General features: G+C 41.1%; 3 protein-coding genes across 4 annotated transcripts; 2 read left to right on the forward strand and 1 right to left on the reverse strand.

The window, feature by feature from the left end:
* Window positions 1–1,757: 1,757 nt before the first annotated feature.
* On the forward strand, window positions 1,758–15,726 carry GMFB (glia maturation factor beta). Of its 2 annotated transcripts, none has more exons than XM_068545339.1 (7): window positions 1,758–1,878; window positions 6,232–6,328; window positions 7,621–7,670; window positions 8,367–8,416; window positions 8,904–8,989; window positions 10,352–10,425; window positions 11,985–15,726. In XM_068545339.1, exons 1-7 carry the CDS (start codon window positions 1,876–1,878, stop codon window positions 12,054–12,056), a joined length of 432 nt encoding a protein of 143 aa, XP_068401440.1. In that variant the 5' UTR covers window positions 1,758–1,875; the 3' UTR covers window positions 12,057–15,726. The 2 variants fall into 2 exon arrangements, with proteins under 2 accessions (XP_068401440.1, XP_068401451.1); XM_068545350.1 differs by having other exon boundaries at window positions 8,907–8,989.
* Window positions 15,727–36,791: 21,065 nt separating this feature from the next.
* CNIH1 (cornichon family member 1) lies at window positions 36,792–55,155 on the forward strand. The gene is made up of 5 exons (XM_068545365.1): window positions 36,792–36,977; window positions 42,096–42,164; window positions 46,130–46,242; window positions 47,325–47,468; window positions 50,968–55,155. The coding sequence occupies exons 1-5, from the start codon at window positions 36,897–36,899 to the stop codon at window positions 50,993–50,995; spliced, it is 435 nt and encodes a 144-aa protein (XP_068401466.1). The 5' UTR covers window positions 36,792–36,896; the 3' UTR covers window positions 50,996–55,155.
* Window positions 55,156–56,876: 1,721 nt separating this feature from the next.
* On the reverse strand, window positions 56,877–71,629 carry CDKN3 (cyclin dependent kinase inhibitor 3). Its single transcript, XM_068527092.1, has 8 exons — window positions 71,559–71,629; window positions 69,106–69,188; window positions 67,755–67,810; window positions 67,214–67,258; window positions 64,609–64,831; window positions 60,332–60,363; window positions 58,523–58,626; window positions 56,877–57,071 (listed from the first exon to the last, which is right to left on the reverse strand). The coding sequence occupies exons 1-8, from the start codon at window positions 71,565–71,567 to the stop codon at window positions 56,985–56,987; spliced, it is 639 nt and encodes a 212-aa protein (XP_068383193.1). The 5' UTR covers window positions 71,568–71,629; the 3' UTR covers window positions 56,877–56,984.
* Window positions 71,630–144,179: the final 72,550 nt, after the last annotated feature.

Here is a 144,179-nt window from a genome sequence, read left to right on the forward strand (position 1 = left end):
TGTTGCATGAATGAATAAGTAAGAATATGTAAATAATAGAAACACTTTAGCATGGCTGCCAATACAGAGAATGGAGGACTTAGAAAAATTCAGGCCAGAAAAGATTATTCTAATTCTGATCTTCCCTCGATTTTTAATTAGAATACTCCTTTCCTTTCGACCCTGATCTTGTCTTGATGTCAAATGCTTCCCTGAGATAAAACACATTTCAGTGACCTCAACACAGCTTAGTATTTATAGGTTCTTGAGTTTTTAACAGGGGCTACCCAGGCAGAAAAGTGCTAGAAAACAGTTTGAACTTTTCCCCCTCGGAATAACCCAAGTCCAAACAGCATTCCCAAACCTCATTTAAAATAGATGTAATTTTTTTTTCCTGGTTCAAAGAATATTCTACAGACTGAGTTCAAGTAAAATTTCTGTACATAGTCTATATTCATTTTACACCTCCCACACAATAAAATAAATCACATTTTCATCATTGTCCTTTTCTTGTCAGTGTACTACTCTGTCCAACCTCTCTGGGTCTAACATGAGACCAGCCCATTTCATAGCCATTAACATTTGGGAAACATTAAAAGAACAACATGAAAGAGGAAAACAATGGCTTTACTATTTACCAGGCGAAATGTCATGTATCTAAATGTTAAATTTCTCACTTTTTCCTCCAATTCCTCCTGTAGGTGGCGAGAAGAGATGGGAAAAGATGGGGGTGGGGGAGAATCTTTGTTAAAGTCTAATATAACTGTTCATGGACTGGTAAAAATCATTTTCTCTTCCACCATTTCTTATATGGTACTACATGTCAAATTTACCAGTTCCCTTGTCATAGTAAAAAGTATTGGGGCAGGGGGCCAGATCACTAAGAGAATGTAGTTGAGCTGTGGAATTTCTTATAGCTAATCCTTCTAGTTTTCTAATTTATGAGAAACCATAGGTATTGTATCAAATTAATTTATATATTTTGAACTCTGATTTAATGCTACTTATTAACATGCTAACAATTCATTAAATTTAATATTAAACACAAACTTTAAAAATTCTAATAATTCAGTCTAATACTAATGAAGAAGGATGGAAGTGGGAGCATGTTCTGGAATTTTCTTTTTCTTTGCTTCTTTCACTCTTTCGGCAAATATGAATTGAGCATCTACTATGGACGGGGCATCATGCTAGCAGTTGGGGATAAGCTGTAAACATCGTGAGATCTTGCCTCAGGCAGCTTCTTTCATTGAAGGCACCTGTATGAATTCTGAGTTCGAACCTTACTTCTTCTAAACTACTTTCCCCACCACATTCAAAAGTAAACTTGCTCCAATAAGTCAGCACCTCCTACAGAAACTTCTTAATGCGCGATTAGACAACGGCTCATGAGAGCACTCATCTAGACATCAATCATCATTCAATCATACTTCAATAAATAAACACCATTGAGAAAAGAAATGTATTAACCAAGTCCCAGAAGCTGGTGGGAGTCGGGGGTAGGGTTCCGGAGAGGGTGGGAGGGAAGCCAGGGTTAACGCACACGTTTACCACTGAAATCGTTGACTTAATCATGTCACCAGGAAATTGATCTCAGAGCTTGAGGAAAGTTAAAAGGAAGCAAAAACTGGCTTTAAGTGTATTTTGGCACGGTCGCCCACTCCCAATCAGACAGGGCATCCTCCCCTACAGTGGTTGAAGAGCAAGCGGGCGTTCGCGTTTCGGCTAATTTTGAGCCGCGCAGCCCGCCGTCCGCCGTCACGTGCCGGCCTGCCGCTGCCGCGTAGCTTGGTGGGGGCGGCTCTGCCAGGCGCCGGGCAGGAAGGGAGGCGGTCGTCGTGCCATTCTTAAAGGGACCCGAGGGAAGGCGAAAGGCTGCTGACGGCCGGAAGGAAAATGGTGAGTTGCTGCCGGGGAGGGTGGGGGCCGGCCGGAGGGCTGGGCCAGCCCGCTGGGCTTTCCTGTTTGCCAGAACCGGTCTCGGCGGGCAGCTCCCGGGTTGGGTCGGCGGCCGCTTCCGGCCCGGCTGCTAGTGGGTACCCACAGTCTGAGTTTTGGCCTCCGCCCGCGGACGCTGCCGCCTCGCCTAAGAGCAGCATCCTCCTGCCGGGCCCGGGGTCGAACCGCCCAGCAGGCTTGGCGACTAGGGTGCGGCCAGCGGGGGTGGGTGATTCTCACCGGGTCCTTCTGGATGGAGGGCTCTAGCTGCTGCTGCGCTGAAGGGTCGGAGGGGCCGGGGGTCTGGCCCAGCCGAGGGCTCCCCCAAACGCCGGCTTTTTCCCCAAGGGCCCGGGCCAGGCCCAGAGGGCCGGCGGACGCCGAGCACTTTCGGCCTGGCCGCCTTTGCGGGGGAGGGCTCGAATTCTGACTCCATTCTCTCGGCCTCGCCTTAGTTTCCTTTTTCTCCTTCCCCTGGCCTGCCTCTAAGGATTTCCCCTTATCCTTGCTTTCTTTGAGTTATGGCAGTTGGAAATCTTTTGACCCAGTGCTTTGGCCCTTGGCCGTAAAGTAACTGTCAAAAGCTTAGTTTTGCGTGGTCTGGGGGTTCTGGCTTCCGTCTCGTATGGGTTCGACCCCGCGCTCAAAAATAAAGTGGAGAATTAAATTAATTGCCCAACGAGGATCTCCTGGATCTTTCCCATCGGGTTTTAAAATATGCTTCTCGTGTCTTTAATTACAAGCAAAACACAAAACTCCCACTGTTCTAGTCTCTGACCTCCCACTCATTGCTCAACCCACTTCCATCGAATAGATCTTGTCTTGGTCACTAAATCGAAGGGACTCACTCTTCAATTCTCATGTTTCCTGACCTTTCATCTGCATTCTGGGTGTTGATCAAGCTCCTCTCTTTGAAGCATTTTCTTCTCTCGTGCCTCCCCCTTGGCTTCTAGGATACAGAACTGGTTTTTCTCCTATGTCGTCTCCTGTTGTTGGTCTGTCTGTGTCCCATGCATTTCTCCTTCCCTGTACATCACAAGTAGGAGTCCTAGGCTCCATCCTAATGCTTCATTTAACATGCTGTATTTTTTTCTCCTTCGTTTCTTACCTACACTCATAGCTTCAATTACCACTTACCTATATGTAGATGACTTGTGAATTTGTAGTGCAGACCTTGCTTCTGAGATCCAGCACAGATATTTATATCCTACTGTTTAGTTAACATCCCCTGGGAAGCTTTTCCCCACTTGAGTGCCTCAAAGCCCCCTCAGTTTGTCCAAAATAGAACTCATCTCTTTCCCCTCAAACCTGGAGTTCCTCAGTGTTCCTTAACTTAGTGAAAGGTAGCACTGTTTAAGTCTTACACAAGCCAAAAAGCTTAGGAGTCACCTTTTTTACTGATCAACCCCTCCCAGTATTGTCTGTCACCAGCTCCTTTGTGGTGGTTAAGTGTGGGCTAAAGTCAGGCTGTCTGGCTTGAATCCTGGCTCCCCTAGTTGCGTAACTTTGGGGAATATACTTAACCTCTCTAAATCTTAGTTTCTTGCAAATTGGGCATAACATAATACCCATCTAATGGGATTGTTTTGAGGATGAAGAGAGATCCATGTAAAGTACATAGCACAGTGTTTTCTCATAGCGTTTAATACACGTTAACAATTATTAACAGAATTCACCTACTTCTCTTTATCCTCATCAGTCTGTCTAAGCTACTTTTCATCTCTCACCTGGACTAGCCTTGTCAGTTAACTAGTCTTGGTCTATTCATCCAGGTGCTCTGCCTGTTTCCTGCATGCAATCTGATTACTTTCTCTGTCACCACCTACTTAAAACACCTTAGTGGCTTCCCTTTGCTCATAGGATAGAGACCAAAATACTAAGTATGACCCGCTGGGCCCTATGTGGTCCAGCCCCTGCCAGCCTCCTCTTGTATGTGTTACAGCTCGTTCTCTGTGCTTGAGTCACACTGGCCTTTCGTTATCTTAGATGTGTTGTGCTCACTTTAATCAAAGGGTCTTTACATAGGCAGTTTTGGTCCTTTAGATGCCTTTTTCAGGCAAGTCTCCTGTAACCATGCTGTTGTCCATTAGTCATAAGTTCTCATAGCATCAAGTTTCTGTCCTTTCTAGCTCTTATCCTAGGTACAAACAAGTGTATATTTTTTTACCTGATGATTTTGATGTACATCTGTTTTCTAATAGACTTTATAAGCTCCTTGAGAGGCCCATAGTTTTAATCTATTTATTTTATATCATTGTATCCCTAGCACTTAGCACGTGCTGACACTCATTAAATGTTCATTGTGTGGATTATCCAATAAATGACCACTTGAGTTCAACTCTCCACTTTGTATGTTAATATTTACCATATAGTGTTGTTTTCAGGGTGTTATACTGATTTTTAAATGCTTCTATTGACTGGAAGCATTAGAGTTGGCTGAGCCGTGGTCCTTTTTCTTGTAGGAAGGAATTTTTGGCCTTATTAAGGTATTGGGAGGGGTGAAAAATGAAAAAAAAAAAGCAGTATAGATTAAATCACAGCATGTTTTTCACTTGGTTTACTATTCTTAGAGTGTCAGGATTGCACAAGCAGCTCTGGGTATCAGAACTGTAAGATAAGACTCAGGACAAATTGCTCTTTGCCTACAAAAATCTAAAGTATTTATTAGTTTCTACTAATGGGTTCTATCTTTGGTTGATGAAAGATTGGAAATTCTAGTTTTCTGATTTATATCTCTTTCTTGAAAGATAGGAAAAAATAGACTAGGCTTGAATACTGCTTTCAGGAAGCTCCATATGACTTAGCATTTCTTTCTCTAAAGAGAAGTAAAAGGATGGACATACATGACTCCTACAGGAGCCTAATTTATTGGATAATATGTATTGGTGGGATGTACTTTCTAATTGTATAAATAGCACATCCTATGTTATATCATAACTTATATGTTACCAGTGTTATGAATTTAAAGGACAACTTAAAATTGATAGCTATTTACTGTTGTAACATATGCTCTTATTTAACCAACACAGTATGAAAAAGCAGGCTTTCATTAAATTTTCCTTTTAACTTAAAATTTGAAGCCTTAATTCTTTCGGATTGTAATGAGACACGTATTTGGCATTGGTCTCAAAACTCTTTTAATTTTCTGAAAAAGCGGGTGGTGGGGGGAGACCCATATATGAAGAGACCAAAGAATGTGGACCTTGTTTGGAACCTGACTCAATCAAACTCACTGTTAAAAAAGAAAAAAAAAAAGTAAAACAATAGGGAAATTTGAACTTTGAACTCTGCTTGAATAATTCACTGGAATTATTATTAGTTTTTTTTTAGGTGAGATAATGTTATTGTCCTTATGTTTTTAATGGCACATACTGTCATTTTATTAATACATATTAAAATATTTATAGTTAAAATGATTTTGGGCCTTTCCTATATGATGGTCCATGGGGGCAGTATTGAGGGTTTTGGATGAAATAAGATTAGCTATGTGTTGATAATGGTTGAAGCTGAGTGTTAAGCGCATAGGATTTCACTATACTATTCTCTACTTTTGTATGTGTTCAAAGTTTACACATTAAAGAAAAAGATTTCCATCCACATGCTTGCAATCAATAGTGCATTTGTACCACTAAAAGAAGAGTGCTTTTGATAATTTCCTTGCCAGATTTCTGGAGAAGAGTTTCTAATATTTTTTCATAATTTATAAAAGGTTCTTTGAGTGTTTATATTTGTTTCATCTGGTTTTGCTTTCATAATTCTTAATAGCTCCTTTTTTTTTGATCCCTGTAGTCATTTAATTAAGATATAAAATGTAATCGTTCTTTTATGGTTTATTTTTCATACTTTTGCTTCTTTTTATTTTTTCATAGTTGTGAGACTCAAAAATGAACTAAGGCCTTATTAACGCTAAGTGTAATAAGATGATTTTCCTGTTCTTGCTGCATAGTGCAAAAATATTATACTTTCTAACAGCAATGATCCTTGACTTTTCCCTTATTCTTCCCTTCCTCTACAGTTCTGATGAAATTCCACATTATTATGTGTCTAGTTCTTTGAGATATTTAGTAGCCAAAGAGAAAGTATACCCTACATGTAAGATGAACAAATGTGTATAATTTAATAATGTAGATACAAAGCTTGGTAGATTTAAAAGCTGTTTAAGTGTTCATGTGTTTCACATTAATACTTTCACATAATTATGACATTTGTAGGTGTCAGTATACCTTCTTAAAAGTATTAGGTTTTATAAGTTTAACATGTACATATGTATATTGAAGTCATGGCATTTGATAACATGATTTTTTTCTTTTCTAGAGTGAGTCTTTGGTAGTTTGTGATGTTGCTGAAGATTTAGTGGAAAAGCTGAGAAAGTTTCGTTTTCGCAAAGAGACGAACAATGCTGCCATTATAAGTAAGCTAAAAGCGATTGTCTCCATTACATGGTCTTAGTTTGGAGTTTGGCTTTATCCTATAGCTACATCGAATAACCTGAACCTTTAGAAAGTTACCTCCTCCAGTTTTAATCCCCCCCCCACTTTTTAATTCCCCCCCACTTGGTCATTTGTAGTGACCCATTCAACTCCATCCTTTAACTTCTCAGGGGACTAAAAATAGCCTGGCCATTCATCCTCAAACAGACACCTTTGCCTACACCTAAAGTGTTACAGTTCAGCATTGTGTTCAAAGTGATGTGAAGTCTTAATTCAATTCTAGACTTGAACTCTAGTTTCATGGAGAGTACTTTTAAGTGTCACTGACTTTTGACAGTAGAAAGAACGATTTGTATATTGCCTCTTCCACTGTGAACTGTATGTGATGTTATGCAGACTTCTTTTATATTCTTAGGTAATATTTAATATGTGGGTAGTGATTTAGAAACATAAAGGAAGGATGAGGGGGTGAGAATGTAAAACTCTGTATACTGTTAACAGAGATGCATCTGGCAGATGTGAATTAATGAGGTGGTAACAGCTTGTTGAATTATGGTTCTTTTACAAACACATACTACAACGTAGGCATACAGTTCTTAAAAGTGACAATGTGTGTCAGTGCCATTTTGCCACAAAGAGTAAAGCTATTTGAGATCATATTGTGTCTCACAGGATTTACTTTGAAATTAGTGCAAAATAAAAAATTGGATAACTTTTCAGAGTAATGGAAAAGAATACAGGCATAGATTATCTAAACATATTTCAGTTTGGCTTTGGGCTCTGTTGCATGTATTTTAATAGAGATATCACTACTATTTGGTAATTCACTTTCTCAGAATACTCATACTGCACCATGAAATCCTGACTCTGGAGAAGCTGGGAATCTGGTGGTTGTTCTGTCCTGACCCTTGGTCCACGTTTTGCTTGCAATTCTAACCACGTGCAATAAACCAATGTCAGTAACAGTGACCTTTTCAGACCTTTTCTTATCATCTAGGAAGTGCATTTGAGTTACGAAGTTCTTCACGAAGTTCTTCACATACACAGTAAATGTAAGGAGTTGCCATAAAGTTCTAAATTAGCAAATTAGGTGCTGGGAATTCTGGGTAAAAGCTTTTAAATGCTGACTGCTTGTAGAGTCAAGCTTGTGTTTTATGCTTGTGTTTCTTCCTGTTTTAATTTTGGATGCCAGAAAAAGGGCTAGGACTCTGCAGGTTGGGTAGATCAAGTTACATTAGAATCACAGTTTACTCATATTATATTTTTATTTTAGTGAAAATTGATAAGGATAAACGCCTGGTGGTGCTGGATGAAGAGCTTGAGGTTTGTTGGATCAGCTAAATATAGTTTTATCATTAAGCAATTATTATTGCCCAAAAAATGTTATATTAGTTACAGTTACTTCTAAAGCGAGTTCTAAACCTTTAGACATGATCATTATGCATGAAAAGCATATGCTAATTGTTGTGTAGTGCATTGTCTTGCTAATATAATCACCTTTCATAAAACATTAATGAAATCCAGGGTAATAAGTAGTAGAAGTTAGGGCTATATGTCTGGTAAAAACTGAATCAACTTTATAACTTGCTTCTAAATTGGTTGGCCAGTGATTAAAAACTAAAGCCCTTTAACCTAAATATTTAGTTTTGTCAAGTTAAGTAACTAATTTAGAGCGAAAAGAAATTAACTTTTTTCCCCTAAATCAGATATTGTTGTTGCTCTGAGGAGTTGGCTTATCTCACTCAGTATTTCCTGACAATTGGAACATGAGCATAGACTACTCTGCCTCTCAGCCCCATGTTTAGTTAATACACAGAGCTAAACTGAGTGGGCTGGAGTAGGCTTTCATCGCACTGAGGTTTTAATAACCTCAGCTTATGTACAATTTAGTAAAATAAAATCTTATGTTATGGTATAAGGTTATGAATTTATACCTATTAGTAGAATAGGTGCTTGGTATATCTCTTAAGAATTTATGGGTAAGAAAATGTTTAAAAGTTGTTTTCTTTATGGTTCCAGGGCATTTCACCAGATGAACTTAAAGATGAACTACCTGAACGACAACCTCGATATCCTTTTCTCATAGTGCTTTAGAAAGATTTGTTTTTTTAAGTGGTCACAATTTTATTTATGAAGTTCATTTGTTCAACTTTTAAAAGACATATTTTACAAAATTTTCTTCTACACCATGATCATGACCAAATTATTCAATAAAATATATGCTCATATTGGAAAAGAACCAAAAAATTAATATTATTTTTAAAAAGTTCCTTTTACTATTACATGTTTATAATAAAAATTGAGAAGGAAAAAATCCATATTAAATCTATACTTTTAATAAATTTATTTGTGAGAGAGTATAAGATGTTATAACTTTTTTGGGGGGCCCATTTATAATTTTGTGGAAAGATAATGAATAATGAAGGTGTGGCCTAAATGGATAGGATAGAAATTTGCCACCCACTAGCTCCCCTGGTGCGTGTTTTCTTTCAGAAATTTGTTGATAAGTACTTGTCTCAAACAGAGCAGTAATTTTAGTTTCCTTAACTTGAGAAAAACCTTCATTGTATATAGTTATAAGTATCAACATGATGATGGAAGAGTTTCATACCCTCTGTGCTTTATTTTCTCCAGTCCTGTTGGTAAGTGAATTTCTTTAAATAGTGCATATTTGGTTCTGATCAAATTAAACCATTTTTATACTAGACATATTTTATGCTCGTTTTAAGGAGGAAAAGTGTTGAATAACCTAAATTGCAGTATATGCGCTCGCACATACACACATAAATGCATCCCTAAAAAGAAGTTACTGTAAAGCATCATCTCTTAGAACTTGCTTTTCTTAGGATAGATTCCTAGAAGTGTTGTTAGGTCAAATTGTACAGACGTTTTAAGGGAGTAGAAATGTAATGACATTTTAAAATATCAAAAGTACATTTTCTTCTGTATTTTAATTTTATTTATAAGTATGTGAACTATGTGTATGATTATGATATATATTTGGTGTTTATCTTTAAAATAGTAGTTACGAATGATGTGCCTATAATCTTGAGAATAGTCCCAGAGTAGCTTACATTGGATTTTTTTTTTTTAAATTTTTTTAAAATTTATTCATTTATTTATTTATTCATTCATTTATGGCTGTGTTGGGTCTTTGTTTCTGTGCGAGGGCTTTCTCTAGTTGTGGCAAGCGGGGACCACTCTTCATCGCGGTGCACGGGCCTCTCACTGTAGCGGCCTCTCTTGTTGCGGAGCACAGGCTCCAGACGCGCAGGCTCAGTGATAGTGGCTCACGGGCCTAGTCGCTCCGCGGCATGTGGGATCCTCCCAGACCAGGGCTCGAACCCGTGTCGCCTGCATTGGCAGGCAGATTCTCAACCACTGCGCCACCAGGGAAGCCCTACATTGGATATTAAAATGGCTTATTGGTATTTAAAGTATCCATTATCACCAGAACTCCCACTGCCACCACCATTCAAGCCCACAATAAAGTTTCTGCTCACTGAACTCCTCCCTGAACTTTATTATTTGTATCATTTATGTAGCACTTAAAATATACTGCAGTCTATTTTTTAATTAATATGTAAACAGAGTGTAACCTTTTTTCAGAGTCAATCTCCTGACACTACTGACCCAACAACATCCCAAAACCTATATATATTAGGCCTCTGTAAAATTGATCTTGATATTTACCGTCAAAACTAAGTGCTGAAAAGTTTTAAAGTATTTGCAAGGCTCTAAAAGTCAAGATCTGTAGAGATCTAGCCTCATTTATTTTTGCTGACCTAAAGCCTTGTTCATTAGTAATATAGCTGTTTCTCTTTGTGCAGGCAGTATGCAGTGTAAGACTCTCAAAATACAGCCTTTACACATTTAGACGGAAGCTTTTGTAAACTTGATAGCATAGGAGATCCTAAATGTGTCATTTTTATAAAGTAAATAATGAAAACTCATCACTTTTTCAAAATTTAAGTCTCATTTCTACTCTGATCTCTCTCTTCCAGGATGTAAGCCTGAACAACAGATGATGTATGCTGGGAGTAAGAATAAGCTAGTCCAAACAGCTGAACTCACCAAGGTGGTATTTATATTTGACGAACTTGTTGAGACAATTTTTTCCCTTTGTAAATAGAGCAATATCCAAGTAATCTGAAGAGTTAAGTATTTCTTTATGTAGATGAAAGTTATTTAGAACAGAGCAGTAAACTAGAACTTTTTATTAGTTGGAAATAGAATGATAGAAGTCTTTAACCAAAAGTGTGTTTTTGGAATGAAAATTATAAGTTGATTACAAGAACTCATATTCAAAATATAGGCAGCTTTAGAAAACTACTCAATCTATTGAGAATTTTTCATCTTCCATAATGTAATTTCTAGTAGATAAATGCAGCATTTGAAGCTTCTCTGAGCCCTTTACCATAGACTAAATGAACCAAATTCTGTGCAGGAATTCCATACTATGCAGTTAACTGTATTGTTTCCAAATCTAAAATTAAATTTTTAAGAATATGTATTAGCTTTATTAAGTTAGAACATTCTGTTTCATATGAGACACCTGCTTCAAGATTTAACGTGTTCCCATTGTTTTATGGCATTTTTGAAGGTTAAAGGTAAGAGTGGTACTTGCTTTCCAACTTTATTTAACTTCCATGTATTAGTTTGAGTTGAAAAAGTATATACATTTAACGTTTTGAAATAGAATTTTACATCACTGGAATGGTATTAAATAATATTTCCTTTCAGGTTTTATTTTAAGGAGAGCATCGGGGTTTTCCCCTTGGGTGCTTAATTATCAACCCAGGTGATGTTTTTAAGTGCCCTCTGCTTTTTCCCTTTAGCCCACATGATTGTTATTGATACCACCCACTTATAGACACTACTTACCCTCATGTGTACCACGGGAACATGCTGGAGTTGCTCTAAGGGGATTGGGTGGTTGGGAAGGAGCTCTGTTAACAGGCTCATGTCTGTTCTAATCCTAGGCACGCCCTAAAGTGCTGGCATTAAGGCATTACAATTTACAAGTTACTTTTACAAATAATCTGACTGAATCCTCACCACAACTCTGTAAGTTGATGGTGAAACTCCTGTTCTTAGCTGGGAAAACTGAGGTTCAGAGGATGAATGACTTGCCTAGGGTTGTATATTAGTACATTTCAGGGCTAGGATTCAAACTTTCATCTGGCCTCAAATCCCATCCTTTCTGCTGTATTACATTGTCTTTTTATAGCCGTTATACTTTGGGCCTGTGTGTGTTCAGATTCTGGCTAGAGATTTGTGGCTGTGGACCACTAATCTGTCCTTATAAAAACAGCTGGTATTTCCTCCACCTGTGGAGGATCAGCACAGGTCCTTCCAGTTCCTAACTGGATTGATTTTAAGTGTGTATACTTGGCTCTCTCTTTTAGTGGGTAATATTTACAAAACTACTCTTTTAGAACATTTGTAGATTCGTGCTTTTAAGAGTTTTGATTTTATGCTGTCTTGATTGCTAGACTTTGGTAACTGAGGCCCTAGCACTTAAAGAAACGTAAAGGTGTATCTAATTTACACAGATTAAGTCATGACCAACATGAAAGGAAGGAGAATTTGGTATTTAATACTCAAATATACAAAATATTTGATTTTTTTCTTAAGGTATTTGAAATACGAAATACCGAAGACCTAACTGAAGAATGGTTACGTGAGAAACTTGGATTTTTCCACTAATGTGAACTTCTGTGTTTCTAAAGTATTTATGTATTAACCTGACCATACTGGAACCAGACATAAATACTTATTTATGCCTAAAAATGCACTGTTATTTACAGTTTGTTACCTGCAGTAAAGAAAAATTCTTCATTTGTTCAAAGTTTGAACAAAGGGGAAATCATCTTCATAGTAATGAAACTTTGTAAAGTGTTTCCTTATATTTGTAATTGTTAGGTGGACTACTTTCTCTCCAGGGACTTTTTGCACTCTTGTGACTAATTTCTATAACTTACGGTTCAGAATTTGTTACTATTTACAGACACCATTGGAAAGTGGGTATTAGATTGTGATAGACAACAGTTGCCTCCTTTTGACAAATACTGGATATTAGTTTATATATGAAAATAGCATATTATCACTTGCTAAATCTTTGAAATCAATTTGGGATAAAAGACTTGAGTGACCCAATTTTGAGCCATGAATAATAACTTACTATAGTATAATCTGCATTACAAGCATTTTTTTCATCAATTCCATGCCTTCTTAATTTTCTATATCCTTTTAATCAAGTCCAGAAACTTTTCATCAATCGCTTGTTCTTAAGGTCTGGAAGTTAGATTTTATAATAAAGTTATGACTATTAGGTTCTCTTCTTATAGAAAATAGCATTTTAGTCTTAGAAATTGATGGATTGTAACTAATTAAAGGCCTCATTCCTGGTTGTGTCATTTCTAGATAGTTTTGAATCTAGGTTAATAACACTTTATTTATAAAGCACCTCTTAATGTTGTCCTGTGAATACTAGTTATTTTACATGTGTTAATACTGTGCCTTTGATTTGTTAGCTTTAAGTTTAGTTTAAGACTTTTACACTGCCAGTATTCCAGATTTGGTGAAATTAATACTTTTGTAAAGGGTCCAAGTAAAACAATTTTCTAATATGTGTATCTGAAATTTGTAATAAAATCAACTTGATATTTTAAAAATTCCAACTATCTACTTGCATTGGTGAATATATGGCAGTTGAGAGTTATAATTTGGGGCATATTTGTGATTAGTTTTGTGCCATAGGAAAAAAAAATGGTTATCTTAAAACCTTGGCCATAGTTAATAACATTAACACATCAATAGAAATCTCATCTTACATCCTAAATGTGAGAAGATATTCTAAACTGGACACCTGTCTTGTTAGATGATGGCATCCTTGGCATTTTTAAAGCAAGGATTCTGATATATAGTGTACTTTAAAAACATATGAGTAACTGTTTAAGATTATCTTGACATTAATTTGACAAAAGGTCTTGAGACTCTAAAGACTACCCAGATTTGGTGAGTGAATTCTTATGTTAAGAATATCTTAATCATTTCAGAACTAGCAAAGGCTTTTTTTTTTTATGTTGGCGTATCTCCCATTCATATGTGCTTTGCATTTTTTTAAGGTTTCTGTGCCAACTTTAATAAAGAGGTGAAGATAGTTGGAATTTTCACAATATTGAATCTTCTATTGCAACACTGTTTGGCTTCACTAATCTAAAAAACAGGAAGCAATAGGAAGTTAGTTGGAGATGAGGAAGTGCTAGAGGGGGTATTTGTTTTGGTTAAGGAATGGGAAAGGTTCTTTATTCCAATTTCCAGAGAGAGAGAACTTCACCCAGGAAGTTTAAGAATTCTTTAAACAGCTATTTTGATATTGGAGAATAATGCTTATAATTCTGCAGAAATGCAAATGTAATCCAAGTGACTGGACACTTCTTCTAATGTTCTTGAATGAAGGAAGTGAGATTTTGTTTCATCAGGCTCACAGCAATAAGAGAATCTAGGGCTGCAAGAATGTATTTTTTAGTGAGGTTCCTTATTTTGTCTTTCACATTTTAGGTGTTTTTTTTGTTGTTGTTTTTTTAATTTAATTGGAAGGTCCTCCATAATGTCAGATAATATTGACCTCCATACACAGAACTCTCAGTTCCCCTGTTCTCTAACAGGGACAAAGAGCTGTGATAAACCATGCTTTTTTTGAGCTTGTCTGACTCCTTATCGATAACATATATTTTTGCAAGACAATAGATGAGGTTAGGGGATCAGTAGAACATTTTTTTCACTTCCTTGGTCCTATAGGGAGAGTTATAGATTCCTTGTCCTAGAGTGTTCTCTGTTTTTTATATATATTTCCCTTTCATCTAACCAAATTTTGCATTGTTCTAAGTATATTTCCTATTTAATCTCTTTTTCTGCCTTCTCCCTAATAGTAACTCCAGATTTTGTAATTCCAGTTTTTACATTCCATTTCTGGTACAGCCATTCCCATTCAGCCTTCAAACTTAATCTTTCCTTTTTGGCAGCAGCTTTTTTCCTGGGAACCTCCTTCATGGTCTTCTAAGTCACCATTAGTTTTGAAATTGTTGGCCTTGTGTAAGTTCTGCATAGCATCTAATGTTGTCAAAATAGAACTGACTCGTAATCACAGCATGTTTTTATATGGTTTTTGTGGCAACATAAATGACATATGAAGAAAACTGTTCTCAGGTTACTATGCTGAAATTCCAAAATGTCAAAGAGTTTTGAATAGTATTCACTTTGTTCTGGTATTGAAGCAATTATGTTAGGAAAAAAGTTGTTTGACTGGCTGTTTTTGTTCAATTGACTTCTAAAATAAATGTTCAAATTGTCTATTTCTAAAAAGTTTACTAAATGCCTAGTGCAGTTAAACATACTCTTGTTTAAGAGGGTGTTGCTGAATTTTGTATTGTCATTACTAAATGATCTTTGTAGCAAAACGTCAGCACTTTTCTCTCCCTTTTTGTCTCCTATTTTCAGGAGTCGAACGTAGCCATAAACTGTATCCTGGTCTGACACTTTAAAAATTTTCCAGTTAAAGGAGTTTATTGCCAAATTAAATTTGGCTGTCTTTGTTCCCCACTCATATAGATAGTAAGGAAGGCGTTCTTAAAAATATGTCTGGACTACCTTAAAACACGAGCAATGTCATTAATCCATAATGTGGACTAGTGATGAAAAGATATTTTCATAAGAGTTTCAATGCTGATATTTGGTGGAAGTAGAGAGTAACTCGTAATCTATCAATTCAAATATTCTTAGTACGGTTGCTTTCCCTGTTTGTTCAATAGACTGATAATACTGGAATCTACAGAATTTGAGCCTTTACAACTTATGTGAAGAAGTGTCTCAAACATTTCTGGACGAATCTTATTTTGTATTTCTGGAAAAATGTAACTCTTTTAGGCCACTTAACATCAGTGCTCCCAAGTTGAATATTCTTGAGAAACTTGTTTCTTATTATGCCATTTGACATCTCAAATCAGTGATCATCTTCCTATGATATTTAAAACAACTACATTAAGGTTGTGATAGAAACTGTGTTTTCTTGCTTTTTGGAGTATAGTTCATACATGTGTAATTACTTGAATATTGTTTGAGATCACTAACATGCCAGGGTAGTTCCCACTGATTTAGGTGGTCCAATGTAATCTCATTCAGGAGGCTTGAAACATTAATGGTTTAGTCTTGTGAATTTTAACAGTTTCCTGTCATCGTTTAACAAAATCAACAGCTGGCACAACTTCTGAAGCTGTGGTTTCAGTCTGTGCGAGTTCGTATTGCATGTTTATTTTGGACAGTCTTCTGTTAAGCATGGTGCTTGTACTGGTTTAAATAAAATGTTAACATGAAAGGACTTCTAGCTTTTCATTGTTTACTCGCCTCCTTTCCCTTTTGGAGTTACTGTTACCTGCCTGGCTCAATTGTGGCATCTGTGTGAACCACACAGATTCAGTTGTTTACTTTATCTGGAAAAACCAAGAGGCAAAGTAAGCGGATCACTTGGCAAAAGTAGGAAGGGGGGAGGGAAAATATAACGAGATTATAAAAATTTCTAAAACTTGGTCTGATACTAGAATGGTTTGTTTGTAGGGGCAGAGGGCATTATTTCAAATGATGAACCCTTGCTTTCAAAGGGAAGACTAAGTTAGAGGGTCTGTGTATTTTGTAAGAAATCAAATTAAATTGACGGATCTTTTATTGAATATAGTTTATCACCATTTATTAAACGTCCGTTAAAGACCCATTCTGCCTATATCACAGACTACTGTCCGTGGTTTGTGTGTCGTGGGTATCTATTGAATGAATACAAATCAACAGTACTTACATAGTATTTAGACTTTACCATATACTTCTTGTGATTGACTATGTAGTAGTCACAGTTTGTTTACAGTTGTGAAAGGAGCTATTTTTGCCTTCCTAATTCAAGAATCTCACAAGGAGAATTGGCCAGAGGAAACATCTTCCTTATTTCTCAAATTTAGCCATTTAGCTACTCAAACGGCCAGCTCCTAAATTTTTTCACTTTCACTGTCTTTTTGTCCTTTTCAGTTTTCAGCAGCAAAAAGCATTTCTAATCACTTACCCTCAGTGAGGGCCCACTCTCATTTGCATGAGGGCGCACCCTGAGTGGATACTCTCTCCTTGTGGGGTGTATTTTTAGCTATGTTGGGAAGCCAGTTAGATGAAAGATCTTATCGCTGAGCATCAGGGAGTTCTCTCATCCTTTGCTTGAGATCTGCCCCTAGGCTACATGAAAGCTCCCTGCTGAGGTAACCCTCTTTTCCAATTACAGGAAAGAAAAAGCAGAATGTCTAGGTTGCATCCAAAAGCCACCTTGTGGTGCCCTGACAAAGCAGGGGGAAGGCTGCGTGTGTGTGTGTGTGTGTGTGTGTGTCACCGAGGGGGGGGGGGGCGGTGGTTTCTAGACACTGTTACCTACACAATTGAGTATAGATTCTGTTACCCTGGAATTAAGTCCTGCAGTATTGTGACCTATTCCTTACCTGTAATGAATGGCGGATCCCAATACACCACAGACCTTTGTTAGGTAGAAATACCCCTGCCACTGCTCCTTGCTGAAGGGGCAAGCCTTTAGGCAGCCATGATTTGTCCCACATGGCTGTACTTTCCTGTCTGCAGCTCCCTCCCCATCGTCAGTACACACAGGATCTCTCCCAAGGGCCACCAGCCTCTAAGATGTTGCCTAACTGGTACCAAACACTGAGCTGGGCCAATTACTTTCCCAGTGTCAGTCTTGTTACTTTATAAAGAGGTACAATTCAATTATAGTTCAATTCCTGATATTGGGACGATGATCTCATTCTCTTGAATGAGGCCATTAGCAGTGGGAGCTGAACTTGGAAGAATGCTATTAGATGGAGAAGAGGCCAAGTGCAACCTACAGAGCAGAGGGAAAGAAGATGGCAGCTGGGGAGGTATAGAATGAAGCAGGTGTGCAGTGAGCAGCTGAATCATGTTAAAGATGGAGCCCTGAATTGAAGGGCCACCCTCCTGGCTTCTAGGTTCCTAGAGCCTCCTTTGATCCAGGGCCACTCTTCAGAGTCCCCCTCTTTCTGAGGCCTGGTTGGTTGGTCAGCTTTTTCTGGGTTCCTCTGCGTGTCTATCCTTACTAGAAACCCTCCCTCCATTACTTAAGTCAATATGGACATGTCTGTTCACTTGCATAAAGTACCTAACCCCAGTGCTACCTCTGGTTTCATCTGCCCCTATTCCCTACATTTACACTATCTCCAGCCCAGCTTTTATACAAACATGCCCTGGCCTTATCCCCCACCAACAGAAACACCTTTTCCCCAAGCTGCCGCCGCCTGCCAAAATCAGTGATCTTCAAAAAGCATCTCAAATGCCATTTAAACCATTAAGTCTGCTGTTTGTTGGACTAAATATTAGCATCTTCTTACACACACACACACACACACACACACAAACTTTACGGCCAGGAGCCCATTGCCCAGGTGCACCTCAGGACAAAACAACCCCCCCCCCCACCGCCACTGCCGGCAGTCCCCACGGGGCCAGTTCCTTCCAGCCCTGTGGCTGTCTCCATCCCTTGAGACCTGGTAACTGGCTCTGACAGAAACAATCTCTGCTTGATGGCAGTATGGCTCCATAAATGCCAACTAAGCGCCTAACTCTAAGCAAAAGGTAGAAAAGGTCTACCACTCCGAGAAATCCAGTGCCATTTTTGGTTATCTCTTTTCTTGTCTCTGGAGGAATTCTCTGGCTCTATAGCTTTTCTGGTCGCTCTTAAGAATTATGGAATTATGTGCAGTTTTTCAGGTAATACAAATTCCAGTCCAGTCTAATGTCAGAACTTCAACATCTTACTTTCTTTAAAGCTCCCTCCCTCCCATCTCCCTTTCCTCTACTCCACCTCCTTCAAGCTTGTTCCAGGCTGGGAAACCCACCGTGTGACGTGGGGTGTGGCCTGTCCCGCATTATTGCCCTGCTTTGCTCCTCCATTCTCTAGTTGTCTTTGGGCCCTTGGGGATTGGAGGAACGGGGCAACATAAGGGAGCAGGAAAAGACTTATTAACCTGGTACAGATGTAACCTGGAGTTGGTGTCCTCTGGCGTGGCCAGTGTCAAATACCAACTCTTTTCCCCCATGGAATGATTTCATGGGTTCCTTGCCAATTCCCCCAGTGGGGGCTTTGGCTGCAAGACCCTTGACTCAGGTCATGCCCCCTATGGCTGGTGACTTTACAACCGTCCCTCCCAGGTCTTGGCTTCTAGCAGTCAACTCTGTTACCCTCCCTTTGTTTCTCCAGTCTGGCATTTTGAGCAGGGCCTGCAAGAAACACGTGTCTTTGCCTTGCTGCCGTCAGGGACGGTACAACTCTCTCGTTCTGCCATCTAGATCTAGCCCTGCATACCTCTCTGATCTCATTTTGTCCTATTCTAGCCCACTACACCTGAGCCAAGCTGCCTTATTTTTGTTCCTCCAACAGCAAGCTCAGTCTTTCTCACTAGCTGTAGCTTCTTCCTGGGAAGATTGCCCACTCTCCCCTCTGCACACCCCTCATCCCATGCCCTGCAATATTCCTGTGGCTGGCTCCTTTATTCTGAACTGAGCTTAAATGGTGCCGCTCAGAGGCTTTCCTATCATCCTTCCTAAGGTGGCAACACATTGATCCTCACATCCCATCTGTTCTCATTCTCTGCGTAGCTCTTAACCACCATCTGATATTTTTCTAATTTATGTAACTGGTCTGATGAAGGATTCTCAAACGGAATATTATAACAAATTTTTGGTTGTTTTTTTAAAAACTGTTACCTCTGTTCCTTGTCAAGCCTCTCTTTTTCCCTCTGGTTAGAAAGCTTCCTTAATGATATATTTCCATAACACGTCAGTCGCTTAGTTGTTAAAAGTGCCTTTTCTGTTACTAAGATTCAGTTCTGTTCCTCTTAAAAATTCCGTCTCAGATTTGATTCAAACCTTTTCTCCCCATCAGAACAGGCTAAACTTGTGGCTGGCGGTGGTGGGGAGCGCCCGTCCTCAGTCCCCTTGCACTGCCGCTCTCACTTATCCCCCTGGCGTGGGGATGGGGAAGAAGGACCAGGAAAGGTGTTAGCTAATGCACCTGCCCAGGGCAAGCTGACTCTGTTCTCCTGGAGGGGTTTCTTTCTTTGAGCATCCATCCCGTGCTGCTGGTGAGTAGGTTACTTGCTTCTGGATGTCATTGCTTCTTTATTTAACACCAACTGGCTGTGGTTCCAAGAGTGGGACAAGTATTCAAACAATGATTCTTTCCTAGGGGTCATCTTTCAGATTTTTAGATGTCTTTTGGGGGTTTCTTCATGATTACTTTTTCTACAAATTTTGTTTTACTGGATTAATAAGTATCATTTCCCCCCATTTTCTTAGTTTTTAATGTATTCATTGCTATTTTTTGCCCAAATACCCCAAGAGATTAATAAAATGCCTAGAGCAATTCTTCCCAATACTTCAGCACATAGGAAAAGCTGTCAGTTCCCTTTTTCTCCTTGGTGCCCTACTTCCCTGCCTCCCATCTTCCCTCTAAATCTGCACACACACTGGATGCTCTATAGGTATGAAGCCAGATGTCATCCTGAAGTTTCCCCCTCTTGCTCCTTAGTTGGAGCCCCTCGGTTGGATCCCATGTGTTCCCTGTCTTGTTAACTCATTACGTTGAGGCTCATGGCACATGGGAGGAGAGCTTTTGTGTTTCTGAGAATGTTTTTCCTCCATACTCACAGTTAATCTGTGGTTTGGCTGGTGTGCCAGATATTTTTGGTTTGCTTCTCCAGACCCACTCTCTGCCCTTCTCCACCCTTGTCTCTGCCCTCAAGGAGGCTGATGTTTAGAAACTATATCAACTGGCTCCTTTGCCTTCTGGTTTCTTTTTGATTTCAGCCAATCTCTAAGAAGGATAGGGGGTGAGGAGAGGGTATTTATTCCCTCCATCACTCCATTAGGGCTTCTTCCACAGGCTATGGCCCTCCACTGAAAGTCATTCCTGCACTCAAGGTAGTTCTCTCTACATGATCTGCTTTTTCTGAATCCTGGTAACCCCCACCTCCTCTTCATCCTTGGGCCTGGTGATGGGAACAGCAAAGCTCTGAGGACTCCAGCATCCCTTCCCACTCTTTAGTAATAGCCCTTTTTCAAAACCCCCTCAAATTATTTGAATTTAGAGTGCCATCTCTTTTCTGGGTATTAAATTCTAGGATGGAAATCAATTTCCCTCAGAATTTTAAGGTCATTGCTCCTCCACCTTCTACCTTCAATGAGCTGTTAAGAAGTCTGATGCCTGTTGGACTCCAATTCTTTCATAAATTACATTTTTCTCCTCTCAGGAAGCTTTTGGGATCTTCTTATTTCTGGTGTTGTGAAATGTCTCTGTGATGAGACTTGGTATGGATCTGGTTTCATTCATTGTGCTAGATATCTGATGGACCATTTGAATCTGGAGATTCATATTCTTCAGTTTGAGGAAAATTATTTCCCATTATTTATTTGGTACAAATTAGGTATAGGCTTAATTTATATGATACATACACAATCATAGTTGCCAGCAATATTTGTATTTGTATACATATTGATATTTTCTCTTTAAACCTGTTTTCTATTCTAGAGAAGAATCTCCAAACAAAATCTCACCATGACTTACTTTCAGTACTAGCTCTTCATGTAGTTTGTAGATATGAGCTTTTATTTTATTTTATTTATTTATTTTTTGGGTGCATTGGGTCTTCTCTGGGTGCGCGGGCTTTCTCTAGTTGCGGTGTGCGGGGGCTACTCTTCGTTGCGATGCACGGGCTTCTCATTGTGGTGGCTTCTCTTGTTGCGGAGCATGGGCTCTAGGCATGTGGGCTTCAGTAGTTGTGGCACGTGGGCTCAGTAGTCGTGGCTCACGGGCTCTAGAGCACAGGCTCAGTAGTTGTGGCACATGGGCTTAGTTGCTCCGTAGCATGTGGGATCTTCCCAGACCAGGGATCAAACCCATGTTCCCTGCATTGGCAGGCGGATTCTTAACCACTGCACCAGCAGGGAAGTCCCTAGATATGAGCTTTTAAATTGTGAATGTGCTGTTCTGTGTGGCATGTTTTACTTATATAGATGTAATAGGAGGTGTTGATTAATAGGAGGTTGTTGTCCTTGCTCTATGATCAACTAAACTAGAGCTATAAGACTACAAATGCCAACGGGTTAACTTCTATCTGGAGATTTCCTAAAAGGTGGCAAGGCTATTCTAATGCTTTCTTTCTCCCTTGAATTGCCCTTATCATCTCATGTAAGCCCAGGAACCAAGGATTGGTGGCTCTTCTCCAGTTTCATCTGCATTATCTCTTAACGTGCAAGTACCTCTCTTTTTCTGAGATCTCCAAAGTTTGCCATTGTTCCCAGGCTGCCTGGAAGTGATATCCTTGACCACCTGTAAACCTGGAACCCTGTAAGTCTAGAACAAACTCCAGATCAGTTCCCAGTGAGGAATATGAAGTGGATTCCATATTCCCATTAAAAGATAAACAGAGGCACGTTAAAATTGACAAGAGTTTATTTGAGCAAATGGTGATTCAAATCAGGCAGCATGAAACTGGAAGTGATTAGGAGCTTTCTAAGGGAAAGGCTTTTATAGAATAGAGGCTGAAGCAAAGCAAGGAAATTATTTGACTGGTTATACGTACTTAAGCAGTTGCCTTATTTGGAAGAGCCTAGCTGACTGTTTGAGACTGGTTGTTCTAGCCAGAGCAATTAGGCAAGAAAAAGAAATAAAAGGCATCCAAATTGGAAAGGAAGAAGTAAAATTGTCTCTGTTTGCAGATGATATGAACTTAAACATAGAAAACCCTAAAGACTCTACAAAAAACTGTTAGAACTAATGAAGGAATTCAGTAAAATTGCAGCATACAAAACCAAGATACAAAATTCAGTTGCATTTCAATTCACTAAAAATAAATTATCTAAAAAAAAAACAACAACCCCATTTACAGTAGCATCAAAAACAATAAAATACTTAGGAATAAATTTAACCAAGGGGGTAAAAGAGCTGTCCACTGAAAACCATTAAGACATTGATGAAAGAAACTGAAGAAGACACAAGTAAGTGGAAACATATCCCATGTTCATGGATCAGAGGAATTAATATTGTTAAAATGTCCATACTACCCAAAGACATCTATGGATTTAATGCAATCTCTATCAAAATTCCAACGGTATTTTTCATAGAAATAGAAATAAAAACAATCCTGAAACTCATATAGAACTACAGAAGACTCCAAAGAGCCAAAGCAATCCTGAGAAAGAAGAACAAAGTTGGTGGCATCACATTCCTTATTTCAAACTTTATCACTAAGCCATAGTATTCAAAATAGTATAGTACCAGCATAAAAACAGACACATAGACCAATGGAACAGAATCAAGAGCCCAGAAATAAACCCATGCATATATAGTCAACTAATATTTGACAAGAGAGCCAAAAATACTCAGTGAGGACAGGATAGTTTCTTCAATAAATGGTGTTGGGAAAACTGGATATTCACATGCAGAAGAATGAAATTGGACCCCTATCTTACACCACTCACAAAATTAACTCAAAATGGATTAAATACTTAAATGTAAGACCTGAAACTATAAAACTCCTGGAAGAAAACATAGAGAAAAAGCTCCTTGACATTGGCTCTTGGCAACAATTTTTTGGATATGGCACCAAAAGTGCAAGCAACAAAAGCAAAAATAAACAAGAGGAACTACATCAAGCAAAAAGCTTCTGCACAGCAAAAGAAACAATCAGCAAAATGAAATGGCAACCTACAGAATGGGAGAAAATATTTGCAAACCATCTATCTGAGAAGGGATTAATAACCAATATATATATTAATAACCAATATAAGGAACTCATACAACTCAGTAGCAAAAAACCTCAAACAATTCTATTAAAAATTGGGCAAAGGACTTGAAAGACATTTCTCCAAAGAAGACACACAAATGGCCAATAGGTACAAGAAAAGATGCTCAACATTACTAATCATCTGGTAAATGTAGATCAAAACCACAATGAGATATGACCTTGTACCTGTTAGAATGGCTATCATCAAAAAGACAGAGATAACAAGCATTGTCAAGGAAGTGGAAAAAAGGGAACCCTTGTGTAGTGGTGGTGGAAATGTAAATGGGTATAGCTACTATGGAAAACAGTATGGAGGTTCCTCAAAAAATTAAAAGTAGAACTACTGTAAGATTCAGCAATCCTACTTCTGTGTATTTATCCAAAGGGAATGAAATTACTTTCCTAAAGAGATATCTACATCCCCATGTTCATTGCAGCATTATTTATAATAGCCAAGACATGGAAACCACCTAAGCGTCCATTGATGGATGAATGGATAAAGAAAATGTCACACACACAAACACACACACAGAGTAATATTATTCAGCCATAAAAAAGAAGGAAATTCTATCTTATTCTATCTTTTGCAACAATATGAATGGACCTTGAGGGCATTATGCTAAGTGAAGCAAGTCAGACAGAGAAAGACAAATACTGTATGATCTCACTTATGTGTGGAATCTAAAACAGCTGAATTCATAGAAATAGAGAGTAGAAAGTTAGTTGCCAAGGGCTGGGGGTTGGGTGGTGGTGGGGGGAACGGGGAGATGCTGATCAAAGGATACCAGCTACCAGCTATAAGATGACTAAGTTCTGGGGATCTAATGTACAGCACGGTGACTGTAATTAACAGTACTGTATTATGTACTGGAATGTTTTGATATATTGTTGTACTGTTAAGAGAGTAAATCTTAAATGTTATCACCACACCAAAAAAATGGTAATTATGTGAGGTGATAAAGGTGTTAACTAACCTTACTGTGATAATCACTTTGCAATATATGTGTATCAAATCATCATGTTGTACACCTTAAACTTACATATAAGTCAATAATATCTCAATAAAGCTGGAAAAAGCATTTTAATATATATTAGTTTCCTTTCAATCATTTCCCATGTATTTTAAAAAGATAATTGTATATGGTATGTATCCAATTTCATGAGTAATGTAATTATACATTCTCCATTTAAAAAGGAACTATTTATAAACATAATTAGATAATTTTATAATATTTTTCTGAGTGCATATGTCACGGTTTACATAACAATTCTTTTATTGTTGGGTATTTTGGTGGTTTCCAATACTGTTGCTAGAGATATTTTTGTGCAAAAGACTTTTCCATGTTTTGGATTATTTTCAAGAGGGTTATTATACTGAGAAGCTATGGACAAGGGAGCCTTGCCGATACCAAATACTTTCATTTATTTAAAGTACTACCTAATTTGATTTACCAAAATGGTAATCTTTATTTTTAAATTGGCTTTTTCTTTGATACTAGAGTTTATTTTCTCATATGTTTGTTAATCAACTACAACTGTAAACTGTGTGATCCTACCCTTTGTCCATTTATCAACTGGGGGTTTTAGAGTTCATTTTTAGAGAGTTTTCAGTGTACTTATTCATCCTTTGTCTTTTTTTTTAAACTGAGAGTATTTCAGTTTTCTTCTTTATTTTGGTGTTTTTCTATATATTGAAATTTTTATTTATTTTGTAATTGACTCTGTTGATTGGGTGGGTTTTTGTGTGTGTGCGTGTAAGATGTAACAGACTGGTTTTAGTTTAAAAAGTACAGCCACGCCCGGAGATCTGACGTTCTGATCTATGCGTTCCTTTATTTTAAATGGCTAACCTTGAATTTACCTAATTATATGGTAACAAGAGAGAATTTAAATTATTAATATACCTCGACAAAGGTTTTAACATCACGAAAAATATTTTTTCCAATAATTTGGGATGCCTTCTTTAAAAAGCATTCAATTATTGTGTGGAATTGGGTGTTTTTCTGGAATAATTATTCTAAGATATTGATATGTTTGTTGATTTTTGTGCCTCAATCATACTTATAATTATTACTGCTTTGTAAAATGTTTTCAAATCTCATAAAGCTAATTTCTTTTCATCTTCCTTTGTTTTCAAATATTTATTTGGTATTTTCAAGTATTCTTTAAGGTGAATTTTAAAATAATGTTCAAAATCTCATTTTGATTACAATCATGGTAACATAAATTAATTTGGGAGAAAATGACATCGTTTTAAACTTCAATCAAGGAAGCTCTTTCAGTTAGTTCTTTTATTTTTCTCAGTGAAGTGGTATCAAATTTTTTTTTTTCCATATTGGTGGCACACATTCCTTGTTGAAGCTGCTGGGTATTCATTTTAATCCATCTCTAGTCATGGGATTAATCGTGAGATTCCTCCCAACTGCTCCCAGTCAGAAGTACCTGACCCAGGGATGGTTGAAGAGGGGAGTGTCATTGAGACTGGAATATGGCCCAGGACCTGGAAGCACCTAGCTCGACCTGCAAGACTGAATTTTCTGGTTTTCACGTCAAATGCAGAAGTTTGTTGATCCTCTTCCATTAGGGTAATAAAGCACTTCTCTGCCTATTCCACTGTTGCTGCAGTTGAACTGCCTGACCATGGACTCTATTAGCCTTTTCTCAATCTCACCACTTTGGCTTGCTCAAAACCAGTTAGACTTCCCTTTACTCATGGATCATCTTAGTCCTTCCTGCCTCATAGCCACTCTCATTATGAATTCAGACTCAGTTCCTATTACAACCTTTTTGGCCTGGGGGTGGTAGCGGCTCCTGGCTATTTCGGGCTGCAGTGTACTGCACGCCCCCTTGTTAGTTTCCTTCAGCCCTGCCCACAGCACTGCAAACAGCCCAGTGCACTGCAACGTGGTGCGTGTCCAAGCTGACACCTGCCCTGGCCTGGCCTGGCCAGGATGCGGCCCAGCTTCCAAAGGAGAGTCCTTATAATCTTGGATGTGAGAGGTGGAATCTCGTTACTGTTCTACTCACCTGGGGCTCTCTCTGAGAAACAAATGGAGCTGGTGCAATAGAACTGGAGGAAAATGAGTTCTTTTAAAGTTGTAAACTTGGGACTTCCCTGGTGGCGCAGTGGTTAAGAATCGCCTGCCAATGCAGGGGACACAGGTTCGAGCCATGGTCCGGGAAGATCCCACATGCCGCAGAGCAACTAAGCCTGTGCGCCCCAACTACTGAGCCTGCGCTCTAGATCCCATGAGCCACAACTACTGAGCCTGCATGCCACAACTACTGAGCCCACGTGCCACAACTACTGAAGCCCACGCACCTAGAGCATGTGCTCTGCAACAAGAGAAGCCACTGCAATGAGAAGCCCACACACCGCAACGAAGAGTAGCCCCCACTCGCCACAGCTAGAGAAAGCCCACGCACAGCAGCGAAGACACAATGCAGCCAAAAAAAAAAAAAAAAAGAACTCCTGTGGAAGAGTCTCAAAGAAAACCCCCAAATATTATGCTGAGCCCAAACAGCCAGACACAAAGAATACATATCACAGGATTCCATTTAATGAAGTTCAAGAACAGATGAAGCTAATCTGTGTTACTAGGAAGCAGGACGGTAGTTGCCTATGGGGGTGGGCCATGAGGGGACTTTGTGGGGTGATGGCCAAGTTCTCTATCTTGTTTGCGGGTCGTTGTTACATGCGTGCGTGCATGTACTGAAACTCCTTATACACTTAAGATCTGTGTTTTTCACCATTTAAAAATTTTACCTTCATGTGGCTGTATAAAAAAAAGGCACACATTAAAAAAAGAATACCAGTAAAGAGATATTTTGCACACATGAGATTGTTGAGTCATTTTTGTACATTGATTCCTCTCCTAATGGTTGTATAACAGGCACTCCTAGGGCAAAGGGCAAGGTGGATAACACAGCCACCTGATGTGAGAAACCACATCCTGCTGGACAGCCTGATGATATTTGTATATAGGGACTTCCCTGGCGGTCCAGTGGTTAAGACTCCGGGCTTCCACTGCAGGGGGTGTGGGTTGGCTCCCTGGTCGGGGAACTAAGATATGGAGCAGTCACAAAAAAAAAAAAAAAAAATTGTATGCAGCCTTAACCCAATGATTTAGAAATGTATGTGGTAAACAGAAAATAACACGAACAGCCATCAGCTCTGCCCCATACAGAGCAGCTGGGAGTCAGACATCACTCTGGAAGGCAGGAGCTGCCTTTCCCTAAAACCCTGGGCTGGGGAAGGGCTCCTCCTTGAAGCACATGGGATGAGGGTCATGAACCCTTGAACAAACTCTGAACTCTGCCAACAAGAAAGAAGTGGGAGTGGCTTGAGGGTCAACCAATACTTTCTGCTATACCTCCCATTCTTCTCAGCTCCACGGCTATTCTTTCCAAGGCTTACATCTCAGACACATGTCCAGATCCATGTGCCACCCGCAATCACCGGGTGAAATTGATTTTCCCCCAGATATGCAAACCTCTTCTGGAATATTGGGGACCTCTGGCCTACCATTTTCTGTACTCATTACTCAACGTAAGGGCCCAGGTCCTCCCAAAACATCATAGGTTCCTTATGGTGTATGTCATCTGGATGACATGTTTCCCTCTTGTGGGAGACCTTGAGTTGGTTGAGGACAAATTCACAGTAGTGTTGGGACTCTCCCTTTATGTTACCACCGTGTCTTTGAGGAGCCTATTCATTCCCTCTCCAGGAGAGGGTGCGTGGTTTACGAGCCTCCTGGGCCAAAGAAGGAGGAACGTCTCCTCGGCAGGGACCGAATGTGGTGCCGAGCGGAGTGGTGAGCGTCACTCCCACTTGGAAGATGGATGTGTGAAGACGACCTGCTGTCGAATGGCAGTTCTCAACAGACACCAACGGAAAGGCAAACTGAGCTCAGCTGCCAGGCGCTCGCTGGAGCTTGGCAAGGCGGTGCTGGTTCCCAGGGAAGCTTGCAGCTTGCTTGAGCTCACGTTCTCCTGACTGCTCAGCGCCTCCTCTTCCCTCTTCCTCAGCACTGGCTTTCTTCATCTAGTCTAAGGGGCTGGAAAGTTCTCTCAGGTGTGTATCTGAACTTTTTGGATCCAATTCTTAGACTACATGCTTTGTATTTGTGGGCTTTGTTTTCCAGCTCTCTGGTGGCTGACCTCCGCCTAGCTGTCTGGGCTGAGGGCATGGGAGTAGAGGCAAACTGATGGAAAGACAACTTGAACAAAGGAAATTTGGGTGGGGGAAGAAGAGAAGGGGGGGAGAGGGAGTGAGTGAGCGAGCATAGGATTAATCTTTCTTTGCAGTATCATCCAGCCCCATCCATATATGTAACTAGAAGCAGGAACTTAATTCACCATCTACTACAAGATTACTCCCATGGGCTAAAAAGGGTTAATGCAACTTCTTAAAAATACTGAGAATTGTTTGCACTTTCTGCTCATAATGGTCCTCCAAAATGTCAAGTAAACCCATTCTTTTCCTCGACGACTGCCTTGTCTATGGTTGGTTCATCTAATTGGCCATTTGCCCTCATTAAAATCGGTGTATTTTCTAACTGATTATAGTTGTGTAATATTGTCTGAAGCAGTGCTGTCCAACAGAACTTTCTGCGATGATGGAAATAGTCTTTATCTACGTTGTCCAATAGGGTAGCCAGAAGCCACATGAGGCTATTGAGCACTTGAAATATGGCTAGTGTAGCTGAGGAACCAAATTTTTAATTTTATTTAATTTTAATCAATTTAAACAGCCACACGTGACTAACGGCTCCTGTATTAGACTACACAGGTCTAAAATTTACCTGTGTGCTCTGGTAAAATGTAAAGGGAGCTTCACACTGCCCCAGTTTCTGAGCGAATCAGTCAGCATTCTATCTGACATAGAATAAACCTTTGTCGAGACACCTAAAATGCTACCCTTGAATGAAGTTTAAAATTTCTCTCGCCCATTTTTTCTACTTTCTCAGGTGAGTCGTCCCTTCTAGAACTGAGGGTGAGTCGGGAGACAGTTCCCCTTTGTGTGATAAGGTGCTGGACATAGTTACCAGGCAAGGGAAAGATACATTTCAAGTATTGACCTGAAATAGATTGCCAGATGTTTCTCCAGCAAAGATGGGTTTATTCCAGATCAGTAGAGAATTGCGATTTGGGATCTGCATCCATATGCAAGTCCCCCAAATGGCAAGGGAAGAAGAACACTTCTATAGAGGGGAAAAGGAAGTTGGGAGGACTATGGCAAACAAAGAGCCCACGGCTTTTTTTTTTTTTTTTTTTAAATTTTTATTTATTTTTAATTTATGGCTATGTTGGGTCTTCATTTCTGTGCGAGGGCTTTCTCTAGTTGTGGCAAGTGGGAGCCACTCTTCATCGCTGTGCGCGGGCCTCTCACTATCGCGGCCTCTCTTGTTGCGGAGCACAGGCTCCAGACACGCAGGCTCAATATTTGTGGCTCACGGGCCCAGCTGCTCCGCGGCATGTGGGATCTTCCCAGACCAGGGCTCGAACTCGCGTCCCCTGCATTAGCAGGCCGATTCTCAACCACTGCGCCACCAGGGAAGCCTGAGCCCACGGCTTTTAATTGGCTGAGTCCTTGCCAGGAAAGAGGAGGAGTCTTTCATCTTCCTTTTGGGCTCTGCTGTTATCACAGGGCATGAGAGCTACCTTGCTGGTCTCCCAGCCCTATTTAATTCAGGTTTCTGTTTATTAATTTTTTACACAAGTGAAGCTGGAGAGGAGGTTTTTTGCCAAAAGGTAGGACCTCGAGGTATATGGTGATGAAACATTATTTTCCAAAGTGTAGATGGGATTCATTTATAAGAAGGTGGCTGGATCTCATGGTTTGGCTTGGACAATTCCACGTAAACTCTTGTTTCCCCCAACATCAGGAAACTGCCTCTGCCCTCATTAGATCATGAGTTCCCCTGGACAATATTGCCCAATGCTGTATTTTGCCATGCTTCTGTGGCCAGTAGCACTGTATATGTCTTCTTTGATGCCTTCCTTCCTCTCACCACTGCATACAGTCAATCAAGTCCTACTGAGCTTATCTCCTAAATATTATCAAATATATTCACTCCTTTCTCTCCCAGCTTCCACAGCTTTAGTCAGAGCCACAGCAACTTTTGCCTGGATCATTGTTATGGGCTCCTTGCTTCCAGTCTCATGCTTCTCTAATGGGGGTCATAGCATCCAGTTGAGCAGTTTGTATACTGCAAAAGGTGGCTGGCCAAGGAGGTTAGTGGGGCTGAAGTATCGCCTGCATTCTTGTGCACTGGTACAGGAGCTCTGTTTATCTGGAGAGAGTACCTTTGCAATTTGCATAAAGGTGCCACATAATCCTCATGGCTATCCAATATGGTAGCCACTAGCCACATGTGGCTCTTTAAATTTTTTTTAATAAATTTATTTATTTTACTTATTTTAATTTTTGGCTGCATTGGGTCTTCGTGCTGTGTGTGGGCTTTCTCTGGTTGCGGCGAGCGGGTCTACTCTTTGTTGCAGTGTGCGGGCTTCTCATTGCGGTGGCTTCTCTTGTTGCGGAGCACGGGCTCTAGGCATGCGGGCTTCAGTAGTTGTGGCAAGTGGGCTCAGTAGTTGTGGCATGCGGGCTTTAGAGCACAGGCTCAGTAGTTGTGGCGCATGGGCTTAGTTGCTCCGCGGCATGTGGGATCTTCCTGGGCCAGGGCTCAAACCCATGTCCCCTGCATTAGCAGGCAGATTCTTAATCACTGCGCCACCAGGGAAGCCCTGGCTCTTTAAATTTTAATTAATTAAAATAAGTAGAATTTAAAGGTCAATTTCTCCGTCATACTAGCCACATTGCAAGTGCTCAATAGTCACAAGTGGCTATTGGCTACTATATTGAACAGTGCTGATAAAGACAATTTCCACCATTGCAGAAAGTTCTGTCAGACAGCACTGGATAGACTGCTTCTAAACCATTCTCTATACAGTTTGCTGGTGTGAGCGATCTTTAGCACAAAGCTAAACATGTCCCTCTCTTGCTTAAAAGCCTTCAGTGATATCCATTTCCATCAGCAGCGATCATTTAGCAGGTGGTGAGCCAATTTTGTGGGTGACAGCCAACATTAAAAACAAGACAGCAGGGAAAAGCAACAAAAAACATACAAGGGAATCACCATAAGGTTAACAGCTGATCTTTCAGCAGAAACTCTGCAAGCCAGAAGGGAGTGGCAGGACACATTTAAAGTGATGAAAGGGAAAAAACTACAACCAAGATTACTCTACCCAGCAAGGATCTCATTCAGATTCGATGGAGGAATTAAAACCTTTACAGACAAGCGAAAGCTAAGACAATTCAGCACCACCAAACCAGCTTTACAACAAATGCTAAAGGAACTTCTTTATGCAGGAAACACAAGAGAAGGAAAAGACCTACAATAACAAACTCAAAACAATTAAGAAAATGGTAATAGGAACATACATATCGATAACTACCTTAAATGTAAATGGATTAAATGCTCCAACCAAAAGACATAAACTGGCTGAATGGATACAAAAACAAGACCCGTATATATGCTGTCTACAAGAGACCACTTCAGACCTAGGGACACATACAAACTGAAAGCGAGGGAATGGAAAAAGAGATTCCTTGCAAATGGAAATCAAAAGAAAGCTGGAGTAACAATTCTCATATCAGACAAAATAGACTTTAACATAAAGACTATTACAAGAGACAAAGAAGGACACTCCATAATGATCAAGGGATCAATCCAAGAAGAAGATATAAACAATTGTAAACATTTATGCACCCAACATAGGAGAACCTCAATACATAAGGCAAATGCTAACAGCCATAAAAGGGGAAATCGACAGTAACACAATCATAGTAGGGGACTTTAACATGCCACTTTCACCAATGGACAGATCATCCAAAATGAATAAAAATAAGGACAAACGCTTTAAATGATACATTAAACAAGATGGACTTAATTGATATTTATAGCACATTCCATCCAAAAACAACAGAATACACTTTCTTCTCAAGGGCTCATGGAACATTCTCCAGGATAGATCATATCTTGGGTCACAAATCAAGCCTTGGTAAATTTAAGAAAATTGAAATCATATCAGGTATCTTTTCTGACCACAATGCTATGAGACTAGATATCAATTACAGGAAAAAAACTGTAAAAAATACAAACACATGGAGGTTAAACAATACACTATTAAATAACCAAGAGATCACTGAAGAAATCAAAGAGGAAATAAAAAAATACCTAGGAACAAAAGACAATGAAAACACGACGACCCAAAACCTATGGAATGCAGCCAAAGCAGTTCTAAGAGTGAAGTTTATAGCAATACAATCCTACCTCAAGAAACAAGAAACATCTCAAATAAACAACTGAACCTTACACCTAAAGCAACTAGAGAAAGAAGAACAAAAAAAACCCCAAAAAGTTAGCAGAAGGAAAGTAATCATAAAGATCACATCAGAAATAAATGAAGAAGAAATGAAGGAAACAATAGCAAAGATCAATAAAACTAAAAGCTGGTTCTTTGAGAAGATAAACAAAATTGATAAACCATTAGCCAGACTCATCAGGAAAACAAGGGAGAAGACTCAAATCAATAGAATTAGAAATGAAAAAGGAGAAGTAACAATGGACATTGCAGACATACAAAGGATTATGAGAGATTACCACAAGCAACTATATGCCAATAAAATGGATAACCTGGAAGAAATGGACAAATTCTTAGAAAAGCACAACTTTCCGAGGCTGAACCAGGAAGAAATAGAAAATATAAAGAGATCAATCACAAGCACTGAAATTGAAACTGTGATTAAAAGTCTTCCAACAAACAAAAGCCCAGGACCATATGGCTTCACAGGCAAATTCTATCAAACATTTAGAGAAGAGCTAACACCTATCTTTCTCAAACTCTTCCAAAATATAGCAGAGGGAGGAACACTCCCAAACTCATTCTACGAGGCCACAATCACCCTGATACCAAAACCAGACAAAGATGTCACAAAGAAAGAAAACTACAGGCCAATATCACTGATGAACATAGATGCAAAAATCCTCAACAAAATACTAGCAAACAGAATCCAACAGCACATTAAAAGGATCAAACACCATGATCAAGTGGGGTTTATCCTAGAAATGCAAGGATTCTTCAATATATGCAAATCAATCAATGTGATACACCACATTAACAAATTGAAGGAGAAAAACCATAGGATTATCTCAGTAGATGCAGAAAAAGCTTTTGACAAAATTCAACACCCATTTATGATAAAAACCCTGCAGAAAGTAGGCATAGAGGGAACTTAACTCAACATAATAAAGGCCATATATGACAAACCCACAGCCAACATCATTCTCAATGGTGAAAATGGAAATCATTTCCACTAAGATCAGGAACAAGACAAGGCTGTCCACTCTCACCACTATTATTAAACATAGTTTTGGAAGTTTTAGACACAGCAATCAGAGAAGAAAAAGAAATAAAAGGAATTCAAATCAGAAAAGAAGTAAAACTGTCACTGTTTGCAGATGACATGATACTATACATAGAGAATCCTAAAGATGCTACCAGAAAACTATTAGAGCTAATCAATGAATTTTGTAAAGTAGCAGGATACAAAATTAATGCACAGAAATCTCTTGCATTCCTATACACTAATGATGAAAAATATGAAAGAGAAATTAAGGAAACACTCCCATTTACCACTGCAGCAAAAAGAATAAAGTACTTAGGAATAAACCTACCTAAGGAGACAAAAGACCTGTATGCAGAAAACTTCAAGACACTGATGAAAGAAATTAAAGATGATACAAACAGATGGAGAGATATATCACGTTCTTGGATTGGAAGAATCAGTATTGTGAAAATGACTATACTACCCAAAGCAAGCTACAGATTCAATGCAATCCCTATCAAACTACCAATGGCATTTTTCACAGAACTAGAACAAAAAATTTCACAATTTGTATGCAAACACAAAAGACCCCAAATAGCCAAAGCAATCTTGAGAAAGAAAAACGGAGCCGGAGGAATCAGGCTCCCTGACTTCAGACAATACTGCAAAGCTACAGTAATCAAGACAGTATGATACTAGCACAAAAACAGAAATATAGATCAATGGAACAGGATAGAAAGCCCAGAGATAAACCCATGCACATATGGTCACTTTATCTTTGATAAAGGAGGCAAATATACAATGGAGAAAAGACAGCCTCTTCAATAAGTGGTGCTGGGAAAACTGGACAGCTACATGTAAAAGAATGAAATTAGAACACTCCCTAACACCATACACAAAAATAAACTCAAAATGGATTAAAGACAAAATGTAAGGCCAGGTACTATAAAACTCTTAGAGGAAAACATAGGCAGAACATTCTATGACATAAATCACAGCAAGATCCTTTTTGACCCACCTCCTAGAGAAATGGAAATGAAAACAAAAATAAACAAATGGGACCTAATGAAACTTAAAAGCTTTTGCACAGCAAAGGAAACCACAAACAAGATGAAAAGACAACCCTCAGAATGGGAAAAAATATTTGCAAATGAAGCAACTGACAAAGTATTAATCTCCAAAATATACAAGCAGCTCATGCAGCTCAATATCAAAAAAACAAACAACCCAGTCCAAAAATGGGCAGAAGACCTAAATAGACATTTCTCCAAAGAAGATATACAGATTGCCAACAAACACATGAAAGGATGCTCAACATCACTAATCATTAGAGAAATGCAAATCAAAACTACAATGAGGTATCACCTCAGACCAGTCAGAATGGCCATCATCAAAAAATCTACAAACAATAAATGCTGGAGAGGGTGTGGAGAAAAGGGAACCCGCTCGCACTGTTGGTGGGAATGTTTATTGATACAGCCACTATGGAGAACAGTATGGAGGTTCCTTAAGAAACTAAAAATAGACCTACCATACGACCCAGCAATCCCACTACTGGGCATATACCCTGAGAAACCCATAATTCAAAAAGAGTCATGTACCACAATGTTCATTGCAGCTCTATTTACAATAGCCAGGATGTGGAAGCAACCTAAGTGTCCACTGACAGATGAATGGATCAATAAGATGTGGCACATATATACAATGGAATATTACTCAGCCATAAAAAGAAATGAAATTGAGTTATTTGTAGTGAGGTGGATGGACATAGTCTGTCATACAGAGTGAAGTAAGTCAGAAAGAGAAAAACAAATACCGTATGCTAACACATATATATAGAATCTAAAAAAAAAAAAAAAGTTTCTGAAGAACCTAGGGGCAGGACAAGAATAACGATGCTGACGTAGAGAATGGATTTGAGGACACCCGGAGGGGGAAGGGTGAGCTGGGATGAAGTGAGAGAGTGGCATGCACATATATACACTACTAAATGTAAAACAGATAGCTAGTGGGAAGCAGCAACATAGCACAGGGAGATCAGCTTGGTGCTTTGTGACCACCTAGAAGGGTGAGATAGGCAGGGTGGGAGGGAGATGCAAGAGGGAGGAGATATGGGGATATATGTATATGTATAGCTGATTCACTTTGTTGTACAGCAGAAACTAACACCCCATTGTAAAGCAATTATACCCTAATAAAGATGTTAAAAAAACAAATAAAAACCACCTAAGAATAATTTAAAAAGAAACAAACAAAAAAACTAAACAAAACAAAAAACCCTCCAAAAACAAGACAGCAGAAAAGAATAGAATGGCAAGTACTCGTGGATATTTAGTTTTGTGAAATTTTTGTTTGTTATATCTGTATTTCTTTGTCTCTGTATCCAGATGTCCATGTCTCTATAATTCCACGTGTGTATGATGTTCTGCTGTGTTGTAATGAAAAAGTCTAATTGTGTGTGGAGAGCAAAAGGGATTGAAAAACATGGGCTTATGGGATATGAATTCTGAGCTCCTTAACCAGGCATATAAGGCCTTCTATGATCTAAACCCTTGATGACCCCTAACTCTCAGCACTGTCTTGTCCACTAATTTAGAACTGCTTAGGTGGTTTCACCTAAGACACCGAAATTTTTTTCTTTCTTTCATCTCTGTGCCTTTGCTCACGTTGAACCCTCTGCTTGGACGGCTGATCCTACCGTCTCTTTGCCTGGACAACTTCTACTCATCATGTAAGCCTCAGTTTAAGAAACATCTATTCCAGGAATCCTTCCCTGAACGCTCCAGGGTGGGCTCGGCGCCCTGCTCTGACCTTTCATAACATTCTGCAGACTTCCGTTAACAGGGTAATAATGCTGTAATGATTTATTTACGTATTCATTTCCGGCACTATACTAACTTCTTTCCGTGCTAGTACTATTTTACTCACCTTTGTATCTCAAAGGAGAAGCACAATACCTGGAACATACTGGCACTCAGTCAATGAATAATTGTTCAAAGAATAAAGGAGCGAAGTAGGCAAAATAAATTAATCCTCTATACAGACAATACAAGTGCATGGCGGACTCCGGCCACCGGAGGGCGCCTTGCACCGGGGCTGGTGCGCAGGCGCGCTGGGAGGGCTGGCGCCCCGGCGGCGGCAGCGGCGGCGGTGTGGGCTGTGGTCGCGGGAAGTGAATGGTTTTACCCAGAGGGCCCTGCGCCGCCTTTCTCCGCTGGCACTGGAGCTGCTCCCTGCTCCTCTTCCCCGGCCATGGCGTTCACGTTCGCGGCCTTCTGCTACATGCTGGCGCTGCTGCTCACCGCCGCACTCATCTTCTTCGCCATTTGGCATGTGAGTAGCCGGGGCCGGGGAAAGAAGGGCGAGGTGGCGGCGCAGCCTTTTTTCGCCCCGGGCCCGTGGTCGGGGCGGCCACGGCCCTCGGAGGTCCGCACGCCCGGGAATGGGGCCAGGCCGGGGCGGTGCCGGCCGCGCGGCCAGGGCCCTGCGCGCCCTCGGTCTGCGAACCGGGGCCTGCAGGTCCCGGAGGAGCCGAGGCGTCCGGCGGCTGGCTGGCTGCGCCCGCTGTGTCCCGGCGCAGGCCGCGCGCGCCGCTACTCCTCCCTCGCCGGGTGGGGCGGCCGCGGTCCTAGCGGGCCCTGCGGGACAGCGCTTCGCTGGCCGGCGCCGCATCCCCGCGTTCCCGCGTCCGTCGGGAGATGTCGAGGGCGCAGAGGGGCGTGCTACGTGCTGAGCCGGAATGAAGTTTGCCGAAATATTATTATTTAATGCAGATTGCCTTTGTTTTCTGGTGTCCACAGGAGTGTGGCCCAAATGAGGTAGTTATAACCTACTTTAGATAAATTTCCAGCTCTACTTTTCAGGCACTTGTTGGGTGCTCTTCAGGTAGAATCACCCCCCCCGCCCCCGGCATTGTCTCCTGGTGAACTTTGATGCCGGTTGAATTGATTACTTTGTTGACCGTTATCTCCGAACTTTCCCCCTAAATCATACTTTGACCGACAAGAGTTTCTCGAGAGACTTCCTAGCCACCTCTGTGTTCGGAGTAGCTTGATTTAGTAGAGGTAGTTTTAATTTGATTTTGAAAATGCTCAGAAACCTTACGCTTCTCTAGGATAATTTTTTTTTTTTTCTCTTTTACTCACATCATGTTACAGGACAGAAGCACATCCTTACTGGTCCCTGTAAGGAACAAGTTAAGTTCCCTGTGAAATACAAGAGATTTTTAAGGATTCCTGTTTCTCTAACACAAAATTAGAAGGAGCCTTTTGGACATCAGCATTCATTAAAAATTTATCTTATTTTTGCTCTGCCCTCCATATTCTAGTACCTTCTGGAATATTGGTCTTAGTTTGAATGATTGAGCATGTTCGTGCTCATGTAAATTTTCAGTCAGGTTTCATCATGCCCATAGCAGAGATTTGTTATGGAGCATACAGGGGCAGAGTGATTTACGTGGCAGCAGTGTCTTGTGCAAAAAAAAAAAAAGAAAAATAATTTCTCAAATCCATTCCCTTTTGCCAAGGAGTGTAATTACATTTATAATTATTTGAAACCCAACTGCTTGTGTAGTGGGGGAATGCTTATGTAGGCTGCTCCCTCAAAATGCTTTGTCAGTAGGAACCCATAACTTGAAGAGCATTTTGGGCTCTTCTTTGGTGGAATAAAGACAATAAGTAAAGATAATTGGGGATGCAAACTAGCTCTGCCTTAGTAAGCCTCTGATGAAACTGAAATGTGTGGTTCCCTGCCATTTGTAGATGAGGACTTAATCACTTCCTGCTTGATGGACACTCTGTTTTCTGAGCTGATGAGGATTCTTAGAAGAGAGCTGTGGATGGCTTACATTTTGGACTAGATTGTGTTTTGCTAAGAAAACCTGAACTGCACTTTAAAGAAAAAAATGGGTAATTTAAATGAATATGTGTTTGGGTGAAGTAGATGATTTTAAGTCCTGTTACAGAATTAAAAATTTGTTTGTACTCCACAGATTAGTGGAGAGCTTATATCCTTAGGGATTTCTAGTATTTCAGAGGATTGTGCATCCTTTGGGAAAAAATAGAAAATTCTAAATAAAGATAGTTTTAATTTTTCTGTTAACTATGTAACCTTCAGTTTCTTTTCTTTTTTTTAAACTTTTATTTTTTTTATTTTTAATTTTTTTAAAATAATTTATTTTTGGCTGCATTGGGTCTTTGTTGCTGCGCGCGGGCTTTCTCTAGTTACAGCGAGCCGGGGCTACTCTCCGTTGCGGTGCGCGGGCTTCTCATTGAGGTGGCTTCTCTTGTTGCAGAGCATGGGTTCTAGGCACGCGGGCTCAGTAGTCGTGGAGCACAGGCTTAGTTGCTCCGTAGTATGTGGGATCTTCCCAGACCAGGGCTTCAACCTGTGTCCCCTGCATTAGGCAGGTGGATTCTTAACCACTGCGCCACCAGGGAAGTCCCCGGTTTATTTTCTTAGGTCGTTTTAAGTATCTGTCAGAAGACTCATCTGGAAATTTCAAGTATAAATTCAGAAAATCCAGTTTATGTTAATTGTTGTATGGAGGATTTTTTTATGCTGATGGTTACGTCTGTCAGTTTAGTCCTAATTCATGTGATTGATGCTTTTTGGAGAATAGAGTTGGGAGCATAGATTTGTTTGAAAGCTAAAAATGCAGAAGTCATTCCCCAGAGATGTGCATCGAATTTGAAGGTATCCTGAATTGTGTAGTTTGCTACCTTTAGGGATTTTTGTTTGTTTGTTTGTTTTGTTTTTGCACTTTTGTGGAAAACTTTGTGAACGTCCTTGTCCAGACCCACAGTCACAGAAGATTTGAAAACCACTAGTTTAAGAATCTTTTCAGAAGAGTTTTGACAACTCTAGCTTATAGCACTCAAACAGAAACCCATTCAGTAACATACTCATTAAAAGATCCTTTGAAATCACCTGAAGAAACCGTCCAGTGGGAAAAAAGTTAAAGCACAAGTTTCATCCTCTGCTAGTAAATTGGATCTTGTTATAGGGAAGTAATTGTATTTGAGATCACAGTCCTTGTCTTAAATGTTATTACTAAAATGCATTGGGAATATATCACAGCTAATGTCAGGTGATTGACTGATTATATCCATAAATAATCAGAAATTAGCATCTTCTAATTGTACATTTATATTTTTAACACTTATATGTGTGAGGGGTCATTAACAAAGGACAATGCCTTTTGGTGAGTTCTGTACTTTTTTTTAAGCATAGGACTATTTTTTCCTTTTTCCCCCCTTTCATTCAGTAAATATATATTTTTTTAAATTTATTTGGCTGCGTCAGGTCTTAGTTGCGGCAGGCGGGATCTTCATTTCGGCATGCGGGGTCTTTCGTTGAAGCGTGTGGGCTCAGTAGTTGTGGCATATAGGCTCTAGAGCGTGCAGGCTCAGTAGTTGAAGCCCAGGGCACATGGGATCTTAGTTCCCTGACCAGGGATCGAACCCGCATCCCCTGCATTGGAAGGCGGATTCTTAACCACTGGACCACCGGGGAAGTCCCATTCAGTAAATATTGATTGAACACTTAACATAGGTGCCAGGCACTATTTTAAGCCCTGGGACATAGCAGTGAACACAGCAAAAATCTTTGCTCTCATGGAACTTACATTTTAATGTTTAATTATTTTCCTTCTATTTCTGCTTTCATTACAATTTTTATTAGGCCAGGTGGGTAATTTTATAAAATTCTAGAAATTTAAAAAAACTCATCTTTTTATGAAGCTAAGAATTTTAACAGGGTAAGCCAGTATATTAAAAGCTAGAAATATGTGACTTCAGTGATTGCTGGTAATATTGAGTAGCACTGTCTCACATATAAAAATACTAGTCCTAACCCACCAGAGGAAGGGCAGATTAAATTCTTTGTCCCCTGGGTGACTGGTGGCAGCAACTAAAATAGCTCTCCCATAAACTTGGGGCCTTTGGCTTCTTATTTTGACATAAAAAGGGGTGTGTCACCCCTATTTGATTTTTAGTGCATTTTGACTTTGAAGTTCTGTGTTCAGTGACCTTAAATGTTAAAGCCACATTTCTTCTCAGTGTGGACAGAAACATTCTTGATTCTTGCTGGGTTTTTTTTTTTAATGGTATGATATAAAATTTTTATTTATTTACTTATATTAAAGTATAGTTGATTTACTCTTGCCATGCATTTTATTTATTTATTATTTATTGGCCACGCCACATGGCATGCGGGATCTTAGTTCCCCGACCAGGGATGGAACCTGTGTCCCCTGCAGTGGAAGCACGGAGTCTTAACCCCTGGACCGCAGGGAAGTCCTTGCAATGCATTTTAAGTGGATGAGATCTTTCTCCCCTTATCATATTTATAACTGTTTCACTCATCACACCATGAGAAGCTGGCCTTACCTGGGCTTTACCCTTCTTCAGTCTTTAGTTTGGTGACCAAATGAAAGGACCTGCATGTGGTAGGAATATACAGAGGACGTGAAAGGAGGTCAGATTGATCATTTTTGCAGTGCCCTTAAACAGGCCTGCTCTTGCCTATGTGGTGCCTTAAGGCGAATTAGAATAAGATGCCTCTTGAGGCAGAGGATTAGAAAAGTCCTCCCTCCTGAATAGCCCCTGGTGCAGAGCCCATGCCAGGGTGCTTGGCAGCAGAAGCGTGCCTGGCATTGTGCCCCCACCTGGCCTTTTGTTCTGTGCAGAAATTGCAGTACTGTATGTGGTGATCCTGGCTGTGAAGTTTAATAATCTCTTAGTGTTCCTTTATTCTGAGGCTATTTCTTGAACTTCCAGATCGAAGCAGGACCGTGCAATGTATGTGTTTAGGTATAAATGGGAACAAATTGAAGCATACAAGTCCATTTCTAGTGTCCCGCTGAACACTGTGACAAGGGAGGGACATGCACAGATGATTAAAAACACTTCACCCTGAGGGGCACACAGTCTAGTGGGGGACACAAACCTGAACTTAAATCCTCTCCTCCAGTATGAGAAATGCCAGCCTGATAGTGTTATAAAGCCTTGTGCTATGTGGAGATTAGACAGGCGTGCAATTATTTCTGCCCAAGGGAGTTAGGGAGACCTACAGGGAGGAATTGACATAGGAAGAGTGTTTTTTTAGGATAAAGAGGAGCTTCCGTAAATAGTTATGGCTGGGGGAAAGACTATTTCAAGCAGAGAAAATAACTTTAGTGGAGGCATTGAAAAAATTAAAAATTGAAGATATTTATCACAGTGATATCAGATCATTTTAGTGATAACAATATACAAGTGTTTTCAGTTCTTTGAATGTGATTCTAGTTATTTATTAATTACCATATATTGAGTTTACTGTAAACTGGTACATATAAAGTTGCTACACTTCTGCTTTTGTCCTATTAACTTTATTCAGTTATGTTTGATGGGGCAGGTTTATTGCTGCTTTTTATTAAAGTGAGCGATCCTAACTACTTTATTTTTATTTTAGATTATAGCATTTGATGAGCTGAAGACTGATTACAAGAATCCTATAGACCAGTGTAATACCCTGAATCCTGTAAGTTATAATATAGGCTATTTCTCTAGATTTTTAAACTGTTTTTGCTTTTAACTTGATATAATTTGAAAATGGCCAATATTCTCAGTAGCATGATAAATTTGTACTTTTTGAAGTAGGCGGAATTTTAAAAAATATTCTTTTTCCTGTCCTGCTTGACTATTCTATTATTAATCTGCTGGTGATCTTGTCAGCTGTCATACTAACATTCTTCCAATCTGCTTTTTACATTGTCGGCCAAAGACAGTTGAAAAGGTCAAAAAGATTAAAAGAGTCAAAATTGCATTAAAGGTGTGTACTGCTTTTTAGTTTAATGTTTTAATGCTACATTCATTTCATGGGGAGGGTTAGGGCATTTGTATTTGTAAACTGTTCTGTTCAGTGTGCTTGTTCATATGCCTGTTGAGGTTTATGATTTCATGAAATTTCATATTTTATGCAAATGTTTGCTTGCTGGCCCAGTCAAGTAGGGAAAGCTGTTAAATGCTCATGCATTTAAAAAAAATGTTATAGCCATAGGCACTTCGATATTAAATTATTAGGTGCAGTGTTTGAAAGTTGGTTAACATGAAGTGACTTTAATAGGTGAGATTATTCTTTTGTTGTAACTTACTCTGAGGTAGTCTGTAGGTGGAGTCTTTAGTACCATATCTATTTTTATCTTTGGTTTTGTCTATTCTGGAATTTATTCTTTCAGCAGCTGTTTATTCAGAGCCTTTTAGGTGGATAGCTCTGTTCTTAGGCTCTGGAATCTTGCAGTAAGGCTTACCTTTGGATTCATGCTGTCAGAATTTTGTGGATAACAATTTGTATACAAATGTCTACATAGTTATTTCTAGTATATATCCACTCTAAGTTTCTAAAACAGACCTGTCTTACACTAAGTTCTGAGCTCTTCTGGATTTAGTTATAATGTGGCCCCATTGTGCTCAGGGGTTTTATATATATATTTGACTTCATTTAGTTTACAGGAAGATTCTCCTGTAGCCTGTAGATTTGATTTTTGCCTAACTGGTCAGAAACTGAAAGGTTTTTTGTAAGAAAGCAGTGAGTATGTCTTCAAGAAATAGAATGTAATAATTCATCTTTAAAAATTACTTAACGAAGATGAAAACATATATAGACTTTAGTTGTGTAAAACTGTAAAGCACTAGCATGCTAGAGGGATTTTGTTTGGAAAGGGTCTATAAAGTTGGTTTGCTACTTTTATCATTGTTTCCTAGATAAATAGCCATGATGGAATAGATTCCTGATTTGTCTTTAAAAACTGCTACAGTAAGACTTGATGTAGGTACAATTAAAAGTATTAACTTACTGTTTCTCTACTCTTATGAAGCAAAATATGAGATGAATTTGCTTTCTCACTGGAAGGTAATAATGTTCATTGTAAAACATCTTAACTTACTGTTTAAACTAATTGTTACCAAGAAATTAAGAAACTGAAATTTCTCCTTTTGATGGCTGTTTATTAATAGTATTCTATCTGCTTTGGCTTTTCATTACTTCAAATAACCAAATGATGATGAAGATGATAATAGCCGAAATCAGATGAGGGCTTTCCTGGGTGCCAGGCTCTGTGCTAAGCATCTTTACCTGGGTTTTTTCATTCAGTTTTCATGACAATCCTAAGAGGTGAGTATATTGTACTCATGAATAGGAGAGTAAACTGAGGCTTAGTGAGGTTCAGGCACTTTGCCCAGGGTCACACAGCTAACATAGAGTCAGAATTCAAACCCAGACAGCCTGATTTTTTTAGGTTCAGATTCTTGTATTTTCCTAATTTACTATAAACTTTAAGAGGGACTAATTTCATTTTAAAATATAGAGTGTGATTTTTGGCTTTTTTTTAATGGAAAGAAATTCTTACTTTGTGCTTGGGACATCCTAATGCTGCAGTGGATTAGTGGATTGGAAGGAAGTTTCTACACCAGCACAAGTTGTGTTTTGGATAGGGTGCCGATAATTGGCTTAATAGCAGTGCATCTGACAGTTTTCCCTATTGAAAATTTGTTTTGACAGTTCTGCCAAAGTATGGGGGAAGACAAATACCATTATATTTAAAAATGTGAACCTTAACTACAGAATATTATGATTTGCATGTTTAAGTACTATCATTTCAGCCATATTTGCATGAGGTGTTTATGGATACTAGTTTTTGTGTAAATGTGGGTTCCTAAATGGAATCATTTTGTGCCACTAATGGGGAAATTTCATGATTAAAGAATGATTGAAGAGGACTGGTCTTTATGAGAGATGCATAGTAAAAGTATCTGGACTGTTTTGAGGAGAAAGGAGGGAGTGTGGCATTTGTTTCATATTAAAACTGGTAGAGTTGCAGATTATCTTTATTATCACTCTTATTAAAGAATATTGTTTAAGAGCAGTAGGGATCATGCTTTCAAAATCATTTTCTCCCCATACCCTAGTCTGGAAAACTTGGATGATGATTTGTATTGTTAGATCACTTGGTTTTAGAGGGCCGAAATAGGCTCATTATATTTTAAAGAAAAATCTTGTAATTTAAACTAGTATTATAAACAGCAGCTTCAGTGGAACTCCTAATAAAATGTATTATATATTTTTCTTGGTTTGTCCTGGTTGTAGTCTTTGTGTTCCAAAGATTTTCCTATGGATATTTTCTTGTTTTCTTGCAGATGTTTAACTTTGATCTTAATTAAATGCTGGCTTAACGGTCCATGTTATTTACATGTTTATATATATGTGCAGAGTTTATCTTGTTATTATATTATATTACTTAAATTTGTAGAAAATATCTGGTTAGTGGTATAGATTAATTGGTTTTACTGGAATTTTATTTAAAATAGTATTAATTAAAAACTTTGCTTTACAGCTTTGAATGGGAAAAGTAATTTGGGAGTACTAGAAAGTCGACTTGAATAAGTAATATATTATTTCTACAGCTATAGTTTCCCCTCAGGAAAGATCTGATGGGACAGTGCAGCACATTTGAGAAACTGGCTTTGCAGCTGTGACTTGTAGGAAGCTCTTTGGCTGAAACTTGAAATGAAAGGTTTTGGTATTTATATTTAACAGAGTCATTAGGCTGAAATCTGTAGGATGAGAAAGATAATTTAAAGTAAAGCATGAACTCTTGGTCATTTTATAAAAAGTGTTTTGCTTGAACTCATTTTTCCTCACTTAATACTACCTGCTATCAAAAGATGTATTTTGTTTTTGAGTTCTGAGCTTCTACTGGTCTGCTGTGTTTGTAGTCCTTCAATGGAGAAAGCAGGCTGAAAGAAATAGGAAGGCCTTGTAGGAATGGGAGCTCAGGAACCGGGAGAATTCCAATTTCATGGTTCAGATCTTAGTCTTTTCCCTCCTACATTGCAGAAAGCACATCGTTTGCATCTGTGCATATTAATGTTCTTTCCCCCCGACTGTGCTGAGATTATTGGCTGTTGGCTTTCCATTGAAAAATTACTTTTGTGGTAATGTGATGTGGTTTGCTAAATATTGTATATGTAACATCCCTGGTTTCTGTTTAAAGGCTTAAAAACATTAATGTGTAAACTTCTAAAGGGGAGTTTTGTTTTTGTGGATTTTTTTATATCATGTTGCATGTGATCAGATATTTCATTTTTGTATTTTCATCATTCTTGAATGGTGGAAAGAAAGAATATTCTGAGTGATTAGCAAATAACTGTGAACAATCTGGGTGGTAACTTTGTATAATTTAACCTGTTGCTCTAAGAGTTTGGGTTTTAAATTTTAAGTTATATCTTATTCTTTTAGTGCAAGCTATATCCTCTGGTCAGTTGGCATATAATCTTGCTTTTGTTCAAAAGCTTAATATGGAAATAAAGCTCAGTAGCATCTTTCATTTCTGATTCTAGGAAAACAGTGATTTTTCATTATTAAAACTTAGTTGCCACCTGCTTTCCAAATTAGCAGTTGATTTAATGCCAAGGCATTTTGATAACTGGCTTGTGTTTTTCTTCCAGCTTGTCCTTCCAGAGTACCTCATCCATGCTTTCTTCTGTGTCATGTTTCTTTGTGCAGCAGAGTGGCTTACACTGGGTCTCAATATGCCCCTCTTGGCATATCATATTTGGAGGTAATATTTAGATACACTTCTAATACTTTTCCTAATTAAATTTTAATTATACTGTGGTTGATATGGTTATCTTACATGCTAGTCACCTAAACAAAAGTAGTTGGCATTTATTTTTAAAACCACATGGATGCACAAATAACTGTTTTAATACCTCTTATGGAGCTTATGTTATTATTCTTTAAAGGGTTTTTTAAAAAGTGAGGTGTAACTTACATACGATAATGTGTGCATGTCTAAAGTGTACAGCTCAATGGATTTTTACATATGTATACACTTGTGAAACTACCGCCCAGATCAAGATATACAGCACTTCTAGCCCCCAGAAGAGTCCCTTGTGTCCCATTCCAATCAGTTAGCCCTGTACTTTCACAGGAGAACCAGTGATCTCTTGCAGCTTAGATTAGTTTTGTCCATCTTTGAACTTCATATAAATCAAATTGTACAGTGTGTGTCTAACTTCTTCCTCCATGTTTACTTTGTGAATTTAAATTTGGTTATTTATAAAAGATTCATATTTCATAACTTCTAAATGTTATATCTGATCTATATAGCATTAGAGTGTTTTGTTTTAGATAGGCATGTCAAAATCTCATTGCCCTTAATTTTAGGACATACATACGGAAGAAGTATTTAGGAGTAAAGTGGTTTCACATCTGTAACTGGCTCTGAAATGGCTCAGAAAAAAATGTACGTGTATTTAGAGAGAGAACAGAAAAGAGAAGGACAAAGCTGTGTGGTAAATGTGAACATTTGGAATATCTTGGTGAAGTGTTCTTTATGTTAAAGTAAAAAGTTGAAAGAAAAAATTGTATTTCCTTTTTACAGTTATTCTTAATTTTCTTGGATTTCTGAAAGTGTAGAGGAGACCAGATATGACTTGTTTAACCACCTTGTTCTCTGTAGGGGCTCCAGTTTTAAAATTAAGGTGATGAAAGGAAAGAACTCCACCTAGAACTAAAAGTATGCTTCCCAATGTGGACCACCTCTCATTGTAACAAATATTATTTGAGAAGGAGAATGCTCCTTTCCATCCTGAAGGTTAGCTTCCATTCTGAGTGGCTAATCAACTGTGTTTATTACAGGTATATGAGTAGACCAGTGATGAGTGGACCAGGACTCTATGACCCTACAACCATCATGAATGCAGATATTCTAGCATATTGTCAGAAAGAAGGATGGTGCAAATTAGCTTTTTATCTTCTAGCATTTTTTTACTACCTATATGGGTAAGTTTAAAAAACAAAACGAGAATATGATTTCGCTTTGCTGCCAGAAACATTTGCAGGCGTTATGGTCTGAATACCTTAAAATCCACTTGAAGAATAACTCGTGTCTTGAACGGTGGTACTGGTAACGGCACAGTGCACACCAGCAAATTCACACACATTGAATAAGCTGGTACTTGTCAAGGCAGCCAACTGATGTGCAGTCAGAGGCAGAAAGTTGTGTCAGGGATGCTGCTTCCAAAGTCTCAGACAGTCAGTGAAGGACAGTCCTCATTCTCCATGGCAGAGCAAGAGGATATGGCTGTGTGCGTTTGCAAAAAAGTTTCTGCTTGGCTTCAGTGTCTGTCTCAAGATTATGTTTAATTTTTCTTTATCATTCTTCATAAACTGTATGCTCTACCCTTTATTTTCTGGTTTGCATGATCCGAATGGGATGAAGGAAAGAAAAGTTCTATCATATAGGATGCTGCAGTTATTTATTTTTTTTATTTTCTATTTATTTTTTTGGCTGCATCGGGTCTTAGTTGTGGCACACAGGATCTTCGTTATGGCACGTGGGCTTCTCTCTAGCTGTGGTGCACGGGCTCCAAAGCGCAAGGGCTCTGTAGTTTGTGGCAAGCGGGCTCTCTATGTGAGGCGCACAGCCTTAGTAGTTGTGGCGTGCGGGCTTAGTTGCCCCAAGGCATGTGGGATCTTAGTTCCCCGACCAGGGATTGAACCCGCACCCCCTGCATTGGAAGGCAGATTCTTAACCACTGGACCACCAGGGAAGTCCCGATGCTGCAGTTATTGATTTTCCTCCTTTTGTACTGTGATGGACTCATATCATCATTCCTCTAGGTCAGGGTTTCTTGACCTTGGCACTGTTGGTATTTTGGGCAGGATGAATCTTTGCTGTGAGGAGCTGTCCTGTGCACTGTAGGATGTTTGGCAGCGTCCCCGGCCTCTGCCCACTGGATGCCGTAGCTTCCCTCTGGCCCAGTCATAATAACCGGAAATGTCTCTAGACGTTTGCCACATGCCCTCTGTGGGGCAGAATCAGCCCTGGTTGGGAGGCACTGTTCTAGGTGTACTGTAGGTGGGGGAAAACAGCTGCTTATTAAAACTAGAAATGGACACGGGCAAGTGTGGAGTTATAATTTTTCTTTAAGCTTTATAAATACACTTTTCCTATTTTTTATTGATAAATATTCAACTGGAGAGGAATTTCCACCTGATTGTCAAAATATGAAGAAAATTAGTTGTATTAGATGAAATTTTGGCAGTAATTAAGTTTCTCTTCCCTCTCCTTTCTGTTACTTGAAAACTTGCTTATTTCTTGTTTACATCATACTAGTTTCCATTATGGAAAAGGGTGAAGTGCTAGACTTAAATTTATGGAAAATGTATTTTTATGCTTTTAGACGTTATATTTGTGAAAAATGAGTGTCCGGTAGTACACCTAGAGACGTTCATACATGAAACAAAGATAGTGAAAAAGTTCTGAAAAGTGAAATTCCATGTGTCCTTTTAATTTCTGTTAATTTTCAGTTTTTAGTTTCTATAATAAGTGTCTGGAACAGTGCTGGCATATAGTAGGCACTTAAAACATACTTGTTGAAAGAAGGAAAATAAATGAATGCTTGAATAAATGATAAAATTGGAGATGTAGAGTTGTGGGAAAATGCTCACCAGGAGATGGTGGCACTACATCATTCATTTGTTTTAAATTGTCTATCAACACACATGCACACACACACGAGTCCAGGCGGGAGGCCCAGCCAACACAGTGCCTTGGCTGAGGAGAAAGAGAAGGGCAGACACCCAGTCTGGGGGTCATATCAGCCAGGAGCCCCCATAAGAGCAGCAAACTAAGTCCCAGGCCTGTTGATGGAGGAGGGTATCACCCGCCACCTGAAAGGCCTGTCTGAGAAGAGCCAGGGACAGCCAGCTGTCTGCACGAGGAGAATGGAAACAATCGCCCAGATCGCGAGAGCCCACAAGTTCACTCTGTCTCCATCATCTGTCCTCAGGCCGAGCACCAAGACCACTGACCCATTGGGCCCCCTCCCAGGCTGTCTGTGAACCTCTGTGAGCCCAGCCCTTACAATGAAGCCCATTGTCTTTCTTTAAAAAGCAATAGTAGAGACTTCTCTGGCAGTCCAGTGGTTAAGCCTGCGCTTCCACTGCAGGGAGCACTGGTTTGATCCCTGGTCGGGGAACTAAGATCCCGCATACCAGGCAACGGGGCCAAAAAAAAAAAAAAGCAGTAGTAATGGATAAGCATCATATTTAATCTGTGGTCCATCCAGACAATGGAATATTATTCAGAGATTAAAAGAAATCTATCAAGTCATGAAAATACATGGAAGAAACTTAAATGCATGTTGCTAAGTGAAAGAAGCCAGTCTGAAAAGGCTACAGACTGTCTGATTCCAAATATATGATATTCTGGAAAAGGCAACACTATGGAGACAGTAAAAATATCAGTGGTGACCAGGGATTAGCAGGGAGGGAGGGATGAATAGACAGAGCACAGATAATTTTTAGGGCAGTGAAACTATTCTGTATGATACTCTAAGGGTGGGTACGTTTGTCAAGCAAATATACATTTGTCAAAACCTGTAGAATGTACAACAGCCAGTGAACCTTAATGTAAACACTGGACTCTAGTTAATAATGATGTATCAATATTGGTTCAGTTGTAATAAGCATACCACACTAATGTAATAAGGGAAACTGTGTGTGTGTGTCTGTCTGTATGTCTGTCTGTGTGCTGGGAGCAGGAGGTCCATGAGAGGTCTCTTTACTTGCAGCTCAATTTTTCTGTAAACCTAAAACTGCTCTTTTAAAAAGTCTATTAATTAAATAATGATAACAAAAAATAGTCTATCAAGTTTGCACACCTCCTTGCTTTGTATTTCCGTTTAGACACACATGCTTTTGAACCATGCCTCTCCCACCTTGCCCTTCATGTAGGATCAAATGGTTATTGCTTTTTATTTTGCTTGTTGGTCCCCTTTTCTTTTTTAACCTTGCTGCTATTGCCTAGAGCCTTTCTCTAATGGGAAAGTGCCTTGATTGATCATTCCTTTCTGTAAAATGGGGATAATCGTACCTACCCTACTTCCTAGGACCTAACAGAAGGCCTGGCATGAAGTGAGCCCTTGGAGATGCTCACTCCTATTCTTAGACATAGCTCTGGAGCAGTGTGCTGTTGGATTGCTTCTCTAAGCCCTGATCCCCATTAAGCTTTCAGCTGTGCCGTTCTTGCTAAAATTGGAAAGGAAATAGGGGACAACTACAGCACATGCACTGAGCCAATCCTACCTTAGGCAAAAGTCCATAAATGCAGATTAAAATCATACTGTGAACTTGTCATTCATTGGTCTTTCCATTTTCTGTGATGGTGTGATATCACAAACTAGTTTGCTATATAAAGCAGACTCAACTTTTTGGTGCTCTTAGTTTTTATAATTAGGAATGTTTGAGTTAATAATAGCCTTTTTCTTCTTTTCAGCATGATCTATGTTTTGGTGAGCTCTTAGAACAACACTCAGAAGAACTGGTCCAGTTAAGTGCATGCAAAAAGCCACCAAACGAAGGGATTCTATCCAGCAAGATCCTGTTTCCAAGAGTAGCCTATGGAATCTGATCAGTTACTTTAAAAAATGACTCCTTATTTTTTAAATGTTTCCACATTTTTTGCTTGTGGAAAGACTGTTTTCATATGTTATACTCGGATAAAGAATTTACATGGAATTACGTATAAATTAATATAAAATGATACCTCTGGTGTTGACAGGTTTGAACTTGCACTCCTTAAGGAACAGCCATAATCCCTTGAATGACTTCATTAATTATTGACTGTCCTTAGTCCATTGGAAGCTTTTGTTTATAGAAGTTGTAGGGCTCATTTTGGTTTTATTGAAATGCCATTTAATTATAAATTAGCTGTAGATATCAGGTGCTTCTGATAAATTGAAAATATATATCTGACCTGTGGAAACTTCATGGGTTTCCTCATCTATCATGTAGGTGATTATATATGGATGCATTAAAAAAATGAGTGGGATTTTTTTTTCCTTTGACTTGAAATATTATCCCTGTATATTGCATGAATGAGAGATTTCCCATATTTCCACCAGAGTAATATACTTGCTTTAATTCTTAAGCATAAGTGAACATGATACAAAAATATATGCTGACTTACTTGTGAAGAATGCATTTAAAGCTATTTTAAATGTGTTTTAATTTGTGAGACATTACTTATTAAGAAATTGGTTATTATACTTAGTGTTCTAATCTGGTGGTAAAGATATTCTTAAGAGTTTGCAAGTACTTTAGATTTTCAAAACTGAATGAGAGAGAACATTGTATAACCGTCCTGCTGTTCCTTTAGTGCAATACAATAAAACTCTGAAATTAAGACTTATTTTCAGTGCATTGTTTTAAAGATTACAAGTAGCTATTCTTAAACTTGCTTATTCCAAATAAAGACATATCACTGTCAATTTTTTAAAAAGATAGTAGAGTATTACATTTTTTTTTTAATACCATGCTTGGATCTAAAAAGGAAGAGTTTTAAATGGTTAAGCACGTTACCTTCTTGTGTCACTTGACAAGATTCATAAACTCTGGTGGCACAGCACCATCATTTTTCTTACCAGTTAAAAAAAATTATTGTGAAGCTTAAAATGTTTAAAATATTTTTTTCCTTTTTGAAACAGCATGTTTTAAGGTAAAATGACTTGTAAGTTTGGTTTTTTTTGCTGCTGCTTGTAAGGCAGGTAAATTATAATTATGGCTTGCCTGTTTCCGTAAGCATTCTTGTGCTTTATTTGGGATGAGGAAGTTAAGGCAATTGAAAATAGTTTAAGTGGTTCAAAGTTTCTTCAAGGATCCAAGAAAGAAAACCATAGGCAGAAATTCCACATAATGATCAAGGGAGTTTATGGATGTGTCTGTGGAAGTCTTACTCTAAGTACCCCTTGAATTAGACGCTGCACTGTTTTATTCTCTACTAGTGAAAAACTGCCTCTCCACCTTTGGGAGAATGGCTGTTACTGTTTTGAGATTGGGTAATGGGGGTGAATACGTTGAAGAAGAGGATGTAGAACCAGAAGAGTGAGGAGAGTCCAACCATTTCATAATGAGAGACGCTTTAAAGACCTTGTCTTTTGTAGTCTGGAGCACGCTTCGAGGGATCGTCAGTTCATGCAGTAAACTGTTTACTGAGCCCTTGCTAGGCACTGAAGACTCATGATCGGAGTATAAGCAGTAATTCAGTTTCTAATCCACCCAATTCTACCAGCTTGCACTCATTTTTCTTTCTTGTTCACAAGAACTTTTGATCATGAGAGACTTGGCCAAGTCTTCTGTACTTCACATAGGTTTCCTGGGGCAGTTACTTTTGTATTCCTGTCAAAGGATTTTCATGAGCCCTTGCTGTCTCTTAGCAAACACCACTTTCCTTTATAAGTTAACATACTTTTAATAATGTATTCCACAATACTCTCCAGGATTAATGCAAGGTTTACTGCTTGTAATTTGTGGAGGCCACCTTCTCATGCTTCAGAAATTAGATATGTAGTCCTTAGCTGATTCCTCAAAAATGACTGACAATTGAGGTTCACCCATCTCAGTGGTAGATTGTTAGTTCCTAGGCATGTGATTGGGTACCTGGATGCTCTCATAATATCTACTCATCTTTACCTTTTCCAGTGTTTTATGAAATTAAGTCACTACGAGAAAGCAGAAACATAATATTTGCATTTGATAGTATCCCACTTGTTCTTTCCCTCGCTCTGAGTTTGCTTTGTTCCCCCCATTAATCTGGTTTGGGTGGCCCTAGCCATATTTCTACTTCTCCTGCATGCCCAGCTGAAACGTAGTTAGCCTGGGTTTGTAATCCTTTCCAGCTTTAGTCAGACTGCACCCTGTGTAGCCACAGCTGTTTATTTAGGAATTCTTTTTTCCCTTGTTAAAATTACTTTTGCTATTGTGTGTTTTGATTTATCTTTAAGAGCATTCCAACCCTCTGAAACCATTAGTGTAACACACTGTGGTTTTTATCTGTATCAGCAACTCCTTGCTGTTGGTACAGATTCTCCTGCATTAAAAATCTTATATAACAAATGTAGTCTATTTAGCAGTTATTCTTAGTAACAATACTATATCATGCCATCATGTCCTATTAGTGTTAAGGAGGTATAGGGGTAGAAACTTACTTGAATGCCTGAATCTGAATTTTATTAACAATGTTTGATGATTTTAACTGATAGTACCCACTCCCTATCCCAGGATAGAGGAGAGTTGGGTCACAGGCTGTACATAAACTGCTAATTTGTTTGAAGTTTGAATTACTTTTCATGGGAAGGGGGTAGTGATAGGAAATGACCAGATGATCCACTTTTGACACATACCAGGTATTACTGAAGCATTTGAGAAGCCTCATGGATTACACCATGAATTGCCAGACCTACCAGTCAAATTTAGATACCCAGGTAATGGTCTTACACAAAGCAGCAGAGTGCATGGCAGTTTGTAGTATGTGTCTTTTAAAGCCTGGTCAGTATTTTCCAGCTTGAGGACCACTTAATGTTAATAGCCCTCATCTTCTCTGCAGATCAACAACATATTTTGAAAATGTTTCAGATAATTGCATAGAAAGGAAATAAGAGATATACACTTTGAAACTAGCAAATTATTTTCATTGATACAACACTTCTCTTTTCCTCCAATTATATATATTTATGGAACAGTGTTCATGGAATATTATTGCCATAGTACAAAGAATGACTTCTGTGGATTTCTTCTGGTGGGCTTTCATTTCAGGTATGAAATAGCATAGCAGCATCAAGCCCATTAAAATAATCTATTTAAAAGTTTTCATCTAAGTTACTTATTTAAAATGTGCATCTCTCAATAATCAGTTGTACAGTATAATTGTAAATCAGAAGTTTTGACAGCCGAAATATTTTAAAACAACACTCTTTTCAAAGGGGAAAGATAGTAATGTCAAATAATTTAAGCTCTTTTGCTCAAACCAGTCACTGATCTGTGGTCAGACCAGCAGCTAATGATTCTCTGGCACTAGTATTATAGCTTAGCAGATGGTTCTGAACTAATAGTCTGGGGCGATGCTAAGGGAGAAAATGGGGTTCTGTTTCTGGATATGTTGAATAGCTTTCTTAGAACAATTTTACTTTGATTAAAATTAATGGTTTTAAAGCTAAATGTCTAAAAGGAGTAAACAACTCTGTAGCTTGTTCTGCTTGTTTTTGGAAAATAGTATTAACCACCTAAGGTGATCTGTGGGATTGGAGTGAAGGTTTTACCCTACTTTAGTTTCATTAATGCACATTGTGGAAGATGTAGAGAACATCTTGACATGGAAAAGAATGAATAAGTTAACGTTCATCGTACAGTGCTTTCCTAAATTTCTTTGGTTATCATGTTCTTATATTCTGGAGAAGAAAAATTTCTTAAATAATAAATTGATGACTAGGTAGATCTTAAAACTACTAAGGGTAACACAGAATATAGTTAGCCATCTGTGCTCATGGTTTGTTAGATTTAAAATCTAAGTTAACCTTAATGGTGCTGTACACCATCCAAAGACAGTGCCCTTATGTTGTCCTGCCTTCTTAGAGCTTGCTTGCTTGATTTTGCTTTTGTATATTTAATAAAAACTGTCTCAAATGTTTCCTTGTGTAGTTTGTGGATAACAGTTGAGTTTGTGTGTTGATTCTATTTCAGCAACTAACTGGCTTGTGTATGACCAGGATTCTAGCTGGTCTCTCTGCCTCCCTTCCCCAATTGTTTTGAGGGCTGTCCTGCAGATTAACCAGAGAAAATGCTTTTCCAAGAATGTTGGAATTACATGTTATTAAACTTAATTGGATAATTATATTTGAGTAGTGACATCCCATGTTTCTTTGTTATGGAATAATTGATGTTTTTCCTTATACCTAGTATTAAAATAGTTTAGTCAAGCATTTTGAATGTGGAACGCTTAACAAGCACTTGCAGTGGAAATTAAGAGATGCATGCACTTTGAAAATTCAGTTGATTATTAAAGGATTTGATTAGTCCATGCCAATATTTGTCTTCCATTTTCTTAAGTATTCATGAGTAAGCTATATGTTTATACCGGGAGAAAGCTAATACAAGATTTGGTAATGTCAATTTCAATGACTGTTTAAAGTTTAATGGAATGTTGTGATTTTTAAACTGTATTTGGTTATAATACCAAAATCATGAGGAAGGTCAGTCTATTATTGCAGCCTGTACTTTAAAAAAAATAAATAACTTTCTAGCTATAACTTTTGGCATTTATTACCTTGGGTAAGAAATCCCTAGGGATATACGATTCCCCCACCTTCCTTAATAGTCTTATAAAACCTTAAGTTCTAGAAGCACGGTGTATATAAAAGTATTAAAACATTGATTTTATATTATGGTACATGCTGGCTCTCTGGTCTGAAGTTCCCAAACAGCACTAGTAATTGTTTTATTCTCTAATGAAATTAAAGTAGTCCATCAGAGCAAGAAGAGTGAGTAAGACTTTTGGTAATTATATGATTATTTAAAATTAAGGGTTGATGTAGTGAAATTTGCTTTGTCTTGTGTGGAAGTGCCTCTGACTGTTGGTCACCTTTTGTGACTTCCAGTAGCCAAGAGAGCCATGGCACTCTGCAGCAGTGAAACCACTGAGGTCTCTTAACTTTGACTCACTGTATGATCCTTGTCTACATACAAATGACTACTTTCGGTAGCTCACCATGGAGTTTAAAGACAAAAAGACATGTTCGGTAGCATAGAGCGAAGTGAAGGAGTGTGAGAACTGGAGACTTAATCTGTAGATAAGTGCTTTTATAAAATAAATTTGGAGGAGGGATTAAATTCATTCTGTGTAGTTCCTAGGGTGAAAAAATGAATGCTGTAAAAACAGCAGCTGTCTGAACCACTGAATTCCTCATCTTGGAAAATTCCAGCAAATGCTGGATAAACACCTGTTGGGATGATCTGGTATTGGGAGGGAGGTGACGAGATGATTCATAGGATCCCTCACAATTCTGTATGTCTATGAAGTAGAGAAAACAGTGGGAGAAATTTTCAAAGGAATAGAGAGGTAAGAGTTATTTAAATAATTTTAGCATGGCTACTCATACCAATTTTCATATGTATTACTATGTCATATGCTACCCAGTAGTTACCGATAATATGAGGTAAGAGTGTGGTAAAAAAATATATATATATTTTTCCATATGCTTTTTTCAGCATTGCCTCCAGGTAAAATACATCAGAGCAGCTAGTGCATTTTTAAAAGGAAAACTGTATAGCAGTTTTTCTATCTCCTATAAGAGATGAAAGAGACACAATGAAATTTGTCAATAAAAGCTTTAAGAATATCTGCACATGTACATCTACATTCATTACATTCAATTTGATAATAGTAGTTTCATTTCAATACAAATATTAGAGAACTCAAATTTCTGCCATCGTCATATATATATGCTATTTGAAATTCTCTTATCTAGATACAGATCTTGATAGTGAATCTCTTGATAACAGGTATGCAGCTAGTTTGTCCCGGAACTCATGAAGATAATTATATTGCTGAAAAAAGTAAAGATATATTGAAATACATTGTAGAAAGCTAATTACCAGAGTAGTCATACTAGTCGGAATTGGGAATCAAAAAACTACTTGATACAAACAGTTCTATTATATCTTTTATCTTTCAATAAAGCTACATATAGTGTGAAAAACTTGTTTTAAAAATCTCTAAAAATTAGGAGGTAGCATGAAATAACAGCAATGTTTTATAAATCTTTAAAATCCTTTCTCCCTTTACTAGCAGGAGGAAATAAGATTAAAAACACACGAAGATATTCTTTTTGCTAATGCATTTTCCCCTGGGGAGTAAGTACAGGGGAGAGGGCACTTTCTGCAGCAATTAACAGCAGCGTATTCAAGAAAATCTATTTCTTAATTTACAGAAGCCTTAGTTTTCTGCTTTTTGTGATGATAAAATCCATTTGGAACAATTTTCATAGTAGATAATATTAAAATAAAATCACTAATCTTAACAGATAAGCAAAATAAAATCTTTAAATAAATAATTCATTTGGAGTTTTAATAGCTGCCCAGAGGATATTCTCACTCTGCCAATAATCTCATTTTGTATTACTGTTCAGAAATTGAAATTGCATACTGCTAACTTACATCAGCACAGAGATGGAAAAAGCACGTTTGCCCCAGAATGCTGAGGTGATAAATTGACAGCCCATATTAATGTGGGCTTAATTCTCTCTACTATTAAAGATGTAAAACATGCATATACATATGTCTGACCATGTATTTTGTTTTGTGTCAAAGAGACACTTGGAAACATGTTGAATTTGAAGCAGCATTTGTTAAAAACAGATAATAAAGGGAGCTGCTTCTGTTTTCAGAACCCGCTCCTCAGACTTAGTCCTAAAGTTGAGACTGGGTAATTGGGAAAGGAAGGCAAGTTAGCTTTACAGAGCTATAAATCAATAATATCCTTGGGGCTTTGCTACTGCAGTGTTTTGGTGTTAGAAAGTAAATGTGAACGATGTCACTTAGGTTATCCACAGCAAAGGGTAATTAGCATGGTTTTACATTTTTTTCTATTATAGTCATTCATCTATCTTTGTTAAATGTTTTGGTGATAACAGTAATAGGATCTTCATGAGATCTTTTTGGTCAAAAATATACCCAGGAAACTACCAAGTTGATAGTAACTGCCTCATTTTTCCAGGTGAGAGGATCCATTCCCAGGACAGAATGGGCAAACACTGAACAGTAGTGGATCTTGGAAGAGTAAACTGGAAAGTTCAAATTTTTCATTATTTTGTTTGAAAAACTGAACTTTTTCAGACGTCCAGGTTATATTTAAATGTAAATTTAAAAAAAATCAAAATATAAACAGGTGATACATGAAAAATAGAATGCTTTGGATTTTCATTACCCTTTGGATGAGGTGTAACACTGTGACGGTCTGCCCCCCTCCACAGCCTCACAAGAACGGTCACCCGCCTTACCTTTATGGTCTGTATTGCTCCAGACCCTCTCAGCTCCCTCAGGCTGTCGATGGCTTGCTGCGGTGACACTGTGTCAGACAGGTATAGGAGGAGACAAGCGGCTACTAAATAGAACATGAGACAAAAGTTGTATACTACGTGTAATATATATTCTTATAGTATATTATAAATTAATGATATGCTTATACTTAATTCAGACTTCTGTTGGTGGAGAAGACTGAGTTTGGGAAATGAATTAAAAGACTGAGGCCTTTTAGTATGTGTTTTTGGCAAATTATGATTTTAAATGACTGTGGTTGAATTAAAATTTAACGCTGGCTTCATTTTTTTTTTAAACAGCTTTATTGAGTTATTATAATTCACATACAATTCATTCGTTTAAAGTGCACAATTTAGTGGACTTTAGTGTATTCACAGTTAAATGCAGCCATCACCACAGTCAGTTTTAGAACATTTTCATCACCTCAGAAAGAAACCCTGTATACTTCTGTTATCATCCCTCTATCACCCATCACCCCTCCCCTAAGCAACCACTAATTTACTTTCTGTCCTTATGGATTTGCCTGTTCTAGACATTTCATATATATGGAATCATACGTGGTCTTTTGTGACTAGCTTCTTTCACTTAGCATAATGTGTTTAAGGTTCGTACACATTGTGGCACGTATCAGTACTTCATTCCTTTTTATGGGTGAATAATATTCCATTGTATGGCTACACATTTTGTTTATCCATTTGTCAGCTGATGGACATTTAGGTTGTTTCCATTTTTTGGCTATTATGAATAATGTGGCTCTAAGTGTTAGTGCACAGGTTTTGTCTGGACCTGTTTTCATTTCTTTGGGGTGTATGGCTAGGAGTGAAATGGCTGGGTCGTATGGTCACTCTGTGTGTAACTGTTTGAGGAAGTACTGCCTGGCTGTTTTCCGAAGCAGCTGCACCTTTTTCACTCCCACCAGCGGTGTATTTAGCTCCCAGTTTCTCTACATCCTCTCCAAAGCTTGTTCTCCATGTTTTGGGTAACAGCCATCCTAATGGGTGTTAGGTGGTATCTCACTGTAGTTTTGATTTGCATTTCTCCGAGGACTAAGATATTGAGCATTCTTCCATGCGCTTATTGGTCATTTGTATATTTTGTTTGGAGAAATGTCTATTCATATCCTTTGCCCATTTTTAAATTTTTTAATTGTCTTTTTACTATTGAGTTGTAAGAGTTCTTTATATAGTCTGGGTAAGTCCTTTATCAGATATATGGTTTTGCAAGTATTTTTTTTCCCATTCTGTGGGTTGTCTTTTCATTTTGATAATGTCTTTAAAACACAAAACTTTGTAATTTTGATATTGTCCAACACTAAAAGGAATAACTCTTACTCCCACTGTGGTATTTCATTAGCTGTTTTCTTTCACCCCCAATACATTTTTTAAAAGTTTAAAGTTAACAAATATAACTTTGTTTTTATGCTTATGTTACCCATGGATATTATTTAGAAGTTACTGTCAATATCTTAACAACACCTGCAAAGGGAGAACGTTAGAAAACAAAACAAAACACAAGAATGCAGGTGCTAAGACCTGTAAATTATGTTTTGTAGAATCCTCCAAAACAATGCTGAAAATACCTCTGACTCCCACCCAGCCTTTCTAGGGAACACCAAATTTAGGTCCTTAAATAATCCTTTGGGTCTTAGCAGACATATATTGTGTTTCGTCTCATTTTCATACAAAGTGAGCATATGGCCCAGAAACACGAGTTTTCATACTTCGAGGTTAAAAAAAAAACAAACTGAATAATAGAAATATATTTCTTACCAAGACAAGATCTCCCAAGTCCTCCATAACAGCTGAAAGGGAAGTACAGTTTTGAAGTTTGTACATTTTCATTCCATCCCAACAATTACAACCAGAGACTTGCTCTTTCTGCCTTCTATTTCTACTCTAATGCCTAGCACAGTGCCTTGTACCCAGAGATTAATAAATATTTTCGAATAAATCAATCAAGAGCAAAGTGTGCTTATTTGTTTGTTGGGAGGTATTCCGTACACCTATAAGGAACAAAGAAGGCAGGGCCTTTTTATTGACCTCTTTAAACATCTGAGGAGTGGAACATGTTACTAAATTGATAGAAATCAGACTACTTTTACCAACTGCCACTTAATTTTTCTCTAAACAAAAGCTTAGTGGTTATGGGACAGGTCCGTATGATAATTCTTCATTCATCTAGAAAGAGTAAAGAGGCAGTGTATCCTAGAGGTTTAAAGCCTGGGCTCTGGAGCCACACCGCCTGGGGTTGAATCCTGAATCTGTCACTTATTAGATGTGTGAACCTAAGTTATTTAACCTCTCTGGGCCTCAGCCTTTTCACCTATAAGATGGGGCCAGCAACAGTACCTATGTCACAGTGAGGACTGAATGAGATAACATTTGTAAAGCTCACAACAGAGCTTGGCACAGAGTAAGAAGTAAATGAACGTTAGCTGCTATTATGTAGCATTGTGAAGAAATGAGCAGTTCTGTATAACTGGATTTTCTAGAAAAACAAGGACTGATTCTTAAGCAATAAAACCATTCACTTTAATCAGTTTCAAAGATCCTAAAGAAGTGTATTCCATACTTCCTTTCTCAGAGGGTGTACTGATCCTAATTCAGTGCTGACAACTCATTATGAACATCAGTTACTGTGGTGTATTTGTAGATGGAGCTGTAGATACATGTCTTGTGATAGGATGTGAAACAGAGGACCAAACAGGTACTGACCCCTGGATAACTGATGAACTTGCTTTCTACAAAGTGTCCCAGCTGTAGGCCTGTTTCAGAGACGAGGCTCTACTGTATAAAGGTAGAGAGAGGTAGAACATTTTAGTGGCTTTCTTCAAGATTAAGATGTACCACTTTTGGGACTTCCCTGGTGGCGCAGTGGTTGAGAATCCGCCTGCCAATGCAGGGGACATAGGTTCGATCCCTGGTCTGGGAAGATCCCACGTGGCGCGGAGCAACTAAGCCCGTGCGCCACAACTACTGAGCCTGCGCTCTAGAGCCCGTGCTCCGCAACAAGAGAAGCCACTGCAATGAGAAGCCCGCGCACCGCAATGAAGAGTAGCCCCTGCTCGCCACAACTACAGAAAGCCCGCGCGCAGCAACGAAGACCCAATGCAGCCAAAAAAAAAAAAAAAAGATTACCGCTTTACATCTTTTTTTTTTTTAAATTAATTAATTAATTAATTTATGGCTGTGTTGGGTCTTTGTTTCTGTGCGAGGGCTTTCTCTAGTTGCGGCAAGCGGGGGCCACTCTTCATCACAGTGCGCGGGCCTCTCACTATCGTGGCCTCTCTTGTTGCGGAGCACAGGCTCCAGACGCGCAGGCTCAGTAATTGTGGCTCACGGGCCCAGTTGCTCCGCGGCATGTGGGATCTTCCCAGACCAGGGCCCGAACCCGTGTCCCCTGCATTGGCAGGCAGACTCTCAACCACTGCGCCACCAGGGAAGCCTTACCACTTTATATCTTGCTAGCTTTATCTTTCCTCCCCTGTTTGATTCCTACTCATCCTTCAAAACCTAGCTCAAATTTCAACTTCTGAAATGCCTCTGTGCCCCCATAGGAACCACTGCCATCCTGTGTACTGCCTCGTATACACCTGTTTTGAGTATTATTACACTTACATGATAGTGTCGTTGGCTGTGGGTTCCTTGAGGGTGGGGACTGTGTCTAGAGTGTGTATTTTATATTCACAATGTTTCATACACAGTAGGTGTTATGGGTTAAACTGTGCCCCCCCCAAAAGATATGTACCTAATCGCTGGTACTATGCATGTGACCTTATTTGAAAATAGGGTCTTTGCAGATATAATCAAGTTAAGATGAGGTCATTAGGGTGGGTCCTAATCCAATATGACTGGTGTCCTTATAATAGGAAACACCATATGAAAACACAGACACACAGGGAGAATCATGTGATGACAGAGGCAGAGGGGAGTGATGCAGCCATAAGCCAAAGAATGCCAAGGATTGCCGGCCACCACCAGAAGCTAGGAAGAAGTGAGGAAGGACTCTATCCAGGGTTTCTGACTGAAGATAGCCCTGCTGACACCTTGATTTTGGACTTCTAGCCACTAGAACTGGGTGGGAATAAACTTCTGTTTTTTAAGCGACCCAGTTTGTGGTCCTTTGTTACAACAGCTGCAGGAAATGATGTAACAAAATAGGCGAGCAGTGTTCACTGACTTTATAAAGGAACAAAAATGTCCAGGGAGGACAGACAACAGAACAGGGAAAAAAATGTACCAGACCCTGTTTCTGAGGGATAAACTCTAGAGCTGTCTAGCAGTGTGGGCACCCAAAGATAGTAGAAAGGACAGAAAATCGTCTTTGTCCAAACAAACATTAGTCACTGTAGGAACACCTTTGAAAGCTCTAGGACAATGAAAATTTCCTGTCATCAGATGCTTTATTTTATGGGAGCCTGAAGCATTTGACATATGCAAGATTGCCCATCCACCTTTCCATTCTGTTTGTATTCAAACACCAGAGCATTTGGTTTGCTAGAACTTGCTAGAGTAGATTTTGTTCAGCTTTTCTAAACTGAGCTAGTCTGATCTCTAGTAATCTTTCAGTAGAGCCTGCTTTCAAAGATTCATTTGAAAAAAAAAAATCTCAGAATTGGTTTGAAAATGGGTTCAAAAATTGTAAAATATTTTTCACTAGCTCCATCTAACTACCTAATGCTATTTTACTTAGATTTATCAGAAAATTTAGCACAGGCAACTGTATTTATTCTAAAATTTTGCTTCTACAATTAGTACTAGATGAGAGATGATGTGTTTCTATAAAGTTTGGAAACTGTAGGATATAGGATGGCTTCTAGTTCTTTTTCCCCTACTTTGCAGGTGATAGTTCTCTATATCAGAGTTTAGTTTGGTCACAAACAGATATGTGTCCCCAAAGACCCTTGTACTGGTTGGTTTGCTTTCAGAACATGAGCTACTGGCATGAAGCCCTGGGGCCCTTGGTCTAAGGAGAGAGAAGCTGGCTGGGCTTTCCCTTTTCCTAGGTGCCTGAGACTACTCAGTTATTTGGTATAGTCTGTATACTTTCTAGCTCAAAGCAATGACCTTAGAGCTTTTGAGGTATTACACTACTTAATGCTCTATCTTGCTCCGGAAAGGATTAAGAAGATTAGGATGCAAAAAACAAACAAACAAAAAAACACCCCAAAAAACAAAAAAACAAAAAAAACCCAATAAGCACAAAGACCTATGGTTAGTAAATGGTGAGTTCTCTTTGCTCTTCACAAATACCTCCTCACATATTAGAATAAGTCTATAGTTTTCTCCTTGTGGCCGGCTCCCCTCTGCTCTGTGGGTCTCACTTCTGGTGTAACTAATGTTCCTTTCCATGGCACCACTTAGAGTCTTTCCAATGCTACTGTCTACTGCTGATTGTCACTTTCTTCTTCCTTTCTCCAAGCTACTTTTTTCTTTTCTCCTCATTTTTTCCCCTTAATCCGTTTTCTTTTGTTTTAAACTTTCATACCAGCAGCTTATTTACAGCCACTGACAAGTGATGAGAGTCCCTCCTTCATTCAGGTAGCAAATTCATATCATCAAATATAATTTTCAAGTCCTGTTTTTAGGATTGCTCATTGCTTAGGGATAATTCCTTTGCTGCTAATTTTTAAAAAATGGACTTTCTTGCTGTTGGAAGAAACTAAACAACCGAAGGGCTGACCAGTAGGTATGGTGTTACATAACAAGAATGATGCCCTCACCTTTTTGGGAAGGAGAAGGTCCCAAAATTATGAGTAAAGGTCTAAGACAAAAGGAAAGAAAGAAAAAAAAAAAGCCTGTTACCCTATCCTAAAAATTTCCTAATCTACTCATTTATTGTCCTTACTCTTCAAAAGTAATAATGGCAAATATCTGAGTGCTTGCTCTGTGCCAGGCATGATGCTAGTACTTTTCATGTACTATCTCCTTTTGATCCTTGCAACTAACTATAAGGTAGGTAATAACTGCATAAGGATGCAATAATTTGAGAAATCATTTTGACTGGGACGTTTTTCATGTAATATATGGAGAAAAGGAAAACATACTGTATTAAGGTTTTTCGGTTATTTTTAAGGCAGATTTCAAGCTCCTCCATTATGTCACAGCAGCTGGCTATGTCAGGAGTCCCTCCAAATGGAATCGGATGATGATGAGTGATAATTCCACACTGATGGTAGAGGTCCACAAGGTTTGGAACTCTATATTTTGACAGTTCCCCTCTGGTGCAGAAAACAAATATGTCTTGTATACCATAGCTCTTTAGTTCTTCTGCCAATAGACCAAGATACGCAAGGACACACATGGACAAAACATTACAAATTTAAATACAGTCAGGAGGGAAAATATGGAGTTAAGTTCCTTAAGCCAAACAAACGATAACCTTTGAAGTGCTCATTGATAATCTAAAACAATACTGATCTGTCTTCAAACTAGGGTAAAAACCAAGTCACTAAGCACAAAATAGTAATTAGAAACATCTGAACCAAAAGGTTATTAAAATGAAACCTGACTTTATAAGTCAAAATGTTTTTTTACTGGATTTTAAGACATCCATTATATTGCTGTTTTGAAAAAAATATTTTTTTTACAATAAATACTGCTTTAAAATAAACTGTAAAACACCTAATATTTCAAAATAAGAAGGAATGATAGCACATTTTTTCCCATTTTCTTCTCACCAAATCAATGGTGTTTGCTGTGTACAAGTCTCTGTTATGTTGTTTTACCCTAAGCACTGTATATAAAATCTCCAGCATAGCCATGGTGCCAGAGCTCTCGTATTGTCCCCTATATTTGCACTGTACCGCACCATTATGTATTTAATTTTATGGACTAGGTTTCTAGGAAATAAAGCATTAGCTGTATGAAAATTATGTGACTTAGCGAATTTCAGTATAATGACATGAACCAAGCGAGAGTACTGCAGGCCATTCTGTTCACTGGAGCTTCCTTAGGGCAATATTCACTACAGAGCATTTGGTTCATAATGAATAATTCTGACTCATCTGATTCCCCTTTTTCTCTCCCCACCCACTAAATCCTAGGACATTTAGCTATTTAAGTACAAAGTACTTTTTACCATGAAACTCTAAACCTGTACTTGAAATATGGCTAGTCCAAACTGAGATGTATTGTAAATGTAAAATACGTATCTGATTTCAAAGACCAAGTACCAAAAAACTCCTATCTCAATAATTTGTTTTATACTTAAAACCCATTGAAACGATACTATTTAGCCTATATGAGGTTAAATCAAGTATGTTACTAAAATTAATTTTACCTGTTTTTACTTTTTTAATGTGGCCCTTAGAAAATGTCAGAAGTATATATACGGCTTCTATTTGTGGCTCCTAATATGTTTCTGTTGGACAGTGCTGCTCTAGATAATACTATTATGCTTTTGTACTTGTAAAAGGGTTTAACTTGCAGTTGACATCCCTAACCATTTTTAAGACAGTAGGTAATTTCCTATTTGCCTCTTGCACGCACTGAATAATTTCTATTATAAAGTAGATTTCAACTTTCCCAGAAAGGACTCTGAGGACGGACACAGGAAGTGCTGCCGGGAGAGTCTAGGTCTCCCCCTTCAGACACTGTCATCTATTTTGTATATTGGATTCCATTTAAGATTTCATTGGAAGAAAAAAGAGGTTTGGTAAAAAATTGGAAACTCCTTTTACAGAAGAGACTAAATGAATAGGGCTTTCCAAAATGTGCAAGATTGGTTCTTGAACCAATGATTTAAATGATATTTTGCTCATAACTGAATGTTCTCCAAATGGAAATTTCCTACCATGGTGGGTATCTCTAGAGCAGAAAATCTTTACAAATACTGCAAGGGTCAACTAATCTATTAGCCTTTTAAGTCTTTTCTGGTAGGTAAATTAAAGAGAGTATATTAGCAAATTGATATTCTAGGATAACTAGGACAGAATTTTAAGACTTATAAAATCTATAGTGGTCAGAATCAAACAATATATACATTTTTGTATTGGTTTATCATAAGGACATTGGTAGGACTATTAGGTTTGAGATATTCCAGGCCAACCAGAATAAAATATTTTGAAAGTCTAAATTTGTTAGTATCATACAATATATAAATTCCAAATTGGGACAGATTATCAGGATATTTGTAGGATTATTAGACTTGAGGCTAAGAACACCCTTGGGCATGTAGAGATCAGACCCTATTCCATCTTTTCCACCTAGACACTGGTTCTGTAAATTTTCTATGTGGGATGGACAATTTCAATACTACCTCTGGGTTCCCAGCTCAGGCTTAATTTCCAGTATCACAGTCAAGTCTGCAAAGAACAGTATGTTCAAAGATCTGGGCAGTGCAATGTCAGCTTTCTATTTACATACTTTTCCCCCTCCAACTTATACATTATAACACAAATGCAGTTTTTATGTATAGAACTACAACAATCAGTGAAAAGCAACACTATGTTTAGTAAATGATGAGTCTTCTTTGCCCTTCACAAATACCTCTTCACATATTAGAATAAGTCTATAGCTTGAAACTTTATGAAATACCAAACATTTTTTTGGAAAATTCAGAAGAGACTACCGTTTGTTCTTTTTGACACAGAGATTTTTAGTATTATTTTTTAAGAACCTATTAAGATGGTTCTGTCATATTACACCTACCTGTATCTTTTTGGATATTTCTTCTAACATCTTTAAATTTACAACCTGTAAGTAGTAACAAGGCAAGTGAAAGAGTCAGTTTCTGGTCATAAATAACAAGTATATTAAACACATATATAGCTACTGTAGAAAGTCATTACACATGATCATTTATATGCTTCAATTCCATTCTGAATGGGAATTTAAATTTCTTATATTCTTAGGAATATAATTCCAGGGATTCATAGATCCCAGCTGAAGGAACTCTTAATCCAAGGATTCTTTATTCTGTGTCCTTTCTGTAACAAGTACCTGGCTGTAGTCCTTAGCCTCACATCGTACCCCTGTGTTACATTTTATTAAGATAGGTAAATCAGAAATGCAGAACTGTGAATGTGGGTGTGGAAGGCTTGAAGAGTGGGTCTATGTGCCTTTATCTACAGCCCACCAAGAGGGTTTCCAGGACTGAGTTCTTATGCTGATAGTCTGTGAAATTCTCTTACTGCTCAGTACAGAGAATTATATAAAAAATAATTTCTAATATATCAATAGTGTCACCTACCTGGAAGAGCACATAAACCAAGAAATTGAGAACAATTCACTCGTGACAGGGGTAGCCTGAAAGGAGTAAAACGTTATCAAGTTTAGTTCAATTTAAAGTTATAGATGGACATTTATACAAACGTGTGTGCCTGCCACTAAATGAAGGTGTTTTAAAGTTTTACAGCAGTCACAAAACAAAAATTCATAGTTAAATATCAATGTATTGGTCACAAAAAGGCTTAGAAAGACTAGGAGTTTTGAAATAGGAACTTATCATTTGCTTTGTTGCAATTTAAGTCTTAAAAGTGGCAAGCTAACTTAAACTAACTTAAAGATAGTAATGCCTAGGTTGCTTACAGCTAGTATAAAGTGTACTTAAGTTACCCTGTGGTTTGTTACCTGAGATATTTTGTGTTAGTAACCTTAGGAAATAAGCTGGAAAATGACCATCTGACAATTTCATCTCCAGCATTCATTCGAAATTACTATTTTAAGATTTCTTTATAGGACTTCCTTAAACAGACACAATTTCATAGAATAAAACCCACAGGCTACCTATTCTTTGTTGTAATGGATTTTGGTTAAAATGAAATAATTTCAAGAAATCCTATTCCCAATTTGCAGTACTTGGGGATAAAGCGGGCAGAGGCTCACCTTGTCTGCAAAACAGAAGATGAATTTAGAGGAAAATATGGGGCATTGTATAAATACCACCTGACTTTGAAAATTAGATGAGTTTTTGAGTTCGAAGGGGGCTTAGAAGGGGAAATGAAAGTTAATTGCTATTTGATGGCAGAACAAAAGAACTATAGGGACAACACTTTTTTTCTCTTCCTACAGCAGGGTCAGTGCTTAAAGAGAGAGATTATTACACTTACAGGGATTGTAGAGAACCTGCTGTAACCGCAAGTCACTGCCAAAATTCAGAAGTTGATTTTATATAAAAACATTTGTTTTTGTTATTGTATCTATGGTGATGTGGCTTTTATCTTAAACAGGGTCTGCTGATAGATGCATTATTGTGGCAAGTAGTTCTAGGACTGGAATAAATGATAACATAGGATATCTCATCCTACGTTTGGTACACTATTCTTTTGTCATAAAAGAATAAGAAGGTTTTGGTACTAAATGGGAGATCATTCCAATCTTAACTCCTTGTTTCTACTATGGTTTCCTCAATGTATAAGGAAGGAACTCCCATCACTCCCCCTACCCCCCCAAAAAAGCTTTATTCTACCATAGATAAGAAAGATAAGAATTATATAATCAGCAGAAGAGAATCATTTTCAATATGTAGACTAAATTCTACAAAGATTATTACGTACCCATCAAATATTTTAGCTCATCATTGATCAGAAAGGTTAACATACCATGATATCTGAATTGGAGTCTGTTCATCTTCAATAGGCTCTTCGTCTGATGAGTCAAACTCACTTGTTTGCACTGAACTAGGCTTCAAAAGAAATCAGTTATGTTAAATAACTGTAAAGAATATTTACATATACTTTTAGTATAGCTGATCGTTGCTGAAAGACAAACTGATTTATATTTGCAATTTACTCAACCTGGAACATCAGAGAGATCAGCGACATCAATAATAAGCTATTGCTGTTTACTGTCCTATTAATAATTACAGCCCCATGTAGTGGAAAAGTGTTGGATTGGGAACCAAGAAACCTGTCTTCTGGTCTTGGCTCTGCCACTTACTGTATAAACTTGGACAAGCGATGTCAGTTTCTACTGGATCTGTTTTCCAAAACTATAAAGTGAGGAGATTTATTCATTCATTCATTCACAAACATTTCTTGGACACCTTCATTTGCCAAGCTCTGGAGATGCAAAGATCCATAAAATAAATAGCCTGCCTTCAGTATAATTGGAGAGACAATGTGTAAATAGATTCAAAAAAGTTAGAAGTGCTAAAATGGCACTATGCCCTTCAGAGCAGACAAGGGAGTGACTGACTGCTTAGGGAGCTGGAGAAAGCTTCACAGAGGACAGATCCATTAGTTGGGTTTTGACCGATGAGCAGGAGGTTTTTAAGCAGATAGAGAAGTTAAGGCAATTAAGGCAAAAAGAGAAAGGGCTTTGTACAGTATAGTCCCTTGGTGTCCGCGGGGGGGTTGGGGATTGGTTGGTTCCAGGACCTCTCCCCCCACCGCGGGTTCCAAAATCCCCAGATGCTCAAGTCCCTTACATAAAACGGACCAACATGGGACAGCTGGTCCTCCGCATCCACGGACAATGAGAGCTGACTGTATCCAGGAACTGTGACATCAGAGCAGAGAAGAGGAAGCTAAAGAAGTAGTTTTCTCTACCCCATTTCTCAATAAATAACCCCCAAACAGCCTAGCAATTTGGTTGGTGGGTGAGTGGGGAGTATAGGTAGAATAACATGTCCCTAACTTTGTGAATCACTGGACTAGAGAGACTGAGATGAACTTTGTGTGCTGATCTAAGCAGTTGAAAATCACGTGGGAAGCACTGCTACATGGAAGATGTGTTATAGGACCAATAAAAAACACACCTTTCTTCTACTTCCTAGTTGGAACCAACTGAGGGATGAGACAATGGAGAGGCAAATGGAGATCAATATATCAGTTTTATTACTGCGTGTCAGATGGAGGATGGAGAATGTGGCTTTAAAGCTGAGGTCAAGTGGGCTTGTCAATTCTTCACTCCAGAATTGGACTTATCCACCCAGGCACAGGCAGTGATGGACAACCCATGGCTCCCCTGTGGCAGAGAGCACCCCAGATGGTTGGTACTCTCTGCAAAGAGAAGGGAAGGAAGTGTTGAGCTACTTGTGTTCAGTTCCTCCCAAACTCAGAGATCAGATCACTCACTCTTCCCCTTCTGTGGACAAGTGTAGAAAGAGGCCAGGAGTGGACAGCTGATGTCCCTCCACATGGAAATATGGGGATTAGCAAGTGTAACCGCCTAATGTCTTTTCTAGCTCTGAAGCTATATTCTATTCTATAATGGTCTTGTTTGTAACTACCAGATCACTTTACAGAGCCAATTTAGGCCATGGATTTGAGTTGCTTTGGATCTATCTGTATTATTATTATCAACTCAACTCAAATGGAGCCCCTTCAACAGGTTGTCAGCTCTGGTGGTAGGTGATGTGAGTCAGGTGGGGCTTCAGCTCCTTAAGCCTGTTTTTTCTTTCTTTTCCTTTAAGGCAGTTTTGATGATTCCAGAGTTTCAGTTTGTGTGGCCCATTCACTCAGGGTCTCCCAGCCAGCTTTACAAATCCTAACAGAGTTGGATGTTTCCGCTTCCCCAAGCCCAGAGATTCTTAACTCCAGGGAAAGGGACACAGTGCCAGGTGGCCCCGTGGGATGGTGGCCGTGGTGACACACCACAAGCGGTTAATCATCTTTCAGGAAGATTTCCCCGTCCGCGGAGAGGATTGCTCCTCAGGGGGCCCAGGGCATCCCAGGATATGCTTTGGGGCTGGGGTATCAGGCTGAATGATGCACGGAGACACTTAAGCTCTCTATGCCTCAGTTCCTTCGTAAAACGGGGCTCAGCCCTCTCTGGCAGGGCTGTCATGAGGCTTAGGAGACCCCGCATGCGACAGCTCACAGCCCACAACAGGCGCACAGCGAATGTGCGTCTTCCCCTCGCCCGCCTCCGACCCTGTTCCTTCGCTGCCATCCTTCTCGCAGGTCCCGGGAAGCGCCACCTCCCTTTCCCTGGACGGTTACTGCGCGAGTCGTGTCGCGACCAGGCTGGGGCTGTCCCCGGGCTCAATAACTGGCCTCGGGACCGCTCCCATCCCTGCGGCTCTGTTCCTCCAATCCCCGGCCCCACTCACCGGCTTCATAACTGGCCGCCCAACATCCAGACCGGCCTCCTCCTCCCTCGGGCAGCACCAGCGTCTCAGCCTCCGCCCCGCGCCGTCTGCCCCTCCGCTCAGCTCATTGGTACATCCTTCTGTGAGGTGGGGCGAGGCTTCTTCTTGGAACCAATCGGACACTCTCCCTGTTTCTTACTCCGTTGCCCTGGCTCGGCCTCTAACCGCTCATTGGTTTCTAGGGGGCCTTTGAAACACGCGCCGGAGGAGGGCCCTGCTGAGTGTTGATTGGCTGGGAGGGCGCCCTCCTACCCCCGGTTGGGAGCGGGGTGGGGCGGGGAGAGGGGCGGAGCGATATCTTCTAAAGGCCGCCCTAGCGCTGTGGGGATGCTGGAAAGAGGAACTTTCTCGTGGCAGGATCCGAAATGGTACCAGGGTAGGGAATTTTGTTTGTTTTTTAAAATTATTTTTTATTTTTTAAGGGCGTGGTGGGAAGCATTGACCTGGAGCATCTTGTGAAAACACACCACATGCTGTAGACTTTATAATTGTGGTCAAATCTAGTCATATAAATACTATGGGAACCACCAAAAATCCAGAATATAAACATACCTAGTATGTTTGATATTTTATGTTCCTTACCATTCCAGGATATATACAGGTTAGGATGTAGATCAACCTTCCAGTTAATGAAATATCAATGAAATAGTATGTTATGAAGAGGCGATAAGGTCTCCAGATGGTTTTAAGTGCCAGTTTCTAAGTAATTGGCTATAATCTTTAAAAAATATGTTTCATTATTCTCTCCCCCATTCTCCAGTCCCCATTTAGTTGGCCATGGGGAAGAAGGTCACCTGGAGCAATATTACCTGCAGATCTGACAAAAATATGCAGAGCTTTCAGCTCCCCGACTCATGTTGTGGAAACCAGTGAGTAGAGAGCTAATGGGAAGAATTCTTTAGTAAAGAAGATAGCACAGTTTGACTTAGAGACTGTATTAGTCAAGGTTCTCCAGAGAAAAGAACCAATAGGATATGTACATGAAGAGATTTATTTTAAGCTTGGCAAGTCAAAAGCTGATAGGGGAGACTGGGGGGGCTGGAGACTCAGTAAAAAGTTGTAGTTGGAGTTCAAATGCAATCTCCTGTAGAACCAGGACTACCTGATATTGCGGGTGAAGTCCAAAGGCCGTCTGCTCCAAAATGCCCACTTGCCTTTTTGTTCAGGCCTTCAGTTGATTCAATCAGGACCACCCACATTATAGAGGGGAGTCTGCTTTCCTCAAAGTCCACCAACTGGAATGTTAATCTCATCCAAAAACACCCTCACAGAAACATCTAGAATACATTTTGAGCAAATATCTGGGCACCATAGCCCAGCTAAGTTTGCACCTAAAATTAGCCATCAGACAGGTCCAATCATCACTGAACTTGGTTCATTAATTTATTCAGAAAATATTTATTGAGTATCATCTGTGTCCTAGGTACTATTCAAGGTGCAAGGAATATCTGAGTGAACTAAACAAAGTCCCTGCCTTTATGGGGCTCACATGCTGCTGGGGGAGACTGTCAGGTAGTGATATGTGCTGTGAAGAAAAATTAAAACAAGTGGAGTCTGATGAGGATGCTATTCTAGATAGAAAAGTCAGGGAAGGCATCTTTGAGCTGTCACTTGAGAAACACCCAAATGAAGAGACAGAGTGAACCATTTGAATATTTAGAGGAAGAGTTTTCAATCTGCCTGAAGAGTAAGGAGGTGCAAAGTCCCTGGGGTGGGAACGTGCTAGGTGTGTTCAAGGAACAGTAGGGAGGCCAGTATGGGAGAAGCTGATTGAGTGAGGCTGAGAGAGGTAGGCAATGAAGCAGGGCCTTGTGGGAGGCTTAAGAGCCTCTTTGCTGAAGCATTGAGAGAGGGTCCAAGGAAAGACTGGGATCTGGGCTCCAGGTACTTACTCTCTGGGTGGGCTTCAGGATGTTTGATACTCCCTCATTCCCTAACTCTCTCCTTCTTTCCACTTCTCCCAGTGTTGTCTCCACAAATCTCTTTAATCTTCAATATCAGACGTCCCTTCCATTTCCTCAGAACATACCTCCCCGCCTTGGAATTAATGAAATCCCAGCCCCTTCGAGTATGGTACAAATTGTGCCACCTCTGGCCTCAGCTGGATGTGAACATAGTCTCAATCTGTTCTAGCTCCTGCTGATTCTGCAGAGAGGGGATGATGAGCTCCAGTCCCATGGTAGGAAGAGGGTAGAAGGTGGAGGGCTGGAGTAAACTGGGAGCATTACAATTTCTGTTCTCTCCACCAGCAGGGATGGTCTAGGCTTTCTCTCTACCCAGAGACAAATACATCTCACCTCTGTGATATAGGGTTTTCTTTTTTTTTCTTTTTTGTCTAGTCCAGGGTTTGGCAAGCTATGGCTCGTGGACCAAATCTCACAGGCCTGTTTTTATAAATAAAGTTTTATTAGAAGACAGCCACACTCATTGTTTAAGTATTTTTTTTAAATTAATTAATTAATTAATTTTTGGCTGCATTGGGTCTTCGTTGCTGTGCACAGGCTTCTCATTGAGGTGGATTCTCTTGTTGCGGAGCACGGGCTCTAGGCGCGTGGGTTTCGGTAGTTGTGGCACGAGGGCTCAGTAGTTGTGGCTCGCGGGCTCTAGAACGCAGGCTCAGTAGTTGGGGTGCAGGGGTTCAGTTGCTCCGCGGCATGTGGGATCTTCTGGACCAGGGCTTGAACCCGTGTCCCCTGTATTGGCAGGAGGATTCTTAACCACTGTGCCACCAGGGAAGCCCCCTGATTGTTTAAGCATTATCTGTGGCTACTTTCGCATTACAGTGGTAGAGCTGAGTAGTTGCAGCAGGAACTGTATGGACTGCAAAACCTACAATATTTACTCTCTGGTCCTTTACAGAAAAACTTTGCCCACCCCTGTGATATAGTCTGTGAGAGAAATGTATATTTCTTCTAGTAACATGATTTTAACTCTGTTTCTTGCAAAGGAAGAATCCTGGCCTTATTATGCTAAAACAGTCTCCTCTGCTCGGCTTGGTCCCGTCATTATGGGGGTCCCACATAAACTGACAAGGGCCATGGCTGAACTATCTGGTTCAATGGCATCATAGTAACCTAGTTTCTCTCTAATCCCCAAGATTCTCCCTGGAGAGGAGGAGTGGGGGCTGAAGTTCAGCCTGCCACACCTGTAGTCTTCAGTTAATTTTTTGGTATGTGACTCACGGCTGTTAACAGAAATGTGTGTGGTCAAAACAATGTGGAGGATTTATCCAAACCATCAGAGGGAAAAGTGTTAACATACGTTCACAGACAGATGAGTATCTTTAGAGGTGCTCAAAGAGAAATGAAACATGATTGCCATCAGAGGTTGTACTTGGATGTATGTTTTACAAATAGATCCATATTTTAAAAATATTTTAATATTAATGCTAATGGATTTGACATGTGTGTTAGGGAGAGAACACTGGAATCTTAGAGTTGACTGCAACTTGGAGAGATCATACCTCCCCATTCTTGACATGCCAAGTTTAAAAATCTCTCTTGTGCTGACCATCGGTTACAGCATATAACATCTGCAGTAGGCATATGTTGTTTTCCAATTGCTTCTTCCTTTGGTGAGTTGCTCCTGTCTCATTTCATGCAGTCTTGTGGGGCATGTGACTGGGACTGATCCATAAATGTACCCTATTCCTCTGGTCACAGTTCATGGTCCAGGGAATGCATGTGACCCCAACTGGAGCATCCTTCCTTGTCTTGTGTGCTTTGGTTGCTGGTATTCTTATTTTCTTCTTTACTTTCCTAAGGTCTCTGTTTTACCCCAGAATGATGATGAGTTCTAATTTGCACTGGATAACTGGAGTAGATTGTAAAATATATTTAAAATGTTATTTAAATTTTAAAATGCTATTGTATTTTATAGTGGGAATGGATGTAACAACTTCGCTCCTTCCACAGACTCTTCTGTCCTGTGACTTTGCCATGCTCTGTCACGAGGCGGAGTATAATACTCCTCTTAAATATGGGCTGGCCTTAGTGACTAGTTTGACTGGTAGAATATACCAAAGTGATCAATGATAAGCTTGATAAAATTGCATCCTCATGTATCCAGCACCCAGATCAAGTAATGGAACATTACCACCCCCAGAAGCCTCCTTCGTCCACTAGCCACCCCGAAGGTTAGCTCTGGTTTGATTCCTGAAACCATTGCTTAATGTTGCTTGCTGACAAGCTGATTATAAATGGAATCTTTTGTGTCTGGCTTCTGTTGCCCAACTTTGTGTTTGTGAGATTCATTCATGCTGTTGTGTGGGGTTGTACTTGTTCATTCTCATGGCAGTATTCTGTTGTATGAATGTGCTATAATTTATTCATCTCATCTACTGTTGATAGGCACTGGGTAGTTTCCAGGGCTGGGCTATTATGAACAGTGCTGCTAAAAATATCCTTGTCCACATCTTTTGGTAAACATATGTGCATAATGCTGTTGAGTATATACTAGGAGTGGAAGTGCATATGTTCATCCTTCCTCAGTACGGCCAGTTTTCCAGAGAGGTTGTACCAATTCACACTCCCACGGGCTGTGTTAGAATTCTAAGTCAACATTTTGGCCAACATTTAGTATTGCCTGTCTTTTTCATTTTAGCCATTCAGTGGGTGCTAATTTCAAATTGTCAAGAGACTAACACTAATCAGTTGGCTATCAGAGAGAATCAGTAGATGCCTTTCTTTAAGAGGTAGCAAAAGTTCCATAATTTTTAGGAATTTTTGGAAAATGTTTTTGTACTATGTTATCGTGTGTAAATATTTTATGCGTTATTTTATAAATGTCCATATCATTGCAGTGTCTATTTTTTGAGGGTACATGCCTACTTTAGACCATAAAACTACTGATATGAACAGAGTGGCCCTCAATTTAGGAAGCTTCCCAAATTTAGGCCTCATCAGTGAGCACCTCGCACTGTGATGGGAGAAATATTATTTAAGTTTCCCAGGCATCCCCAGCTTGGGGCTAAAATTAAAGTCACAATAACGGTCCTTCATGAAATAATATTTCTCTGGTTCCTAGTCTCTCTACTCTATGAAATTGCAGCCCCTCTTTATTCCTAATGCTAGTTCAGGGCGTACTCATGGATGACCTCCCGTATGCTCGGAAAGGCAAGAGCAAGGCACCCGCTGTCTTTGGCGCTCCTGCTGCCCCTTGCTTGTCGGGTCACTGCCCAAACCTGGAGCGGCAACTATGCTGACACCCACCGAAGGTGCTGGGACCACCGCTGACCGCTGGCGTCCCACCCATCTGCAGTGCCAACTGCACCCTCTCTGTCGCTGCTGAAATTGCTGGCACAGGATTTTGCTAACACTTGCATCTTCAATGTCCCCTGGAGATTTTAATGAAATAGCTCTTTTTAGTTTCACTGGCTGTTTACAGCCGTGGAACTTGGGTCACAGGGTGTTGGGGGTGGCCCACACTGGGCAGTACTGAGAATTGTCCCTCCCATCTGGCTCTGTCTTGATGTCATGGAACCCAGTTTGTGTACTTTGACTTTCTCTTCCTTTAGGGTGAATTTCTTCCCAGGAGTCCTCTGGCCTCTCCGGGAAGCAATCCTGACAAGGTTATCTCACCCTCTGCCAGCTGTGCTCAGGTATGTCTGAGTCCCGAGTGCTTAGTCTCAAGCTGGGGTGACCTCATGTCCGCTTTAAACCTTAGTCCTGGTTTATGACTGTTTCTTGCTCTGATGTAATTATTAACAGCTCTCTCTTTTACTTTCAAAAGTGTCCAGGGTGGGGTAGTAAATTATATGGACATTCTTTCTCCAGCCATCTTTAGGAAAGTTTTCCAGAGGTAAAACAGAATCAACAGCACATTTTAGAACAGTCAAGAAATAGAATATAGAGGAAAGGGTTTTGAACGCCGAAGGCTGGGTGTGGCATTGCAGCTACAGCTAGTTTGCTGCCCCTGCTTTTCCTCTCAGCCCCACGGCTGGCAGCCACTTGGCTCCACCTGCAGGCTGGTTTCTGCTCTGGTTTTAGATGGTTTCTTCTTTTCACAGGGAGATAGAAGGAGAGGAATAAAAGGCTGTGAAACTCAGTTGGAGGTTAATACTTGCGGTGGGGGGCCTGCCTGGCGTGGCCTGGGCCCAATTTTGCTGATCTGGCTTTTGCTGTCTTCCTGAGACAGTTTCTATTTCGATCATATCTTAGTTCTGAATGGAGCCCTGATGATCTCTTGCCATTTCCCCTGTCCCTGGCCTGCCCTGGACCTGAATTCTGGCTCCTGACCCTCAGTCACATGGGTTCTGCTGTCCACGGCCAGCTTTCTCAACACAGCCTGTCCTACCCTGTTGCCTGCTTGCACCCCATCAGTGTGTCCTCTTCTCTTTGGAAGCCGTTTCGTAACCTCTGGTTGCCCTTGCATGCTGGGTTCCCACCAGGAAGGCGGGGTGCTCTAGCAGGAAGGGAGAGGGCCTTGAAATCAAAAGACCTGGCTTCAAGTCCTAGTTCTGCAATGAGCTGTGTGACCTTGGACTAATCACCTAATCAGCTGACCTGAATTGCAATCTCTTCATCTGTAGCATGTGGAATGGAATCGCTACTTGAAAATGAATGAATTGACTTCTGAGCGCAGAGGGTTTCGTAGTGAGTTTGTTTGGTTATGAATCAGTTATCTGGGGCTGGAATAATTCTTGGGAAGTCAGATTTCTGAACTTGAGGAATCAAGCCTCTACAAAAAAGAAGCTGGGGAAGAGAGCCTGGAACAGTTGGCTGGATTTTCCATTGTCATGTTAGGAGAAAGTTTGGCCAGCTCCTGAAGCTGGGCTATTCACCTGTCCCAATTGCTTTCAGCCCAGAGAGGCCTTGAATCAGACAGCTTCTCACAGGGGAATGTCACTAGCACCTTTTCCCCATCTCCTCTGGGAAACCAGTTTGAGAAATTTTCCAGGAATGGAGAAGAGTCTTAAATTTCTGTCTTTCAGTAATACTTAGTTCATTTTCAATAGAATCCAAAATAGGGACTTCCCTGGTGGCCCAGTGGTTAGGAATCCGCCTGCCAATGCAGGGGACACGGGTTCGATCCCTGGTCTGGGAAGATCCCACATGCCACGGAGCTACAAAGTCCGTGCGCCACAACTACTGAGCCTGCACTCTAGAGCCTGCGAGCCACAACTACTGAACCCGTGCGCTACAACTACTGAAGCCTGCACACCTAGAGCCCGTGCTCCGCAACAAGAGAAGCCACTGCAATGAGAAGCCCACGCACCGCTGCTCGCTGCAACTGGAGAAAGCCCGTGTGCAGCAACAAAGACCCAACATAACCAAAAATAAATAAATTTAAAAAGAAAAAGAAAAAAGGTCCAAAAAAGAAAAATAGAATCTAAAATAAGGAGAAAGAGCATTATTTTCATCACATCGAAGTGAATTCAAAATGAGTTGGAAACAGGTATGTTATAAGCATCCATATTAATGATCTAAAATATAAAACAGAAATTGGCAAGGCCAACCCTATTATAGTTCTGTTCTTCCTGGAATGGGAGATAGCAGGTGAGAAAAGTAAGATTTCAGAAAACATCTCCCTCCCATGCAGAAATCCCCAGTGTGGGACTCAGATCTGATTAAATGAGTCAGGCTTACATTCATTACAGTACATTACAAACATTTTTCAGCATTCAGAAGTGACTGGTGTCTCTGTGGATTTGGCCAGTTCCTGGCAATTATGCACTCGGATGCTAGTGTAAACCAGTGTGCCAAGCGCCTGGAATGACAATCCATGTCTGAACAACTTTCAGTCTGGGAAGGATGTTGTTCAAACACCATGCTCCTTCCCAAGACGGCCAAATCCTGGTTACAGTTCTATCCTTTAAATCTATTTATCCTGAAACCTGACCGGAAAGGATATGGCCACATCCCTTGCCCCTTTCAGCTTCTGCAGCAAACACCTGGGGGACCTTGCGTGTGCTTTACAGCGTCTGTCTGCGGGTTTATCCAGAAGTAGTTCCGTGCCTAGCGCCTTAATCAGAAAATCACATTCTGAACATAACGTGTCAGATGGATTATGAGAAAACGCTAATTTGTTCAGAGACTGTTAAATCTGGAGTCCTGGCCAAATCCTGAACTGAGTCATGGTGTTCTTTTTCTGAAATGTCCTTCCACTTTAATTTGTATGAGTATTAACCAACCTGCCCTCCACTGTAGCTGATTCACACTTGTTCTTTGTGCTGCGGCCCTTTATTAGGAAGAGGGGCTGTCGCGTGGTATGTTCTGTATAGCAGTGGAAGCTGGTACAAAAACTTAACACTTTTTAGGAATTTGATCTAGGACTACCTTGGCATATCTGGAGAGGACGAGAATGTGTGCTCTCTGAGGCAGGAATTTTTGTCTCTCAATGACTGTGAACAGCATCTAGACCAACATCTGGCTCGAAAGAGCCACCCAGTAAATATTTGTTGAATGAATAAATAAGTGAATAAATAATTATAAACCCACCCTCTTCTCTTTTTTAAAAATTAATTTATTTATTTTTGGCTGTGTTGGGTCTTCGTTGCGGTGCGCGGGCTTCTCATTGCAGTGGCTTCTCTTGTTGCGGAGCATGGGCTCAGTAGTTGTGGCGCACGGGCTTAGCTCCTCCACGGCATGTGGGATCTTCCCAGACCAGGGCTCGAACCAGTGTCCCTTGCATTGGCAGGCAGATTCTTAACCACTGTGCCACCAGAGAAGTCCACCCACCTTCTTCTTAATTGCACAGTAAATATCATCTTTTCCATTCCTTACTCTCTTTTGTTTTCTCACTCTGTTTTTATTCAGTTTACGCAGAAGGCATTTAAAAGCATTACTCTACCAAATGGGGCAAGTTGAAAGCAAATATGGCCACCTTGATGGGGGCCTTGTAGGCACTTGTCAATCTTTTCACTCATCCCTCCTGCCTCCCTTACTCGCCCAGCCTTCACCCCTCTCCTCTAGAAGTAGCCCTGCTTCCCAGCTCAGCATGTGGCCTGGCCTTCCTTTGTCTGCACCTGTAACATTATGTGGCCACGGCAATGCTCGCCTCTTTTCCCCTAGTTTGAATCCCTTCTATATAAGATAGACTCCTTCCCTTCTGCGGAATCTTGTAGCACCAGTTATTCCCTCTCTTCTGCCAGCTCCTCACTGTTGACTTCCGCAGAGCCCATAGAAGAGCTCAAGTCTTTCCAGTGTTAAAACACACACAACACACACACACGTGAACACACACACACACAAACACACACACACACACACCCATACACCAAAACAAATACCCCTCCCCAGCCCCTCCAAACTTGCTCCATATCACTTTTACCCTTAGAGCCTAGTTTTTCAATAGAAAGGTCCGTATTCAGAGATTCTACCGTCTCACTTCTTTTTTTTTAAAATTAATTAATTAATTTATTTTTGGCTGCGTTGGGTCTTTGTTGCTGGGCACCGGCTTTCTCTAGTTGACATGAGCGGGGCCTACTCTTCGTTGCGGTGTGCGGGCTTCTCATTGCGGTGGCTTCTCTTGTTGAGGAGCACAGGCTCGAGGCGCGGGCTTCAGTAGTTGTGGCTCACGGGCTCTAGAGCGCAGGCTCAGTAGTTGTGACGCACGGGTTTAGTTGCTCCGCGGCATGTGGGATCTTCCTGGACCAGGGCTCGAGCCCGTGTCCCCTGCATTAGCAGGTGGATTCTTAACCACTGCGCCACCAGGGAAGCCCTCACTTCTTTTTAATCTATTATCCTTTGCAAAATGCAGTAAGAAAAATATGTTCTTTCAGAAGGAAGATACAAAATCAGAAAATATGTCTCTCCTTTAAGAATGGAACCAGACATTTTTCTTCCTTGCTAGGTAGATTTCTTAGGATAAGAGCATAAATCCCAAGTCACCTTGCATTTTGTCATCACAGAACTTTCCACTGGCAAAATCCCTTGACAACAAAAGAGAAAAATACAAGAACAATCTTTTATTGTAAAACTTGTTTATAACCCAAGAGGAAATACACATCTGGAGCCCTTGTACTGGAGTGTGTTTTCAGGTTGAGGGACTGACTAGGTGAAAAGAAATGATGGTTCTTCAGCTGAACCAGTTGATGAAGAATAGAGTGAACCAGCAGGATGTTTGCTAATCTTTCTTAACGAGCATTATTGAAAAAAGGTATAGAAAGGCCATCTCCTCCTGGTTAAAGGGAACAATTCTAAATGCTCTCTTCCTCCCATGACAGAGTCCTTATAAAGTAATTTCTGTTTTTTTCCCCTGGATCCTAAACACAACACAGTATCTCGTTCGAGAATTACCTTCCAAGTCAGCCCCACTCAGAATGCCAGCCTGTACCTCTGGAGTTCTTCTGATGTGCTCTGCGCAGGTTCCCTCCTGATGACATCCTCCTGTCCCATGCAGTGGACACTGCCGGTGACTTCTCTGTGGTCTTTGATTATGATGGCCCATCCCTTTGTGAAAGTCCCTCTTCCCTCAGTTCTGCAGCTGTCAGTTCTCCTAGCTCCTCTTTTCCAATTCGTCCTCCTCTGTCCTAGAAACTTGGCCTTCCTCAGGGTCCTTTCCTTGGCTTTCTTCTAACTCCCCATACTCACTGTTGGCTGCCTTAGTGGTCCTTCCACTGCCAATAAGCCCATGTATTCCTAATATCCACCTCTGGCCCTTACCTATTCTGAGTTCAGACTCATGTGCTTAGTTGCCTTCCACCTTGATGGCCCTCAAGCTGAAGAGGTACAGGGCTGGAATTATGATCTCTTCCTCAAACTTGCTTTTCCTCCATCTCACTGTAGCCACACACCTGAGGGTCATTCTAGCTCTCCCCGTCTCACCCCATATTTAATTGGCGGCCAAGTGTTGCCTTTTCAACTCCTTACTACCTTTCGTTTTGGCCCCCTTCTCTCCATCCCCACTGCCACTGCCCCGGATCTGAGCTTATCACTTCTCACCTGTAACATGGACAGTTTCCCACCTGCCTTCCTCCTCTTGCTCATACACTTCACCGGTGCATTCTCCACCTGGATCTTTTGATGCTACCAGAGGGATCATTTTAAGATGCAAATTTGATCATGTCACTTCCCTACTGAATACCCTTTACTATTCCACACTCGTGAGAGTCTCAACTAAGGAAAGTCACTCGCCATCCAGCTCAAGAAAGATGAGGTCATTAGCCACTGCAGCTGCTGACCTCCAACACACCCTGAATGGAATTCAGGGTGGAGATCAGGAATGAGGCACTCTGTGCTTTGGGAGAAACTGGCAGAACAGGCCTTCAGATAGCTAGATGTTTTCAGGAGAAAATTTTATGAACCAACTTCTTGCATCTTCTCATATCTAGAAAAGCACCAAAATCATTAACAGGGACATCTGCTCCCTCATGACTAGCAGCAAACTTCTGCTGAAATGTGTGCTTGATTGCACATATCCCCCCTTCACCAAAATCATATATATACTGACCTCCCCCAAACCTTTTCAGAGCAGTTCCTCAGACCCATCTGAGAGGCTGTCTCCCATGCTATAGTCCTCAGTGAGCCCCAAATAAAACTGAACTCACAGCTCCTACCTTGTGCATTTTTCCACCCTTGAGCACAGCATAAAAGATTGTTAATTGGCTCCCTTGCCTAAACTATGCATCTTAACTTTCTTGGGGGAGTCTCAGACCCAGAGGCCTACAGTGGAGGGGACAGTGGGGACCAGGTGGGGGTGTTGTGAATTAGAGAGTTCGAATCCCATTTTGAGGGGACACTCTTTGGCTCCAGCCAGTTGTCGCCAGGTGGGAATTTGGGCACAGTACAGCCAAATCAAATCAACTTTGTGTGTGTGTGTGTGTTCAGATTTCTGTTTATTAAATGTTAGAAACTAATTTTAAAAATTAAAAAAACATCGTGTGGTAGTTCACTATGAAAGTGAAAAAGAAAAACAAACCATCTGTGGACCAAAGTAAACACACCTGTATAAGATGGTGCTTGATTGATGCCTGTTGTCTGTAAGCTCCCCCTGCATCCTGTGTCTCAGCTGCATGCAACTGCTTCCCGTGCCCTAAAAGTGTCTTATACCTCCTCGCCTTTGTTTCTGCTGGCTTGCTCCATTTGGAATGCCCTCTTTCTTCCCCACACTCCTCCCATCCCACCCACACTCTTCTTCCAAAGAAATGCTAAGGAATTTGGGATTTTTCCTTATTTGTCAAGACTCCCCTATAGGTCCTTTCTCTCTGAAGCATTTCCTGACATTCCTTCACCCCATTTTAGGGAGAACCAACTCTCTTTCTTTTGCACTCCAATAGTGCAAAATAGGAATTTTGTTTTTGTTTTTTTATTTGTTTTCATGATACAATCTCTAGACTTTAAGCTCCAAAGGGATAGGTTCCATATTTAATTTATCCATATATCCTCAAGACTTGCACAGTGATTGGCACAGAGTAACCATTTAATAAAAATTTGTTGAGTGAATAAACTAGACAGTAGTTAGTTGCCAAGATGTATACTTTCTAAAATTGACATTCACTTTAATTTTTATCAAAAAGTGCCAAAAAGTTATTTTATAGTTGAAAATATCATTCCAAAATCCTCATAAATACTGATGCCTCTTCTGCAAGTCAGTCTCCGAAGATGGCCACCAATGAACATGCCTCCCAGTATTCATGCAGTTGTGTGGCTCCCCCTCCCCTTGAACCTGGGTTGGCCCTTTGACTTGCTTTCTGATCAGTAGAATGAGGTGGAAAGGACACTGTATGACTTCCAAGGCTGGGTCAGAAGAGGTCTTACCACTTCTGCCTGAGTTTCTTGGAATTCTTGCTCTTTTTTACTCTCTCTGGGAACCCAGCTGCTGTGCTGTGTGGAGCTCAAGTCTCATGAGGAGGCCATGTATAGACCCCTGCTGGGCTCCCAGCCAACAGGTAGCATCAACCACCAGCATGGGAGTGGGGCATATTGGACATCGAGCCCAATAGAGCCTGCAGGTAGAAGCCATAGCCAACTTTGCAGTGCAACTGTGTGACATCCCAAGTGAGAACTGCCCAGCTGAGCCCATTCAACACACAATCTGTGTGAGATACAATTAGGTTATAAGCCAATTAAGTTTTGCCGTGGTTGTACAGCGATGAATAGCCAAAGCATCTTAGAAGTGAATAAAATCCTGTGCTTGAAATAATTATGCTAAGGATAGTTTAACCCAACTTGCTACAACTGACCTTGGAGTTCTGTGCTACATTATTTCACAGAGAACGTACTAGACCTCATGCTTCAATGAGAGTTTTTAAATGTGCAGTGTCATTCATTTGGAGAGTTATATACTCCTGATACATTTACATATTTATAAAAAAATCTTAGTAAAGTGTTCTGACAGGCTCATACACATCAAATTCTTACACAGCGAATAACATGCTGATGAAAAATTGCCAGTATAAATTCCATCCTGTAGTAGCCAGTGCATTTTTCATTTCATTAGAATGAAATTGTAGAAAAGATTTTCTATGGTCCTTTCTATAGAGGAGTCATTCTTTAGCAAAATAATATATGGCAGATTTCAGTAAACAATATTTATTTAGTTTTTATATGTAAGATAGTTCTCTTGCCCCATTAAAAAAATTAAGCTATAATTTATAGACAGTAAAATGCACCATTTTTAGTATATAGTTCTGCAAGTTTTGACAAATGTAGGCGGCTGTGCAACCACCATAACACTCAATACAGAACAGTTCCATATACAGTTCCATATACTCTTCATACAGAACAGTTTGCCCCCCAAATTTCCCTGGGCTCCTTGGTAGTCAAGCCTCCCCCTTGACCACTGATCTTTTTTAAAAACAATTTATTGTGATATACATATAATATTAAGTTAACTATTTTAAAGTGAACAATGTAGTGACATTTAGTATATTCATAATACTGTACAGCCACCATCTCTGTTTAGTTCCAAAAATATTTCCATTATTCCAAAGCAAAACTCCTTGCAGTATTCTCACCCATTCGCTCCTTCCCCCATCCCCTGGCAACTACCAGTGTGCATTCTGTTTCTATGGATTTATCTCTTCTGGATATTTCATATAAATGGAATCATACAGTATGTGACCTTTTGTGTCTGGCTTCTTTCACTTAACCTAATGTTTTGGAGGTTGATGCCCTTTGTAGCGTGTACCAGCACTCCATTCCTTTTTATGGCTGAATACTGTTCCATTGTATGGATATGATCCATTTCTTTGTCCTTATAGTTTTGCCTTTACAAGAATGTCATGTAAATGGAATCATATAGTCTGTAGCCTTTTGATTTCAATGAGATGTTTTGATCTCTGCTTTTAGAGTGTATGGGTGCCTTCAGTAGTCCCTATCACTTATGAAACTGTTTTCCTAATGGTTCTTTGGGGGTATGATATTTTGGGGTCCTAACTTGTGTGTACCCGTCTCCCTCTGCTTCATTGAACTTCCTCAGTTTTACACTGAGGCCCTGCCCAGAGCCTGGGCACACAGCGTAATTAGTCGCTATCGATTTAGGGAAAAGTTGTTGGTGTGAAATCAGAGGACACAAGTGTCTGATCCTTCACTTTATATTCAAAAGCCATTTTATGGGTATAAGTAAGATTTGCGAAGCATATATAAGGAGTCAGGTTTTTTCCCCTATGAGCTGATAGTTAGGGGCAGAAATGAGAGGATCAGATGCCACTGTGTTCCCAGAGAAAGGAGCAGCGGCTGCCTCCCACTCGCTTTATGTGCTGGGGGAGGGTCAGCAATACTGGGAAATTCAGATGTGTAAGGGGATATGAGGAAGGAGGGAACTTGTGACTAGGTACAGGGTTGGGTCTGAGAAAGCAAGGCTTTCCTACTGCACTGGTGAGACGTCCCTGAGGATATGTAGATAAGGCAACAGCATGTGTCAACACAGAGAGGGCCTCCACAGCCTGCCTGCCTGGCTTCCTGGCCGAGCATGCCTTAGGAGAGCAGACACGGTTTCACATCTCTCTAGAAGGGCTTGGGAGATCACCAAGAAGCAGCGCGAAAGCAGGTGGGCCTGAAGGGGTCTCTTGGTCAGGAGACCAGCCGTGGTGAGAGTATGTGCTGTGTGGCTGGGGACCAGATCGGATTTCAGCCCCCTCAGCAAATGCTGGCCTGCAGGGTCATCCATCTGAGCCGAGGACCAGACGGGGCTGAACATCTCAGCAGAAGCCGTTGCACGGCAGATAATGGCAACAAGGGACGGGATGCCTTCTCCAGGTGTCATGATGCTGCACGAGCCCCAGGAGCTTGAAAACCACCCAGGGAAAAGGAGGGGGAGGAGAAACTCCAGACTGATTTTAAACTTGAAATAGCTAAATGTCCTTGGGAGCCAGAAGTGTAATTTCTGCCAGCAGGTGGAATGGGAACTTGAGATAGAGAATATGAGGAGTAGACTTATTAGTCTCTCTGGAGCTCAGTCTTTTCATCTGGCAAAGAGAGGGGTCATTAAGAGTCCCTCCTTTATATGGTTATTGTGAGCGTTAAATGAATTGACGTGTGCACAGCATTTAGGATGGTGCCTGGCGCACAGCGAACAATAAATGTTAGCTCTCATTATCTGCAAAATGCATACATACGTACATATCAATACATACCTCAAGCAAACAAGCTGAAAAACAGAAAGTGATGGGAAAATAAAGACAATGCTTGAAAACCTCATCTGTTGCAGCTCTGTGCTACCACACAAGTGAACCAGGAAATCAGAGCTCCTGCCCTTTGGAGCTTTCAATTTAAGAAACAATGAAACTTCTGACAGTTCCTACTGTTGTTGCTAAAGCTGAATTATCAGTAAATATTGACTGCCTGCTAAGTGAATTAAGACAACCGCAACCACAAGGCTGGCTGGTATTTCAGGCGTGGCTTATGGGTCTTTGCAGGTGGAGGGTCGCTTGGATCTCCCCCTCAACTTTGTGCCTTTATGGGCTTAACTTTATCAACTTACCCACACTGGGTAGTCTTCCTGTTACCCCCTCTCTCACCTTTTCTCTGTTTTTCTCTCTATATATATTACAGAAAAAAATATTTCCTATTCAGTCACCTTTCCTGTTCAGTAAACCTTTGTAGTAGTTTCAAAGATTTATTGGTCAATTTGATAATACTGTATCATTGTAAGTGTTATTGCTAGGAATTAGTAGCCAAAATATTATATGTGATATAGTTTTCCTTGTGGCTTCCTTGTTCATTCTTATTTTGCCCATTCTAACATTTTTAGGATTGTTAACCATATTATTTTTTTACCCTTCACGATTCTGTAGTTATGGTTAGTGTCTATCAATGTTTACTACAATCCTGTACTATTGGCTTTCAGCCAGTTAATTATTGTCGGAGTGATTTTCAGAGAATTGGCCGCCTTCCTGAGTACTGGCTGCAGCCCTTCTCTTTTTTTTTTTTTTTATTCAAACAGAAAGTCACAAAAATTATAATCATCCTCATCAGTTCACTCAGTCCCATGTAATTAATTTTTTTTATCTTGATCTTTTGTTAGCACTTTTATGAATTCATCAGTTTTCCATTAGAGTTCTGAAAATGCTTATTCATTCAGTTCAGCAGTATAGTCAGTTATCAGAAACCTGTACTTGTCAGAGTCTTTTCCATGAATTCCTTGAAGATGAAACCCTTTTATAGGAACATTTTTGCAAAAGCATCAGAGTACACCCAGAACTGTCTGTAAATGACAAAAGACTTGAAAATGACCATGGTTAAAGATTTGATGAAAGTTCATAGTAATGCAGTTGACAAGGAAATTTAGTTATTTCTGAGATATACATTTTAAAGTAATAACTAGAATTATGACTTATAACATTATACCAGAACATATAAGATTTTTAGGAATTTCATGTAATGTCTGAAACATTTATATTAACATATTTCCATACAAATAACCCAAAGAAAGTTTAGTATTAGTTTTTAAAAAATTTTTTTAAATTTTATTTTATTTACTTTTTTATACAGCAGGTTCTTATTAGTCATCAATTTTATACACATCAGTGTATACATGTCAATCCCAATCACCCAATTCAGCACACCACCATCCCCACCCCCACCGCGGCTTTCCCCCCTTGGTGTCCATACGTTGGTTCTCTACATCTGTGTCTCAACTTCTGCCCTGCAAACCGGTTCATCTGTACCATTTTTCTAGGTTCCACATACATGCGTTAATATACGATATTTGTTTTTCTCTTTCTGACTTACTTCACTCTGTATGACAGTCTCTAGCTCCACCCACGTCTCAACAAATGACTCAATTTCATTCCTTTTTATGACTGAGTAATATTCCATTGTATATATATACCACAACTTCTTTATCCATTCGTCTGTCGATGGGCATTTAGGTTACTTCCATGACCTGGCTATTGTAAATAGTGCTGCAATGAACATTGGTGCAGCCCTTCTCTTGATCATCCTACTTTCCTGTTCTTCACGATTTTCAGGCAGTCATGGTTCTCTTATTGCATTCATTATGCAAAAGTTCAAAGCTTAGCCCTGTGAAAAGAGCTGAGTCCCTGGTCTCTTTTCCGGCACCAAAACCAAATAAACCATGAACAAAAAGTCCATATTTTAAAAATCCACATTACATTGGGAAAAAGCTTTTTTTATGATACTAAGTCTTCTCCAGGAAATCACCAGACCTGAGGCCCCTGCCAAGCTTGATTTAGGCCCTTATTTGTTAAAATGGTATTACATTGATTTTGGATGGTGTATTACAGAGCTCAGATGCTGCTTCTTTCTGTTTTAATGGGGGGTGTGGGGAGGATTGCCTTTTCTTCCAAAATACTCATGTTTTTCTCACATGTCAAAATTCATTTGTGACTAAATCACTATAGTGAAGCACTTGGAAACCTTTTTATTCTGGAGAGTTCTGGGTACAAACACATCCTCCAGTGGCGATGAATATCAGGCTCCTGCGTCCTCCAAGGGAGAAGGATGTGCTGGGTGATAAACCAAAAGGTGGTACTCCAGCAGGCTCGCAAGGACAGGAAAGAAGCACTCCAAAGGCCATGGCAGGTTGCTCTCAGGAAAAGAGAATCAGTCATTTATTTATTTATTTATTTATTTATTTAAAACCACTGTACACTTTAATTATTTATTGATTGATTGCTATGTTGGGTCTTCGTTTCTGTGCGAGGGCTTTCTCTAGTTGCGGCAAGCGGGGGGCCACTCTTCATCGCGGTGCGCGGGCCTCTCACTGTCGCGGCCTCTCGCGTTGCGGAGCACAGGCTCCAGACGCGCAGGCTCAGTAGTTGTGGCTCACGGGCCTAGTTGCTCCGCGGCATGTGGGATCTTCCCAGACCAGGGCTCGAACCCGTGTCCCCTGCATTAGCAGGCAGACTCTCAACCACTGCGCCACCAGGGAAACCCAGCCCCTCAGTCCTTTATTTTTAAGCCATCTATCAACCAGCCTCTACATGATCTTCACTTTTTCTTTTTCCCCCAGCTTTATTGAGATATGATTGTATATTTTTTTAAAAGCTGCTTCTGACCCCTTCCCCACTGGGGCAATGGAAGTGTAAGCTACAGACAGTCCAGCTTCCTAAGAAATTGTGAGAGCCGATAAGGACAAATTGATGTCCTTTTTAAGCGCTTTCCTCACTCCGTTTCCCAAATTGCTTTCACTTCGTCAGGAGAGCGCACTGCAGCAAGGTCCGTCCCGCGGCTTGCTGGCCGGGGAGCCGAGCGCCACTGGAATGTGGGGCTGTGAAAAGCCGGGATGGGAAGCCCCGAACAGCTTGCTGAATTATTACTCCATTCCCGGCCAAAGCAGCGGGAGGCAAGATGATGAGTGAGGGAAAGAGCCCGTGGACTCCAGTGTGGGCTGAGGGAACCAAAACAAACACGGAGAAGACAGGCCAATATTTAAATCTGCTTAAAGGATGGACCGCGCAGGAATGCTTGACTCTATTTTGTCTAGGGAACAGATTTCATTTTTTAAAGGCCGTGCTGGTCAGCGGAAAGCAGCGCTGGGAAGGGGTCTGTTTTTCTGCCCCCTTGCCCACGTCTCTACCGGTTCTTAGGGACATCTTCCCCTTTCTTTCTTGGTACTTACCGTGTCCTGGAAGCTTTATGAACTGAGTTGGGTTCTGAACTCTCATGCCCTGTTTAGATGCCCAGTACATCTCCCCGTTCTTTCTCCTTCCCGAATAAACTTTGCCTAAGAATATTGGGGGTGAGGAGTAGACCGTGGAGGGAGCAATCAAAGCATTTCACAAATTCTGATTTCCCACTTTCCATGTTGCTCAGCCCCAGTTGAACAGCATTAATCTGGACAGAGAGCCTCTCCTCACGCCCTCTCCAGCTGTTGCGTGGTGCCTCTCTCTGGGTGTTTTTGTTTTTTGTTTTTTTTAAAAATCCCTTCCTTGGATATTCTTATTTTCAAAAAATTCAAAAAAATTTTTATATGTATTTTTTATGGCCGCACGGCTTGTGGGATCTTATTTCCCCGACCAGGGATCGAACCTGGCAGTGAAAGCGCCGAGTCCTAACCACTGGACCACCAGGGAATTCCCTGGGTATTATTTTTTACCACCTTACACAGATCTTCGTTCTCCACTCATCTCTCCACTTTCCCACTCAAGGCCACCCTCTCAGACTTCCATTGCATTTTCAAACATGTCCATACCATGTTCAACTGGTGGTTGCCAGCTCTCCCCTTGGCCTCCTGCCACTGTCACTGGCCAGGGGAAGTCAGTCCCTTACCTCCTTGATCTGTTGTTTTATGGCAAGTACTTTTCATTGACTTGCTACCAAGTATTTTGATGAACACGAGACGATCATTCAAACACATGTTCTGTCCTTGCAATTACATAATGAGATGGAATGTTGGCAGTGAGAAGATATGTGTATATGTGTACACACACACACACACACAAACCCTCCTTTTGGTCTGTGGAGGGAGCTTATTACCCCAAAGGGCAGAGAGCCGAATCTCTGTTTACACTATGACTGTCCAAGAAAGCTGCCCATTTCACTTCCTTTTTATATTTTTCACTTTCAGGAAAGTGTTGGAGGAGCTAGCTTATCATGGGTGGTATGGGCTTTGGGGACGGTAATCTTTCAGTCACACTATTAATAAAAGTAGACATTTTTCCAAGCTTAGTCTGTTCAATAGTAAAAAGCAATCTAGGCTCATAACTGTAGAGGGCGCTCATGTCTTAATAATAGCACTGCCATTGCTGCTAGAAGCAGCAGTGAGGTGGTGGGAAGAGAGTAACCTTTTATTACTAGATTATTTTATGGGAAAGGATATAAGGTGCATTTAATTTTCATATTACCTCTCTAACTTCTTTCTTCTTACGAATAAACTCATCTAATTTGTATCCTTTGGTTACAGTTTTGTTAAAAGTGCACCAGCCCCGCCCAGTGAGAATTCTCCTCTTTATTATACCTTGTGTTGGTCCTGCCCCTGGATAACTGATACTGTGTGTGCAGGGAGCTATAGGTGATCTTCCAAAAATGGCAACTGGAGCAGGACACTCTCTGCATAAAAACCTTTAGTGGTTTTTGATCTCATTTGGAATGAACCCCCTCGACCCCCTTCTTACTGTGCTGACCAAGGCCTTGTAGGGTATAGCCTCTTTCGACTTGTCAACCTTCTCTGTCTCTCTCTGTCTCTCCCTTCCCTGCCGTCCAGGCCGAATCTGGGACAGTTTATGTATCATGCTCAGTGGTCCACACTCAATGTGCTCCTCCATTGCTGCTCTATCTTCTCAATGAGCCCATCCACCCGTCTTCCCATGGCTGGCTTCTTTCCGCTTCTCAGTCCCTTGCTTCATATAAATTCCCCAGAGAGGTCTTCTTCTTTGTCTGCCCTACCTAAAATAGGTCCTTCCACACCCAGCTTTTTCTTTTATTAGAAAAATTTGAATTGCGTTATGATTCACATAACAGTTTACATAGTGTAGAATTCACCATTTAAAGTGTACGATCCCGTAGGTTTTAGTCTATTCACAAGATTGTACAATTGTTATAACTACCTAACTTCAGAACGTTTCCATTACCCTAAGAAGAAATTGCATACCATTAGGAAGTCACTCCTCACCCCCATTCCTCCCAGCCCCTCATATTCACTAATCTACCTACTGTCCCTATGGATTTTCCTACTCTGGACATTTCACACCCATTTCGTTTGAACTGTTAAAGCACCCTGTTTGTTTCCTTTCTGGCACACATGCATATTTTTTTTTTCACATCTTTATTGGAGTATAAATGCTTCACAATGTTGTGTTAGTTTCTGCTGTACAACAACGCTATATGTATACATTGTCCCCATATCTCCTCCCTCTTGAGCCTCCCTCCCATCCTCCCTATCCCACCCCTCTAAGTCATCATAAAGCATTGAGTTGATCTTGTGCTATGCAGCAACTTCCCACTAGCCATCCATTTTACATTTGGTAGTATATATATGTCGATGCTACTCTCTCACTTCGTCCCATCTTCCCCTTCCCCCCGTGCCCTCAAGTCCGTTCTCTATGTCTGCACCTTTATTCCTGCCCTGCCACTAGGTTCATCAGTACTGCTTTTTAAAATTCCATATGTATGTGTTAGCATATGGTATTTGTTTTTCTCTTTCTGACTTACCTCACTCTGTATGACAGACTCTAGGTCCATCCACCTCACTGCAAATAACTCAATTTCGTTCCTTTTTATGGCTGAGTAATATTCCATTGTATATATGTGGCACACATGCATTTGTTTCCTTGTTTATCATATATTCTCATGCTCCATGAATATGAGTAGAGTTTTTTTCCTATTCAGTCAGCCTAGCAATGCAGTGAGCTCAGCCTCTTGTTGTGGGAGTGAATCAATGTGGTGGTGTGATCACCCCTGGGACTCTTGCAGAAGAGAGTCCTCCTGGGGCAGGATGAGCTCTAAGAGGTCTTCTAGTTCACAGGTCCTTCACTTTTGTACAACATCTTTTTACTCATTACATTTCCAAAAGCAGCTCTTTGAGGCTCCAGGTCTTCCCCAAGTATTTTCTGTTCTTCACTTGCAACCCACAGGTCATAACTGATTTAATCCCATTCAACAAAGTGCCACACTGGGCTTCTAGAAGACTCTGAGGGTTGGGATCATGCCGGAGCAATAATAACAGTAACATTCACGAAGCATGGGTCACGGGCCAGGCATGGAGATGCGTGTGCTATTTGCATTTTTTCCCACTTATTTCAATGGTCTTATGTCAACCTTGTGAGATAGGTATTGCTATTATCATCCCATTTTGAAGATGAGAGCCCTGAGGCCTAGGGAGTAGACACATTTTACTCAGCCGGCTCTTGGCAGAGTAGGGACTAGAGTCTTGCTGTCAGACTCCAGGGCCCACTTTCGTAACCGCTTTACTCTCTGTTCAGCTTCTTAGGTTACAGCTATGTGTTTGCTCAAAGTTCAGCGTAATGTTTGCATGAAATGTGAATATTATTGCATTGTTAAGGTTGTTCACAACAATGATACCATAAATAAAGAAATATTCCTTGCAGTTCTTAGCAGAGCAGCAGAGAAGCAGTCTTTGTTATATGGGATTCTCTGCTGCCCTCTGGGCTAGGGATGTGACCAACTAGTGTTGTCTGGAATGCCTTGGGGCTGTGTTAGCTTTTGTGCATGGATGGAGGGAAGGATTCCTGTCAGAGACAGCAGTTCATGCTTCCAGAGCAGCTGGCACTTGGAAGAGTGTGGTTTCCTGCAGGACGGTTGATCCCCAGGAGAACTGCCTCTGAACAGCTTAGGCAGTAGATGAGTCAGGGTTCTCTCCATATATATACATGGAGAGAGAGATTGAGAGAAAGGGAGAGAGGGTTGTTTTGTTTTTTAATATGCAGAGTGGGCTGGTTGGCTGGAGACCCGGACATGAGCCGAATAGTAGTTCAAGTCTGAATGCCATCTGTGCAAACTTCCCTCTTGCTCAGGGTAAGTCAGTCTTCTGTTCTAGTCAGGTCTTCAACTGATTGGATGAGGCCCACCCACATTACCACAGGGAGAGTAACCTGCTTTATTCAAAGTCCACCAATATAAATGTTAGTCACATCCAAAATACCCTCACAGAAATATCTAGAATAATGTTTGACCACATGTCCGAGCCCTGTGGCCCAGGCAAGTTATCACATAAAATTAATCATCAAAGCCCGTACTTGATGCTTGGGTCCAACCTGGGCTAGGCTGGAATGCAAAGAGGGCAGTATTGCTGGAGAACTTTCTATTTCTCATTTGGTGAGGGGATTCCAGCTCCCATCTACTGTAAGTTACTACCAGTCGGCTCCCCAAGGGCAGTGCTTGTGGTTAAGAATGTGTGGTTTGTCCAGAGAACAAGCATTTGCCTGAGACCCATCTTTTGGTTGGGGAGGGGTTTCGTGAGCACCCCACTTTTTAGTGACCCTAAAAAAGGCCCACTTTTTTTAGCTGGGTGGGCCTCAGGGACCTAGTAATCACTCACCCAAAGAGGACCCACTTGGTGCTGGCTTGAGCCATCTCTGGATTGCATTCATTTATTCATTCAACAAACATTTGTTGAATGTTTATTATGTGCCAGGCTCTTTCTAATTCTGAGGAAACAGCAGTGAACAAAGGCGGACAAAAAGTACTATTCTCAAGAAACTTAACGTTCTGGGAAGTGAAGAGAGACAGACATTTAAAGAAAACAAATAAATTTAAAAAGTGTCATAGACCATCTGGTGATAAGTGCCGAGGAGGAAAATAAAGGTGAGACAAGAAATAGGGAATGCCATGGTTGGCAGTGTGGGTGGGAGGCTGGTGGTTTGCATTATGGAGTAGAGTGGTCAGGGAAGGCCTCACTGGAAGAAGAGTTACCTTTTGAATAAAGAGCAAGTCATGCAGATAACAGGAGGAGAACTCCGGGCAGAGGGAACAGCCAGTGCAAAGGCCCTGAGGAAGGAGTGTGCCTGGAATAGAATGAAAGGGGAGAGAGTAGTGGGTGGTGCAGGTGGAGAAGTAGGAGAAGGCCAGGAGGAGTGGGGCCTTGAGGGCCACAGCGAGGGCTCCAGCTTCTTCTCTGAGCGAGCAGGAAACCACGGGAAGGTTTTGTGTCCAGGAGTGACGTGGTCTGGCTGCTCTTATGAGGTGTGTGTTTGCGGTGGGGGGGCGGGAGGAGTGTCCTCGTCCATTTGGGCTTATATAACAAAGTACCACCAGACTGGGCGGCTGGTAGACAATAGAAATTTATTTCTTGCATTTCTGGAGGCTGGAAAGTCCGACATCCAGGCACTGGCAGATTTGGTATCTGGTGAGACCCACCTTCTGGTTCATAGGTGGCTGACTTCTCACTGTGTCCTCACATGGTGGAAGGGGCGAGGGAGCTCTCTGGGGCCTCTCTTATAAGAGCACTAATCCCATTCATGAGGGCTCTGCCTTCATGACCTTATCACCTCCTAAATGCCCCACCTCCAAAAACCATCACCTTAGAGGTCAGTATTTCAACATATGGATTTTGGGGGGACACAGACTTTCAGACCATCGTGGGGAGTGTGAAGCAGAAGGAGGGAGACTCTTTTTTTTGTTTTTGTTTTTGTTTTTGTTTTTTTATACTGCAGGTTCTTATTAGTCATCCATTTTATGCACATCAGTGTATACATGTCAATCCCAATCACCCAATTCAGCACACCACCATCCCCACCCCACTGTGGTTTTAGGAGGGAGACTCTTGCTGGAATTCAGGGAAGAGATGGTGGTGCCATGGACCAGGTGGTGGTGAGAAGTGGCCTGATTCTAGGTCTGTTTTGAAGGCCAGGCCAACAGGATTTGCTGCACAGAGTGGGGCCCCTGCAGAGCGTGTGCGCAGGTTGGGGAGTGACTGGGGGGGGGAGGGTTAACATTTACATTCCCATCGAGCCCTCTTGCACCTTTACAGTCGAGGTGAGAAGAAGATGGCCTTAGATTTTTAGGATTCTTGCCCTTAACAAGAGTGTCCGAGGACTGCCTTTGGGGCTGTTTTAGGATGCGTGACCAGGTCTCAAAGGGATAGAGACCCATCCAGGGGCCGGTGGCTGTGGCCAAGAGTGGATTCACCCAACCGCCCACCCTCCAGGCTCTCATGCGCTGTGGACATACGCGGCCCCGTGGCCATTCAAAGGAAGTGACCTCATCAGTGTGCCTTTCAAGCCACACAGGATGGGTCCTTGTGCGACATTCAGCCATCGCTCTGGTTTACACCAAATCCAACAACTTGTGGCCTGCAGATCCTCAGTATAAATAGCTGGAAAAGCCTGACCTTGACAACCTCATTTCTCATTCCTTTCTTGTTACAGGTAATAGAGCTGAAAATGTGGTTTTAATTATAGCACTAATGAAAACTGAAAATCCAGACAGACACTTGACGAACTCTGCTGTGCTTTATATTACATTTGTGCTAACTACAAAGTGCCCAGCTGGGTGTAACATTATCCCCCTTTCCTCGAGCATCCGCCTGACTGAAGCTGTATAATTGATGTGTACTTTGGCAGGAGGTCAGCTTAAAGGGTTTTTTTTTTTTAAGGTTTTTTTTTTTTTAAAGCATCTTTAACGGTATTTTGGGGGAAAGGAATACGTTTATTACCTGGGCTGGGAGAACATTTCTCTAGGTTGCCTGACACTCCCCACCCCCATTCCAAACTTCTTCTAGAGCATTCCACACATTACCTTCAGGAACTTCCAGGGCCAGAAATGAGCAGAGACTTACTTTAACTTGGAGCCACATACCTTTGTCCTTGGCCAGTAATGCTGCCTGGGTGAAGCGATGCCTTACCATGCAAACCTGTTCAGCTCTCTGTGCCTTCCTGTCAGAAGGGTGTGTGCTGTGTCTATGAAAGGGAGAGTGATGGTGGCCGGGAGAGGGGGCTGCATCCATACCATGTGCCTGTCTGTCCTCACCTGCTGGTCCATGGCCATCATGGGGCCTCTAAGGAAGCTTAGAGGCAGGGCTGTCAAATAAATTACAGGATGCCCAGTTAAATCTGAATTTCAGAGAAATAGCAAATGATTAAAAATTTAAAAATATTTCTCCTATTAAAAAATCTTAATATTTAACTGTTGTTTATCTGAAACTCAAATTTACACTGGGTGTCCTGTAGTTTTACTTGTTGAATCTGGCAACCCTACTCGACAGGGTTTCTGAGACTGCATAAGGTTTCTGTAAGGACTTCTAAAGAATTCTCGCCCATGGCTTAAAGCAAATATAGATCCTCATTTGGAGACAAGGTAAGGTTACCTCTGTTATAGCTCACCGCAGGCTCCATTCACATCCCACCTGATTATGAAATCCCTCTCTCATCCTGCTCCTTAGGTCACAGAGAATGCCATGAATCCACCCCCAAAGGTTCTAGAATGATTGGAATTCATGGCATTGCCTACCTCAAAAATAACAGAAGTTTCTTCAGAGACCCACTGATGGTAATGGCATCTTTACTGACTTGGTTGGTGACCTGGTCAAGCTGCAAAATCTCTTTCTTGTTTAATTTATGCTCTTTCTGTTTTAATTTAAATTTTTGAATAAGTAGTATCTATTCATATTACATATACTGATTTCAACAAAACATAAAATGTATATAGTAAGAAGTCTCCTGTTCCCTTCTACTGTCCAGCCATCCAGTTCCGTTACCCACTGGCAACAAATACTATTAATTATTTAGTCTTCCAGACATATTTATGTGTATATATGCAAATTAGTATATATCTTCCCTCCTCCCCATTTCTATATAATTGTTAGCATACTGTACCCACTGTACTTGTTATACTGAAAGCATCCTCCTTTTTAAATTTACTATATCTTAGAGATCTTGTAGTATCATGACATAAAGACCTTTCTTATTCATTTTTTATGGCTGCATAATATTACATTGTGTGGCTTTATCATATTATCTAATCAGCCTCCTTTTGTTGGACATTTACATGAATTCCAGTTGTTTGCTGTTACAAGCAACAATACGGACCATGCATCATTTTGCACATATGTGAATGTATCTTCAGTTAAATTCCTAGATGTGGTTTGTTGAGCCAAAGAGTGTATACATTTATAGTTTGCCAAATTTCTCTATTAGTTTCCTATTACTGCTGTAACCAATGATCACCAATGTGGTGGCGTAAAACAACACAGAATTGTTATCTTACAGTTCTGGAGGTCAGAAGTCTTTTTTTTTTTTTTTTTTTTTTAATAAATTTATTTATTTATTTATTTTTGGCTGCATTGGGTCTTCGTTGCTGCGCGTGGGCTTTCTCTAGTTGTGGCGAGCGGGGGGCTGCTCTTCACTGCAGTGCATGGGCTTCTCATTGCAGTGGCTTCTCTTGTTGTGGAGCATGGGCTCTAGGTGCACGGGCTTCAGTAGTTGTGGCACATGGGCTTAGTTGCTCTGCGGCATGTGGGATCTTCCCAGACCAGGGCTCGAACCCGTGTCCCCTGCATTGGAAGGAGGATTCTTAACTACTGTGCCACCAGGGAAGTCCCCAGAAGTCTTAAAATCAGGGTGTCAGCAGGGCTGTGTTCGTTCTGGAGGCTCTACAAGAAGAGTTCATTTCCTTGCCTCTTTCAATTCTAGAGGCTGTCTGCATTCCTTGGCTTGTGTCCCCTTGCTCCATCTTCAAGGCCAAAAGTGTAGAATCTTCAAATCTCCTTCTTTGACCTCTGCTTCCAACATCACATCTTCTCTGACTCTGATTCTCCTGCTTCCCTTTTATAAGGACTCTTGTGATTATATTAAGCCCATTTGGATAATCCAGGATAACCTCCCATTTCAAGATCCATGACTTTAATCACATCTGCAAAGTCCCTTTTGCCATGTAAGGTAACATATTCACAAGTTGCAGGTTGGCATGTGACCTTCTTTGTGGGTCATTATTTAGGCTACCACACTCAGAGAATTTGTACCAATTTAAACTCCCATCACAGAATGTACATTCAAACTGTTTGCAACTTTACCAATCTGGTAGGTTAAGTAAATGGTAACTCTGCGTTAAATTTTAAGTTGCATTTCTCTTATTGATGAGTAGGTGGATGGGGAATCTATCTGGGAGCCGTATCTTTCTTTCCTTTCTTCTTGAACTGTTCAAATCATTACTTATTTTTCTATCAGGTTTTCAGTTGGGAAATGACTGTATGTTGGAGTTTCTGAGAAACAAACTGCACATATTTTTTTCTAGTTTGTCATTTCTATTTCAGCTTTCCTTATAAAAGCTTTTTTTGCCACACAAAAGGTTTTTTTTTTAACTCTTTATTTTATATCAGAGTATAGTTGATTAACAATGTTGTGTTAGTTTCAGGTGTACAGCAAAGTGATTCAGTTATGCATATAGATGTATCTATTCTTTTTGAAATTCTTTTCCCATTTAGGTTGCTACATAATATTGAGGAGAGTTCCCTGTGCTATACAGTAGGTCCTTGTTGGTTAGTTAGGTCTTTGTTTGATTTTTATGCAGTGAAATTGATCAAATTTATTTATGGCTTCTGGGTTTTATGTCATGGTTACAAAGATCTTCTCCACTTCAAGGTAATGAAAGAGACACAATTTCTTTTTAAATTTAAATAAGTAAAAACCAACACAGGAAACATGGTCTTTGTTTAAACGGCAGAAAATATAGATTGATAACAAGAAAGAAAGAAAACCACTTAGAACATGCATTCTGTTGTTTATTCTGTATAAGAGTGGCCTACAGATTATAGTATGTTTGCAAGTGGGGCATGGGCAGTGGGTTGCTGAAGCTGGCCACGTAGCTTCGCCAGAGCAGTTGAGCCTATTCTGAGCATCTCTTCCCAACACCACGTTCAGTAAAATCAAGTTGGTAGCTTAAAACTGATCATATTGAGACTATTTACACTATGGAAATTGGTAAATGCCACAGATCAGGCCTTTCCTTCTGGGGAACCAGTGGTTAAACATTTACCAGCACACAACTAGAGGACTTGTCTAAAAGCCTTTTAAAAAAATCCAAGAACTGATTTTATTTAGATTTTTTTGTTTATTTGGGAGAAAAGAGGGAGGAGGGGGGAGGGCTCATGGGGATTTTCTGTGTGTGGAGGGGGCAGTTTTATTTTTTATTATTTTATTTTATTATTATGTTTTTATTGGAGTATAATTGCTTTACAATGTGTTAGTTTCTGCTGTACAATGAAGTGAATCAGCTATATGTATACATATATCCCCTCCCTCTTGGACCTCCCTCCCACCCCCCCATCCCACCCATCTAGGTTGTCACAGAGCACCGAGCTGAGCTTCCTGTGCTTTATAGCATGTTCCCACTAGCTATCTATTTTACGCATGGTAGTGTATATATATCAATCCTAATCTCCCAGTACGTCCCGCCCTCCCCTTCCCGCCCTGTACCCACACGTCCATTCTCTACGTCTGCGTCTCTACTTGGGGGGCAGTTTTAGATCGGTGGTGTCTCTGTATACACACACACACACACACACACACACACTAAAGCATCATATTTTATATTAAATCTGGTAACCTTCCTCTTTGTCTCCTTAATGGTATATTGTTGCCACCATCTTTCTATCTCAATAAACATTTATCCAAATCATTATTTTAATAATTGCATAGTATGCCACAGAATGACTTACTGCATTTGACCAATCCTCTCATATGAGACATTTATGAAACTTCTGTCTGTGTCGGTTGCCTCCTCTGGTTGATATGATATTAGACTACTCAACTCTCTCTCAAGGATGTGGAATTTATCAGTGAGAACACTTTCAAGAAGTGCTTTGATGCCTTCAGATATATGAGACCTTTACAATGTTGGCATTACTATTCTAATTACCGCTAAATGGGCAGGCCTTTTGGGAGATACCTTGGTTTCTTTTGGTATAGCCTGCTCAGATCCCTTGGAAACATAAATTCTGGAGCTATTTATGTGGCAACAACAACTTAGGAAGAAAGAATGCTAGAACTAGAGATGTGGATTCCAAGAGACAGAAGCCCTGCAGTGAGACAGACAGGGAAGGTGACAATTAAGCCATAGATAAAAATAATGAGGATAAATCCCATCAACTCACTGAGAGGTTTCAGACAGGCCAGCAGGTATGGAGGACTCAGCGTGGGGATAACTAGAGAAGATAAATTTGGGCTAGGAGACAAAGTGAGAATGACACTTCCTAGTTAGCACAGACTTTAAAAAAGTGCAATACAATAATTATTTCTCAAGGATCCAAAATATCCTTAATCCTGCATTAGGTGTTTTGGGGAATTTAAGAGAACTATAAGGAATGAATGGGTGGACTGGTTTCAATCAAGGAAAATTTGGAATTTTCGTAAGTTCATAAGCACCCTTGAACAACCACTTTGCAAAGCATCACTTTGATTTTTCTGTGTCTGGAACCACTGGCTACTGAGTATGCTTTTGATGATGACATACAGGATTACCACACTCAAGTCAGTTCAGAGTTATCCTGTGACTTTATTTGAATAACATAATTGCTCTGAGTGGGATTCCCATCTACAAAAGGGAGGTAGGTGCTCTAAATTTTTTCAACAAGTAGTACTGAGAAAGAGTATTACTAATAGTGGAATTTTAATTAGTGCCTACACCAAAGCTTTGAAAAGAATCTTTTGGTGTTTCTTTGGGTCTAAGAGTAAACAGACACTACCTAGTTGAAATACTATATACTCTCTGCGGTTTCTGATTCTTAAAACATATTGTTGCCACTGGAAGGCAGTGTTGCCCAGTCACTGTGTTCAGCCAAGAGCTTGGGTGGATTTGAAGATTTGGCCTGAGTTTGCAAGGAATTCAAATGAGTCCAGAGAAGTGCTTTTATCTCTGCCTCTTTTCTGAAGCTGGCAAAGATCCTGGGCTCCCCATCGATGTGCCATCCCTGTTGGATGTTTCCTCGCATCAGGTGTGCTGGCATTAATTATGTGAAATCAGTCGGTGTGCATTAAACTTGTGAGACTTGATTCCCTTTGGTCTCCACTTTTCTTACATGTAAAATGGGACCATCAGCTCTGGCAATCTTATAGCTTCGTTGAAAAAAAAAAGCAGACGGTGGAATATCCAAACAATCAGATAGAAACAACTTGATCAATGAATTATACAGGTATCCTTTCAGAAATCTCACTTTGACTATTAATTTTCATTATACCAAGCTGTTGCATGATTATCCTAGATACTTTTTTTCCTTATCACCTATTGCACCTGGTAGAATTCTAGGTCAATCATGAGTTATCAAAGAAAATTTTTTCAACAATTAAGTAGTCTTTTGGCATTTTTTTCTTCTTATCAACAAATATTCAGGTAATGTTTTGATTTAGAAGCATACTTTAAGTTAGGGAGTATTCTCTGTTGATTTTTTAATAGTAGACGTCTCCTCTTTAGACTATTAATAATAATCCCTTATCTTTGTACAGTGCTTTAACAATGTAAAACCTTTATATGTGTCCTCTCATTGGAGTCTCATAACAGTCTGGTGAATTTGGTAAAGGAGGAATCATGATTTCCATTCTGATGCATAGGAAACAAGTTCAAGTTGAGTCATGCACCCAAAGACACTTAATCATCTTCTGGTTCTAGACTGTGCTTTCCCCTTTCTCATACACACAACGTATAAACAAAGGTCCCTTCATCTTGCAGGCTATGGTAGTAAGGTTGGAATTGTAGCCTTTTATTCATGGCAATTTTTTGGTCCCATCTTTCCTCCCTTGCTTCATAGACAAACATACCTGTTTTTGGTTGTGTCAATAAATGATCAGCACAGCATGATTTTTCATGGACTTAGTGTGAATAAGAGGCTCTATACATTAAAGGCCTTCCGCTTCTTAGGGAGCTTTATTCTAAAGAGTGTTTCTATAGAAACGTTTTTTACTTGAGAGACTATGGATCACTTTTCAAATGCTGAGTTGTCTTATCTGAAATACATTCCTACCTGTGCTGAAAGACACAGGTATAATCAATGCCTTGATCATAAGGACAATCTTTATCAAAAGTGCCTTAGATCCCCAAGAGCCTGAGGGGACGAGAGAGAAGGCCTTTACTAGTGTCAGAATGTGATCCACCCCCTCGTGGACCAGGCACGAAGGAAGATTTCAGCAAACTGCCTCAGAATCCCCCTAATCCCTTCTGTGTTTTCAGCATCAGATAATTAACATATTTCTAGATGTAAGTCACATTAGTTCAGTTGATGCCTTTATGTCCTGCAACTTCTTAGGTTTAGTGTCATTGTGAAGATGGAAAGCTAGAACATACCAGGTGGTAAATTAGTTAATGAGGATTCCTTTATCTAGTATACTGGCTATCAAAATGGATTGGAAATTGAATTCACCTTCTTCACTGCCCTCCAGCAAGATTCATCAATGAGGAATAGTCTCTCAGAAGTTGCTTAGAAAAATCAAAGTCAGATTTACCAGTGGTATTCAGACACAGTCTGTACATACCATAAGGTAGGGTCCTTGTATCCTTGAAGAATCCAGCTCTGTGCAGGTATGCTTTTAAGGAGAATAGAGAGATCATAGTTGGTGTGCTTCTTTTTATGTTAACGTGCTGTGTGATAGTGAAGGGGCTCACATTGTGCCCATATCATTTAATAATACATCACAAACATGTAGTTTTAATTTAAACTTTTTTTCAAAAATTTAAAAGCTTTTGCTGAGATAATTGGAGATTCACGTGCATCTGTAAGAAATAGCACAGAGAGAGCCGGTGTGCACCTTGCCCAGTTTCCCCCAGTGGTAACACTTTGGAAAACCCTGGTGTAATATCACCACCAGGATATTGACATCGATACCACCCACAGATCTTGTTCAGATTTCCCCAGTTTTTACTTGTACTTGTGTGTGCAAGCATGCGTGTGTGCATGTATTTAGTTCTCTACAGCTTTATCACTTGTGTAGGTTCATGTATCCACCACCACAGTCAAGACACTGGAGAGCTCCATCACCACCAGCATCCCTTGTGTTGCTCTTTTAGAGCCATACCTGCCTCCTTCCCACCCTGTTCCCTTCCCTATCCCCTGGCAACCATTAATCTGTCCTCCATTTCTAAAATTTTGTCATTTCAAAAATGTCATATAAATGGAATCATACAGTACGTAACCTTTAATGACTGCCTTTTCCCACTCAGCATAATTCCCTGGAGATTCCTCCAAGTTGTTGTGTGTGTCAATAGTTGGTTCCTTTTCATTGCTGAGTCATATTCCATGGTATTGTTTAACCGTTCACTCGTTGAGGGACATCTGAGTTTTTCCAGTTTTGGGCTATTATGAATAAAGCATCTATGAACATTTGTGTGCAGGTTGTGTGTGAATGTAAGATTTCATATCTCTGGAATAAATGCCCAACTCATAAAAATTTTTAGGAGTAACAGAAGTAGTAGAATTTTCATTCTGCCTTCCAGAAGATACTTTCTTCTAAAAGGTGATCCATTTCAGCTTGTGTAGGACACTCAGGCTTATAAACACGTCTTGTAGACATGTATATTATTTTCATCTTGTCGTAGGTGAACAGAGAATCTTTTTCCATGAAAATAATTTGAATTTCAGTTCATTATACAATGTTTCACTCATTATATGGATGAGGTATAAGTATCTAAAAAAGAAGAAAAAAGATGTACAGGCAGAGTTATCACTTCCTGCCTTGCCTTCTCACCTGTAAACTCTCCAGTTATTTGAAGTGTCTCTATTGTTGCCATGTTGCATTATAATCATATATTTATACACCAGACTCCCCACTCCAGTGATCTCTCAATTCCTTGAGAGCAGGGCTCCTGTCTTAATCATCTCAGTAATGCAGGGTAGATATTTAATACACACTTCTTAAAGAATCTATTTCTTTTTTGCATATGACAGTGTATAAGTCATCTAATATGTTTAATTTTCGTACAGCTAATTTGATTAAAAAAATAGCAAAAATGTAGCCTAATATCTTCCAACTATGCTATTACAATCTTATATATAGAAAAACTCCTGATTAAGACCGTGCTTTGGAGAAAATTGGAGAGTGGTTTAGGATGAAGTGAATTTATTAAGGACAAAGGTGATATAATCTACTATTTCACATGAGAGAAAATAGATTAAGAATTCAACTTTTCCCTGGGTAATGTCAAAAAATGACATAACCCAGCATTTAAGCCCGAACCTACATTTTGTAGTGGGATTAGCATGTGTGACATTTTTTAATACTTTACATTTTGACAGTTGGAAGATATTTAATATTACTTAAATTTAGGTTTATACAGGGTATGATTTCTGCAACACTCTTTGGAGGCGATAACCATCATGGCAGGAAGAGTATCAGAAGTCTAGGATAATTTTATTTTACCATCAGTGGTTTGAGTTTGATATTTTATTTTAAACTTCATGATGCATTTCTGGTATTAATACCATAGCCTTTGTATATTACATTGCTTTGGTCCTCACTTAAGATGGTAAGGCCCAATGGTCCTGGAGCCCAGAGTTGGCTTTATTTATAAAAATAAATTTCACTTTATTATTATTATTATTACTTTCCGGCCATGCCACACGGCTTGCGGGATCTCAGTTCCCTGACCAGGGACTGAACCTGGGCCGTGGCAGTGAAAGCCCAGAATCCTAACCACTAGGCCACAAGGGAACTCTAAATTTAACTTTAAAATATCTGTATCATAAGGAAATTATTAACATAGAACAATGAAATAATTATACAACTATTTAAAACTACAAATGTGAACTTCTCCCATAACTCTTTTATTTCTAAAAGTAACAATATTTAATAATTGTCGTATGATCTCTCCTTTTGCTACTTCTACTAGGCATACATATTGATACCTAAAGCTGCCAAATGATGGAAAGGTTAGGAAAATTACGTTTTGAATAATATAAAATATTAATTTTCTGAAGTAGTCCACACATTCTGATGTGCTCTGACATGTAACATTGTCCTTTTCTTTAAAATTTGACAAATGTTATATCAAGGACATTATAGATATCCCGCCTACGTGAAGATTAGAGAGAAATGATAAACTCTTCCATTCTTGACATCTTTTCTATTATATTTTGGAGAGTTTAAATTGGTAGGCTAATACGTGATATTGTTTTAGAAGCAGCAGCAATTTATAGTTAGGTTGAAGCAAGTTCTGGTAATAATGACAGGTGAGGTTCAGGACTAATCCTTGGGGATCTATGCAACGTGGCAAACAATACACTTTCCAAGACGTGTTTGAATTATGAATCCAGTGGTGGGCAGTCTCTCAGTTCTGTGCAGAATAGCTTTGGTGTGAGTTGATGGAGCATTTTGTACCTGTGATTCAGAACTTTTATGAAGGCCAATACCCTGAAACTCATTCAAGCAATAAATTCACTTGTCTTTGAGTTTACAAGGCAATAAACAGTGAAGGCCTTTGACCTTAACATTTACTGAATACATTTGCAGCAGTTGTGTTTATTGACAACTATTTATAGGGAAGCGTTGGGCACTGAATTTCTTAAGGGGAGGGGAAGACAGATCTTGCGGGTTGTTTTTTAAAAATAAAAACTCTGAATTTAATTTTTGGCTATTGGACAGATTTTCAGTTTTGGAGTTGGGATCTGATTCTAACTGCATGCAAATCATGCTTCGGGAAAGACATGAGGGAGAGGACCAACAGTGGAGTAAGTGCCTGCTTGTTCAATTCAATGCATTCGCCACTCTTTGAAAGTAGGACAGAGAGAATGGTAAAGATATTTAAAGATTTTCCCCATGAATTCATTGTATGTCATGGGGTAAATAACTTCTCTTCTGTATAAACATACTGGGTCTCCCTAAGATGTTGGGGGAATTTATTCATCCCAAGGACATTATGCATTTTGAGTTGCATGAGTTAAAAACATGAAAGTAAAAGAGGAATCCTTATTATTGAAATCATTGCTATGCCATGAAAAGGGCAGCCTGTAGCTTTTCTTTATGCCTGAAAGTTGGGAGGGATTCCTGTTTGCTCCACATTGCAGATGGGGAATTAGGTGCAAAGCGATTAGGAGTTTTGTTTCTCAGAGGGCGAGTCCTAGTGATGGGTGAATTAGAAAAGATGCTGCAGGCACCTGGGATACAGGGCAAGAAGCAGCCATCATGGGAAGAAGGGCCACTTTTGCTCAAGGAGATTCCTCTGAGCCAACTTTTCACTGTAGACTCAACCACAGTTACATCCCACCAGGAGGAAGCAGGTACTTACAATGGCCGAGGAAAGCAGGTAACCTCTTATGATCACACTATTTGAACATGTTTGAAATAGGGAGAAATCCCTTGCTGATTTTGGTGGGGCTCATGCCTTGGAGAACATGATGTGCTGATCATTATCTTAACATCTGGTGGTGGTGGGAGTACTTGAGAGGACAGTTAACAGAATCCATCCCTCCTAGATTCCACAGTAACACTGACACCACACTCTTAGATGAATTCTGCAGTAACAGCGCTTGGCAGCCTTGCAGTTAGCTTAAAAAACTTCGGCTCACAAAATTCTTTGCAAGCTTTCTTCTCACAGAAGGAGTGAACTGCAAGCAAAACAAAAGTAGTATGTGTTCTTTGGGTCATGTTGTCACTTTGTGTTAGATGGTGTATCTGTGGACCCCCTCCGTTGAGGCTCCGGCTGCATTTATGCCCATTGGCTTGGATCTGGGCTTATGTATCTGTTTTAACAGGTTGTGAAAGAAAAGTTGAGGGGAGTGGGGTAATACTGGGTTGGTTTAGCTAGCTAAATCTGATGTTATGGTGTCAGTGGTTAATGGTTCTAGTTAGCTCTGCGTAGAGAAAAATAAGTGTTTCAACGACACAGGCCACCCTCCTATAAACGTGGTCATTGTTTGGGGAGTAGAGGAATGCTGTGAGTGACTCAGGACAGTTCATTCATTAAGACTGGAAAATAATGGAGTATAATTATAAAATATAAAATAATGGAGTATAATCTGCAAAAATACCGAATCGCTGTGCTGTATATTTGAAACTAATATTTTAAATCAAATATACTTCAATTAAAAAAAAAGACTGCAAAGGCAAAAAAAAAAATTATGCATTTCAACTTAAAAAAAAAGACTGGAAAGGTGATTGCCAGAGCAGGTGCTACTGTTAGAAATCAGTTAGTGAGGTTAAGGACCCATAACTGGAGTCACTTGTTATTTCATAGAAATCGGAGTTTTGCACTATCCTTTTCATAATTATACTCATTAAGTGTTTGATAGTTATTCCAACTTTATAGTCACACTCAGTACAACATTTCAATATGGTCATGTCCCACTGCAGTTAATTTCATCTCAACTTAGTCATTTTGGTGGCATGGCTCTGGCCAGTAACTGAAGACAACGCTGCACGCGGAGCCACGGTGTTGTGCAATGATATTAGTTGGGCGTAGCAAGTAGCTGCTTTCTAAGGTTATCATGTGTAATTCCTTTTTTCAGTTCAAGAACATAGCTTGTTTTAAACAACTTTTTGAAAAGCAGCCAAAGAAAAGGTTGGCTCAGATATGCCCTTACCAGCCTTGTTTACGGGATATAGCATTCCACTTCTTGGAGGAAGATGATAAAGGAAAGCTGGCTTTGGCAGGTGTGTAGGAATATGTGTTCATGTATTTAAATTCCATGTGTAAGAGTAAAACCCAAAGAGAAAGACTGAAATAGAAAACCGTTACAGTGGGATTATTGATTACTATCTTATGTTCAGTTACAGGTAAGAGTGAAGTTCTAATAGTTGTTAATGAGAAGTGTACATTAGTGAGAGCTACCTTACAGAGGACTAAGTGGCATCACTTTTTAAAAAAAATTTTATTTATTTTTGGCTGCATTGGGTCTTTGTTGCTGTGCAACAGGCTTTCTCTGGTTGCAGCGAGCGGGGGCTGCTCTTCATTGCAGTGTGTGGGCTTCTCCTTGCGGTGGCTTCTCTTGTTGAAGAGCATGGGCTCTAGGCGCACGGGCTCAGTAGTTGTGGCTCACGGGCTCAGTAGTTGTGGCTCGCCGGCTCTAGAGCGCGGGCTCAGTAGTTGTGGCTCACGGGCTTAGTTGCTCCGCGGCATGTGGGATCCTCCTGGACCCGGGCTCGAACCTGTGTCCCCTGCATTGGCAGGTGGATTCTTATCCACTGCGCCACCAGGGAAGTCCCACCACTTCTGATGGACTGAGGTTGAGGCAAGAATATCAAAAATAACATGAAGAAGGTTTGCAGGACTTTCTTTCCTGATCACGCTTATCAAATGTACAGGCAAACAAGAAAATTTTCTTTGAAAGCCTGTTTCTCAAGGGAGGCAGAATTGTTTTTGTGATTCAGCTGATCTTACATTAACTCTGGGGGCACTCACCTCGAAAAACGAAAAACGGGAAGCTTAACTCCCTGAAAAAACCAGGAACTCCCTGAAACAACTCGAAACTTCCCAGAAAGTGGTGCACTCAGCCTACTGTCAGAAACAAACAAAAAACAAACCGAAAGGCTGTGGAAACCTGTTCGTTAAGCAGCGAGGGGGAAATGCCCTCGGACAGACAGTCTAAACACAGAAATGCTGGGCAGGAGATCAGATCCACAGTCGGAAGGGGAGAAGAGGCTGATAAGGCTGCAAAGATAGCAGCGTCAGTCACCAAAATTGGTTTCAGAGGTAAAGTGAGGTGGGCCAGGATGTTCATGATACGATCACATTGTGCCGCTGAATCCTGGCACGCACCACATCACAGGAGCTGTGACTAAGACGCACCGTTTAAATAACCCTGCATGTGCACGGGTCAGTGTGGAGCCTACCAAGTCGTGCTTCGGTGCGAAATGAAACACGTTCTCATTCTCATTGAATGGGAAGCAGTATTCCTCCTTCGCAACAGGGCGTCTCACCTCTGTAGTCAGTGCCAACAGGTTGGTTGTATAACTAGGGTTATGGATGATCCACGTTTTGAACTCAAGATTCAAGACATACGAGGCTCATATCCAGATGTTAATAGGGAGATCGTATTTTGTGAAACGGGGATTTTATATGGCATTACTTACCCTTTCATCGAACGTAGGTGTACTTCAGTGAGCTTCAAGATGAGATCTTTTCATGCTTCTCTTTCTCCTCTTGGTTTCTTGGAAATGTAAACTTTTGGGGGGAAGATGGCAACTTTGAACGTTTCCTGTGCGTTTGTGAGTTTCTAAGATGTCAGTTTCTGGCCCCAGTTCCTACTGTGCCCGTAAGGATAAGAGGTGAACACTGGGGAGTCTCCAGGTGCCAGAGTCAGTGGTGTGAGCGGGCCTCGCCCCTCTATGCAGCCAGACGTTTGAGAATCGCCCTTCATCACTTCTGATTCTGCCCACGGAGGACACAGATACGAAACACCACACGCCGGGGGTTCAGTCGAAGCTAAAATGGATTTCAAGGGGTTCCGAGGCTTGTTTTTGGCCAATCTCAGCGTAGCGTTGCTGACAGGGAAGTGTTCAGGTGTCCACATGTGGAAGCCGAACATTGCTGCTGAGTGGGAATTGTCAGTAAGTGGAAATCAGTGGCGGATACCTTAGCCTTTCTTCTTGTTCAACATTAATCTCAGAACTACGTTTATAGGCTGATTCCAGATGTGCTTGACTCCAAGGCTGAGTTTTCAGAGGTGACAGGTGGTGTGTTTACCTCAGCAGAAAGAAGGTCAAATTGTATTATAGATCTCAGGGCAAATGTCTGACTATCGCAGGGGAGTGACGGCTCATTTGGCTGCAATCTGGCCCAGAAGCTGGAGGAGAATGCTCACCCCTGGGAGTGAGGAAGAAGTGTCGTTCTCAACGGCTGCGATAGAGGTCGCAGCTTGAAAGGAAAGTGCTTCATTGGGGAATGAAATACGAGCTTTTAACGTGGTGTCCCCCGGGGTCATTCCTCTCCCTGTACCACTCTAAGCTGCTGGCTGGCTCTTGGTGTTGTTATTCTGCAGCCATGGTATTTGGTGAGCTCTGTTTTTAGGAACACTTAATTGGTTTGACCTGCCCTACTACTTCTTACATGAGGGGGAGCATTCCAGGAATAGAGCTCCAGACTCGTGCCCTGCAAACTTGAGAAACGTACAGACCTCCTTTAAAGGGACAACATTGTCTTCCTGCATCTCTGGTGTTGACTCCCATCCTTTCTATTATTATACTCTATATACACATAAAGTTGGACATATATTCCTAATGCTTACAAAACCAGTACTATTCAAAATAACAATATTAATCAAATAGCGTGCATGGTGTCATTTAGCTAAAGTCCACATCCCTGATTCACGGTAGAAATGCAAACTTGAGATCCAGCCGGTATTTAATTTGTCATTTTAACGTCAATGATGCTAGTTCAGAGAATTTCTGTACATGCAAGTGAGCTGTAGGAAAAATATTGGTAACTTCAAGGCATTGATAGTTTAGAAAAGTCAGACTTCTTATTAAACCTAAGATTTATTGAAAATAAATATTCAAATACCAATTTTAATGAGGCATCAGTTAATTGTGAGGTGTTTTCTGCACTAGAAAGTAAGACTAGCATCACAGTGGATTGGCACCTGCATCATATTGGTGTCTGATTCAATGATTGTTGAAATTGGGACTAGAAATATTCTTTATGGGTTATTTGCTATTATGGTAACAAAGTGGTACAGATTGTTATGTACAAAGGCAGGGACCACCCAACACTTTAGCTTGCCTTGCAAATGGAATACAGACTGTTATGGCAAAGGTTCTTTTGAGCACCTTATACCTATATTGCTTTGTGCTTTGTGATGACTCAGACCAGCAAGATGATTCAGAGTTTGCTTATGTTACAAATCTGAGATTTTGTCATGTGAAAAAAAATAAGTTAAAAATTCTAGTAGAGCAAAATAACCAAAAGGTGGAAACAACCCACATGTCCATTAACGGACGAATGGATAAATAAAATGTAGTATATCCATACAATGGAATATTACTCAGCATCAAAAAGGAAGGAAATTCTGACACACGGATCAACATGCATGATCCTTGAAGACATGCTAAGTGAAATGAGCCAGTCACAAAAGGACAAAATACTGTATGATTCCACTTATGTGAGGCACCTAGAGTAGTCAGATTCATAGAGACAGAAAGTAGAATGATGGTTGCTGGGGGCTGGGAGGAGAGGGAATGAGGATTTAGTGTTTAATGGGTATAGAGTTTCAGTTTGGGAAGATGGAAAAGTTCTGGAGATGGATGGTGGCGGTGGTTGAACAATGTGAATGTACTTAATGCCACTGAGCTGTACACTGTAAAATGGTTAAAATGGTAAATTTTATGTTATGTATATTTTACCAGAATAGAAAGATTCTAACAGAGCAATTTCAGACACCCAGGAATGCTGCAGTCTGAGAAACACCGCTCTGGGTTGTGAGCCTGGGCACTGGGGCCAGTCCACTGTTCTTGGGGAAAAGAGGAAAAGATAGGCGGTAGTACTAGGGTTTCATAAAGCTAAGTTTATCAATTTAAAAAGTTTTCATTTATTCTAGGCTTATGTTTATGCCACTTCTTTTTTTTTTTTGAGGAGTGGGGGTGCTTAAAATCTTCTTCCTTTTGTGGAATGAGGAGAGGAGCAGCTGATGATGATGACTTTTTCTCTAAGGTACCAACTTAGCAAAGTAAGTAGTTGGGAACACCATGTTGCTTCCCCCAATTAAAAGGTTATTGAGGGCTTCCCTGGTGGCGCAGTGGTTAAGAATCTGCCTGCTAATGCAGGGGACACGGGTTCGAGCCCTGGTCTGGGAAGATCCCACATGCCGCGGAGCAACTAGGCCCGTGAGCCACAACTACTGAGCCTGCGCGTCTGGAGCCTGTGCTCCACAACAAGAGAGGCCGCGATAGTGAAGAGGCCCGCGCACCGCGATGAAGAGTGGCCCCGCTTGCCGCAACTAGAGAAAGCCCTCGCACAGATACGAAGACCCAACACAGCCAAAAATAAATATAAAAATAAATAAATAAATAAAAGATTACTATTAAAAAAAAAAAAGGTTATTGAAAACACTGATTAGTGAAATCCCGAAGTCTTGGTACTGCTGCTTTTAAAAACTGGCATGTGGTCCTGTTATTCCTCTCCATTTTGATGGCTCTACTTACTCAAGGTGCATTGAATAGGAGAAAAATTATAGCTTAGCATTCTAGAGCCAGATTCCACCATCTCCCTCAGCGGCCTTTGCAAAACATAAGGACCTATACAGATGTAATCTGTTGTTAACTCTCTTTCAATATTTATTGAACACCTATGGTAGGCTTGGGGAAACAGAGATGAATAAGGTTTGGTTCCTGCCCCGGAGGAGCCCATGGCCCAGCAGGGGGGGCAGTCACATAACCAGCTATAACACACGTGATAAATTCTGTCACAAAGAGATGGACAAAGTGCTATGGGAGCACAAAGGAGGGGGTAGTAAAACCGTAACATTATCCCAATGTTTTACAACTTTTGTAGTAAGGAAATATATTGTCTAAGACTTGAAGTCAAACCTTTTGGATGAAGGGTGGGCCCATTTCCCCTCATTTTGACCCCAGATTAGAAAACAAATCATCCCCGCAGGACATGGGCAGCAGTAGTTCGTGAATTCAGGGTGAGGATCTGTGACGAAAGGCAAGTTTGAGGGAGATGGCATATATCGAGGCTCAAGCATGTCAGAGGGGGGACTTAGGGGCTCATGAGTTGAGTGGACCAGACAAGAATCAGGGTGGCCCAGACCCCAGAGAACAGAGCAAGGCAGGAGGGCTGCACGCCAAGCCCATATAAGGACCCCGAGTGGCAAAGGGGCAGGAGGACAGCTGGGGTACATTATTAAGAACTGAGTTGATTACTGAAACAAAGGGAATGACTCTGTAGGAAAAATAACAAAAGACAGTGTTTATTGAAGCTTACTGTGTTCTAGGCTCTGTGCTAACATCTTTTATTTAATCTTCACAGGAACACCAGGGATATTAACATGATTGTTATCCCCATTTTACAGGTGAGATAACTGAGACTTAGGTCACTAACTTGCCCCAAATCACAAAAGTAGGACACTGTAGAGGTAGAGCCAGGGCTTGACCCCAGACCTGGAGGACCCCAAAACTCGTCGTCTCTAGACTTACCTCTCACGCCCGTGCCAGCACTCTCCCGCCTTCCAGCTGAGTGTCTCTAGCTGGATATTCCACAAGCACCTCACATTTAATGTGTGAAAGTAAAATTCACGCCTCTGCCATCCATTCCGGCCAGCTTCCCTGTTACTCTTCTCCCAGGCTTAAAGCCCCAGCTTGTTCTTTCTTTCTACTTCTTGCTTGCCACATCCAGAGGCTGGCAGCCCTTGGCGTCTGACCCAAACTTTCCATTCCTATTGCCACGGCTGCAGTCCAGCCCCACAGGGCCTCTCACCTGCTAATTTGTCCTGGGCTATTAGTCTCCACCATCGCCAATTAACGAGAACTCTGCTGCCAGATAAAGCTGCTTTTAAAGCCCAGCTCTGATTACATCACCTCTGCTCATAATTTAATATATGAATAATAACAATGGATTTCTTCCTGTGGACTTAAAAGAGTGTTCAGCCTCCTTAGTTAGGCAATCAAGGCCTTAAACGATATTTCTCAGCCCAACTTTCCAGAGTTAAATTGCATTGATTACCTTCACATCCCTTTTTGCCCCTTATATTCTTTTATTCCAAGCAAACTCTTCCCCATGCCTCACCTTTTACTCTGTGCCTTTATTCGTGTGCTACTTACTATTTGCCTGAAATGTGCTCTCCATCATCTCTACCTGCTCACATTCTAACTGTTGTTCTGGGTCAGTTTCACATGCCAATTCTTCCCTGAAGACACCCCTCTCGTTCCTATTGGGAGTGACCTATCTTTCCTTAGGATGCTGGTGACATTTTATACAGTGTAAGGCAGTAGTCCCATGCTGTCTTTTACTTCGTATATACTTGCGCATTAGATTTTGACTTCCTGAAGACAGGGATCTTGTCTTATTCCTATTTTGGTTTTCCTTAGGTCCTAGCCCAGAACTCAGATATGCATTGAAGGAATGAACGGGGTTGGAAGAGGTTGGCAGAGGAAAAATTGGGGAGCTGAGAGAAAACTGGGTTCTAGCTGCATCATCCATACTTTAGATGCCCCTAGAGTTTTTCCTGAAGAAATAACTCCAACTTCTTCCAATTTTGTCTTAGGTTTTGCTTTGCTGCTGTCAAATCACATTGTCTTTCTTCTGCATCCAATCATTCTCTTCACTCTCAGAAACTGTTCTACCTTTTAGAATTAAATCAACTCTCTTCAGTCATTCCAGAAACTCATTTATACTTATTTCAAGGATTTGTGTGTTATTGTATTCTCAAAATACTCTTACCGCCTGGTGTCATTTACATTTGGGGCAATTTAAATTTGTGGTTATGCGTCCTTGTCCTATATCCTGTAGTTATCTCTTTACTGAGGTCAGGGCCATTGTATGGCACAATATCAGGGTCACAACGTCACTAGCCTGTATGGATGGTGTTCTCTGGAGGTGATCAATACTCAGCCTGCTCAACGGTATGTGGCAGCCCTGATTGTGGACCATGAAAGTCAGGTACATGTTTGGCTGGTTTCTGGTCACTTCATAAGTCATCATGGGCTCATTTGGATCCTGGGTAGCTCCAGAGGGGTTGAATGGGAAGCCAACTGCATACTGATTTCTTCAGCCACTCACAGAGTTTCAGGGAAACAGGCTCTTGTTTGGACATCCAGCCCTTGTCTGGTCTGTTACAGTGCATGCAGAGACTCCACAGACGGCTGATGTGAGATCTGGGAGCCCAAGAAACCACTTGCAGGTGCTAAATTTCCCATTTGGGTATTCAGATTGGCATCAAGAGGAGAAAATACTAGGAATCCAACAGCATTGCCAATTATGAGAAGTTAGTTGTGGCCTTTTGTGTCAAAACTGTGTGCTTGTTTAAGCCCTGGGTACTATGGTGATCGATCCTGTGTAAACACAAAGACAAATAACGCTTTATATTAGTCTACCACCTGTGCCTGTCAAGTTACCTAATCGCCCCTTCATAAACCTACTTCTCGTGGAATAAATGTACCAGGCAGTGTAATGAGATGTTTTCTCTTTGAGCATTGGGACTGCTTACTCCCACTTGGGATGCCCAGCCCTCTGAATTCCACGGCAACTAGGCACGGGGCTTTCCTGAAGAGGAGTCACAGTGTGCAATTTTCTTGGAACTCAATGTGAGTTTGAAAGGAAAAATGACCCAGAGGAGGACAAGCAAGAATAGACAGCCCATTAGCAGCCGAACCATATGACAAAGTAAAAAGCAGCTTCAGAGCTGTCAGCGCAACAGCTGGGGGATCATGCCAAGAAGCCAGATGCTGCTGCTAAAATACTATTTTCCACAAAGCTTGGGCCTGTGATGTTCATCTCAGCCCCACGTGTGGCCCTGGGCACGGGGCTTTATTGCTGGATGAAATAACAAAGGCGAGGAGAAGGGGGGGGACATTGCTTGTATGCCTGGGGGCTGACTTATAAAGTTGAAGCAGACAATAAGATGTGGAAATCCTTTTCATTATAACCTACCAACATTATTAGAATCTGAACTCCATACATACCCCCTCTACAGGGGATTTATTTGGAAAACTACCTAATAAGTGGCATATTTTAATTTGGAGCTACATATTAGGTTGGTGAGATCCCACTGCTAGCTCATCCTATTCAACTTTCTAGCGTTTTTTTTTTTTTTGTGGTCCCAGGAATATTCATATGTGTGAAGTCTTCTGGTGTTGATCTTTGTCCCAGATAAGTGGAATTTGTTCTCATTTTACAGGTGAGTGCACTGAAAAGAATCTTAAAGGAATTCAAAGTGGCTTGCTTAAAGTTCCATCTGACATCTGTAGGCATAGAACTTCCTGAGTGCTGAAGCCTTTTTCTCAGCACTTACCACAAGACAGCATTTTCCTGCTCTTCCCCTCTACTTGTTTTACTCCCCCAAATTCACCTGTTTCCATCATGTGATCTCTCCTCTTTCCCCACCGCTCTGGGCTCATGATATATGAAACCAGTGTATCTTCTTTCATACCCAAAAGGCTACTAGAGGACTCATTTCTTGACTTTTTGGAAGAGGAAAGCAGTTTTTAAAAAAGATTATTTGTACTGGAGAGAAGTTGTGGAAACAGGCTGAACAGATACTTTAAAAAAAATCTCAGTGTGGGAGGGAATGATTCTTTCTGTGTCAGGCAAGTAGAGCAGTCTGAAGACAAATTGTAGAAATCACGTTTTATGCATTTCCGAAAGATCTGGGGGGATGAGAGTACTTTGCCTCAATGTAGGGGAGCTGGGTCGATGGAATTTCTAGGATATCTGCTCTTGGTTTATTCTCTCCACTGACAGCAGATATGGGACTAACGTAAACTACTGAGTCACCTAAAACTCAGATACCCTGTAGCTGGTAAGGAGTGTGGTTCTGCCTTGGCACATTTTTATGTGGTTGGGATAGTTTGAAGATCCTGGGGCTTGCTGGTCAGGCCATTGAGCACCTGGGGGTGAATTTCAAACAGGCATAAGGAGGCATTTTCCTCATTGTTTGTCTCCCATTTCTGAGCTTTTCTTCTGTTATGGAGCAGCTAGGAGATCTCACTGCCTAGCTTAGCTTGGGTTTTCTTTAGAAAGCAGAGCCAACAAGAAGAGCTTATGTGAAGGTAGTTTATTTCATGAAGTATCCTAAGGGATAGGAGTGTGTGTGTGTGTGTGTGTGTGTGTAGGGAGGGTTGGGAATAGTGAGACAGGAAGAGAGGAAAGCCAAGGCAAGGGTGCATATTAAGATGGTTACCACTGTGGGCAACTGGGGCTCAAACCCACTGGGAATCCTCTGAGGAACCACGTAAAATGCACCCCAGAATTATTCACCCAAGGGACAGAAGACAGGAGCATTTGTCTACTGCCTCCCCTGCTCCATAGGCCAAGGGTTGTCCCATGAGATGAACTTCCTCACCCTTCCACGTTTCTGCATGTGTGAGTGCCAATGTGTTTTACGCCACCACTGTGGCAGAGACGCCCTGGGCAGAACAGGAGTGATCCTGGGTGCAGCTGAGGCAAGGTCGCTGCTGGGCGCCTGTGGGTGCAGCTGGTTGCCATGGCAATGGCTGGAGTCAAAGGTGGGCTGAGAGGATCTGAGGTGGAACACGAAGGTATCTGACAGTCCATGCCTCAATGGAGGTGTGGCCCCGGGCATCTCAGGGTGGCCTTGAGATTCAGGGCAAAGCACAGTTCTTAGGTGGTAGGCCCTCCACAAGACTATGTTGACTTCCATCTGTTTCACTGATTTTTTTCTGAAGTTCTTCTGCTGTAGGACTATAGGATGCTGCATTTTCTCCCCATTGGTTTTAGACACAGGGCTTCAGCTGGTCACTTCCTACGTTGCCCGGTGTATGAGTCAGGGTCCCAGGGGCACACTCAAGAGGGCCAAGAGAAGAGCATAATCACAGAGGTCTGGGTACAGTTCAGGGAAACCAGGACTAGTGGCAAGTCCTACCACCTTCAGGCTGCAGGAGCAAGAGGAGGGAGCAGTTGCCAAGCCCTGGGGGCTGTAGTTGTAGCTGTAGCAGAGGCTGCATGAGGGAAGCCATGGCCTGGAGACCAGTGGGAAAGGAGCTGGGAAAATAAATACCTTGACTTCACTCTCCTCTTGGCCTCTGATCTCCTGCCGGTGCCCCCCCCCCACCCTCATTGGCTGACCCCAACTAGAAGCTAGAAGACAAGGAGCCCAAGATAAGGACCATGTGGGTCAGCCTTTCTGGGCACAGAGCAGAGTGTAGAAGGGTAGAGAGTGGATCTGGAGGGACAAATGGAAGATATCCAGTGAGGCTGGCGCACACTGTATGTTGGCAGTTTATGGTCCAGTTCTATCTTATCGGTTTTTTGGGTGCTATTCATACCTACTTAAAGGTGGCTTGCTTTAGCACAGATAAGGAATCTTTAGCCCTGAGAAATGACTGGCTTAGTATCGATCTAACTTGGGAGGATGTGGCTCAGCGTGTGGCTAGACAGATCACTGTGGGATTTTAACACCTTCAAAGTTCCTTAGAAAATATTTTTTAACAGTGAGATTAGAGAGACGTTTATTTACTGTGTAAAAATCATGTTGGCCCATAAACAAGGTATAGAAGGGGAAAGATGAGATTCAAAAGCAAGTTCATGGTTTGCAGTGTTGATAAGGGAACTTTTCCTTCTCCTAATTTCCTTTGTTGCTATTTTAATGCAGTTTTTGCAATAAATTAAAAATAAAGAGAAGCCACTAGTTACTAGATGAGCTTGTTTGGACTTCTGGATAACCATGCTGGCTTTTCCAAGTATCTTGGATAAGGAAGGCTTTCAACATGAATATTTCTTGCCCGAGTCTTGGAAACTTAAACTAGAATCCATGTGAGGTTCATTTAACAGAGCCCTCTAGGTTTTTAAGCATTTTTTTCCCCATAATTACTTCTGTTTTCTTTATAAGCAGTTTTATGGGGAGTGGAGGGGAGGTATTTTCCTTTACCCCTTCAAGTGGCTTTGTGCCCAGTTCCCAGGTCACTGTGGACGCACAGAGTGAGAGGCAGGATCTTACACAACTGTAGTTCAGTGGGATATCCAGTGTTCTGCGGCCTGTCCTTTCTTTGGGGAGGCACAGGGACAAAAGTTATGTGTTGTGGGGAGCCAGGGCTGTTTCAGCCCACTGCAAAGAGCAGAAGCTTTCCCATCTCACCTCTCCCCTGCTGGGGTGGCCGCCGCACTCAGCAGTCAAAGCGGGGTGTCACTAACATTTATCAGTGCACACAGCCCAAACGCCGGCCCGTCTTTCTAGGACATGACCCTGAGAAGTGCGGATGGGTGGCTTTAATACGTCTCCTTCTAACCACAACTGCAAACCTGACTCCAACATCTTTGGACTGTCATGAGAACTGGCCCTGAGAAAAATGCTCTGGTGGAAAGGCATTGTTTCTGATCTCACAGACTATGACCCGTTGACAAGTGATCTGAGCTGAACTGGCTCAGTGGCCTGGCTTCCAGATGTGAGCTCGTAGTTTGGTTTTCCAGCCCTCTCATCTCCATCTGCCCAATAAGGACACTTGAAGCTTTTTTTTTTTTTAAATAAATTTATTTATTTTTTATTTTTGGCTGCGTTGGGTCTTCGTTGCTGCGAGGGGGCTTCCTCTAGTTGCAGTGAGCGGGGGCTACTCTTCATTGCGGTGCGCGGGCTTCTCATTGCAGTGGCTTCTCTTGTTGCAGAGCACGGGCTCTAGGTGCACAGGCTACAGTAGTTGTGGCTCGCGGGCTCAGTAGTTGTGGCGCACAGGCTTAGTTGCTCTGCGGCATGTGGGATCTTCCTGGACCAGGGCTTGAACCTGTGTCCCCTGCATTGGCAGGTGGATTATTAACCACTGTGCCACCAGGGAATTCTGGCACTTTTTTTAAAGGGGAAATAGTAGCTGGCTGGTTCCTGGCATGTATCTGATATCATCAGGTGGGGACTGCATCTGAAGAGAATTTTGTTTGTATGAAATAGAGATGCCTACTATTCTATCTAAACTGTGACAAGACAGTTTTCTGTCTTAGCTCAGTGTCAGGAACCAGTAGAGGCTTAAGGCAGAATTTACCTGCAGTTGATTATGGCCTCTGGATTTATAGCAACATTAAAAAGACTACCCGGTAAAGTTTCTTTGCCTAAGCATGGTTGCTCAATATTCTTATCCTGGGTAAGACATTTAATGTTGAGTTGTCTGAAATGTCTTGAAGTTCAGCTGTGCATTTGAGATGGAGTCCAATTAGACAAGGCATGGACCTATGTCCTGCAGGAGGAGAGTGATGTGGAGTAGAATTGAAGGCCTGGGTTCTGTAGACGTGCCCACAGACTGTTTTGCTTCAGTGCCAGCTTTCCTGCCTTTGGAAAACTGGAGCTGTGTTTGTGTGTACAGTCTTCAAGCAACAGGCCATGTGTCATAGTGGAGATCTTGATAGCTTTGGAGTTGGATGGCCTGGGTTCAAAGCTTTACCTGTAAATAGTCCCGGGGACTAACAGCAAGATAATGGACTTTTATGTGCCTTCTTTTGCTAATTTCTGAAACAGAATACTAATTGCTTACCTTGTGGGATTCTTGTGATGCTTGAATGAAACAGCACGTCTAATTATTTTACACTAAGTTTGCTTTTATTTAAATTATTTTAAACTAGATCTTTTCCTGCCTGACTGTTATCTCACTTCCCAAAACCTCAAATACAAAAAAATGGGAAATATGGGAGAGAAGGTGCTAAACCCCAAAGAGAGAGTGTCTGAGGCTGGTGATCAGGAAAGGTACATAACTCAGCATCCCGATTGGGAGGGGATGCACGGTATCAGCCGTATCTGCAAAGCATCCTTTAACAAGCACAGGCAGAGCTCCAAGCTGTTTAAAGGAGCTCCTTAAGCCCACACATCAGAGGTGGGAGTCCAATTTCCCCAGGGTTGCCATCCACCCTCCAAGGCAAAGTCACCGGACAAGTGATTCCCAGACCCGGCCTTTTCTCAGGCCCTGAGTCTCTGACCGAGAACTCCCTCGGGCTCTGCTTTGTAACTGTAGCCGGGCCCCACGCGAGACCAAGTGCAAGTGCAAGGACAAGACAAAAACATTAAGAGTTGTTTCAAAATCGGAGACAAATGTAAACTAATATAAAAATAATAGCACTCCCTTGACCCTGTATCTTTGAGGTTTTCAGGCCCTCAGAGCTCTCTAATGGATTGCTTCATGGTCTAATCTGCCTTGTGCTTCTCTGAATTTAGTGATGCTGGGAGAGCAGGGCACAGGACTCTAGGAACTGAAACAAAGAACAGAAAAACAAGGAATGCTTGGCAACAGTAAATTTTTAAAATATTTTTTGTTCTCTTCTCAGAATATATCACATCATACTCTTGAAAAACAATTCATACTGAAAGGTTTTTCAGAGAAATTAGTATGTGTGTGTAAGTACAAAATATCTATGCATCTGTAAATTATTTATATTTACCACTGATAGACTTTGCTTATCACATTAGAATAATAAGGAAAATATTAGTTTAAAAAAAAGCAGATTTAAGTGCTTTCCTCCTCACTCTCTCTCCCTCCCTCTTTCTTTGAAGATTTCTAAAATACATCTGCAAGATAAAATTCGGGGATGGTAAAAAAAAAAAAATCATGCTTTCATGGTTGATACTTAACAATTTGGAAATGAGATATTTATTTGTTGTAACTTTAAAATTCAATTTATTGTGTTTATCAAGCACCTGCTAAGTGCCTAGAAAAAATCAGTACACAGCTCAGTTCTTATTCCTAAGGAGTGTAGGGTCGTCATGTCAGAGGTAGTTGGAGGAACTGGACCCGCAGTAACTAGAGACAGCAGGAGAAGGTGGGCAGAGAAGTGTTATGATAACATGAATGCGTGTGTGCAAATGCTAAAGAACTTTCGAGGTGGTCAGGAGAAAATGAACCGGTGATGCCTGGAAGACCAGAAGTGTCAGAGGTAGAGTTGGAGATGGAACGTATGGGGCTTTTGAGAGATTTTCTTCTCCTTACAAATAGGCCTTGTAAGCAACTGTAAATAAAGCCTTTGTTTGTGTCCACACGGAGCTTGGCACACATGGAGGCCAAAGATTGGAGCAAATGATATATGCCACATTTCCTTCCTCCCCTGAGTGGAGGATGGAAGCAACTGGAAAGCCCTTCTCACTTTGCTCCAGGAGACAACAGACATAACTGATTTTCAATGAACGCATTGTCCAGCTGCCAGAAACAATGGCCGGATCTTAGCCTTGGCCATCTTCGGAGATGGGGCTCTGGAAGTGCAACGGCTCCAGATTTTGCTTATTCTCTCCGGATGCCCGGAGTGGGGCTTTTGCACGTCGTGGTCTGTGCCCGATTTCGGCGGGTTGCACAGTATTAGTTCTGATGCTCTGTTTTAATTTGAGGCCCCTGGGATCCGTCCTGTATTCCCGTTTAAATGTCACCACTCAGGGAGGTCTGTCTGGATTGCCTCTATTATTCTTTGGCCCAGCATCCTGTTTATTTCGTCTGAGGCACTTTTCACAAACTAATTATTTGCTTGTTAGTTTTGATGAAGAGAGCATTCCCTGTATAATAAGACAACGTTATGTGCCAGTAGTTTTGGCGAAAGAAAGGTTAAAGCCTCAGTAGGTTTTCAGCTCTCCTTTCGAATAGCCTTCTGGAAGTTTACTTATGACCGTACATCTGTCTCTCCTTCCCTTGCTGAGCATCACAAAGTTTCCTCTTTTCCACCTGAGCGTCACGACTCCATGGCCTTCCTCTGAGAGGTGCTTAGGCCCCTCTGGAGTAGTTTCGAGGCAGCCGGCACTGGGAGCGGTGGGTCCAGTCTCTGGGTGGTGAACATACTTGTCCCGTCTGTGCAACGTACTTCTTACCAATGACAAAAACGTATTTCAAGTTCCAAGTCTGTGGTCTCTTTACTGCCTTATATAGCTGATCTTTTCGTGTCTGTCTCCCCTACTGGATTATTCACACCAAGAGGAGAGGGCCCATGTCTGTCTTTTTTGTTATATTCCTAGGTTGTAGCATAGTATGGGTCTGACCCATGCGTCCTGGGTTCTCGGTCAAGGGAGATCATTGCTTCTTCCCTTCCCTCTAGCCACATTTTACCTCCGAAGCGCTTCCATCTCCCAACAGCTGTGTAGCCCACCTGAGCCACCCAAATCTGCAGGGTGAAGAGGAACGTAGAAAAACTGCTTCTAGTTCTTCCTCTAATTGGTTTCAATCTCTTCTCTGGGGAGTTTGGGGAAGGAGTGAGAAATACAAAGAGTCCCAAGACATTCCCCCTGAGCCTCCAACCCCCCAATTCCAACTTTCCTGTGCAGGCTGGTGGCAGTTTATTTCTCCTTGGACCCTCCTTTCCTCTCGCCCTCTCTCAGGCCGGCTCCCTATGTGGGCTGTTCTTCTTGTTCTTGGATGCTTGGATCGCTCTTTATCTACTCGCCATCTGTGTAAGGGGATCCTGCCAAGATGATCAGATGTGAACTCAGCACCAGAAACATTTTAATTAATTTATGGTGATAAAATACGAAAAGAAAACCATTGAGGAAAGCCTGGGCCAAAGAAAATTAAACATAAGAGGAAACAAAGAAACCAGAGCCATGCGGCCTTGGAAGGAAGGACCCAGTTGGCAAAGGAGCCAGCAAACACTTTCTTTCTCTTGCCCTCTTTGCTTTTTTAATAGCACCCAGGTGGAAAAGCCACAGAGGGCCCAGGGACTCGAGGGGGTGCAGGAGAAAACTGAGTAGCCTGCTATTGGCCTAGACTTCTTGATCAGGGCAATTGACCACGGGTGTGTAGAAGACAGTGCAAGGCTCAGGATTGCAGGCCCCCATGGTAGCAGGGATGGCCAATGTTTTTCAGGTAAGCAGAAGATGGAAGTTTCTTAAGCTGCAGCTCTGAAACACTTCAGTGGATGTAAATAGTGGTTCTCAGGGGATGGGGATGGAGTGATAAGATAGATGTTTAAGGCACAAACTTGCAACGAGTAGTAAATAAGCCACAGAGGTCAATTGCACAGTATAATGAATATAGACAATATTGTGCTATAATTATGTAATGTAATAAGTATCGCTAAAATGGCAATCATGCTACAATACATAAATGTATCTAAGTAAAAAAAAACCTGTCAGTGGATGTTTAAAGAAGTCTGTATTTAAAGTAAGTATGGCTTCACTGCAGCCTAGCAAACAGTATTTGGGTAGGGTAATGCCTATATTGGGAAAATCCTAAAGAAAACCAGTATTAGCTAGCTTTACCCCTCCTAAGACAAAAACAGACCAGCAGTACCTATGTGTAGGCTGCTAGATCATTTGAGTGATTTGCCAGGTTGATTTGATTTAGTATTTCTTCCTTTTTCCTCTTTTTTATGTGAAGCACCTACTGAGTGCTGAGTAAAGACAAATTTCCCAGTCACTCCTTCTAACTGAACTTTAGATGAAGAGAAAAAGGGAAAACACTTGTGAACCAGGACGTAGGAATTCTATCCAAATAAGAAATTACTTTGTTTCTAATTTATGCAGATATTTTATCTTCATAGATTTGATGGTCTCAATCCAACTGGTGTAATTCAAGGAAAAAAACAGACTCTTAAAAGCAAGTGGGAGAAAAATGTAGCAGTGCAGGGGAAAGATGGGGACTCATTAATTGCAGACAGGGAAAGAAGTTAGACTTCTCAGGGGTTTAGAGGAATCGCGAGAACGTATGGCCTACTTGTCCTAATTAGGAGGGAACTGTATAAAATTGAATAAATAAATTCATGTTGAATTTAGGGATTATTTATACAGCTGATTTAACAGAATAATAGAATTTTAGAGTTGTGACGTCATACTATGGGTCTAAATCAGAACTATCTAGAGAGGTTTTTTTTCCCTTTAAAAGAAAACCAGCATTTATGGGGTGGGGCCTTGGCATGGGCATTTTGAGAGAGTCTGATGTGTAAGAGAGAGAGTTTGTTAAGAGAGTCTGATGTGGATTCCCATGAATTTATTCTTCCATTCATTCCACATGTATTGAGTACCTGTTATTGGCCGGACACTATGGTTGGTGCTGGGAACACTACAGTCAGGAGAAAAGGACATGGTCCCCACTCTCATGGAGGTGTGGTCTGTGGGGAATGCATGACTCTTTCATTTTCAGTTAAAGACACTGTTATTCTGAAAGCTTAAGTGACCTTCCCTGGATAACCAAATTAGGTGGTAGTAAACTGGAATGGAACTATACCCAGATCTCCCAATTCTTATTTCCATGTTCTTTCCACTAACTACCCTTGTTGATTTTTTGATGATCTTTTATTTAGGCTAATATTAAAATGTTTGCGATTCCAGTTGTATTCGAAAAGCAGCTAGGTTTGGATCTTGTTTGCTATCCTTGCTCTACCATGTGTTAGCTTTATGACAGTGGGCACATGTGTAACCTGTAACAACCTCCAATAGAACAGAACTTAGAATAGAACCATGCCTACCACACTGAGGTGGAGGGAGTGGATGGGACTATTGATGAGACAACATAAGTGGAAACACCTGTCCAGAAGCTGTGACTGGGAGAACTCATTTACTGCAAGTTCTGGCCAGTTCTTTGCAGGAAGTCCCAAACCTTACTGGGTATTGCTGGGGGTGGGGTGCGTGGGGTGTTAGCTTGAGTACTGGCAAAGTGACCAAGTCTACCTTACTCTTTGGAACATGCCAAGTCAGTGTTGGGCACATTGGCATCAGGTGAATCCTGCCATCCAAGCAGCGGTGGTGCACTTAGGATGCCAGTGGTTGGTCTCTGGGGCTCATGACAAGGCACTGGCAGCCTTTCCAGAGCGAGCCAGAAATTCACTGGCACAAAAAGAGTCTGAAGTGAGAAGGAGCAGGCAGCCATGGAGACAGAGCCAGGAGTGCAGTGGCGGTGATTACAGAAGCTCCCACTGAAAGGCTTCTTGGTCTCCTGTGCAGACCTGTCAGTCTGCCCCAGGGCATGTTGTGGTTACTTCCCAGGCTGCCTGCTACCGACCAGCTCAACAACCTTGGCCACGGCCTGAATCTTGAGTGACTTTCCCTGTCAGGATAGAAGTCACCACCCAAACTTGCTCCAGGTATCAGCACCAAATCTTGGTACCAACTTAGAAAGGAAGAGATGAGAAGAAACTGGTTGGATCAAGGTGGAGCCATCTGTACCGCCAGCAGCAAGAATCTGATTTAAAACGTAGCTCTCCACAAGAGGGAAGAGATATGGGAACATATGTATATGTATAACTGATTCGCTTTGTTATAAAGCAGAAACTAACACACCATTGTAAAGCAATTTTACTCCAATAAAGATGTTAAAAAATAATAAAATAAAATGTAGCTCTCAAAGCTTTTTCAGATCTTTATTATTTAAGAGAACATATCACCTCTCCTAGGTATATGGACAAGAGAAATCATATACATGTTGACCAGAAGACACATAAAAGAATGTCTATGGCTACATTATATGTAATGCTGGACACAACTCAAATGCTCATCAACGGTAAGAAGAATAAAGTCATGGTGGTATAATATAATCACACAATGGAATGTATAGCAATGAGGATGAACAAACCATAAATACACAAAACAACAAGATTGACTGTCACAAACAAAATATTAGCACAGGAAGCCAGATGTAAAAAAGTACCCACACTGATTCTACTTATATGATGTTCAAAACAGGCAAAACTTAGTTATGATGTTAGAAGGCAGGACAGTGGATACTTTTTTTTTAAAATCAATTGCACATTTTTTTAAAAAAAATTTATTTATTTACTTATGGCTGTGTTCGGTCTTCGTCTCTGTGCGAGGGCTTTCTCTAGTTGCGGCAAGCGGGGGCCGCTCTTCATCGCGGTGCGCGGGCCTCTCACTGTCGCGGCCTCTCTTGTTGCGGAGCACAGGCTCCAGACGCGCAGGCTCAGTAGTTGTGGCTCACAGGCCTAGTTGCTCCGCGGCATGTGGGATCTTCCGAAACCAGGGCCCGAACCCGTGTCCCCTGCATTGGCAGGCAGACTCTCAACCACTGCGCCACCAGGGAAGCCCACAGTGGATACTTTTGATGAAGGGCAGTGACTGGTGGGACATGCAAAGTAACTTTCTGGGGTGCCCATGATGTGCTGTTTCTTGATCTGGCTGTTGGTTGCATGGGATTATTGAGTTTGTGAAAGTTCATTGAGTGGCATACTTAGGATTTGTGCCCTTTGTATCTGTACATTGAGCTTCAGTGAAAAGTTTACAAGAAAGGGGAGCATGTTAATATTTCTGCACCGTTATGGTCATAGATTGCTGCCTGGACTGGTCTGCATTGTGGTTTTTCCACCAGTAAAATAATAAAGTAAAACTCGGCATTTTCTTCTGTCTGGGAGAGAGCAGGCACTCAATACAGTTGTTGAATAAATGAAGAATGGGTCATGGTTTTCCTGTGGGACAGGTAAGCTATTAGGTAAGAGTGCCAGGGAATTTAAAAAGCCCCCCTAGGGAAATTTCTATTATCACAGATTTTTATTATCTAAACCATGGTGTCAGAGCTTGAGGAGGGGAGCCTCACGCCTGCGCATGCCATCTGGCTTAAATGCGCATGTGCAAGCTCCGGGTCCTCCTTGTTGCCGTGGAGAGCAGCCCAGATTCGGGATGATGTGGAACCTCCCTGTAAGGAGCATTTCCTCTGTTCCACAGCCCCTGGAGCCCTTCATTAGGCCCAGTTCAGCTGGATCTTTGAGGTCCTCTCTGTGTAAATGGTGCCGGGTCCTCTTCTCTTGGTCTTTGATGAGTAAAACGTGAGTAGGAGATGTTTGACCTAGGGGCATGGCTTGTGGCAAGGCAGGAAACACCTCATCTTGTTGGGGTACAAGAAAGGGAAATTAGAAGGCACCGTTAACCAGTACAGGCTGACTAAGTCCAGGTCTGCCAAACATCTTCCAGGAAGTGTGACGGGGCAGGGACCCAGACCTGCAAAGAGGGGCAGATCTGTGGTGGCAGCAATTCAAGTCGCCCTAACTCCAGCCCAGGTGGAATCTCTTTCAGTCCCACGCACCTTCTAGTCAAACTTGTTAGGAGGGCAAAAGTGTCAAGGGTTGGAGAGCTGGTTTAAGCCACATAAAAGGCCTGTTGAAGTCATTTTCCATTAGAAGATTGCAAGTGGTGAACATGAAATGTGCATTCACACAGAGACTCTGTCCTATCCATAAAGCCTGGATTTTGCTCCCTTTTTTGAAGGCTCAAAAAACATCATATTATGCAACTCAAATCCAAAAAACAGCACAATATCAAGAAACCTTTGAAACTGGGTGACTCCTTTGTCTCTAAAGGTAGCTGTGCTTCCCTTGGCCCTGGTGAGACGGACCAAGAAGTCTTGGTTTTCAGAGTACAGCCCCAGAACTGGGTTCTTAACAGCTGTGTTGAGTGCAGGACGCTACATGCCGATGAACTGTGAGCTGGGATCTCTTGGAGATTTGCTTTTTTCTGATGATGAAGTTGCTTAATCAGCTTGTGTAACAGGAGTATATCTGTGTTTTGCCCAAACGTCAGATAATGATGACATTTGCACAGAGATGAAGTCAAAGGGGGAATCCTGCCTTCCAAGGGCAGTCTGGTTCACAAGGTCTCGTGAAGCCCGTCCGGAGGCCCAGACACCCCAGCTCTGATGCTCGGATCTCACTCTCGGCCCTGGATGTTATCCTCGGAGGACAGCCATCTTTAGGGTAGGTGCGGTGGTGACCTCTTCCTTTGCATTGCTGGGGACTGAGGGGAGAGGGGTGGATGCAGGGGTGGGTGAAGGGGGAGAATGGAGAAGAGTTGGGGGGCGTAGTCTTTGGAACTACCAGAATAGGCTGAGAGGCTCTAGGTGTTGAAAGACAAAGCAACAAACGTATAATTAGCACTAAGCCCTGGCTCTGCCACTGACAGTTCTTCCCCCTCTGCTTCTAACACTGCCTCGGAGAGATCCATTTTTGGAGTGACAAAAAAGTTTCCCTTTTATTCATTTGAGAGAGAGAATGAAGAAAATTGATTGTAAAGATCCCTGCAAATCTGGCTATGTCAACTTGGGAAGGTCTGTGGTCATGTACCCCCCCGGGCCTCAGTTTTCTTCTCTGCTGTAAAGCAAGAGTATTGGACTCTCCCATCTCTCAGGTCCCTTTCAGCCTGAAAGTTCTGCATTCCAAAGTTTCTTCCAAACAGCTTCCCTGGGAGGTGCTATCACCAGAGGCTTCAGTTAAAATCCCAAAGTGTCTCCTATGAAGCATAACGTTGTAAGCCTCATTTACACAAATACCTCAGCTCAAATGTGTTTGCCAAATATACTCGATACTTTGAGGATCCAGGACACAGGCTTGGTTCATTTATGTTGGAGGAGAAGAGAGGAACATTCTGCAGAAAAGGGAGCTGACCAACAAGCTCAGGATTGGGTGATGTTCCGTGGCAGGCACTCTGCCCACCATCGTACGTGAAAGGTTATTTGAGGCAAATGGCAAGATTTCTTTATAACCCTTATAACTGGCATCTGGAATCTGAAATCCTTCATGACCCACAGCTGGAAAGAGAAGGCGCCCAGCCTTTGAGATGGACCCCAATGATGCCCCTCCTTGTATTCACACCCATGTGTTGTCTCCTCCCCTTGGGTGTGGGCTGGACCTGGAATCTTATACCTAATTCATTGTAAGGGTACTGGGGGGGAGGGTCTATTACATATTTGTCATCAATATACACATATACTGAATACTTCTAATTTTACCAATGAGAACCAATTTCTAAGTTGTTATCCTTGTAAACAAGCCACTACATTCATTTTAAAAAGCAACGAGAGCCTGCTTCTGACATTGAGCGTATTAATTTGCAAGCCTTTGAGTTTGACTGAGATATGGATTTGAAGCATTTGTAGTAGCTGCCTCTGGATTATGGGCTTCCTGAAGAGAACTCTAGCTGACCGCTGCAGGTCTGTGCATACTTATGTTAAATGTTTTCTGAGCTTGGGCAGCTCAACCCCAGACTTACAGCTTAAACCGAGGAACACACTCAAATGTCCCTTTGCACGGGCTGAAGGATCTTAAAGCAAATTAGAGACAAGTAATAAATAAGGGTAGGTTTGCAGAAGGGTTTTAATTTCTTGTTCATATTGATGGCCTAACCTTTAGTCTCCTGTTTTTCTTTCCATTTACTTCTTGCTTTCTCATTCTTCATTTAGTACCCTGGGGTCTTTCTGACACCTGATGGGAATAAAAGAGATGTTCTTTAGCCAAAGGTTACAGTTTCGTACCACTCCGAGCAGGGTTCAGAAGAAGAGGTGCAGAATAGAGGGAGGGGTTGAGGTGGAAGAGTTGCTCTGGCTGTCTTTGGATTGCCAAGGAGTCTGAGTCCCTGGCTGTCAGAGGTTGCACAGGTGTAAGAGTCATGGCTCCGACTGGGTGGGTGTCCCAAGGCTCCATCTGCACTGGACATCTGGGCACTGGGCCCCGGCTTTTGTGAAGATACATTCAGACTGGGCTGCCTGAGCACATCAAGAATGGCCAGACACTGTGGGGCTGGGCTGCCCAGGCTCAATGTTGTAAAGAAGTATAGCTCAAAACAAAGGACAGTGTCGGGACCTGCATTCTAAACACTGTCCTTTTAGGCGCTCTGCCCAGCACCTTTGGCGATGAATCAGCCCATTTTACACTGAAGATCTCTAGGCTTCAGGGTCCTTGGAGGGCAGCTGGGTGACCTAAGGCAGCAAGCTTCATTACTAGATAGAATTTTGGGATTCCAGGCCCCAGGGAACACGTACTCTTATCAAAATACTCCTAAACTGGTAAACAATGGGAATCAAACATCCTAGATAAAGATTTTTATTTGCCAAAAAAAAAAAATTGATCATAAAGCTGCTTCCTGTTCTCAGAAAGGTTTCTCTTTCCTGTTTTGAGGGAAGCAGCTGGTGATAGGCAATAGGCTTCTACCCGCCTCCTCTCAGGTATCCATCCACCTTAGAAGGATCACATGGGCTTCAGCTACCCGTTAGCGTTCTACCTTTGCTGGTGGTGACTGATTCCCTTTCCTCCTGCAGACGAGAGTTTTCAAAGTAACCCTGAGCTGGCTGAGAAATTGACTTCCAGCCTGTGTACACATCGGTTTGGTGGCGATGGCTGGCATAAGTGCAGTGCAGCGGCTCACGCGCTTCCTGAGAGCGCCGGCACCCATTAGACATGATTTGTGTGATAAGCGGAAATGGCATCGCCCTCTGGGAGCCCCCAGCCTCTGCGTCCCTCAGCTGGTTGGGACTGCTTGGCCTGGGCCCGTGGAGAGACCTGCCCCTTCCTGGCTCGTCTCCTCGGGGCTGAGTTTGCGCTGACCAAGCTCCGATTGTGTTTTGCTTTCTAGCCTGCCTGGGTGGGTGAGAAAGGAGCAGGTTTCTTTTGGGTGGGGAGGCACATTCCTTTCTTCCTGTGGGGAAGGTGGTATTTATGTTTCTCAGAAAAGAGGTTCCTGGAGAAGAACATATTGCTATATGCTTTGGATGTTTGGGATAAAAAGAGAACAATTTAAGCCATCTATTTCTCTTCTGAAGTGCTGTCAGAAGGGTCAAGAGGGAGTACAACCTAGGAGAGCCCTTCTTCAGATTTAGTGTGTGAGGAAAGCAGTGGTGCTGAACTCTGCTTAAAATCACCTTGGAGCTTTTTTTTTAAAAAAAAAAAACAAAAAAAACACCGATGCTGAATTCCACCCCAGACTGATTAAGTCTGACTCTCTGGGGCGTGAGGTTTGAGTCTTGGTATTTTTTAAAAGCTCCCCAGGTGATTTTTATGTGTGGCCAAAGTTGAGAGCCACAGCAGTAGAGTATTGTATAGCTTATATTAGAGTGTGAGGGAGTTGGAATCTTGATTACCTGGGATTAATGGAATAAAGAGAAAATGCCTTCTTTGAATCAGGCATTGTGCTGGGCACTTGCCTTCTATTATCCCATAGTCTTCACAACGACACTGCAAGGTAGCTGATGTGTCACTCTCTCCGCCTTACAGGAAAGGAACTGAAGCTTAGAAGGATGAGAAGATTTGTGTAAGTTCACCCAGCTAGGAAGTGGTGGAGCTAGAATTTGTGTAAGATGTGTCTGATTCCAGAGCCACTAAGCCATGTGCCCCTGCAGAGGACCTACCTAGGGGCTGATTGAGGGGAGGACCCAGGCTTCAGGGAGATGGTGTGTTTATGGCTATGGTAATGGGACAGTCAATAAAGACAGGTAATTTCAAGATGGTTTCAAGGTTCATTGCTGTGCAGCTTTCATTGGCCCTTCACACATTGCCTGCTGCTGTTGTTTCCCCTTTCCCCTTTCATTTAGTCCTGCTTCTTCTGGCTTTCCAGAAGATAAGCTGGGCAGGAACACAGTACATATCAAAACCAGAATTCATTGTCTTTCTGTCCAAACCTGCTTCTTCCCCCGTGAGTCGTGTCCTGGAGAGGTTTACCTTCATCCTACCAGGCCCTTCAGCCTGAAAACTGGGACTTGTCCTTAACCCTTTACACATCATTATATTCCCCCTTCCTGCACATGTTGATGATGGATGAAATTATTTGATGATTTCATTACAGGAAAAAGAATGCTGTTCATTTAGAAACAGGAGCAAAACACAGTGTAAACTTTTCTGAGTGTGCCTTTTCATACAGTTTTGAGGTTTGTAAGCATGTTACTGTTCTACCTATTCAAAAAATGAAATAAAGTCAGCAATGATGGAAGGTAAAAAAGCATCCTGAAACTGGATGAAAACCGAAGCAAATGAACCCAGCTGTATTTCAAATGAATAACATTACCAAAATAAATGGGGGAAAAAATAACCAATTGAAGTAATTTATGAACACAGTATATTGGACTAAATACATCCAGTCTTGGCAGGCTGGGGAGATGGAGAGAACAGCAAACAAGTCCTGAACTCTTTCTAGTAGGTTTGTTTTGGGGAGAAGCCCTTCTGAAACTCTTTTAGGTATATTATAGGATTGATTAATGAGTAAATTAGTTCATATTAGTAGGAACAATAATTAGTTGTCACTGTGGAATAAGAGAGGTACAAATGTGGAATGAGGAAGTCAAGAAAGAACTCTGTGGGGATGGATTTGAATTTGAGGCATTGGTGTGGACTCAGAATTATGTGTGTGTATATTCTCTATGGATACATACATGTATATATCCTAGCTTTGTCCACTGAAAAGGCCAAGAATTAATGATACCCTAGAAATAGTATGCACACTTAGTACCCAAATCTTGGTCCCTAATGCCATTCCCCAATAAAAGGAACCAGGGATCCTTGAAGAAATGGCTGATTCCAAGGCTGAGGCAGGGTAGGTATGGATGAACCTGGTATATTTTATGTCAGAAAGTATGAAAATGCTAAAAATAACCCCCAAAACCCAAAACCCAATGGGGTATATCACTAGGACACGGAAGTCAGTTTGAAGGGATTTCCAGTGGTCAAGTCAGAGATAATCTGAGCACTAATGTTAAAGACAGTAAGTGAATTATAAAGCATTGAAGAAAACAGGAATCCGTGAGTACATACTGATAATAAAGAGATAAATACTAAAAAACAAAAACAAAAACAAAAACTATGGAGGAGAAGGGAGGGCTCTTGCCTATAATGGAATGTCAGCTACCTACTGGTAATCATGGAAAGAGTGCTAAAGTTGAAAAATCATCATTTTTGCCTAATCTAAAAATGTATCCCCTCAAATTGCTTATTAATAGCAAAGTAAAAAAATAGCCACTACACATAGAATGGAGAAGTTGAAAAAACTTCGACTGGAGATCAAAATTCATATCACAAATTAGAGATGGAAGGACATCCTATGTGGTCCTAGAGTGGATCCTGTACTGGAGGGGGGACATGCTATAAATGACAGTTTTGGAATAACCGACAAAATTGGAATTAGGGCAGAAGAGTGAAGTATTGAATAAAGGTTAAATTTATTGAAATTGATAGCTATACTGTAGTTATAGGAGAGAATATGTATTTCTCTTCTTAGGGAGTATATCCTGAGGTGTTCAGGGGTAAAAGGCCATGAGGTTATGTAACGTATTCTCAAATGGCTCAGAAAAATAAGTATACACACATACATACACATACACATATGTACATACTTTTGAAAAGAGCAAGAGTAAGAAAGCAAATGATAAAGCAAACAGGGCAAAATATTAACAATAGGCAGGTCTGGGTAAAGTATATATGGGTGTACATTATACTATGCTTACAGCTTTAAGTCTGAAATTATTTCAGAAACAATTATTTAAAAATCTAAGTAATGTGAACTCTCTCAAATGTGCTATACTGTATACCAAATTTTAACACTCAGGACACCACCAGTTTACAAACGGGTATTCTCAGCAAGTGTAACACAGTTATTTTTAGTACAATGAGTATGCACTAAGAATATAAGAAATTTATTTGTTTTATAAGCCGAGATCACACCTAACATTTCATAGTAAAAGGGTTCCCCCTACTAGAAACAGGTTGAAGACCACTGACGGATGGGCTAAAGAGCCGAATCCCTTAGAAGGCATCCAAAGTCCTCATGACTCATCTCTGATTTACTCCCCACAACCCCCAGCCTCGCCTGTGTCTCTCAGCTTCTTGTACCTTCCCTCCAACCGCTCTCACAGTCTCTTCACCCCCTTCCGTTGCATTCCTGTGGGTCACTGTGCACGGTGTTTCCTCTGCACACCCTTCCCCTCCACACTTCCAAGTGGTGAACATGTTCTCCACCATAAAGGCATCTCCTATGAAGCCTCCCCTGAGGCCCCAACTGCAGCCCAGGCAGAGGGGATCACCCCTGCTTGGGGCCATCTCTGTATCTTGTGTGTGCCTGTATTGTAGCAATTACCTCACTGTTCTGTAATTATTTACTTCCTTCTCTGTCTTCTTTGAAATACCCCTTGAAAGCGGGGACCAGGTCTAGCTGGGTTTTCCGTAGGTGTGTATAGAGAGGGGATTGCAGTCCGGTGGAAATCAGTGGCGTGCTGGAGCTGGCTCGCACCTGCTCAGCCAGGCTCAGGACAGCATGTCTTCCCTGCTCCCCATTTGGTGACCTCAGGGTGGTAGCTTGAGGCTGGCCAGGGTGGGAGTATTTATACCACGGAAACGTGCACCCCTTCATAGAACCAGTGGGGAAGGGTCCTTTCCATTCTGGTGCCGAAGTGGTCAAGATGTGAATCTGGAGGTTGCCAGAGTGGTGCTTTCTGGAAAACCCAGCCTGAGAAGATGAGGCTGAAGCACAGAGAGAAGCACGGGAGCAAGACGTGAAAACAAAGCACTCGAGAATTTCATCCCTCTACACTTCCCTCTACAGGCTAGGTCTACACTTGCCCCGTAATTCAGTCAGGTGAGCCGATAAATTCCCACCTTCCTCCACTTTTTCTGTGTTTGAGTTGAGCTAGATCAAGTTGCATTTCTATCATTTGTACCCAACAGAGATCCACTGAATCCTCGGTTGTTTTGAGGAGTTTGAGAACAGAAATAGTCGCATGTATTTTTTTATTTCTCATGGTACCTAATGCTGTCCTAAGCACATAGAAGCTGCTCAGTAAATCCATCAGATCCACTTTATGGAACATCCACAGTGGCCTGAGCACGTGGTCTGGCTAACTGAGTCTGCTTGCATTTGTTATCCCGTGGAACACATCACTTGATGTGTTTCAATACTTAACTTTCATTTGTATAATATTGCAACAACCAGCCCTTTTTATCCTACTGATACCCATAGAGAACATAGATTTTGAACCCCAAATCAAGACACCTGCATAGACAGGAAGCAGTTTGAAAGACATAGTTTACAAGCTGAAATTGTGACATTCCTGGGATATTTTGCTTGTTTACGGGGACAGTTAACTCAGAGATAGCCGCGTGTATTATATGTTTATTTAAAAATTTGTTCTCAGAATATTTTTAAAGAATTTCACAACACCATTGGGTTAGATGCTCCCAAACAGGAGAGGAAACCAGAGGCACCCAAAACATAGGTGATACCTCTGAATCAGATGCCCAGAAAACTGTTATCTCTTAACACCCACGCCGTAAAAAACGGCATAGTTTAGTTCCAAAGTTCTATTTTAGATTCGGTTTCTCAATGACTTTAAACCTAAAAATAGAAGTGTACCAAGCAGACACCTCATTTTTCAATATAGAATTAAGTTCTGCCTGATAACGGGTGGATACTTTCCACATTAATGTAGAATGTGAGCATGCATTGCGAGATAGTGTAATGCACTCCAGGAACCGACGGTGATATATTTAGATGCTGATTAGAAGTAAAACTGATACATCATTCCTTATAATGTACATGAATAGTACCAGTGCATAACAGTGCCTCTTGGGACTGAGGTCATTTATTTTTCCTCCTGGATATATTGTTTAAATCATGTTCTCTCCCTCATGTTATATATTAAATTGTTTAACGTAAGCCATAAGAGAGCAAATGTCACTAAAGGTCTTCTCCCCTTAAAGTCTGAAGAATCAAATCTTCTAAAGCAGGTGACCTGTCAATTTTCATTCCTGAATGTCATTGGTACGAACAAGTTTTCTCATCAGTTCATTTCACATTTCCGAATCAAATGACTATTAATCGACAACATCTGAGCTGAGAGACTGGGGGCTTCCTGACTTTTATGCAGGCTGCTTTCTGGGTCCCAAATGTGTGTCCACATGAATGAAAGCTCCTCTGAAGTTACTAGGAAAATCAGTTCATTATTAGAAAGTTTCCTAAGAGGTGAAGACCATTTAAAGTCAAGTTGATAATAAATACTACGATTATTTTTGGAAAATATCTTTGTGTGCATGTGTGTGTGTGAATAGTGGTGTAAGAGTGAAGCAACAATATATCTTGGAAAATAAGATGGGCCAAAATTAGGCTGTTCTGTTCTGTTATCATAAGTACCTCTTCAGTCTCGAACTACGACGATAATAATCACCATCGTTGAGGTTTACAACGTGTCTGGCATTGTGCAAAAATTTCACATATATCATGTCATTTAATCTGCACCAAAATAAATCCACTGTGAGGTGGTTATGATTATTCCACATCCAATCCATCAGCAAATTTTTTTTTGTCTCTGCCTTCAGAATATCTTCTGCATCTGTTTCCTAACACCCCTCCTGCCACTGCCTGGTGTAAGCCGTTCTCCTCTCTTGCCTGGATTACTGTAAAAGCCTCCTAATCAGTCTCCCTGCTTCCCTCTGGTCTCTGTGGTATTCGTTAGTGCTGTTCATCCAATTTTCCATCTTGCAGCCACGTGGTAGGATTGTACTTTCCCGCTGCCCTTGAAGTTAGATGTGCTCAAACGATTTGCTTTGGCCAATGAAATATGAGCGGAAGTGACGCGTATCACCCCCAGGCTGACATTGCAGAGCCTGTGCATGAGTCACCGTGCTCCCTTTCCCCTGTGTCGTGGTGATCTGCAGCGTTCCAGATAGAGGCTGCCCCATCCTTGGGTCCCAGAATGAGAAGAGGTGGAGCAGAACCCCAGCTAACTTACAATGGACATGAAGTATGAGTGCGAAGTAACCTTTGCTTCTATAAAGCACAACGTTTTTGTGGTTGTTGATTACCTTCTCGTTTTTTTTTTTTAAAAAAATTAATTAATTAATTAATTAATTAATTCACTTTTGCCTGCGTTGGGTCTTCGTTGCTGTGTGCAGGCTCTCTCCAGTTGCGGCGAGCAGGGGCCACTCTTCGCTGAGGTACGCGGACCTCCAACTGCGGTGGCTTCTCTTGTTGCGGAGCACGGGCTCTAGGTGTGCAGGCTTCAGTAGTTGTGGCGCACGCGCTTAGTTGCTCCGCGGCATGTGGGATCTTCCCGGACCAGGGCTTGAACCCGTGTCCCCTGCATTGGCAGGCGGATTCTTAACCACTGCGCCACCAGGGAAGCCCTACCTTCTCGTTTTATAGGTTTCCCAGGGACTTGATTCTTGTGGAAAAGATTATGTCAGATTGTAACAAGGAAAGATGACCTCACCTATCTTGATGGATGCACTTCCCTTATATTCTTGTCTGCAAATAGCAGCTGGAACCATCCTTTCAAACATCCATCAGTTAATGCTACTTAGAACTTCTAAAGGCTCCTCATCAAAACAGAATGAGACCCAAAGTGCTCACTTTCAGGCCCTTTATGATCTGGCTACTTCTTTGACCTAACTTCCTACTACTCTCCCCTCACTCCTTTTCCTTAAGCCACACTTGTCGCCTTGCTGTCACCTGACAATTCCTCAAATGTTCCTGCCTCAGGGCCTTTGCCCCTGCACTTTCCTTCTGCCTGGATGGCTTTTACACAGATATTATAAGGCTCCTTCCTCACTTTATTATGGCCTCTGTTCAAACGGTCCCTCCTCAGAGAGGTTTTTTTTGACCTTCTTATCTGAAATAGCAACCCAAAACTCTAACTCCTTACCCTGCTTTATTTTTCATCGTATCACTGACTGACATTGTAGTTTCAATTTCTTTGCCTCTTGTCTGTGTTCTTCCTGAGGGTAGGGATTTTCGCCTGTTTTGTCCACTGCTTGAGATTACTGTACGTCAGCGGCCCACTCCAGGCACTCAGTAGATATGTATTGAGTAACTGTGAGCCCCATTTTACACATTCTGAGAAGTGGAGTAACTTGGCCAAGGTCACACAAGTAGTTAGTAAGGGAGTTGTGATCAAGCCTTGGCCTCTGACTTCCACGTGCTCATAAACTGGAATCTTGTCCTCCCAGCATCCTGTAAATTCCGTAAGCATGCATGAGCACTGGCCTTTGGGTCATACCAGCCATGTACTTCTCTGGTTTTCATTTATGAGCCTTGAGGTTAGGATGAATGGTTTTGAAAAGTTGCACACTTCGTTGTGGTTCATTTTTCACGTGGGTCGTAATCAGTTTTCTAATTTCATCCCTACAATATTCTCTCATTGTGCTAATGGAGAAGACTTGTCTGATAATAAGTAACAAATCATGGGTGATCCCAAAGTCACTACTTGCAAAATGAAAGGCTTCTGTACTTTTCCTTGAAAATGCAAGTGTCTGCTGTTTTGGAAACCTACCTTGAACATCAAAGCGATGCAGCATTTTGAAGAGCCTTATGTCTCTGAGGCCGGGAGGACCCCGTGGGCTGGGCTGGGCTGGGGTGATTTGTTTGGTTCCTGGAGTGTCGGGCTGCCACCCGTACCCTGCTCAGCCTCAAAGCCCCTCCTGGAGCCAGGCTTGCCCTGCTCACAAAGTAGACCCAGAGAGATACCACTGAAGCCAGTGCCCGCTGGATAGATTTCTCAATAAATGTTAGATTTGCTCAGATGATTAGCTAATACCTGCGGTTGAGGTTTTATGGAATCACAGACTTTTGAAAGAGGAAGTGCCCTATGAAGTTCATCAGACCAGTATTCCCAGAGCGTGGTCCATGGACCGTCTGCATTAGATTCGCCAGTGGTGAGTTGAAAATGGAATATTCCTGGGTGCCACTTCAACACTACTGAATCAGGGTGGAGCTCAGATCTGCATGCTAAACCAGCTCCCCAGGTGTTCCTCATGAACACTCAACTTGGGGTCTAGTGCAACCTTCTTATTTTATAGGTTTAGAGAACTTGAGGCCTGGGGATTGGATTCTTGTGGAAATGTTTATGGTAAATTGCAACAAAGGAAGGTGAAATTAATTTTCAGGGTAAAATAAAAATTTGTCATCATTCATCTCTTTTTCTGATGAGAATCTACTTAATAAAAAAGTATAGACAGAAAAACACGGGTCCACATAGGAGGCATGAGGCAAATAGAGGTTTTCTCTAATATTCCTTGAAGTTGGTTTTCAGATTCTCTGCACACCCCATTCTAGAGCTGTTGACTCTTGTCTGAAACAACAGCCTCCCGTGAATCTGGTTCTTGTGTTTACCAGCAGAACTGAGGCTTCTAGGAGTTAGTCAGCAGCTGGAGAAAGTGAGAGGAACAGTGAGAGATTAGAGAAGAAAAAGAAAAATGGGTCAACCCCAGCAGATTATTCATCCAAATAAATATTGTGAAGAGCTTTTTCAGAGGCCCTCATGCCATTAGGCAAGGGAATAAATGTAGAGCGCGTTAGAGAACCTCCTGTATCTATGTGGACTACCTAATTATTTTTTTCACTGGTGTGAAATAAGGCTTAGGCCCTATCAATCAGCCCAGGAATGACTAATGATTGGAGAACAGAAGATTCTCTGTAGTTTATCCTTTGTTTCAATACATGAAAAAAAAAACCCCTAGAATTTTGTGGTCAACTGTGGCTTTAAATGAACAGATAAGAGCCCAAGTAAATGGAAGCACTCCTCCATTCCTAAGGGAAGTTGGTGAACTGCCCACATAATTTGCTGATAAAGGCCCATCTGTTAAAACAAAGTAGAGTTGCATTGGCAATACATTTCAGCCGGAGACCATAAGTGGTTATTTTTTCTTGACAGTCTTGTTGGCTTTTTTTTTTAAGCCCCAGAAAACTATTTGAGAATGAAATATAGATGATGATATTGGCCTTAAGTTACTGTTACGCTTTCTGCTGGGAGAGAGAAAAACCCGTCGGCCCAAGTCCTCTGGTAAACACCGTTGCGTGATAAATTGTTATGAGAATAAAGTCATAAGGAAAACTCAGCTTCGCAAATGACACACGTAGAAAAACAGCAGATGTCTGATGAAGTAAAGAACCGACTTATTGCCAAGACCTTGAAAAACAAAATTAATTTCCTTTCGTCTTTGATAATGGTGAGGTAATGTAGTTAATAGGAAGAGCCTGCCACGCTCAAGTAGTTATAAAAGGAGAAATGTTCGCCAGGCACCAGGTCAGAATCGTCAGTTTTAGTTGCTATTACTCTCACCACGTTGGTTGCTAGATGAGGCCAGTGAAAGAAGCAGGGAAATTGTTTCGTGTTGTTTGCAATGTAAATAGGCTTGGGCTCTGTTAGTATTTTAAGGAGATATTTCCTAACGGGGGGGGGGGGGGGGGGGGAAGCAGTTAAATCAGTGTTTTGCCTCTCACAGTGATTTCAGATAATTGAAGCCTTTGAAAATCATTGTTGGCGAAAAAGATACTCACTCCACAAGAATAAGAGTCTTATTTTACAGAATAATTAAATTTCCGTATGGAGGAGACGGCTTGGTTTTTAGGTTAGTGAGGCACAGGGCTGGTGTCGTTTTCCATCCAGGTGAAATTTTAAAGCACACACTAGGGAAAATAATTTATCTACTACTTAAGCCGTGAACAATTTCTAGGTGGGTGCAACTGTCTCCTTTCAGCACCATCTAATAATCAACGCAAAAGCTTATTTGAAGGAACATCCAACTCTTGCTGGCATCTTGAGTTTCAGAATGTGGTGGTTACTCAGTTTTCTGGTTCCAATAAACTAGGTTTGAAGTAAGCCGTGTGGCAGGCAGCCTCACTGTGGTCTCAGCGTCAGAACTGGCCCCATTCTACTGCACACCTGCGTTTGTTTTGTCTTCTCTGAACTGCATGCCTTTTGAACAACCTCTTGGTGAGGTTACTCAGAGTCTCAGAAAGGGATATAGCCCTCTTATGACAGCTGGTGGCCAGAAAGTCAGAGTATCAGCCACTAGAAGTACCAGTTTGATGGGGTTGATGAAGTGCCCCTCCCCACCGTCTTTGGTGCGTTACCCGGAATGTGTGTGCATTTGGGATTGACAGTGTACACGTGTGTACCTTGGGGGTCCCTCTTTCAGTGGCTCCACCGGCAGAAATTGCAGACAGGTCAACACCCCTGACCTGGAGACTGTTACCTCAACGTGAAGGCCAGAGTTCTGAACTTTCTTTTGGTATTTTGAGGCCAGTCTCTCTTCTCTGGGCGGGATTCTTCTCCCTTGAGAAGAGAACTTTGAAGAACTAATGGATGGGTCTTTTCCAAAGCCATGATAGTTTATGTTGAAATCTGGGAGAGATGCAAGCTTTATCTGTTTTGTCTGTCCTTTTCCTTTTATTTTCTCTTTTCTGCTTCTCGACCATTTATATTGGAAACACATTTAAAAGGTCCTTTGTTTATTATTTTTCCTTTTTTCCACTTAATTCATCTGGTATAAATTTGGGTTATCTAGGAGGGTAAACCTGACATTATACCTGTTGGCCTAAACTCCTTTGCTATCATGAGAAGCTGCCTGGTCCATGATGTAATAGCAAATAAAAACTATGTTCGTGATAGGAACCACTTACGGAGCATGGTATCATAAGAGTGTTAAGTGCTTTTTGTACAGACTTGTCAAATTGTGACTACCTTGTCACAGCAAAAAAACAAATTAGGTACTGAGAATAGCGCCATTTTACAGATGAGGTAACTGCGGCTTGGAGAAGTTAATTAATTTGCCCAAGATCACAAAAAACTGTTCTGTGCCAAAACTGGGATCCCAAGGCCTTTACTCTTCACCACCAGACCACACTACTTCCCAGTGCTCTCCAACATTGTGTTTTCTTTGCCTTTTTTTTTTTCTTTACCCATTATCCCCTGTTACCCAGGAGTGGGGAGATGTCTGGTGACTTGGACACTTGCTCTAGTAAACTGGCCTGAGAGAGAAGGTCTACATGCACACAGGCTCTCCCTATTGTGAAAAGGCTCCTATTAAATTCAGTCATTTGGTTAATACACCATGGAGGCTGCTGAAAGTTTCCTGTTAGAAAGACGGGTCAGGCTGTGGAAAATCCTTCCCCACCATAATGTAACAAGTTTGAAAGCTGTTGCTTTTTTGGTTGAACTGGGAGATTTGGATATGTCTTCAAAACCTTCCATCTGTTGCTATTTCAGCTGGGGGATTTTTAGCTCAGTAGTTAAGCCCCAGAAGAGATGGAAAGAGAGCCTGCGAAGCAGAGTTGTAAATCTTAAACACTTGCATTTTCATACAAATTCAAGCAGAAAGGATTAAGAACTTGGAAGCTCATTTTACAGAAGAAAAAATTAAGGGAGGAACTGGTAAACTTCATGTAGAAATTGGGGTGGGGGGGTTAAAAGGCAAGTGGAAGGGACAAGAGCTTAATAGGTAGATATTCTTGTGATGATTTCTGGGAAAGAAGAAAGAAAAAGAAAAAGAAAGAGACTCAGAACGATCTACATGATGGACAGATTAAGAAAGAAAAGTCAGGTATGCAGATAAAAGAATCATAACGGTCTGAGGGTTGGAAGAGAGTAAATTATTTCCTTTTCTGTTTTTCTCTGAAATATTATCCTTATGTTTTTATAGCTTTGTTTGAATGGTGTTGATGCTGAGATAGCTATTATTATAGAAAAATTAGGAATTGTAAACTTCTGTATACATTTTACTCTTAGGAACATTAAATTTTCAGCCCTTCACATTACTTTTGGTAGAAATTTACCACAAA

This window comes from Eschrichtius robustus, chromosome 1 (genome assembly GCF_028021215.1).
Source record: "Eschrichtius robustus isolate mEscRob2 chromosome 1, mEscRob2.pri, whole genome shotgun sequence".
Classification (NCBI taxonomy): domain Eukaryota; kingdom Metazoa; phylum Chordata; class Mammalia; order Artiodactyla; family Eschrichtiidae; genus Eschrichtius; species Eschrichtius robustus.

Bases quoted from the DNA above. Each gene is read 5' to 3' on its own strand.
- GMFB (XM_068545339.1), top strand. The intron at 7,671-8,366 runs GTTTGTTGGATC...TTATGGTTCCAG, and splicing joins TGCTGGATGAAGAGCTTGAG to GGCATTTCACCAGATGAACT. The intron at 8,990-10,351 runs GTAAGTGAATTT...TCTCTCTTCCAG, and splicing joins TATTTTCTCCAGTCCTGTTG to GATGTAAGCCTGAACAACAG.
- CNIH1 (XM_068545365.1), top strand. From the start codon at position 36,897: ATGGCGTTCACGTTCGCGGCCTTCTGCTACATGCTGGCGCTGCTGCTC. The intron at 46,243-47,324 runs GTAATATTTAGA...TGTTTATTACAG, and splicing joins TTGGCATATCATATTTGGAG to GTATATGAGTAGACCAGTGA. The intron at 47,469-50,967 runs GTAAGTTTAAAA...TCTTCTTTTCAG, and splicing joins TTTTTTTACTACCTATATGG to CATGATCTATGTTTTGGTGA.
- CDKN3 (XM_068527092.1), bottom strand. The intron at 67,259-67,754 runs GTAGGTGACACT...TACTACTTACAG, and splicing joins TGGTTTATGTGCTCTTCCAG to GTTGTAAATTTAAAGATGTT. The intron at 58,627-60,331 runs GTAAGAAATATA...TGTTCTATTTAG, and splicing joins ACTTGGGAGATCTTGTCTTG to TAGCCGCTTGTCTCCTCCTA.